The sequence below is a fragment of the Lissotriton helveticus genome, chromosome 5_1 (assembly GCF_964261635.1).
Source record: "Lissotriton helveticus chromosome 5_1, aLisHel1.1, whole genome shotgun sequence".
In the NCBI taxonomy this organism is placed as follows: Eukaryota; Metazoa; Chordata; class Amphibia; order Caudata; family Salamandridae; genus Lissotriton; species Lissotriton helveticus.
In genome coordinates, this window is record NC_136065.1 from 290,262,005 (window position 1) to 290,406,183 (window position 144,179).

Sequence of the window (144,179 nt, forward strand, 5' to 3'; positions counted from 1 at the left end):
TTGACTGTTTGCTTGCCACTGAAGCATGTTAGATGGTATGCGGGTAAGGATACTCCAGTTATTTAATGATAGATTACATTAATACCAGTTAGGTGTGTTCATTAGTGGGGTCTCTGTTACGTTAAAGGAATAGGGTTTAAAGAGGAGAAATTGTGATGAATTAAATTAGGGAGCAGCAAATTGCTGAATTACAATAGGAAGAATTAAAGCAGACAGGCATGAGATTGAGATGAGGCTGTACCAAGAAATAGAAGGTATGCAGAGGATGGAGGGGAAGAAGAGGGTTCACTTTGGGAAAGGAGGAGAGAAATCAGGCAGATGTAGCTACATTTTTTAAGCAGGGATTTAGGAGTATAGCGGAAGAAGGTTTTCTAAGCTAGCAAGCAATTGGAGGACGCAAGCTGTAAAAAGAAACATTATAAATAGTGCTTCATATCTGGGGGAGAAAGCTTCTACATGCAGTGTACACTTCATTTAAACATTAAGAGCCTGAACCTGTTGTGTGCCAAGCCTAGTGCTGCGCTTTTAAATAAAGTCTCGAGCATGCCAACCTTGGTACAGAGTTTATATGCTTTCCAATGGAAGTTTGCGCAGAAAAAAGTCCCATTTAAATATCTACCTTCACTATTCAGTAATCAAAGGTTTTCACACACTCAAAAATGTTTAATTTGGGCCTGGCTGAGAGGGTCTCGCTAATGTTGATTCAGATTTATAGCTTGTCACCTAATCCCATCCAAATGGGTGTTATGCGTGGTTGCTTGTATGTGGCCATTATAGCATTTGTATGTCCATATAAATGATGCCAAGCAGAGTGAGGGAGGCTTCTGGGTTCTTTCCTAAAAGCCCCAGGTCTGTTTCTGTGCGGAAGAAGTGGGTGATCTTTTTTCCCCCCAGACAGTGGAAGTGCATAAGGAGAGATGCAAGAGGGAGGAGACCAAGACAGTGGAATGAGGACACAGGAGAGTAAACTGCAGTAAAATTCAATTAGAATAACCAATGCCACCTTTCTATGTTTACCTATAAACCTTCTCCGACTATGCCACTATCCTGCATCCCATCACATAATATTCTTTTTCTTTCTCATCCTCCAGCTCCATCTGACTCAGTGATATCTCCAACATGCCCATTTAGAAAGCCAAACTACACTTTTTTACGTGCAAACGCAGCAAAAGATATCATGCTCCAAGGCACTCCAATAATGTACTTTTTTGATTTTGCATTATTCAAGATATTTTGGATTGCAAAAAAGTCATGACTTGGGGTAATTTTTAAATAAAAAAAATTAGGTGGCAAGAGGAATTTTAACTTAATTCAAAATAATGTTAAAATCCACCAGTCATTACGGCACTGATGCTTTTTATATTTGTAGAACTCTTAATTCTATCCACTTTGTTTGCTTTCAAACTGTGGAGTAATTGTGCTTTTTCTAGGGCTGCTTTACTAGTCATTTTCTCAGTGTCTAATGTTGATGCGTACTAGTGTTTTTTGTTTTACCATTACAAAGAAGGATTTCCTTTGACACACATTATAAAGGTATTTCTTTTGACTTCACTGTTATTCAATTAGTTTGTTAGTAATTTTTGTTGTTTTAGCAAAACCATTAACATCAGCTTGAAATTTCTAAAATAGTTTTAGAAAATGCACACTTAATTCCCCAATACCATATCTTGTCAAATCATTCACAAATAAGTGATCCTCAACAGTACTTGGTCCTCAGTTAACAAATGAAGAGAATCTTTTATTAAAAACTTTTATTTAAGAGTTACCGCCATTTGAAACTTGTAAAAAACATTCGAACGCACAACGCATAACAGCAGCAGACATCATTCTAATAGGTTTCTTACAGGCATTTTATCTCTTACAGGCATTTAGACTTCCATATTGTGACATACAAGCCCCTTGTCACACATCCCATTGCTTGCTCCATAAACTCAAGCTACAGTGCATTTTACCACGCTTACAGGTTATGAAAAGAAATTACACCAGGTATGTCATTCACAACAGTATATAAGAATGGGAAAATACAAATTAATTTCAAAACACATAGGTTAACGCATGGAAGCTTGTGCAAGTCGTCCAACAGATCTGCGGTCTTCCGAGTGCAGGAAACATTCGTACGTTACTTGCTCCCATTGCTCTGCACACTTTCTCACCAAAGCCACAGAGTCCAGATGCAATCTTGCCATGTTTAACGAAAATCCATGATGCAACACCAGTTTTCTGCATGCGCTATTTTCTTTTCTCCTTTCGCTCATACCCAAACCTCTCATTCCTTGGCACCACCATCAATTCCACAAAGTTCAAACAGACGTCTGGTCCATCTCTCAGCCTTGCGTGTCTAGCGCTGGTATGAATCCATGAAATAGTGGATAAAAATGCAACACCCACCGTGTTAAGACGTAGTATGTGAAACGAGAGTAGTTGATTGGATAGCAAGTAGAAAAAATAATCCTGGACAGAACATTTACAGCGTTGCTTTCGCAGAAGGTGACCTTTCGAGATCTATGGTGGCAAGATGAGTGTAGAGACCAGCTGAAGCTTTCGGAGGGTGCTTTGAACACGAAGGAAGACGGTGTCTAGAAAAACACTCTCTCAATTTTGAAGACATGTTCTCCAAATCACTAAATTCGCAGACAAAGTGTCCAAGACCAAACTTAACGAAAGGCCAGACTAAACAGATCTGTAACTCCATGTAAAGTTCAGCTGACCAATAAATCTTTACATAAGTCTTATCGTGTGATTGTTTACAGAAACAACAAACACTATCTCACTTCCATTGAATATATGAACTCCTCAAATTAACAAAAACATTGATTAAAACTCGTGAACGTTTTTTGATCCAACAAAGGAAAAATAAAGTAAAAAATGCTTTGTCCCACATGTATTTTACAACATACTTACCATGAACAATAAAACTACATACCCCACCCAGAAGATCTAGCCTCCATGTTTGAAGAGCCAAAGCCTCCACTATTAAAATTATTACCTGGGCCTGGATTAGATGAACCCCATCCTCCTGAACCCATACTGGTTCCAAAGGTGTTACTCCCTGTTCCAAATCCCTGGTTTGGTTCTCGCGGCATATTGCCTTGTGTAGGATTATTTCTAGGTGGTCCACCAGGCTGATTCTGCTGTCCAGTCAGCATTCCCATCATTCCCCAGCTGCTCTGCAGCGCAGCTTGTGCAGCTGCCATCATTGCAGGATTGATGCCAAAAGCTCCAAAATTCATAGCTGCGCCTCCTCCTCCTCCTCCACCACCGCCACCGCCGCCACCACCACCCATATTCCCTCCTGGTGGGCCACCAAAACCAACACCAGCAGCAGCAGCAGCAGCACCAGCACCACCACCCCCACCCCCACCACCCCCATGGATGGGACCAAATCCACCCTGGTTTCCAAAGCCTCCCATATTGCCATCAAATCGGCCTCCACCTCTGGCAAACTGCCTATTGGTAGTCTGTTTAGGCTCAGCACTAGAGATATGTACACTGACACCTTTAATGATTAAATCTTCTCCGCAAAGAGACTGGACAACCTGAAGAAAGAAAGAAAAAAAAACAAGAAAGAAGCCATCAAAAGCCATTCGAGCAAATTGCAGATTTAAGAGCTATGGTATTAACTGATCTTCTCAATTGTACTGTACCTCATCATCAGCAAACGTAACAAAAGCAAACGCTCTGAAAGGCTTGGGAATGAAGACTTCCACAACTTCGCCATACTGTGCAAAGAACTGTCGGAGGTCATCAGCGGATATGTCTTCAGTAACACGGCCAACAAAAACCTTCCGACTGCGCGTAGTTTCATCTGGACCCTTGTGAGCGAAAGCGAGAAAATAAAACCTGTAAAATAAGTGCAGAACATAACAAATTCACTTCACCTATTGCACTTCCAAGCCACAAGCAGTAATGCGGGAGCTATATCCCGATTTTCTCCACTTCCTGAAATTACGTGTGTTGGTGACACCAAGTGGCAAGATCGGGAACTGCTTATTAAAGCTGTTGAAAACCAAAAGCTTTGCTCAACCGCACATGTATGAATAGGTATAATCCTGCAACTCTTCCTTTACACAGATGACAACCCCATCCAGCTCCTTCAGCATATCTTTTAAAAGCGATCGTGGGAATGTTCAATGTTTCCTACATTGGGCTCCCTAGGTGCTATGCTTTATTTATTCTTCTTTTGTTTGCCTTGATCTTTTTAATGTCCTTAAACACCATAGATAGAACAACATTATACTACGCAAGCAAACCTGTGTATGTATCAAAAGCTGAACAAATCCTCTCGATTTCTTTGGCACTTCAAGTCAAGAACTTATTATTAAACATGTATGGCGAGAGTACCACATCTAACTCTAGAAACCGAATTGAACACCTCGTATGTCAACTAAGACTGGCACAATACTCTCAGTATGAATTAGGTGTAAATTACTGATGAATTTGCCTTCACAGGAGAAAGGCGGTGGCCAACAAGCAGACACTTGTTTCAGACAGTCACTAAATTTCGATTCCAATTAACCCCCTGCACTACAACACTGACTTGGTCACTGCCTCTTTTTTGTAGAATCCTTGGCCATCGTTCAGAATAATGTATATACTGATCTGTTGATACGAATCACCCAAAGATCAAAGGACTTCTTTAGATTGAATAGGCCTTTTCACTTTTCCTAAACTGAGCCAGTAGGAACATTAGGTTCTATACACTTAACCTAAATTTAGACCCATCTCAACTGTTCATGCAAAAAAATCCTGAGAACACTGCTTTGATTTTGTTATTTTCTGCCTCTGTAGTCAATGCCACAACACTCTTGAAGATACGTCATGCAAAGTAGTTGCTGCAGAGGACTATCAAAGGTGCTGTAAACCTCCCTAGAAAAACATATGGGGCTGTTTGAGCACTAGTGAGCCACTACAGAGCTGGTGGAGTTGTAGGTTACTTTATATATAATTCCACAGCATATGGCTAACATTTTCCATCACTGAAATACAAAGGGAAGGCAAAGTACCAAGAGATGTAGACCATAGCCATCAACCCCCTGTGGTCGAATTCGGAGAGCATCACACCAGATTTCATGTTTTATTCCAGTTTTTGTTGTGTTTGACCGTATTGCACTAGCGCCAGAGGGTAGTCATACTACCTAGCGCCGTTTTTATCCCTTGACACACGGACTGTTATATACATGCCCTTCCAGAGCCAGTGTAGTCATTTTATTTATCACTTTCACTCGAGCACTGCGCACTATCTAGTCCACAGTATGGCAAACATCTGGACTAATCTTCTGACATCCACTTCAAAAACTGGCACTACATGGCCAGCCAAGATATGGATTGATCAGCAACTCCCACATGACGTATATTCCACCGAAGGGGTGGTCTGATGGGATTGATACTAGCTCTTTTTGTTTCCCAACGAACACTGGTTCACATATGCAACCGGCTGGACCCCAGTTACTGTTATAGTCACACACCACTATCCTGACCTGTTCCACTCTTCGTGTTTTTTGTGTTTGATTTTATGTCAATAAGGCACAACAAACATTAAACCCTTCCATGTGTCAGACGGTGGGGAGCCGTCCAACGCCATAGTGCTGGTGTGCGGACGGCTCCCAGACGTCCAAGCACATGGCACTGAAAGTCCCTCTGGTGCGGGAAATTTCCTTTACCCATAAACGGCATCTGGAGCTGGGAAGAGCTTGCCCAGCTCCGAGGCGGTTTAGTTTTTCTTCCACTGAAATGATGATCAGCGAACACGTCGCGCTGACGTCATTTCAGTGAAACCAAAACTGAAATTGAAATGAGCCGATCGGCTAGTTTCACTTCCTACATGCTCATGGGGCTATCTGAGCTCCTGAGCACGTACCGAGACAGGAGAGGCATCATTGGAAAGGGGAAAATCTCCCCCTTCCAATGGTACCCCCTCCTTAGTGGATCTCTGCTTGGTGTTCGCCGCAGGAGGGCGATCCCCAAGCAGGGATCCACCCAATAGGCACCAGAGGGGGTGGGGGTGGGGGGGGGGGGGAGCGGCCCCTTGTGCAAGGGATTTTGCTCCTCTCCAATGCTTTGGGCATAATTCGGTCTTTCTGTCTCCCTCCCAGGGAGGCAGATGGGGGTAATAGCCCCTGATCTGTCCCAGGGAAGTGGGGGGGACGGGACGGTAGGGGCAGAAAACACACTAGGCACCAGGGAATTTGTTTTATGGCTATAAGTTTGGGGCTGCACAAAATGGGCATGCCAATGCCTTCACACAACACCCCCCCCCCAAATTCCACAGTCTTTATGCCCTCCTGGGAGGCAGATGGGGGCACAATGCCGGGGGGGGGGTGAGGGGGGGGCCAATGTCCACTAGGCATCAGGGATTATGTTGTTTGTTTTATAGGTAGGGGTGGGGTCTGGTCAGATTTGGCATGCTAAAACACCCACCCTCAAAAAAGTCTTTCCGGCCTCTTCCCCCCCCAAAAGGCAGATCAGACCAATAGCACCTTATCCCCCCACCCACCTCCCCAGAAGCCAGGAGAGTTTGTGTGTGCATGAACTGAAGTTTGGCAGACGGTCTGCATGTACTGACTTTTAACTGGCATTTTGCTGCCGGTGTGGGTGGTCTTGCACTTGGCTAATGGTGTGGGTGGACTCGCGCTTGATGACCGTGTATGTAGATAGGTGCGTGCCTGGTCCTATGCTTGGAGTGGCGATTGGCTGGCAGTATACATGGACTGGCGCTTGGCTGACAGTGCGTTGATTGCGCTTGTCTGGCGGTGTGAGTTGATGGCGCTTGGCTGCCGGTGTGCGTTGATGGCGCTTGGCTGCCGGTGTGCGAGGATGATTGTGTGTGTGTGTACTGACTCTTGACTGGCGGTGTGGTTTCCATGGATCCTCCAGCGTTTTCTTACCCAGAATTCTTTGTGAGCAAGTTGTAGGATCACAGCACAATCACAAATTTCTGACCACCCAGCGTTCCTTGCTCTGGGGTGAAGAGAGGCTTCTCCCTCTACCAGTACCCTTATCTCACCCTCTGACCACTACCACAAGGGGAGGTGCAAAAGGAGAAAATCTGGTAAGAAATTATGTCCCTGTTGGACATCGAGGACATCCACTCCGAGAAAAGATGTAGGCTCTACTTGCTCGCCTTTGCGTGATGGTTCGACTTTGAGGGAGAGGGGGCCATCGACTTCCAGAAGGAATTTGAAGTTGAGACATGGTTGTACATCAAGACATGTCCCTCTTCCCAGGAAGACAGCAGAAAGTACTCCAGGGCCTATTCTCCTTCAAAACCAAGTTCTCCAGTCATCATCCTGGACTCTGTCGCCTTAGCGACTGGTAGATTCTTCGCCTCCTACAGTAACTCCAGCGGTAATGATAGCCACTACTTCTAGGCCAGCACAGTCTCCTGTACCAGTAGCACCTCCAACTAGTCGTACAATATCTTCGTCATGTCATACCAGACCTTGCTCCAACAAGTCTACATTGAGATCAAGGTGAAGGTCGCATAGTCATCACTCAAGATCTCAAAGCTGATCACGTACCAGATGAAGACTGGATTCTCCATCCCGATCTAGATCTTCAAGGCCTGTCGTTTGGTACGAGTCCCCCTACACTAACAGACTACCCACCACAACGGATCTCTCACCTGTCAGCAATTTCAATATCAATACTTTTCAGAAGGTCCTTATTAGAGGCGCTATTATTAGAGGAGCTAAGAAAATAACTATTGACTTGCCGACTACCACAGTCTCCATGTTAGTCATATTTGCACCAACGGTTCATCTCGGCCAGTCCCACAGGACAAACTGATACTCTGTTAACTGCTGTTCCGCACCCTCCATGCGAACTGCACCATTTCCCCATACTTAAGCCGTAGGTTACTGTGCATAGTAATAGCCTACGGTCTATTCCACACATACTGTTACGTGTACAATGTGATACAATTTCTCTTTCTGTCTGTGGTCCTTATAAACACTAACCCTATTCCCCCAATTTCTGTTTAATGTTGCATGCATACGATACACATGCTGTGATGCCTGAAAAGCCAACCAGTACTAGTCCACATGTGATAGTCTGAAACCTCCATGTTCTGTGGTCGCATACAATTTGGCCATATTAAAGTCTAGATTTCCAGCCATGCCACAGACAGAACTCCCATATTATTGTGATTTTATCATTATAATCATTTTGAAAATCTTTCTATTACTTGTGGGTCTCAATAAATAAATACTGTGTACTATTATTTTGAATGTCTGGCAAACATTTCTGTAGTGCACAACAATGCAAAACGGAAACAAAGCATTCAAAGCACAGACCCAGGAGACAGAAAAACAAGTCTGAGCTGTTGGAGTCTGTATCCTGGTGCTTTGTGGACTTTAGGGGTGGCCCCATAGATCACCTGGAAACCGAAACTCCTTAGAAATTCAACAACTTGTAAGATTCTAGGCCCAACACTGGGTGGCCAGTGATCTACAGCTACAAAGGCTTCAAACATTAAAGTATCCCTTCAATATAATCAACACAAACAGCACCATACCTTTGAGTTTGGGAACTTGCAGTCACACCATCGTCCATCGATCATATGGCGCTGTGACATCACTTTCACCTGAGTTTCATATTCTGTAAACCGCACAAACCCAAATCCTTTTGATTGGCCTGTTTTTGCATCTTTTTTCACCTAAAGGGGATTTAGAGCGTAAAAAGTTGAGAATAAAGCGTTTTCTTCACCTTAAACGGGAGCACTACAGGTTTAAAAATGAAGTAAACAGAATGTTTTTTTTAATAAGAATAAAACTAATAAACAAAAGGCAGTTACAACATTTGTTTTTTCCTAATGATAGGATTTCCTCAAGTCATTTAGCTATAAAGGAGTAGCAACGAGAAAATAGATCCGAATAGTACATGTGCATTTAAAAAAGAAACAGGCCCACTAGTCTGACATTAGCTTGTTATTCACCAAGTACAGGCACAAGAGTGGTTCAGACACTTAAGATGTTGCACTAGCCCTCACAAAACATTATGGCAGATGTAATAAAGTAAAAATAAGCTTGATCCGTTTTTTAAATTTAAAAATAATTCGAGAATGTACAGCATAACATTAAGATCAAACATTAAAAAACATACATCGATACTGAAAAATTATGACTGTTAAAAATACTTTTTTTCTCTTTTCAGACTTGCGGAGTCTTTCTAAGCTTGATAATAGCCCATAAAACCATGACATATTACAAATATAGACAGTAGGTAGGGACTGTAAAACAAGTATAAAATGTACTAAACAGCGGAGGTTCCTTCTAAAGGGCAGCGAAGCGTCACCCTGTGACCATTATCACCATTTTATAATTGCAGGCACGCGCATGCTGTCAAAGTTTGAGGGCAGGGCCTACAGCAGTAGCAGGATGGGGTGATTTTTTGAAGCTGGCTGCTAGTGTGAATGTCGAATTGGCTGGCCGTCTTGAGATAGCCAGCCTGACATGCGCTCTTCACACAACGCACTGCGGTGGTAACCTGCCAGGGATTGCAGGCACCCAGGCTCAAAAGGAGCCCTGGGTTAGCCTGCTCAAACCAATACTGGGGCTTCTCATGCTGGATTCAAGATCGGTTAGATTCACAACGGCCATAAAAAGTGTGGTGGTGAAGAAAAAAAATAATCAAAGGGGGCCCTACAGGGTCCCTTGTGCCTCTGCACCATGGGGTGCATGCAGGAGGACACATGTTATGTCCCCCTGTGCGCATGCACCCCAATATCTGCAACGCATGGACTGCAGCAGTGCATGCTATGCTGGTGCTGCTTCTGACGTTCCCATTGCAGTGCCTAATTCATAGGCACTGCCAAAGTACCCCCCCCAATACAGGAGAAAACTCCAAATATGGTGGGTTCTTATTTAATGTTCCTTTTAGAAAAATTCAATGAAAGCCAGCAAGCTGGCTTTCATTGAATTTTTCTAAAAGGAACAAAAGCATAAATAAGCATTGAAATATACACCAAGACTCAGCGTATCTATAAGGACATTAAGCGATTTACTTATCCCCCTCATTGATTGGATTTATTCACCAAGCGGTGCTATCCCAAATCAAAAGCAAAATAAGAGATAAACCTGTCTTTATTAGTAAAGACGAGGCTCACAGGAGCATGGCCCCTTCAACGCCAGCCACAGCACCAACTGACGCCAATGGAATCCACGCGCACAGAGGACACAGAAACAGAACCCTAAGAGAAGGTCCAAGAAGCACTGCTAAAGGCAAGTGCCACATTACAACACACCCCCTCCCTTCTACCCAAAAGTCAAAGAAAACCAACATAAAAAAAGAAACCCTCAACATAATGAGAACAGAAGATATGAAAAAAAGTCATGACTGAACAAAATCCTCCAAATAACGAGGAGCCCTCCTCAAACGAGAAGGTCAGGAAACAACCCCCTCTCAGTCAGATGGAAGATCAGAAGAAAAGGAACAAGAAGTATCCCCAGAACCCCTCCCTCTTCTAATCACAGAACCAGGAGACGAGAATTCTGCATCACTCATTAACATAAAACCATTTAAATGTACATCAGAATTGACAGTGGCAGGTTTCCATGTGACCGGATTCATAACGTCACACCTGCGATACAAAGCAATCTTACGTGTGTTCCACTTGTTACCATTGTCCAAAAGCACATAGGTGTTGAAAACCTGCTTGACCCTAAAGGGACCCCAGAACTTTGATAACCCTTTACAGGGTCTTCCATGACGCACTTTGACCCAATCTCCGGCATGCACACCCCCAAGGTTGAGTTTGTCTCTGGTCACCTGGAAGTTTTGCGACTTGGGAGAAGCCAACCAAGAGGGAACAAGCTTGGTACCAGGTTTCCTTCTACGCATCCTTTCAAAAGGTGTGACACCGGTGACAGAATTTACAGTGGTGCGGTGAGCCCAAACCATTACACTAACCATGACACGCACATCTTTACCACTCTGAACAGCCATGCATATGGTTCCTTTCACCATCCTGTTGGCACGTTCCACAATGCCATTTGCTTGAGGATTATAGAGCGCCGTACGAGAAACATCTTTCATTTCATGTGAAACTAGTTGGGTAGCATTATCCGTGATCAGTGTATGAGGAAGACCCTCTTTGTGGTTATGTCAGACATGAAATTGACAATAAGCCACTTTGAAAAAGCATCAACTAACACCAAAGCATTTCTCAAACTCCATTACAACAAAATGACATTGAAATTATGTTATTGAACTGCATCTAACATAGTGGATTGTGGGAAGATGCAGCAACGTGTATAGCAAGTGCGCCTGACCTGTGAAACTTAATATGTGTAATTTGCACTAACCTGCACCATGACTACTTCACCAAAGGTACTAAAGTAGTCTTTCAGGTCCTGTTCGGATGTTTTCCAAGGAAGACCCAGAACAATCAAGTCTGATGTTTTCACTGCACGTTTCACTTTAACTGCAGATGATGCATCATTTTCATCCATTTTCCTTTTGTTGTCTGTAATAAACAATTGAACTTGATCATGTGTTCCCACTAAAAACTGCAAATGGTAACAATAGCAAACACAATGTCCTATAAATACAAAATCCATTAAACTATGCTAGATTTGTGCTTTCAAACATCAAGAACAAGAGGAAACATACCTTTAGGATAAGTTACTTGATAAACCAGGTTTCCCCAACCATTTTCTGGGGCATGCAGTATTCCTTCCACCAACCGCACACCCCTCATACACTGATTGACCGGATTTCGGTATCGGAGGCCACACGCTCCAGGAAACTGGGCAGCAACAGTAGAGAGCAGGATTGTCCCATCGTCCTCAGAGGGGATCTCCATGGGTTCGTCGTTCTCATCTTCCGTGATGCGGATATATTCCATCTCCATGGTTGCCTAAATGAGAAAGTCTGGAATTTAGATCACTACATTCAAGACAAAGTTCACAAAGATAGTTTTTTCATAGTGCATAATAAAAGTGTAATCACCGACTGACAAGTTAAAGCTTAGTTCACTATGCCTTTTTTTAAAATCACTTATTTTTAATACTGTTATTTGTATTTGAAATAACAAACATACAAAAGATAACAAAACAATGGTCAGCAGGCGTATCACTCATATCTCCCGGTTATGCGGAGTAGATAGTGAATACAATAGGTGGGAATATGGAATATATAACATTAGATTTCGCTATTTCTAGGCCTCTCGTACTGTTCTCCCATAAATTACTTTTTTTAAAAAGGAGACTACAAACACCCCCACCCCCTTTGAAGCCGCTTCAAGAAAAAGTAATGGAGATGAATTAGAGAAGGGGGAAAAAACAGCAGGATAGCAAGAAAATACTATTACATGCAACTAAAGTTCTCTTAATATTCATTACAAGGCTCTTCTAAGTGGCGAGCTATCCAGAAAATGAGATGCATTTTCCTAAAAACGATACTCTATAAGCGCGCTCTCCAACCTTTGCCCATCAAGAAGGCCTGATGACTTGTTGCACGTATTCACCTTTATGTGTTCAGTTCACAAAAAGTTCAGAGTATAATCTATAGTCTACATTATTCACCATTATTATTTTACTGTGCAATGTCCATGCTGTTGGGAACATTGCATCGTGACATGACTAGACACGAGCGTGACATTCAGTCATAGCTCGTGGCCTTCTCGTGTCACCTGGAGTGTGTTTGCTTTTGAAATGCTTGGAAGGTGGAATGATGGTTGTTCCGTCTACGCTTTTTCATTCAAATTGGACTCACGGACTTCCTACACATGCTATTCCTGAAAGCATGATAATCTCAACATGGATCCATCTTAGTTCACCTCCAGTGGTCAGCCTGGACCCTGACTCAACAATGACAGGCCAAATTGCTCAGTTTTTAATGTGCTGTTAGGTTTTGCTAACCAAAGCGACACAAATTTTTGCCTCGAATGGCCCAACAGTGTGGACTTTATGAAGTATCACTCAACAGTGAACTGGTGCGGTTTCAGTACAGAGTACTTTTATCAGACAGCCCTCATAAAACATTTCATTCATTTTAGTAAATAGGACAATATAAAAGTATAGAGAAAAATTATTTTGTATTTTAGGCTTTTACTAAATTTAAAACCAGTTAATTTAAGACAAACCTAATGCAAATCTTGTTCAGATTTTTGTAATGCATTGGTTATTAACAAGTATACATAAAAATCAGTTTTAAAAATATGCTTTAAAATGCATGTACTTTTATTCAATAATAAATAAAAATAGAGTTGTTTTCTTTATGGTCCAAAGACTTGCTCTCAATGTCAACCTGCGGGTCCAGTGCCACTTGCTGATGAGCTGGAAACAGTTCTAAGGCTGGAGAATTTAGAGGATTAGATGTTTACATGCCTGGAAAGAGGTTTGCAAGTCAAAGACAGCCTTCCCATTCCCAATGTCAGTGTGCACCCTACCTATCTCCTTTATTCATTAAAGGGACCCTGTGTATGGTTTTACTGATAGATGTGCACATGGGGTGAACGTATTGCTCAGCCTGTGGAGAAAACAGCTAATGTTGAAAATGTAAAAAAATAAGAATAGAAAAAAATCGTTTAGGAAGTTCTAACTGTAAATTGATAACAAAATAATAAATGCAGCGTCTATATATGAAAAAATGCAATACAAACCTATGCATACATAACCCCTAATGAATGGGAGGATGTCCAATTCGAAAAGTACATTATAGAGACAAGTCACACTGTACTCCTTGACAAGTTATCACCTAAATTGGATTCGAACTACTTTTTTAACCACCAAAACTATGCAACAGGTGGGACAATAAATAATGTAAATGGCAGTATCATATTGCATTAAAACCTTGGAGGGTATATAGACACGAACAAACAAAGTAGCTACATGCTTCCGATGACCATAATGATCAAGGAAAGACATTTCCTTTCAAAACCAGACAGAAATGAATGACAGACATGACACGATTCACCATGAAAGTAACTTCAAGTCATCCTTGCTTGCTTTTTGTTGATGGTCAGATTGATTGTGAGGTGAATAGAATTTAGAAAATGGCAAAATGCAATAGGTAATACAGCACTACAAAGATTTTAATAAGTGTTTGTCCACAGACACTTGGGTGTAACGTGTCTTATATGGAATCCAACAGTGGGTGATACAGGAACTAACGCATCAATCAGTGGTGGTCTTAGCCCACTAATACTGATAATAAAGAACTCATGTGCCAAATAAGGCCCTACAGACAAGTTTCTTCACCCTCACCAACCTATTGAAATAATAAGACTTATGTTTAAAAAAAAAACGACTCGATTAAAAAGGAAAAAAGGTCTTTACAATTGTTTTCTCTGAAAAGAATGTTAACATTGATGGAGCTGGTCCTAACAGGATGCACACGTTCTGTGGAAGATCTCCATGCCGGCCACAGTGCATGTAAAAAAGAAGCATTTGCAATGCAATAGGTCTCGCATTTACGCACGTTTGAGCTTTTGGCATTGTAAATGTTTTTTGGTTTTTAAAACACAAAAGACATTGTCATTTACAATGCCAATATCTTCAACTCACGTAAATGAGAGACCTATTGCATTGCAAATGCTGGTTTCATCCCAGCTACTTGGCGCTGCCCTGCATGGGAATTCCGACATGGAGAATGACAATGCTGTCCAGAACTGCCCATTCCTTCCTGACTTCAGTGACCTTGCATGGTCTCCACTTTTACCCTTACTTTATCAGTACCACAGAATCAGTAGTTTACCAAGGCCATTACACTACAAGTCTATGCTCATAGGCAGGACCACTGGAATAACGCAATATTGTGGCCGCTGCGTTCTCCGAGTATTTACATATTTTCCACACTTGCTGCATGATTCAGATCTTCTGTATCAGTTGCAAACATTGATTATAGCGCGGATGGATCAAAATAGGCTTTGAAAAGCACCAGCAAAGATTTACTGTCACCATTTCGTTGCTGACTGCTGCCAATGAGGAGAAACGTTTGCCCAGACAGTACTACTATGTTGTAAAGTGACAAAAAAGCAAAATATTGCAACAGAATGTGCCATAATACGCTGCAGCAGTGCACCTCTTCTGTGTCTGATTACGTTTGTAACCCTCCAGTCCCTGCAGCACCTGTTCTGACCTTGGTCTCAGGCTCTACAGCGGCTCTGTTGACCTGGGTCTCGGGCTCTACAGCGGCTCTGCTGACCTGGGTCTCTGGCTCTAGAGCAGCTCTGCTGACCTGGTTCCCTGGCTCTAGAGCAGCTCTGCTGACCTGGGTCTCAGGCTCTACAGCGGCTCTGCTGACCTGGGTCTCAGGCTCTACAGCGGCTCTGCTGACCTGGGTCTCAGGCTCTACAGCGGCTCTGCTGACCTGGGTCTCAGGCTCTACAGCGGCTCTGCTGACCTGGGTCTCAGGCTCTACAGCGGCTCTGCTGACCTGGGTCTCAGGCACTACAGCAGCTCTGCTGACCTGGCTCCCCGGCTCTAGAGCAGCTCTGCTGACCTGGTTCTCTGCAGGACTGCACCGCAGGGGCCTGGGGCGCTCTCAAAGGGAGTGTCTACAGGAGATCTGCTGACCTGGTTCCCCGGCTCTAGAGCAGCTCTGCTGACCTGGTTCCCTGGCTCTAGAGCAGCTCTGCTGACCTGGTTCCCTGGCTCTAGAGCAGCTCTGCTGACCTGGATCCCTGGCTCTAGAGCAGCTCTGCTGACCTGGTTCCCTGGCTCTAGAGCAGCTCTGCTGACCTGGTTCCCTGGCTCTAGAGCAGCTCTGCTGACCTGGTTCCCTGGCTCTAGAGCAGCTCTGCTGACCTGGTTCCCTGGCTCTAGAGCAGCTCTGCTGACCTGGTTCCCTGGCTCTAGAGCAGCTCTGCTGACCTGGTTCTCTGCAGGACTGGGGCGCTCTCAAAGGGAGTGTCTGCAGGAGAGCACCGCAGGAGCCGTGGATGTGCAGAGCGGGCAATCATGCTGCTTCGGTTTCTACAGACAGCCCTTAGACAAGAAGAGGAGATGCGTGCGGGGCAGCAGGTACCCAGGAGGTGCAGGGCAGCAGGTACCCGAGGGGGTCTGGTGGGTAAGTCTTCTGCTGTTCTTGGGCATGTTCCCTTCTGTACCGCTAGGGGGCGCTTTATGGACCTCCTGAGGTCCTTGGGAGCTGGCATCATTGGCATGGTCATGAGGATGGGAGAGCGCACAGGGCTGGGTGCTACTACAAACCAAACTTGGTTAGCCAGTGTCATTTAAAAAAAAAAATAAAGTGATGTCATCTGCGCCGATGGAACCAGTTCTGGTGTGACAGACCCACGTTATGGGAACCCTGCTGTGTCATCCTTTGAAGCCCGGTGATCTGGTGCAAAGATCTGTGTGCGGCTGATGGGCGTGTGCTCCAGCCAGTCTCCGTGAGGCGCCTCGAGGTAAGTTTGAGGTGTCACCTTACAGTATTGGAAGTTCAACTGCATCAATGATTTTAAATGTGAGAGGCAGGTAAGGTAGTGCAGTGTGATAATCCACATGCCGTATATATCTGTGCACAGTTTGTGGTCGAGTGCCAGTGCTGGCGGGGCCTAACCAGCCGTCCTTTCTTCCATGGACAATAAATGATAGGCATGGCATTGGGCAATCGAATACATGTTCCCAGTAGCGCTATGAACCTAATTCAACACGGCATAACGCTTTGAAAAACAAGTTGTCATTAATATTCTTATTGGGGTCGAGTGATGCTGGGCTGGGATTCTAAACGTCGTGAAACTGAGTAGGGTTTTTTCTCTGCCTTTAATCGAAAGCCCTACTTTCGACACCCAGGTTTTATGAGTCTGTATTCGGCGCTCGTGAGCCATCTGGCTGCCGGTTGAGGCCACTGGTATCTGAGGCGCTTCCCGGGGAGCGGTCACTCCTCATTTTGTCATCCGCGACTCCAGATGTGGGAAGTCCTGGCTCCTGTTAGGGCACATTTGGCGCACCCAAGACGCTCAGGACAGAAATCGCTTAGGACTGGGTCAAGGAACAGCTAAACATACGCAGGAAATGGCCTGGCTGGGATCTCCGTCAGTCGGCAAGATGCAACAGACAAAACAAAGGCAGACACCACTCCAATAAACCATCTCCCATAGATGCGAAACAACGCCGGCAGTACTTTGGGGGGTGCCTCAGAGGATGGTTTCACCACTGTGCCATAAACTTCAATGGTTGCACCCAAACGCACACCTGATTCACACCTTTGATGCTTACATTTGTGATGTCTTGGATTGTACTGTGGCTGAACGCACGGCAGTCTGTGTGCTCAATTCATTGTACCTTAGGTCTACTCAGGGCACAAGCCTTAAAAAATTATCACATCTGTCCTCACCCAAAAACATATCTAGCGGATTGGGCTAAAAAAATAACCAGCTTCTCTTTAAACAAGCGGTCGCCATTACGCAAAGGCGGCTGCGTGTTTATTTTTGCATCCCGCTTTCACTTTACAATAGCTGCCGCCCCACACCGCACTCTGCAGGGTGTGGGGGGATGGTACAGCTATTGTTAAAGTGAAAGCGGGATGCAAAAATAAACATGCGGCCGCCTTTGCCAAAGGCGACTGACAAAACATAGTGCCTACTGACTTATGAAGGAGCAGGTGTAATACCGCAGGTAAAAGATCCAGTCCTGATTGGCGGGCACAAAAGGAGACAGGGCGGTGACAAGGATGGACTAGGAAGCTTCATTATCAATGGGAAGCCAGCGTTCACCATGGACTATGACATCAGCAAATGAAAAATATGGGCGGGGCTTCAACTCCACTTCTAAAACCTACCCTACTACAATATGCCTCGCAGAGCAAGCAACGCATGTGTGCTGCAACGCTAGGCGAGACATAATAACATCTGATTCAGCTTGGGAAGCCCCAAACCGACCCAGCGATGCGATTGGAGCGGTCCATCTTGTAGTCTCACCTGCACTAAATGTATAGCAAATGATTCCGCTCGCACTTGCTTGGCCCCAACAAAGGACCTTGGAGACCTAGGACATCACTCATGTAGGTTGGAGGAGTTAACCCTCCATGATGACCCCGCTCTGGCTAGGGGACACACTAGAAGAGCCTGAAATGCTGCCAGGGAAATCCTCATGGGGCCAGATAAGGACTTCGACACTTGGAGACGTGAGGGGGAATGAGGGGGGGGGGGGGGGGGAGAGGGAACGGGGTGGCACTCCTTTTGGGAATTATAGGCAGAGTATGTTCTGGAGACACATAAATCTTTTGTTACACTCACATACACCATGTCCTGCAAACAGAGGGAATACCATGGGCTATAATAGAGTACGGCAACACCCTTAAAAACAGGTAACTCCGGGATGAACTGCTCTCCAAAGTTATTTCACCAACATATCGCATCCTCCAAAACAGACCTGATAACCTTGGCTCGTTAAGAATTAAGAGAGAAACCAACCTGGGTTCCATGGAGGACATTGACTGGGAACCAGCACGAACACCCATGGGAGGTGGCAATAAAAGCCAGCCTGAGACTCATACAGCCCATGGTCCTTCATAGGGTGTATTATACTAGACCACAAATATAAACAGTGGATAGGGCACGAACCCCTAACTGTTTGCGATGTGGCGAGGACATGGCACCGTTGTCCACTTTATTTGGTTGTGTCCACACATACAGGCATACCGAGTGGAGGTAGTGGCTGAGCGCGCACAGGTTCTGGATGCCGCCGTTTCCTCCACACCACTTTCCTTACTACTAGGAAGACATGGATCTCCCAAGAAGGCTGCTTCTACTCTGCGCTGTAGGCTTCTGCATAGCAAAAAGGGATATAGCTAGCAAATGGGGAAGCCCTAGCCCACCACAAAAAGCAAGTGGAAGATCAGCAGGACGTGCTGCATGGAGGCAGAAAGGGTGGTATATAAGCCGAGGGGTTGCCCAAGGACATTTCATGAAGTGGGGACAGCGGCAGGCAGGCCAATCACCATCTGTACTGGGAGACCACGGCCTCTGGGACTACCCCAACACAGAATGGGCGGGCTAGACGTAGTCAGGGACAGGATGGGGGTCGTGCTCCCCCATTGTGAGAGGGAGAGCATGAGGAACTTATCCAGGCTCCAGACCCTCCCATCTCTACTGCAATAGAAACACCGCGATGACCACTGTACAAGACTACTTGGAAAATCTAGTAAACCCGATCTGTGAAATGATGGTAGGATTTTCTTGGTTTGATTGCTTTTATGTAAAACAAAAATTAAAAAAAGAATTAGAGAAACAAAAACATTGGAAACTTTAGTTCTGGGTGCCGGTTTTTTGGCACATTCTGGAGAGGCGACAAACAGGGTTTTAACCAGTTAATATCCGGATTACTGCATGGTCCTAGCCTCTCCCCCCACCCCGAATCAACCCTTCTGATGTATTCACAACAGTGGCATAAGATGGCTTGGTACAGTTCTAGCACTGCATGGTGGTATAGTGCGCACCTCTGCAACCCCATCAATGCCAAACAGTCTTTTTTGGTAGGAATCCAAGGGAGGTCCCTTGGTAGAAGACCCAATGCTGGTCTGTCCACTGGAATTTATTATTACAAGAGGGAAGACTTTTAAAAGTGTAAACTCCATACCCAGGCCCGCCAAACAATTTGATCCAGACATCACTGCTGATTGTGATATGTACTCAGAGTCTTGAATATCGGTGCTCTGGTACTCTGGCGTCAAATCCTGGACTTTAGTGTGCATCTGTTACATGGCCGTTAAAGCATGCCTAAACCCGATGGCGGGGGGAAAAACAATCTATGATGTAGTCTGAGTCCTGGTGCCTTGTGGGATTCAGGGGAGTTATCACAAGTCACCTCAGAATCAAACCTCATTCTTTGAACAAAAACAACTTGCAATGTCCCAAGCCCAACACTACATTTATAGTATTTTCTAACGCCTAACCTAGCCAAAAGGCAGCTGAGTACTGTCCATGGACAACAGGTATAGGGAGATCGAGCTGGGTTTAGGATGGTTAATCCATTGTAACGTAGTGTTCGTAAAGAGGCAATACATCGACTCTCTCCTAAACTGCAGTACAGTTGGAGCAGTCATGATGAATACAAGTATGTCGTTCACGATCCTGGGAGAAAGGCAAGCCAATGGAGCTCCATTAGGATGGGGAACGATATGTCTTCAGGCCCTGTTGCTACAGCATGTGGGATGCTTAAGGGATCCCAGCATGGCATCCTTCTGGACATCTCCGCAGCCTTCAACACTGTCTCTCATCGCACTCTCGCAGCCAGACTTCACAACACAAAGATCCAAGGAATCGTCCTCGACTGTATCCAATCCTTTCCCTCCAGCCGAACCCAGAGGATCAGACTCCCTCCCTTCCTCTCCGAACCATGTGACATCAACTGCAGAGTACCCCAGGGATCGTCGCTCAGCCCCACGTCCTTCAACATCCACATGGCCCCCATCGTCCGAGAACATGGGCTCAGCACGGTATCCTACACCACCCAGCTCATCCTCTCACTCACGAAGACACCAGACTCTCTGCCAGGAAGGAATGAAGAACATGGCAGCCTGGATGAAGGACAGCTGTTTGAAGCTCAACTCCGAGAAGACTAAGGTCCTCATCCTCGGACCCTGCACCTCCACCTGGGACAACACCTGGTGGTCCAATGCCCTTGGGAGCCCGCCCACCCCTACAGACCACAAACAGAACCTAGGCCTCATACCCGACTCCTCCCACTCCATGAACCGCCAGATCAACACAGTCACCTCCACCAGCTTCTACTGCCTGCGCATCCTCTGAAAGATCTTCAAATGAATCACCCCTGACTTCAGGAAAACAGTCACCCACGCATTCATAACTAGCAGACTGGACTATGGCAAAGCCCTACACGCCGGCATCAATGGGACCCTTCTACACAAGCTACAAACCATCCAGAACGCCGCAGCTAGACTCATCCTCGGGACACCCCCTCCCCCAACGCCTTGAGACCCTCACTGGTGAGTAGTGTGCTCCACAAACCCCCGATTGATTGATTGACTGATGGCATAAGACATTACCACCATCCAGATTGGGCAGTACCTAGCCTTGAACCTCAGTTTTGAAGTTGCTTTCTGGAAAAAATAGTTTAGAGAAAGCTGGTGCCAGTATGTCTGTTTTTGGCAATATCTTCCTTGAAGGTGAGGTTGTGTCCAGAATGAATCTAAGTAACATGGGACTTTAGGCAAAGCAAAGGTAACTGTAAAAGTCAACTTTCTAAAATATTTATTATGAATATTGATTTCAACCAGTGAAATGGACATGGAATAACTATTTCATAAAGTCACAGAAATTACTTTGTAGCCCCTTTTCTAGGTGGATAAAACATTTATTAAACGTCATATTGTATCCCAATGCTTTCTTATGGAACAGTCAACCCTGCTACATTGAAAATAGCTTTTGGTGCATGTTTAACAATCTACTTTTATATGGCCTACTTGGAAATACCATGAACCATGCCTTATAAGCAATAAAGGCTGATCTAGAGGTGACTTATAAATATTTCAAAGGGAGGTTCTGGTACCGTCAAAAAGGAAACATTTGGATAGGCTGAAATTGCAGTTAAAACCTGCATAGCCAGTCTACTGGTGGCAGACCTGCAGTCATATTTACATTATCACTGCAGTAGATGGCACGATGGGTGCAGCAGTCTACTTGTGACATTTAACTTACAGGCCCCACTACATCTTGGTACAGTTCTCCTTAACTCACACCAACTACATGTTTTTAGGAGACTTCAATCTGCACTGGAACGACACAGAAGACGCCACAGCCTGTAACCTAATAAACCTACTTGCTTCACCCAACAAACACACGCACTGGGCAAGGAACCTCAAACAAATCCCTCTAACTGAGCTGGAACCCAAGTTCAGCACCCAATTACATTTCCAACCTCTCCCTGGATCAGCACCCAATTACATTGCCAACCTCTCCCCAACACCGTAGATTACCTCACCACCCACTATAGCACAGCGACGAAAGAGGTTTTTGACAAAGTGGCCCTGCTCAAACTCAAGAGATATCGAAAAACACAATCCAGATCCTGGTTCAACTCAGGACTTAACAATGAGAGGAGACAATAAAGACTGGCAGAACAGAACCCCTCACCGGGAAACCTTCTGCTCCTCAGATCCGAATGGTTATCCTATTTAAAAAAAAAGAAAAAAAAAAAAAAAAAAACATCTTTAGAGAAAAAGCCACTTTTGTTCGTAACAAACTTGCCCGTGCAAAGAACAGTACAAAGGAGCTGTTCAACCTAATAAAACAAGTTTCCCTTACCTCCCAACATGAAACAACAGCCACCAAGGGATACTGTGATGAAATATCTTACTTCTTCTCAAAGTTGCAAAAATTAAACACTCTACTGTCCATGACACAACTCCAACTTCCCAGCACGCCTGCCCCATTGACACACCACCACCACGATAAACCCACCCCAAGATTAAAATAATAAATTGGGTGCCCCCCAAAAAACTAAAGCGAATAATGATCGTTTACAACTGAAAAACAATGCTAAATGGCTGCAGAATAGTCACGGACCTGAAGCCCACATCCCACACCACTGCCCCCCCCCCCTTCCACCCTAATACAGAACCGCAACCATATATCTCGGTTTTAGACCTAAATCATGTTTTACTTGCAACATCGTTCTCAACAAATAAAAATCAACAATTGTCTCCAAAAGCCGGCCCCAGTTTCACACGGTCCAACTGAAGGCCCCTCTTCAGCCCTATTTAATTCCTTCATTGAACAGCTCATGGTTATTCTGAACCAAGCATGGGGTCAAATATCACCTATATGCTGATGACACACAACTCTACTACAAAATAACATCACCCGGAGACACAAGTCATCGAAATACCACATTAAATACGATACAGGTCTGGTTAAACACCAATTACCTAAAGTTGAACGCCCAACAAGACTGACCTACTACTCCTCTCCCCAAACAATAAACCTTCACCTATCCAAGACTGGATCAAGAATATGGATACACTAAACTCTCCTCTTACTTTCTAACTCTCTAAAGTCCTTGGGTATCACCCTCGACAAAAACATATCAATGAAGGAACACATTAACAACTCAGCCAAAGTAGAACTCTACACACTAAAACGTCTAAAGAAAACCCAACTGTTTATTCTCCCTGTTGACTATAAGACGTTAGTTCAATCACTAATCCACTCAAAACTCTACTACGGCAACACCACCATCCTTGGAACTCCAACAAGTCAACTTGCACCCCTAATTGTAACCATAAATGTGGCTGCCAAACTACTCGGAGGAATCCGTTTGATCACATCTCACCTGCCCTCAAGAGTCACTGGCTTCCCACTGAAGGTAGAAGCACCTTCAAGACAGCTTGAATTACTCAAAAAGCCCTTCATACTAAGAGCCCCAAGCACCTAGATGCGAAACTGTCGAGAGCAGGGAAAGGCCGGGCACTGAAATGCTCCAACTCACTTCTACTCATACCTCCAAAGATGAAGAAGGAATCATCCAAGGCTTACTCTCTCAGGAAATGATCCTCATATCTTCAACTTACTACTTAAAGATCTCCGCTGCAATCCCTCATTTTCATGCTTAAAGCAAGTCCTCAAATCACTACTGGTTAACAAATACTTCAACACATTCACAATCGGAGTTAATGCACTTCAACGATCGGACCCTCATCATCAGGATCCCTCTTTGAGTTCAACTGACTCAGTATCTTATCTGTCACTAATGAGGTTACCTTAATGCTACAGTTATATACTTTTGTGACTCATTTGACTTCCTCAATGATGTAAGGAGAAGAAACATTCGGAAAAAAGCCTATGCTAGTAGATTCTGCAAAAATTAAGAACCATGAAGGCGGAGATGATGTTACGACACTCCACATCCGTTTTCTGCTTGATTATCTGGTCTCCCCATGTTTCTGCTTCGCTCTCAGAAGATCTTGTGATCATCCCAGCTTGACCCTGCACCACTCCCCCCCCCCCTCCCGGGCCCTGCCCTTTTCCCCTGCCATCTGACATCTCAAATGAACCCTGGAACCTTTTGTTGTTTCCCCTAAGTACCAAGATCATCTTAATGTGTACATATCCTAACCATCATGGCCCTCACCCATCGTTTCTCAATCCCAAAAAAGGCCTTCTGTCCTCCTGAAACACTGCCAGAATTCCCAGGCTCAATATCTTGCAGGATTTGTAAATTCTTCCAAGGCCTGGCGGCCATCTTGGCAGCAGTTCTATAAATACTGTACCCACCATGCCCAGCCTTGCTTGGATTGGAGTTCTTTCCAGACAGAGCTCCAAACTCCCATCTATGTAACTTACCAGTCTAGTTACAACTGCAGCAGTACTTCGGCCTTAGTTACTTAATTACTTTTCGCCTTCTTACCCACGCACACAAGGCCCTTTATAATCTAGGACCAGAATGCCTCAACTCCCGACTGTCCTTCTACTATCCCACCCGCCAACTAAGATCATCCATTCAAGCCCTCGCCGCAGTCCCGCGCATCCGAAAAACCACCATGGGTGGCAGATCCTTCTCCTTCCTGGCCGCCAAGACCTGGAACTCACTCCCCACCCACCTCCGCCTTACTCAGAATCACATCTCCTTCAGAAAAGAACTGAAAACCTGGCTATTCGATAAACAATGAACCCCTCCCTCTAGCGCCTTGAGACCCTCTGGGTGAGTAGTGCGCTATATAAATGCCTGAACTTGAACATGAACTAGTCCAGTCTTCACATGTTTTCTCCAGCTCTCTTCCCACTGACAAGCAACACCCTCTCAGCAATCGCAAGAGTAAAACCAACAAAAGAAAAAGATTTGAGATGACGAGAATCCTCCACTGAGGCCAGTACACAGAATACGTCCCAAGACTTGAAAAACAAGAAAGTTTTTGGTTTGGTCAAGCCTAGAGTCAGCGCGTATGCGCTGCGAGACTTGTTGTAGAGTAGAGCATAGAAGCCCCGCCCACTCTCCACCCATATTTGCCATTGGCTTGCGACATTGTCCTTCCTAAATGCTGGCTTCTGATTCGTAAATAGGCTGGTTAGTCCATTCTTATTACCGCCGAGTTCTCATTTGTCACCTCGCCCTTTGTCACCAACTGGCCCTTTTACTTCGGTTGTTACACAGTACTTGTTGTTTTGCCTTTAAGCACTATTTTCTTTGTCGTGTTTCTCTTACTGCAGGCATGACTTGCTTTGGTGCCATCTTTACCCTCCCCCCGATGTCTGTGCCTCTTTACCCCCCCCAGCCCTACATCCCGTTGTTGTGCCTTTTTTACCTGCCTCCCGTTGTCTTTGCCTTCTTCCCTCCCACACTCCCACCCATCCTCCCTCCCGGTGTCTGTGATGCCTACCATTTGCAATATGATAGGTCTCGTTTTCACACGAGTTTGAGCAATTGGCATTGTAAATGACCATGCCTTTTATTTATGTTTTGTTTTTTAAAACATAAATAAAAACGCAGTCATTTACAATGCCAATAGCTTAAAGTTGTGTAAATGCGAGACCTATTGTATTGCAAATGCTTGTTACAGGATAGTGGAGTTGTTCAAGAGTAAACAATTCACAAGTGAGAACAGGTTAAAGAACGGGGGGGAGAAGAACAGAAAAATACTGTGAGAAATTGATAAAAATGAACTTGCTCATTTAGCAACAGAACTCTTTGAAGTAATAGGACTAGACTTCAACATAAAGATATTACTTTCAGGGTTCTTGGGGAGTTAAACCTTACTTTGAAAAGACAAAGGAACGGTGAGGGGTTTATGACATAAAGAAGAAGTGTGCACAAGGTTAATGCTGGTCATCTTTTGTTAATGCAGAATTCAGTTTAGGGATTTTCCCAGACGAAACTAGAACCTGCTATTTGAAAAAAATGGGAGAAGTTATCCCAAGAAGTCAGAAAAGGGGCAAGTCAATAAGACCGCTTTAACATCTTGTTTTATCCCAATCCTTCTTACTCTGGGGGTCAACAGCCACAGCACACAGTGATCATGAGTTGCTGGCAAGCCTGAAGAGATTTGAAAAGCTAGACTGGTGATGTAAACTTTGTATAATCAGAGACGTCCATGGATTTTTACTCTCCAGGCACATTTGGTAGGTCTCAATGACCGCCTGGGAAGGTGTACAGAAGTAAGGTTTGGAATAGTCTAGCAACCATAGATACTTCCTATAACTCACCTGTTTGGCAAAACTGTATTAGGACCCATTAATGTGAACTCAGTGATCACAGAGTATGGAGCTTGGGGCACTTATTCCACCTTTATCGACTGCCTACCTCTTATTCTATTATATTATTCCGGCCTCGAGAAATGTACTTGCCCACTCGCTATGACAAGTCATATTGATTCAGAAAGATATTTTTTGGGCCTACTGGCACGTTCTGGCGAGCTGATAAGAACAGACATTTTGTTCACACAGACAGCGAGTGAACGATAAAGAGGACTAAGTTGGGTTTAGGACTAGCCTAGCAGCGTGCTTGCGCAGCTCTGCGAGGCATCCTGTATTCACTTCTACGGGCTTTGGCAGCTCGCTTGCTGCTGATTGGTTAACGGGTGTGGGGTTCAGAAAAGTTCTCTTCTCTATGGTTTTGTGTCGTTATATGTCCCACCTTCTTGTGTCTTACTCCTCACTTGGAGCATTGACCTTTTACGGTCCATTCCCTGAAGGTTATTTATTTTGCGTTTGTGCACTCTATTTACTTCTTTAGCATTCGCCACATGCCTTTTTAGGGCTCGCCTGCTGTGCGCATGCGCATAGCTGGCGAAGCTCTAATGTGGCTTATCCCGAGGTTAACCACCACTGGCGATTCCACTGGCGATTGCATGAAGTGCATGTGCTTTTTAGGTGATTGCGCAAGCGCAAGCCCTAAAAAGCGCGTGCACAATGCCACCAGCCGCCTGCCTGCCTGCCTCGCATTAGCACATCAAAGGCAGCCCTCCCAGCGCATTTCTCACCCCCTAATTATTCACGGCCGGCCGGCCGTACTTTCAGTTTCCGGAGGCCGTGTCTCCTTTTAAAACTTGTTTAACTTGTTTCTTTCAAAGTCCGTCCTGATAAATTTCGGTAAATGCACCACTTGACTCACATTTTGCTGCTGTCTCTGGACAGGTGAGTTAAGCTTGAAATGTTGAAATAAATGTTTGTGTGAAAAATTAGCCCACGGTTCTGATTGCTTTTACATTAAACTATTATCGGCACCACTGTTTTGTTAACCAAAATATCGACTCACTTTAGCATAGATGGCGTACTCTGTCCGAGTTTAAAATTAAATTCTCCTCCCAACATTTGTGATTCAGCTTCCCTACCATACAAGGTATGTCACATTTCATTTTCGATTCTCCTTTGCTTTGCAGCTTCAGCAGCTTGTGGTGTTTCTGTGCTGAAAGGAATGGGCTTTTGCCTGCCAGTGCTGCTGGCCATGTCTCCCGCAGGGCGATATTGGACAGTATCGTATTGTTGCTCTTGCGCAAAAAAGTGTAGGCAGTTCATCCCAAATAGCTTACCATCGGTACAGAGAAATCCTCCCCTTTTTATTTCCTTACAGTATCCGGAGTGGGTGGGATAAGGCCATGGGTCAGCAAGTAGGGCAGTGCCTTTTTTGTGGTCTACGTTCAGTTCGGTGGTTGGGGAACACTGTAGCAGTGGTCGACACAGTCCGAGCTTTCTATCTAGCGGTGTGTGTGTGGTAAAGTGAGCAGAGGGTGATTCTCGGTCTTGGAAGGGGCTACACCTCTAACCCCAGGCTAAGGAGAGCCGTGGGACCCTGTTTCTTTCTCTCTGCTGTCCTGGTTAATACACAGCACTCTGAGGCATAGAGCTTCTTCTAACACAATCGCCATGTCGTGGACCTCGCTATGCTTCTAGCTGATTGCTGGTAGGCCAGGGTGCCTAGTGACCTTTGAAAAGAAAGTTATCCTGTAGCCCCAGTCTGCTTATGCAAGCACTTGTGACCCCACCCAACCCACAAATGACCTCTCTGGCTTCCCTGTCGTGAGACAATACCCTGCACCGACTAATCTTGTGTCGGTCAAAGGCTGGTTAGTGGAACTGTCTACTGAGTATGCCTGTCACTTCTGGTGTTCCAGGGTGGGTTAAAACTTTTCCAGTGTGCTGGCTGTTTTAGGCCTTCAATGAGGGGCTTGATGCCATACAATTAATGGGTCTTAAAAATGTATCGCCGCTGGGTCCGCAACAGTGTTGAAATATTTTGCTTATGTCTGATGGCTGCAGCGTTGGTTGGTATGAACCCACCACACAGCTCCACCGAGGCACTCACCATACAGCTCCACCAAGGCACCCACCACCCAGCTCCACCGATGCACCCACCACACAGCTCCACCGAGGCACCCACCATACAGCTCCACCGAGGCACCCACCATACAGCTCCACCGAGGCACCCACCACACAGCTCCACCGATGCACCCACCACACAGCTCCACCGATGCACCCACCACACAGCTCCACCGATGCACCCACCACACAGCTCCACCGAGGCACCCACCACACAGCTCCACGAGGCACCCACCATACAGCTCCTCCGAGGCACCCACCACACAGCTCCACCGACACAGCTCCACCGATGCACCCACCACCCAGCTCCACCGATGCACCCACCTCCACCGACACAGCTCCACCGATGCACCCACCACACAGCTCCACGATGCACCCACCACACAGCTCCACCGAGGCACTCACCACACAGCTCCACCAAGGCACCCACCACCCAGCTCCACCGATGCACCCACCACACAGCTCCACCGAGGCACCCACCATACAGCTCCTCCGAGACACCCACCATACAGCTCCACCGATGCACCCACCACACAGCTCCACCGATGCACCCACCACACAGCTCCACAGATGCACCCACCACACAGCTCCACCGATGCACCCACCACACAGCTCCGCTGATGCACCCACCACACAGCTCCACCGATGCACCCACCACACAGCTCCACCGAGGCACCCACCACACAGCTCCACCGAGGCACCCACCACACAGCTCCACCAATGCACCCACCACACAGCTCCACCAATGCACCCACCACACAGCTCCACCGAGGCACCCACCACACAGCTCCACCGAACGACCCACCACACTGCTTCACCGATGCACCCACCACACAGCTCCACCGACACAGCTCCACCGATGCACCCATCACCCAGCTCCACCGATGCACCCACCACCCAGCTCCACCGACACAGCTCCACCGATGCACCAACCACACAGCTCCACCGATGCACCCACCACACAGCTCCACCGAGGCACCCACCACACAGCTCCAACGATGCACCCACCACACAGCTCCACCGAGGCACCCACCACCCAACTCCACCGAGGCACGCACCACCCAGCTCCACCGAGGCACCCACCACCCAGCTCCACCGAGGCACCCACCACCCAGCTCCACCGAGGCACCCACCACCCAGCTCCACCGAGGCACCCACCACCCAGCTCCACCGACACAGCTCCACCGATGCACCCACCACACAGCTCCACCGATGCACCCACCACACAGCTCCACCGAGGCACCCACCACACAGCTCCACCGAAGCACCCACCACACAGCTCCACCGAAGCACCCACCACACAGCTCCACAGATGCACCCACCACCCAGCTCCACAGATGCACCCACCACCCAGCTCCACAGATGCACCCACCACCCAGCTCCACAGATGCACCCACCACCCAGCTCCACCGATGCACCCGCCACCCAGCTCCACCGATGCACCCACCACACAGCTCCACCGATGCACCCACCACACAGCTCCACCGATGCACCCACCACACAGCTCCACCGATGCACCCACCACACAGCTCCACCGATGCACCCACCACACAGCTCCACCGATGCACCCACCACACAGCTCCACCGATGCACCCACCACACAGCTCCACCGATGCACCCACCACACAGCTCCACCGATGCACCCACCACACAGCTCCACCGATGCACCCACCACACAGCTCCACCGAAGCACCCACCACCCAGCTCCACCGATGCACCCACCACACAGCTCCACCGATGCACCCACCACACAGCTCCACCGATGCACCCACCACACAGCTCCACCGATGCACCCACCACACAGCTCCACCGATGCACCCACCACACAGCTCCACCGATGCACCCACCACACAGCTCCACCGATGCACCCACCACACAGCTCCACCGAGGCACCCACCACACAGCTCCACCGAGGCACCCACCATACAGCTCCTCCGAGGCACCCACCATACAGCTCCTCCGAGGCACCCACCATACAGCTCCTCCGAGGCACCCACCATACAGCTCCTCCGAGGCACCCACCACACAGCTCCACCGAGGCACCCACCACACAGCTCCACCGATGCACCCACCACACAGCTCCACCGATGCACCCACCACACAGCTCCACCGATGCACCCACCACACAGCTCCACCGATGCACCCACCACACAGCTCCACCGATGCACCCACCACACAGCTCCACCGATGCACCCACCACACAGCTCCGCTGATGCACCCACCACACAGCTCCACCGATGCACCCACCACACAGCTCCACCGAGGCACCCACCACACAGCTCCACCGATGCACCCACCACACAGCTCCACCAATGCACCCACCACACAGCTCCACCGAGGCACCCACCACACAGCTCCACCGAACGACCCACCACACTGCTTCACCGATGCACCCACCACACAGCTCCACCGATGCAGCCACCACACAGCTCCACCGACACAGCTCCACTGATGCACCCATCACCCAGCTCCACCGATGCACCCACCACCCAGCTCCACCGACACAGCTCCACCGATGCACCAACCACACAGCTCCACCGATGCACCCACCACACAGCTCCACCGAGGCACCCACCACACAGCTCCACCGAGGCACCCACCACACAGCTCCAACGATGCACCCACCACACAGCTCCACCGAGGCACCCACCACCCAGCTCCACCGAGGCACCCACCACCCAGCTCCACCGAGGCACCCACCACCCAGCTCCACCGAGGCACCCACCACCCAGCTCCACCGACACAGCTCCACCGATGCACCCACCACACAGCTCCACCGATGCACCCACCACACAGCTCCACCGAAGCACCCACCACACAGCTCCGCCGAGGCACCCACCACACAGCTCCGCCGAGGCACCCACCACACAGCTCCGCCGAGGCACCCACCACACAGCTCCACCGATGCACCCACCACACAGCTCCACCGATGCAGCCACCACACAGCTCCACCGACACAGCTCCACCGATGCACCCATCACCCAGCTCCACCGATGCACCCACCACCCAGCTCCACCGACACAGCTCCACCGATGCACCAACCACACAGCTCCACCGATGCACCCACCACACAGCTCCACCGATGCACCCACCACACAGCTCCGCCGAGGCACCCACCACACAGCTCCGCCGATGCACCCACCACACAGCTCCACCGATGCACCCACCACACAGCTCCACCGATGCACCCACCACACAGCTCCACCGATGCACCCACCACACAGCTCCACCGATGCACCCACCACACAGCTCCACCGATGCACCCACCACACAGCTCCACCGATGCACCCACCACACAGCTCCACCGATGCACCCACCACACAGCTCCACCGATGCACCCACCACACAGCTCCACCGATGCACCCACCACACAGCTCCACCGATGCACCCACCACACAGCTCCACCGAAGCACCCACCACACAGCTCCACCGATGCACCCACCACCCAGCTCCACCGATGCACCCACCACACAGCTCCACCGATGCACCCACCACACAGCTCCACCGATGCACCCACCACACAGCTCCACCGATGCACCCACCACACAGCTCCACCGATGCACCCACCACACAGCTCCACCGATGCACCCACCACACAGCTCCACCGATGCACCCACCACACAGCTCCACCGATGCACCCACTAAGCTCCACCGATGCACCCACCAAGCTCCACCAATGCACCCACCACACAGCTCCACCGAGCCACACACCACACAGCTCCGCCGAGGCACCCACCACACAGCTCCACCGATGCACCCACCACACAGCTCCACCGATGCTCTAACTAAGCTCCACCAATGCACCCACCACACAGCTCCACAAATGCACCCACTAAGCTCCACCGATGCACACACCACTCAGCGCAACCACAGCATCACTCAGCGCAACCACAGCATCACTCAGCGCAACCACAGCATCACTCAGCACCACCACAGCATCACTCAGCACCACCACAGCCTCACTCAGCACCACCACTGCATCACTCAGCACCACCACAGCATCACTCAGCGTAACCACAGCATCACTCAGCGTAACCACAGCATCACTCAGCGCAACCACAGCATCACTCAGCGCAACCACAGCATCACTGGTTCAAATATGTTCTTTCAATGTTTCAAGCGGTTTTCAAGCTTTCTTGCTTTATTACAAATCACAAAAAGATGTTAATATTTCACTTCTGTTCTTGGATTTTCGTCACAATAAAAACACTGAACATAATCTTCACAAAAGTTATTTACAAAAGTTTAAGCTATTGCCATTACAAATTAAATAAATTATTTAAGTATTAATTATTTAAAAAAATTAAAAGCCATTGTTATTTGTAATATCAATACATCTAAGTCACGTAAATACAAAACATGTTGCAATACAAATGCTATAGGTGTTTGCGAAAGTTAGAACTATTGGCATTGTAAATGACAAAGCTATTAATTTAGCTATTTTAAGAAATAACACATAAATAAAAAAAAAATCATTTATAAGACCAATAGCTCAAACTTTCCTAATGCGAGCCCTATTGCATTTCCAATGCTTGTTTTTATTTCTGCACAGCGCTGCTTTCACTTTAAATTTAAGAAGCAGCAGAGCTGAGTGCTGAGCTTCTGCAAACAGCAGCTATGTGCGAGCCCGATGCACGGTTGTTGGCCATTTACTGAATTCCATCTTGTTTCTTACTTTTCAAATTCCTTCTCGTCGCAGCTAATTGCCCCTTCCTGCCTCTATAACCCCTCCCTGCAGGAGGGCAGACCAGCCCCAAGAAATGACCATTTCACTGTATGGCACTGCTTTCACTTTAAGTTTAAGGAACAGCAGAGCGGAGCGCCGCACTTCGAAACAACGATGGTGAATGGAAGTACACCTATTCATTCCCTGGCCTGTTAACACCCGGCAGCCCACCGTCCGACAGCCCCTTCTATCTCCAGCGCCTTTTGGCCGGGCAGCACATCCTATAAATCTTACTTCTCTGGCCTGTGGTTGACTGGGTTTCTGCCCTGCTCTGTGCGGTGCACTAGGCATTTCCTTCAAGTACTCCCAGGTTGATCGCCCACTGCCCCTGTGTCCCTTGCATCCACAAGTTGCCCTTTTCCAGATAAAAACTTCCTTCAAGTTGTTGGTTGTTCATTACCAAGCCATGTCGGCTGTCTGACCAGCGCATATATCTGAAATTTCAAATCAGATTTTGTGTTTCTTGTTTTAACAAAGAAACCACCCGAACTTCAACACCCCCATTCAGCTGGAATTCATGGTCCGTGTCCAGATTGTTAAATGTATGTTAAATGTATGTGGGCAGCGTGTTGCACAATAAAAGGATAGCTTCACTGGAGTCCTGGATCATAAAACTAATTGTGTGGCCGCTTTGGTTACCAGCCCGCATAGTCTTTATTGTCACAGCTTCAATGGCTTGTTTTTTCTGTGCCATCTAATTTCATTTCCTGCTCTCTGCACAGTGTTACAGGGCAAATACCCAATTAAATCACCCAGATAAATAGCTTTTTAGCCCTTTATCGGAAACATATGGTTAGAACAATGCACAGCTTTTAAAGCTGTAAATATTGTGTTTTTGGCATACACCAACAACCTCTAAAGACGTGCTTTAACCTATTGAGTGCACTGGGCACACTTACTCTGCCATTCATTACCTTACGGGTTACCTTGGTCAATGTGCACACTTACAAAACCACTGTGGCCAAACAATACCTTTAATCAGTCAAGACACTGGTTAAGACTTTGGTTATCAGGAACTTTTATTGGAGTGCGCAGAACAGGGGATAGTGTTGAAAAAATGTGTTAATGAAAGAAAGACAACATAAGTAAAAAAACATTTACAACACCAAAAGCTCTAACTTTCACAAATGTGAGACCAATTGCATTGCAAAGGCTTGTTTTATCTCTGCGTTCAGAGAGAGAATTCAATGTTCAGTTTATGTTTTCTTACAATGACTTCTTTCTCTGACTGCAATCGTGCTGTACAAAGAGTGTCCAACTAAGTCCAACTAAACTGTGGAATGTAGGGATATTTCTTAACCCCTTGGCTGCGGCGGTAATTCCGCCGCAGCGCTAGGGGGGGGGGGCGCCATGCTCGTGGCGGAACCACTCCGTCACGAGCCTCGGCACCGCCCGCTCAATAGAAAGCGCAGCGCAGGCGCGAAATCAGAGCCGCGCCGTAACGGAACCATTCCGTCACCAGCACAGCGCGTCCGTGGCTGGTGACGGAGTGGTTCCGTCACCAGCATCGATGAGGTTAATACAGAACATTTAAATAGCTTGTAAGTTAACTGTACAAACATTTCGAAATATATTTCAGGAGTTATTAAAAGCAAATTTTTGTAATTCTATATGATGAAAAAAGATAAAACCTAATCACATTTTATTTGGTGAGGTGCAAAAGTTTTAGATGAAACCCAAGCTCCACAGATTGTTTATATATTAAATGTTTTTTTCAGTAAAACGAAGTTAGCGGGAAGGTTTGGGGCAATTTCAATGGTAAATGTGATGTTTTTAACCGCATCAATGCGGCGGCTTTTCCCGCTGTACGCGGCAATTTTGAAATTACCGCGTTACATGACGAGCTCAGCTCGTCATGAGCACGCGGCAGGTTACGCTCATGATGAGCTGAGCTCATCATCAGCCCCGAAGGGGTTAAGTAACAGTCAACTACTGCATCATGATTTAGTAATACATTTATTAAAAGTAGTTTTAAACGAACTGAGAAATAGTCCGGAAGTAAGAGGCGAGGGTCACGTGTACCCTGCATGTGCGCTACATTTTATTATTATTCAAGGAGGGAATGTTTAGTGTAATTAATCAAACAAAAGATTTTTATGTACAGCAAATGCAGAGCTCGCATATTTGAAGGTGCGCATAAATGTGGTAATGAAGAAAAAGGCGACTAAAAGAAATAAAGTATTTGCCTGAAATCAAACAATAAGAGACCAGTTTATGGGTCAAGTAGATTATTCAAGTTACTAGAACTGCAGGTCTAGTAACATTTTTATGATTTTTCTAGGCCTGTTATTTATCAGTTTGCTCTTTCGTTTTGGACAAAATAAGTTATCAGTAGGTCATATTGAGGGGAATTTGATGATGAAAGCGTGATGAATTACATCAATTCGAATTTTATTATATGTTCATGTTATAAAGCCAATGGTTTCTACAATTTGTTGCTAGCACATTTTTGATTAGGGGTGGTCCCTTTGAGAGTACATTTGTTGGATCACGGTGGACTGTCTTTGTTTTTTGTTATAGGTTTGTTTGGGATTTCTCTGATATTTTAGACGGCCAAGTGTCCTAATGAAGGTGACCAGTCATTGGCCTGTGTACACCAAAAAGTGTGTTGACAACAGAGCTGGAAGGCCCTGCTGACCGGATATTTGAAGCAGGATGTTTATGCATGTTAGGTACATGGATGTACTTCATAACACCCTGTGACTATTGTTGTTATTTAGGTAGTATGGGTGAATAGAATGGAGGATGGGCATTAGTGAGAGATGTGTTCATTAACTTGTCTTTGGATTTTAGTGAGGTGTTGACGATTTTTGTAAACATGACTTGAATTGTAAATATGTTGTACAAAGCTTACATATTAGTAGTGTATGAACTATTTATATTGATTCAATGAACTGTAATAAATTCACTATAACTGAATTTATTTTAAAAAAAATCCTTAATCCATGTTCTGGCTTTCATTTTGTATAAACTATTGTGTAGATTTAGGTTAAAGAAATTGAGGTCAGGCGGGATTTTCTCGTTATCATTACTGCAATTTCCTTCTCTCAACACCTATTCTACTCTTTTAGGGGGTTTCCTTTTTGTTTCTATACCACTTTGGAGAATTAGGCAAACTAAGCCACAGGGGATGGTTTTGTCCTACGGAGGCTCAGCCTTGTATTCCATGGAGTGCTGTACGGCAACGTTGTCCAGGTAGCACACCAGGGTCATTAAGGAATAACCAAGATGAAGGCACACCCGTGGGACAATGTGTGGCTCACAGGAATGGATGTCTTGGTTGAAGACACTCAATAACCAACACCTGTGACTAGTCACTTGGACAGGAGACAGAGCGGCCCCGTCATTACCGAGTTGAATTTCAACATACCATTGTCAATACCCAGTGCAAAAGTTCTGGCAGCCTACGACTTACCAACAGCGATCGAAGTAGGCAGGATCTTATGGGCCCAGCGGGCCCATACTTTTTCAATTTGACTAAACAGTTACTCTACTTTATGTTAAATAGCAACCACCCCGGGACAGTTAATTCCGACATTTGAGATGCCTCAGCTGAAGTGAAGGGAGGTAGTCTCTTGTGCTGTGAAACCGAGGGATGGAGACATCTGAACAAGAACCAAGCCTTCTTGCCAGGGTGTCTCCTACCTACAAGAAATGTAAGTGTGCTTATTAGGTAATTCTGAAAATGTAAAGGCTGCTTGGGAGCCAAGATGGGCTTGAATTGATGGAATCACTTGAAGAGTATTCTTTTTGAGGTGTATTGTAAGGTGACTTGAAAAGCTGTGGAGAGTGTGCTGTGAAGGAAATTTAGAAAAAATGGATTGCACTATGTAAAGTCTAGATATTATTAAAAAGCACAAGTTACTACTTGTGTAACGATATATCTGTAAGAGACATTAGTTAGTGATAGATTCCTTACCTTAAAATATCCCCAGGCATCAGACTGGATCCGGAATTTTTTTGCGTAGCAGTACCCATGCGCGTCGGTAGGCGGCGTCCGCCATCGGCGTCGTGATGACGTCGGAGTACTTAGACGCCGCCTCCGCGTGCTGACGTCAGTTCTTATACACAGCTTTCCCGCACCAGAAACGCAGAGCCATGATAAAAACCAACACTGGTGCCATGAAACTAGGGCCCTGAAAGGGGATGACCGTAACCCTAGATATCGGTTCACAGAACGGGGAGGATGGGTGGGTCGGTAAGGAATCTATCACTAACTAATGTCTCTTACAGATATATCGTTACACAAGTAGTAACTTGTGCATCTGAAAGAGACACGTTAGTGATAAATTCCTTACCTTAGAATAGATACCCCAGCAATACCAACCCCGGTGGTGGGTCTGCGAACCAATAATCACACCAGAAAGTCCTGGAGGACGGAACGGCCAAAGAAGCTATCCCTCCGGACTTGGCTGTCCAGGCAGTAGTGTCTTGCGAACGTGTGCAGCGAGGCCCACGTAGCTGCTTGACAAATGTCCTGCAAGGGGACTCTCCGGCCCAGGGCAGTAGTAGTCGCCGTGGCCCGAGTGGAATGGGCCCTCAGCCCAACAGGAGGTTCCTTTTTAGCCAAAGAGTAGCATGCCTGGATGCACAACACGATCCACCGAGAGATGGTCCGTTTGTGCACCGCCCGTCCCTTCTTAGCGCCCACGTAACCAACAAAGAGTTGGTCATCCACCCGGAACTGGCGTGTGCGATCCAGATAGTATGAGAGCGCACGTTTTGGGTCCAGACGGTGGAGCCTCTCTTCCTCTTTCGAGGGATGCGGAGGCGGAAAGAAGGTGGGCAAGGTGATGGACTGCCCGATGTGGAAGGCTGTGACTACCTTGGGCAGGAAAGAGGGTCTTGTCCGCAACACAACCTTGTCCGGATGGACAGAAAGGAAAGGAGGTTTGGAAGAAAGAGCCTGGAGCTCACTCACTCTCCTGGCAGAGGTGATGGCAACCAGGAAAGCAGTCTTTAGAGTAAGAAGGCGGAGAGGACAGTTATGAAGTGGCTCAAAGGGAGCGCACATCAGTTAAGTAAGTACAAGGTTCAAGTCCCACTGAGGCATCACGAATGGAACAGGAGGGAACATGTGTGTGATGCCCTTCAAAAACCTATTTACAATTGGGGACTCGAACAAAGATGGCTGATCAGGTAGCCTTAAGAAGGCGGAAAGGGCAGAAAGGTAGTCCTTGATCGTGCCCAGAGCAGAGCCCTGCTGGGCAAGAGAAAGAAGGAAAACCTCGGAAGGGGGGGCAGAGAGTGGATCCACAGCCTTTGGTGTGCACCATGCCACAAATCTGTTCCACCTGCAGGCGTATACCGACTTTGTGGAGGGACGCCTGGCTGCCAGAATGACATTACAGACTTCAGGAGGCAAGTCAAATGGCCTCAACTGTCGCCTCTCAATCTCCAAGCATGGAGGTGGAGACTGGACAGGTTTGGGTGGAGGACCATCCCCTGCTGCTGCGACAGAAGGTCCTCCCGAACAGGCAGACGAATCGGGGGATCGACAGACATGCTGAGTAGCTCTGGATACCAATATCTTCGTGCCCAGTCCGGAGCCACAAGGATAACTTGGGCCCGGTCGAGCCTGACCTTCTTCAGCACTCTGGGAAGAAGTGGTATAGGCGGAAAGGCGTACAATAGACCGCAACTCCATTCGCGACGAAAAGCGCCTCAGAGCGAGTCCTGCCTTGGAAATTCCAACGTGCAGAACTGATGACATTGCGCGTTCTCTCCTGTGGCGAATAGATCTAACCAAGTCTCTCCCCACTGCTGAAAGAGGCCTTGCGCAACGTCCGAGTTCAGACGCCATTCGTGATCCATCATGCACCGACGGCTGAGTTTGTCCGCCCTGGCGTTCAGAGAACCTGCCAGGTGTTGAACCCCCAGGGTCACGCCCTGATGTTCCAGCCACTGCCAGAGGCGCAGAGCCTCCTGTCATAGGGTCCACGACCCCATCCCGCTTGTTGCAGTACCACATGACGGTGTTGTTGTCCGTGAACACCTGCACTACACTCCCCCGGATAGAGGGGAGGAATCCCTTCAGTGCAAGTCGGATCGCCCGCAGCTCCAGAAGGTTGATGTGGAGCTGGGACTCCGCCGGAGACCCAAGGCCTCTGATCTTCGCCTCTCCCATGTGGCCCCCCTAGCCCTGGAGGGACGCGTACGTCACAACTACGTGCTCCGGTTGGGGTAGGGAGAGGGATCTGCCTCTGACCCAATCGCGGTCCGTTCACCACCACTGCAACTGTCTTGCAGTGCCCTCCAAGAAAGGTGCACTTATATACCGCCCACCGGGACCATGTGCAGGGTTCTCCCTCTCCCTCATGGAATCACTAGCCCCTTACCTTAGAGCCAAAGAAGACTTCGTCCTCCTAGGCGATTTTAATATACATGTAGACAACCCAGAACTTGCGGAAACAAAAGCTTTGCTTGCAGACATGTCTACACTAGGGCTTCAACTCCATAACTCCGATCCCACCCATGAAGGGGGACACCTCCTTGATTTACTATTCTCGAATTGCCCCACTTTGCCTTGTAAAGCCACCTCTCAGCTGGATTGGACAGACCACTATCTGTTAGAATTTGACCTTCCAACAACAAATAAACGGCCACCCAACAAAACTCTTCCTCCCATATGGCGGCGTCAGTGGCATAAAGTCACTACAGAAGGACTACAGAAGATCTGGGAAAAGCCCAAATCCCTTGCAACAGATAAAGTAGAAGATACGTTAATCAGATTCAAGGATTCTTTAATGAAGGCAATAGATAAGCTAGCCCCGTTAAAACTTCACAAACAATTTCCCACCCACAAAAAGGAGAAATAGTACACAGACATATTAAGAACTGAGAAGCAAGGGTGCAGAAGACTGGAAAAAAAGTGGAGGAGGTCACACCTCGTAGAGGATAGGAAAGCCTATTTAGAAGCCCAATCGAAATACTATAAAAACATCAGAAAGGCTTGTAAGAATAGTTTGGCCCAACAACTGTTAGAGGCAGGTAACTCCTCGAAGGAATTATACAAGATACTTGAATCCTTTGTAAAACCTATAGCATGTGTAAGCTCGGATGATTTCTCACTGCCACTCTGTAATGAGATATCCCTGTACTTCGAGAGTAAAATCAACACCATATATGATAAAATCTTGAAAGCCACTCCTGCCAACAGTGGCTACCCTGCCCCCACTGCATTGCAACAAAAAACAGTATCACTACTTTCTTTTCCCCTAGTATCTAACACCGATCTCCCCCTTTTAATTAACCATATAAAATCTGGCTCCCCTAATGACCTCATACCTGCGAAAATGATGGCCCCTCTAAACTCCTTCCTAGGCCCATTCATACAAACCATCTTAAATCAATCCCTTAGTGAAGGACAGGTGCCATCTGAGTGGAAACAAGCAGTAGTCAATCCAATTCGGAAAAATACCACACTACCTTGGTCTGACTTATCAAACCTCAGACCCATCTCCCTCCTACCCTACCTCAGTAAACTCACCGAGAAGCATGTTAACACTCACCTGTCGAATTACATCGAGGCAGCGGAGGGCCTGGACCCATCTCAATCTGGTTTCAGGCCCAATCACAGCACTGAATCAGCCCTCCTCTCCGTGACCGACAACATCAGGATGTCACTGGACAGGGGGGAATCAGTGATTCTAGTGCTGTTAGACTTATCCGCTGCCTTCGACACGGTATCACATGAACTTCTTCTCGAAAGACTGAGTGATGTGGGGGTAGGAGGTACGGCTCTATCATGGCTGCAAAGCTTTCTCTCTGGCCGTACTCAAGGTGTCAGACTGGGCTCTCATTCTTCACCATCAAGAGTGCTAACTAAGGGAGTGCCACAGGGCTCGTGCCTCAGCCCCACGCTTTTTAACATTTATGTGGCCCCCTTAGCTAATTTGATAAGATCTTTCGAATTTACTCCTGTGTCATACGCTGATGACACCCAGCTTTTATTCCCCTTTCAAACTCTCTCACCGGCAATTCAGTCATCATTTGCGGATGGGATGAGAGCAGTAGCACATTGGATGGCTCAAAATTTTCTTCAATGCAATGTGTCCAAAACCGAGGTTATGCTGTTTGGAGGGGCGACTCTTCTTTGGTCCCCAGAATGGTTGCCCTCGGAGCTAGGCCCCCTTCCCACACCCAAACCAATAGCAAAAAGCCTTGGCGTCAAACTAGACCAGGCGCTCCTGCTTAGGAGCACACCACGCAAGTGGCAGGTGCTTGCCTCCATGTGGTGGGGCTTTTGAGACGCGCCTTCCCATTTCTTCCAGATAGTCATAGAAAAACTCTCATCCAAACTCTTATAATAAGCAGAATGGACTACTGCAACGGACTATATATATCAGCAAATGAAGAACAGCTAGATAAACTTCAGGTTGTCCAAAATACGGCAGCTAGACTGGCCCTCAATGCCCCTCCCAGAACGCCTTCCCGCCCTTTACTTCGCCAACTTCACTGGCTACCAGTAAAGCAGCGCATTAAATTTAAAATCTGTAATATTATACATAGATGCCTGTTTGGTACTAGCCCCAGTTATCTAAAAGAAAAATTTATACCTTACATCCCTGGACGCACTCTACGTTCCAGCAACCATCTACTGCTACAGGTCCCAAAGATAAGAAGAGCCGGACAGGGAGGTCGAGCCCTGTCTTATAAAGGACCTATCCTCTGGAACTCTCTACCCACCGAACTGAAACAGATCAGGAATTTAGAACCATTTAGGAAGAAACTGAAAACTTACCTCTTTACTTTGCCTTAAAATTTATTTGACCTCCCCTCTTCAGCTCTAATTCATACAGTAAACTGTCTAAATGCAAGTAACAGCGCAGAGATATCCCTTCGGGAATTGACTCAGGCGCTTAACAAGCAAATAAATAAATAAAATAAAGATCAAGACATGGTCGGACAAGTTGCCCTGATGCTGGGCCCACTGAAACTTCAGGTCCCACTGCAGAGCCCGCATCCGCCACCGGGCGTGATGCACCAGAAGGATACAGGAGGCCATCAGCCCCAGAAGCCGCAGCGTCAACCTGACCGAGACTCGGGATAAAGGCTGAAAGATCGTAATCAGAGCCTGAATATCCCGAACCCGCTGTTCGGGAGGATAAACCGGAAACTGCGCCGAATCTAGAACCGCTCCGATGAAGAGGAGCTTCTGAGAGGGACACGGGTGCGACTTCGGCACATTGATGGAGAACCCCAGCAGGTGCAGGAGGTCGGCAGTAGTCTGGAGGTGGCTGATGACTGTCTGGGGCAAGCCCGCCTTCAACAACCAGTCGTCGAGGTTGGGGAAGACTGAAACCCCTGAGCTGCGACCACCGTCATTACTTTCGTGAACACACGTGGGGCACTGGTAAGGCCGAAGGGGAGCACGGTAAACTGAAGTGCTCGTGGCCTACCGCGAACTGCAGGTAACGCCGGTGGGCCGGCAGGACGGGGATGTGAAAATAAGCGGCCTGCGAGTCCAACGCTACTATCCAGTCTCCAGGGTCTAGGGCAGCTAAGACCTGAGCCAATGTCAGCATCTTGAAGTTCTCCTTCCGGAGGAAGCCGTTGACGTTCCGTAGGTCCAAGATAGGGCGTAGGCCCCCTTTGCCCTTCTTTATTTATTTATCCAATTTCTTAAGCGCACTACCACCTAACAGGCATCTTGGCGCTGGTAACTCTGAGACCGTGACAGCACAGGAGTGGGATGAAGCGCAGGGCTAGTTCATAGGGAATAGCCAGGTTTTACGGTTCTTTCTGAACGCAAGCAGCTCCCCATGTTGCCGCAGTACAAGAGGTAGAGTGTTCCACAGCCTAGCTGCGGCCACCCTGAATCTTCTGCCCCCTGCCCTGACTTTGTTGAAGCGTGGTACTTTTACTAACATTCCTTTCGAAGAGCGAAGCTCTCTGCCCGGAACGTACCACTCAAACATTTGCTGAAAAGAGATTGGACCTTTTCCGTGCAGGGCTTTAAAAACTAGGCACAGAGATTTAAATTTAACTCTCTGTGCCACTGGCAACCAATGCAGCTCCGAAAGTGCTCCAGAGGCAGAGGTCTGCCTTGACCAGCCCAGTACCAACCTAGCCGCAGCAGATTTAACCCGCTGGAGCCCGTCTAGCAGGAATTGGGGGGATCCAAGGAGTAGAGCATTACAATAATCTACCCGACTAAGTATGGTACTGCGTGCAATTAGGGCACGGGCTTGAGATGGTAGGAGGGGAAAGATCTTCCTCAAAGAGCGCATAATCCCCAGACAGCAGCTCACCACTTTCCCCACATGCACCTCCAGAGAGAGGTCACAGTCAAATGTGACCCCTAGGTTGCGAACTGTTTTTACCGGCAAGCCGGGGTTGGGGAACTCTGGTGGCCACAGATTCATGGGCGGCCCTTCCCTGGTCTTATGCGTTTTAACATGCATCAGTTCAGTCTTAGCAATGTTAAATTGTAGGGAATTCTCCTTCAGCCATTGTGTCATATCTCCTAAACATCTATGAAACTCTTCTGCTGAGATGGACCGCTCTCCCTCCAGGGAGAGAATGAGTTGAGTGTCATCAGCGTAATTGATGACTTTAATAGATTAACGCTTGAGGATCTTCAGCAGGGGTCTCAAATAAACATTAAAGAGAATGGGGCTGATGGCCGAGCCCTGAGGTACCCCATGAGGAACAGGAGTAAAGGCAGATTGGTAAGGAGGAAGGGATACTGCTTGCTGTCTCCCTGAGAGAAAGGAGTGGAACCATCTCAGGGCCGCCCCCGTGACTCCCACCTCACTCAGCCTCCTTCTTGGGTACCAGAAAGTAGTGGAAGTAACAACCACATCATACTTCTGGCCCAGGAACGCGCTTGATGGCCCCCTTGGCCAAGAGGGCCGTAACTTCCTCTTGTAGAAGTCTCAAGGGATCCCCCGACACGCGGTGGCATGGCTGAAGGGGACGCCTCGAAGGGGAGGGAGTAGCCCCTTCGGACGATTTGTAGCACCCACCTGTCCGAAGTGACAGTGCGCCAGTGGTGGAGGTGATGGCGGACCCTGCCCCCCACTAGCGTCACATGGGCCTGAAAGCACAGACTAGGAGGGTTTTGAGGAGGATGCTGCAGGTGTGGACTGGCCTCGCCGTTGTCCCCGACCGCCGCCACGGCGGATGGTAGTCTGCAGCCCGTGGCTGGCAGAACGTGTGGGGGTGCCCCTTCCTTGGCCACGAAAGGAGCAAAAGGCAGCCGTTTGCTGGCGCGGGGCAGAGAGGACTTGGCCGTAGCCCTGGAGTCCTTAAAGCGCTCAAGCGCATGACCTGCCTCGTCGCCAAAGAGGCGACGGCCATCGAACGGCATGTCCATAGGTGTGTTTTGGACATCAGCCGAGACGTTGGCAGATCTCAACCAGGCGTGGCGACGAATCGCCACCGTCTTTGCCATCGCTCTGCCCAGTGAGTCAGTAGTGTCCAGCCCACACCGGATGGAATAACATGCCGCATCTCGACCCTCCACAAGGGCTTTGCCGAGTTTAACCCTGACTTCCACCGGACATTCTGGCAGCACGTCCGCGACCTTATCTCACAGAGAGTGGGTGTAGCGGCCCAAGAGGCATGCGGTATTGACTGACCGCAATCCCAAACTTAGGGAGGAGAATACTCTCTTTCCGTATTGCTCGTACCGCTTGGATTCCCGGTCGGGGGGAGCCGACGGGAATGCGGTCTGGAAATTAGAGGCCTGGATGACCAGGTTCTCTGGAGTGGGGTGGGTAGACAGAAAGCAAGGGTTGCCCAGAGCCGGGCGGTGGCGCCTGGCCACGTTCCTATCCACAGGCGGACCATTGGCAGGCTTGGACCAAGTGCCCAGAAGAACGTCTGATAGGGCCTCATTAAACGGCAGCAGAGGCTCGGCCGAACTTGCCTGCGGTTTAAGGACCTCAGTGAGGAGGTTAGTCCTCGCGGCAGCGACGGGGACCTCAAGGCACATGGTCTTGGCCGCCCTCATCAGCACCACGCTATAGGCAGCCCCCTCCTCCGTAGCCACGCTAGGAGGGGAGACAAAACCAGTGTCGGGCGAAGTGTCCAGACCACTGGCATCCCAAGCTCTCCTGTCCAGTCCGTAGAATACTGACACTCGCGTGCCACAGGGTCCTCAGACCCCTCCCTGTCACCCATCGCATGGTACTCAGGCTCAAAGGTTGGGGCCGGGTCATAGAAATAAAAATCTCCCATCGGCGTCGAGAGCGGCGCCGCTCCGACGCCGGACCTGAACTGAGGGCAGGACCAGGGACGGCGACGTCCTGGGACGGCGCCGGGGGAGACACCCTTGGGGCCGGCGAGGTCAACCGGTGGTGACCCGGAACCGGATCCAGTGGGGCCCTGCGGCGTCGGGATTTGGAAGTCAGAAGAGCGATGACGTCTCTTCGACTTCTTGTGCTTACCTGAGGAGCCCATGGACGACTCCCGGAGCCATGGTGACTCCGACCCCGCGACCGGTCCCTCGACCTCCTCGCGGACCGGGACCTCGAGCGGCGCGGAGCCGACTGCCGGAGCTCGAGTCGCTTGCGGGACCGCTCCCGCCTAGCCTTAGACGTCAGGGCTCGACAGTCGGAGCAGGCCTCGTCGTCGTGGTTGAGGCCTAGGTAATGAAGACACCGGCGATGGGGGTCGGTAACCGACGTCAGTCAGTCGCAGTTGGCGCAGGGTTTGAACCCGGGCATCCCTACCGGCACCGTCGGAGTCGTACAGACTTTGAAGCAGATCAAAAATGATCAAAAAAGTTTAGTCAAAAATAGACTAAGGGTAACACTTTTTCCCGGATCAGCGCTTGCTGGTGCGGAAAAAAGAAGAACTGACGTCAGCACTAAGAGGCAGAGTCTAAGTACTCCGACGACATCACGGCGCCGACGACGGACGCGGAGCCGCTGACGACGCGCATAGGTACTGCTGCGCAAAACATTTCCGGATCCAGTCTGACGCCTGGGGATATTCTAAGGTAAGGAATCTATCACTAACGTGTCTCTTTCAGATCTATATTATAGACCACCTTTTTATCTCAAACCTAAATCTGTTTGTGCACTTTGTGGCAGTATATCTTATACAGTGTATAAATGCTGTACATATTCACAGTGTTTTCTGTCATATGCTGGGGCCTATTAACACTAAAAACCTCACAGGTCACGATTCCCCATTGCACAGACCACAATTCAATTCTGTGGCTCTCTGGTCACACACACTGGTATCTGCAGTGATTACATTAACCAATGGAGGTTTCACAACATAAAAAGTGCACCTCTCACTGATTAGTTGACCTTGAATTTTTCATTTAAAATGATGCATTCAATTTTCTTTTAAGGTTTGTGTTTTTTTAAATAGTTACTAAAAAGGTCAAAGGCCAACAAAATAGCTACAGAATATTTGTTGTCACGCCTTTGATCCCGCTCCCATGTTCACTGACCCAGTCCCAGTTGTACTCAGGATCAAAGTCTCCATACTTTTTTAATGCACTTTAACCATTGCTTACCGCAATCAAATAAGGTGAACAATGGATTCCCCATTTCTGGGGCATAACTGATTCATGACACACAGAGCTGATGGACGGAATGCAGAACATATCACAACATTCACCCCCAGTCAAGAGATCTGGGTTAAATCCATCATTCTTTTGCACACCATGCCTCCCCAGTTTAGACCTGGCCATATACAAATCAGTCTTGACCCTATGCCTAATCAGAGCAGACCAGCCCAAACTGCCAAGCCAGGTCATCCCTGGACCGGAAACAAGCACCCTAGGACCAGTTTCGGGGGTTCACCCCTCATCAGCCAGGATAGCCTGGATCCAGTGGCACAGTGAGCCCGGGACCTATGTCTGGGCATACCCAGCGCACTTAGGGCAAGAAAGCAAAAGACACAGAGTTGATGGACGGAATGCTGAACAAATCAAAACATTCAGCCCCAGTCAAGACATCTGGGTAAAATCCATTCATTCTTTTGCTCACCATGCCACCCCAGTTTAGACCTGGCCATTTGCTAATCATTCTTGACCATGTGCCTCATGGGAACAGTTGAGCCAGAACTGCCAAGCCACGTCCTCCCTGGACCGGAAACAAGCATCCTAGGACCGGTTTCGGGGTTTAAGTGAACTGAGGTGGCGAAGTGAGCCAAAGAATGGTGATGGATTCAACACTGATCTGTGACGGGGTGAGTGTCTGAAAAGTTTCAGCGCTCCATCCGTCATCCCCTTGTGTTTGCTTTGTTCGCCCTAAGTTGACAGGGTATGCCCATACATGGGTCCCTTGCGGACTTTGCCACTGCATTCAAGCTAGCCTGACTGATGAAGGGTGTTGCCCAGGAACTGGCCCCAGGATGCTTGTTTCTGGTACAGGGAAAACCTGGCTTGGCAGTTCGGGCTGGACTGTTCCCAAGAGGCACAGAGTCAAGACTGATTTGCATATGACTGGATCTGAACTGAGGTGGCAAAGTGAGCTAAAGAATGAGGATGGATTCAACCCAGATCTGTGACTGGGCGTGAGTGTCTGAAAAGTTTCAGCGCTCGGTATATCATCTCCTTGTGTTTGCTTAACTAATTCATACCTGGAGAGCACAGCACTATGCCATTACAAAACCACCTTAATGGCCGCAGGCAAATGGGAGGTGTGAAAAGGTTCATGACACTATTAAGGAAATTCGGATAATTAGTGTAGAACAGGGCGAAAACCGTAAATGGGCAATCTACAGCTGCCTACGTAACTAAAAGAACAAGTTACTGTGCTCAAGCTAATTGTATATTAGGCCAGACTGTCACAGATTCTCTTCCTCACTGTTAGTTATACATGATATAAACTAGGGTCAGTCTGCAATGGAGGTTGATGAATAACCATTATGCTAGCCTTAAGAGGTATGCCCGTCCGGCCAAAACGAGAGGGTGATAAAGTGCTTTTAAAGGACCAATAATAATAATAATAATAATAAGTTCGCCTTTTGAGTGTGGGCAATGAACCGAGAAAGACATGATAACATCCAAGTTAAATGGTCACCTGACGTGTAATTAGAGATGACTTGACAGAGTAATCGTCTACAGACGGGCTATTATAAATTCTTTAATATGCACGTAGATTGAATTTTGGCTCACTAAGGAGTATTGCTTTTCCCCTTAATACGATTATCTGATTCGTGCATCCTGCCTCCTACGGAACGGTTAAATTAGCAAGGATGGGGGGCTATTTTACATCTAAGAAATGCACATCACACATTACCACAGCAATCACCATTGTCTACAACAGTCACCAGCATTACAACCACGGCACATTATCCATGCGAATTTGCACTCTTTATCACGTGCAAGCCAGAGCCTCTGGCTATGAAAACCTTGCCTTTCAAGAGGACGATTTCCATCCTCCATAACCTGTGGTTGCAGATTATGAATTTATGATCAGATTCAGTCAGGGGAGGAACATATTAACTGCCATCCTACACCAGCAAAAGCAAGACCATTCTCGTCTCATCAACTCAAATATCCGTAGATGCAGCCCCGACCACCATGCGGTCCAGTCAAATCAATCCACACTCCGCGCTCAACTTCGGGTACTGGTCCGTGGAAACGGGAAAATACACTGCTGTTAAATACACTGCTGTTAAGGTGAGGAAAAACATACAGGGGGGGTGTCTTTTTAATAGCTCCACAAATCATTTCACAAATCTCACTAAACCGATTCGCGTAACTATTGCTGTCGCTTAATTCGTCGGGCTTGTTAGGGCATTTTATCAATGGAAATTGCATAATTTTTTGTACTTTGAGACTACGAACTGCTCAACCTCTCTGAATCCAGCATCCGAAATCTAAGGCGCGCTCGCCACCGACTACACCATCAACAAGCAGAGGCGTGCTGACGTCAGGCGTCTGAACAATGACGACCAGCATGTTCGAGGCAAACAAGACCTCAGGCGGAGAAGCCCTTCGCGGAACAGGGTACACAGTCGATGGAAGATACTTACTAGCTCTTCGGCCGCGAGGCCAAGCGGAAGTGTCTCGGAGAAGTCCGTTCTTGTTCCGTGGAAATTCACTATACGCAGCTTCCAATCAGTCTTCCCTGCACCGGAAGAAAATGGCCGCTCCACAGTGGCTTGCGGCAGAAGTACGACATCGGTAGCCACGCCCACTGACTGGGTCTACGGGCTGTGACATAATAGTTTTAGCGATCGTGTTTCCACGTTTGTATTGTCTTCCTGTTCTTCCTTCCGTCATGGTACTGAAAGCTCGCTCTTCAAATGCAGGAATGTATTCGATCTCCGTACAAACCTTTCTGTAGCCCAGCCAAGCGAGGATTATGCATTTCTTACTTGACTTATTACTACAGCAGTTTCACAGGTTAAAAGGGAAAATAGGCACTACATATCATATATATATATATATATATATATATATATATATATATATATATATATATATACATATATATATATATATATATATATATATATATCCAACAAGGCTTACGCGCTGCTACTGCGACGCAATCCAGGCCACACCAGCACGTCTCTTTCAGGTTGCATTTTATTTAAAATGAATAATTCAAAATTTGCAAACATTTGTGACAAGAATTTTCAATTCTATTAAGGACAAGGAGGCGAGGATTATGCTATCTCATTTCTTTAATGAAATGCCCCGCAGCCATAGAAACAATAAACTACATTACCCAGAAACACATGGGCAACAACCATAGAGTTAGGGGTATAAAATGGCATATAGAGAGTCACTCTTCCTCTTTCTTTCGTAACAAAAACTCCAGGAAAGCAGACCATATCCAGTCCGGAAAATCCAATAAGGAAAACAGGAACGCCAAACTAGGAAGTCCAAGGAACATCCAAAACGGCAGAGAGCTTTGCAGACTGTATCCAAAATCCTCCGCAGGAGCAGGAAGGCAGGGACCAGGCCAAACGGAGACATCCTCACTTTGGATCAGATCCTGAAAGCAACACAAAGCTGTAATATCCAAGCCATGTAACAAATGAGCATAAAGCAGAAATGGGGCGGGAAAAACAAGGTATATTTCAAGACATCATCAGAAGTAAAACAGTAAGATTATCATCTGAACAGAATGCAGAGAATAACGGGTGGGATAATCCTCGCCTCCTTGTCCTTAATAGAATTGAAAATTCTTGTCACGAATGTTTGCAAATTTTGAATTCTATGTCAGGACAGGAGGCTCCGATTGTGCTTGTTTAAAGCTGAGCCACCACAACAGAAGCAACATTATCAATAGGCTTAAAGTAAAAGGTTTTGAACACAGAATCAGAGGACCAGTCTGCAGCCTTCATTATATCAAACAAAGTCACTCCCAAAGAAAAGGCTTTAGAGGCCATAGCCCCACGTGCAGAATGTGCCCCAAAAACAGATACATCAATGCCAGCTTCAGCCATAAGCCACCGGACCCACCTGGCTAACGTAGCAGGGGTAACGGGGCGAAAAGGCTTTTGTAACGCAATTGACCTTGCATATCAGAACGTAAAGCAGAAGTACTTACTTCATAATCCTTCAGGCATTGAACGACACAGAGTTTTGGACGTTGAGGAAAAGAAGGATAGGAAATAATGGCAGTATTCGTTTTGGTCCGTCTGGAGAGACGAAACGAAACCCCGTCAGGAGTAAAACTGCGTCCGGCTAGATCCAAAGCCCGAACATCAGAAACCCGCTTGCAGGAAACTAAACAGAGCAACATAGTAAGTTTAGCCGATAATTGTTTACGAGACAGTAAAGAATTAACTGGCCAAGATTCCAGAAAACGTAAGACAATCGAAACATCCCACAAAGAAACATATTTAGGACGAGGGGGAGTTGCTAGGCGAATACCCTTGAGCAATTTGACAACCAGAGGATGCTCACCTACCGGTTTACCGTCCAAATGGGGATGACCTGCAGAAATAGCGGAACGAAAGTTGTTCACAGTACGATAGGCCAAGCCAGAAGAAGCGAGCGAGGCCAAAAAATTGACCATTACAGAAACATCTGCCGAAGAGGGATTAACTTGCCGTTGAGCACACCAGTCACTCCAACGCTTCCAGGCTCCCCTGTATCGTTTGTGGGTACTAGGGGACCAGGCGTCACTGATGAATTTGGAAGCGTCTGCAGAAAGGCCTGGGACTGACCAGCGCTCCCCGAAATTCGCCACGCCAGAAGAAGGAGAGAGCCTGACTGGATCAGGGGATGCGGATTCTGAAGCGGATCCAGCAGAAGATTCCACTTCTGGGGAAGAAGGAACGGCACTGCACAAGCCATTTCCAGGAGAACCGGGAACCACGCTTGAGCCCTCCAAAGAGGAGTGATCAGAATCAATTCCGACTGATACCTCTTCGCGTAAGCCAGAACCCTGGGAATCATCATGAACGGGGGAAAGGCATAACACAGAGCAGTCGGCCATGGTTGAAGAAAAGCGTCCGTGGCAAGAGCCGCCGGATCCGGTCTCCAACTGAAGAAACGTGGAAGTTGGGAGTTGAGACGGGAGGCAAAGAGATCCAGTTGACAAGGGCCCCAAGACCGGAGGAGAAGACGGAACACCCGAGGATGAAGCCTCCAATCGCTGAAATCTCGCAGATATCTCGAGTTCCAGTCCGCCACAAGATTGTTGCACCCTGGAAGGTATTCGGCAATAACCGTGATCCTGTGGTGCAGACAATAATGCCAAAACTCCTTGGCAATCTCCGCTAACAAACGGGACCTTGTTCCCCCCAGTTTGTTGATGTACCGGACCGTGGACACATTGTCCATCCGGAGAAGTATGTAGCAGTTGGACTGAAGAGGGGAGAGGCAGCGAATTGCGAAAGAGCCCGCCAATAGCTCCAGACAATTGATGTGGAGGGACAGTTCCTGGGGAGACCAACGACCCCCCGTCGAGACCGGACCGCACCGGGCTCCCCAGCCCCAGCGGCTGGCATCCGATTCTATCACTACTTCCGGAGTGGAACCGAACAGGGGTCGACCATTCCATGCCTCCATATGATCCAGAGTATGCACGAGGGGGTATACCCATGTATGGTCACTGGGACCTGGGTTGTAAGTATACTAGAAGGAAGGGGTCCCAGTGTATCAAGGGAACTAATTAGACAATTAGAACACAATTATTCAAAGCACAAATGTTTACAGATCCGCACGGTTTAATTCACAGTGGGATAGAGTATCATATACAAATAGTAGAATGCAATAAACTGTATTAACGTCATACAGTGCCCCAGGTGGGAGAAGGAACGTGATAGTGAGGATAGCGTGAAGTGAAGGGATTAGGTGACAGTAAAATCAGTTGTTTAAGCATATATACGTGACACCAATGCGGTGGCAACAACTTGTATATCACATAATAGTCACTTGTTCAAACAAAGGCATACTACACCAGGTACAGCATATATACAATATTGGTGTGTAGTTGCCACAATAAAAACAAACAGTCGACGTTTCGACCCTTTTGAGGTTGCAGGATCGTTTTAACCTTGCTGTCGGGTCTTCATCAGGACCAGGGGGGTGGGGGCAAAGGACCGCAAGTCAGCGTGTCACATGGCTCACAGGCGGCGGGTCAAATGGTTAAAACAAGTAGATGAATACCGCATCAGTTCGCGGCGGTACACAGGTCGTCAAAGAACGGAAAAATACAATCGTCAATTGCAGGCTAAATGCTCTGCGGGACGGGTCGATTTGGGCGGTGACTGAATATATCAGTGTTCGGTAAAGTCCAAAGTCGGCGATTTCAGGCTGAGATGAGTTCGGTAGATTGTTCTCTGTGGCTCCGTTAGCGAGATGCAGTATTCATCTACTTGTTTTAACCATTTGACCCGCCGCCTGTGAGCCATGTGACACGCTGACTTGCGGTCCTTTGCCCCCACCCCCCTGGTCCTGATGAAGACCCGACAGCAAGGTTAAAACGATCCTGCAACCTCAAAAGGGTCGAAACGTCGACTGTTTGTTTTTATTGTGGCAACTACACACCAATATTGTATATATGCTGTACCTGGTGTAGTATGCCTTTGTTTGAACAAGTGACTATTATGTGATATACAAGTTGTTGCCACCGCATTGGTGTCACGTATATATGCTTAAACAACTGATTTTACTGTCACCTAATCCCTTCACTTCACGCTATCCTCACTATCACGTTCCTTCTCCCACCTGGGGCACTGTATGACGTTAATACAGTTTATTGCATTCTACTATTTGTATATGATACTCTATCCCACTGTGAATTAAACCGTGCGGATCTGTAAACATTTGTGCTTTGAATAATTGTGTTCTAATTGTCTAATTAGTTCCCTTGATACACTGGGACCCCTTCCTTCTAGTATCCATATGATCCAGCCACCACTGCATCTCTGCTTTCGCCTCCTCCGATAGGGGAATCTGATCGGAATAACGAAGGCCGCTCCGAAGATGGCGAATCCTCAGACGTTGTAGAGCCCTGTAATGCAGCGGGGCCGGGAATATCGCTTGCAGAGAGGAAGCTAAAAGACCTACAACTCGTGCTACGACCTCAATGACACAGTCTGTTTCGAAATAACAGAAGTCAATTCCCTTTTGATATACCGAATCTTTTGATTCGGCAAAAGAAGTTGACAAGTGAGAGAGTTGACTTCGAAACCCAAGAAGTCGATCACCTGAGTTGGACGCAACACAGACTTCTGAGCGTTCATCAAGAAACCGAGGGACTGCAAAAGTTCGATGGTCCAAGTAAGATGAGACATCAATTTGACTGGGCAATCCGCTAGAAGGAGGATGTCGTCCAAGTAAATGATCAACCGAACACCCCGACCGCGGAGAGACTCGGCGACTGGCCTTAACAGCTTCGTGAAGCACCAAGGTGCTGAGGATAGGCCGAAGGGAAGAACTTGATATTGTTACCAAGTACCCAACCAATAGAACTGAAGAAAACGGCGATGGGGAGGAAAGATCGGGACCGACAGATAAGCGTCTTTGAGGTCCAGACGAACCATCCAATGCTTGTCCCGCAAAAGATCTCTCAAGAGATGGATGCCCTCCATCTTGAAGTGGCGATAAACCACCCCCCCGTTGAAGTCCTTCAAGTTGAGAACCAACCTCGATCCCCCTCCCTTCTTCTCCACTAGAAAGACCGTGCTGACGAACCCTCGTGGATGACGTTCGGTCGGAACAATGGCCCCCTTTTGGAGAAGTGATTTGAGTTCCTCTGTGATGAACTCTTGATCCCTTTGGGAAAAAGACATTGGAGAAGGAAGACGAGTTTGACATTGGGGATGGTAAAACTCTATCCTGTAGCCCTGAACCGTCTCCAGCACCCAAGCATCGCTGGAGATCAATTGCCAATTGTGGAGAAAAAACTGAATCCTGCCCCCCAGAACAACACTGCATGCTGGAATTAGGCTCACCTGAAGTTCCGGAATCGTGATATCCACCGGCTTGACCGCCGGAGCGTCCTTTCTGGTATTGACCTCGTCCTTTTCGTGAGGGATAAAAGTTGGACCTCTTGTTGTAATTGGAGTCCTGATGACCCCCTCTGTTGGCCTGATAACCTCTCTGCGAGGACTGCTGCTGCTGACCGCGGCCGAACGAGCGTCCCCTACCACGTCCGGCCTTGGCAAAAACCGGACGGAACGCACGCCGGAGAGTTGCTTGCGCCTTGTCCAATCCGCTGAAGGTACTCACGAATTGGGTCAGTTCCTTCAAAAAAGGTTGCCCAAAAAGCAAACCTTGAGCAGCAGGACCCGAGTCGGAGGTAGAGAGCTCCGCCAACTTCGGGTCAAGTTTCAACAAAATTGAACGACGCCTCTCACTAGAGAGTGCGCAGTTTGCATTGCCGGGTTGGCAAATGGCACGTTGAGCCCACTCAATGAGTTCGTCCGGGTCCACCATGGTTGAAGATTCTTTAGCGATAAAGCCAAGATCGAGGATCTTAGTCAGGGGACACAACATGTCCAAAACTTTATCCTGACAGTGTTAAAACCTGAATCGGGTCGGGGACAATCGATATTTGCCCGGCGGTATTGCCTCTGTGACCCTCTAGTTATTTAATCAATGAAGAGGCAGGCGCTGGAGACTGGAAAGCAGGAAACAAGGTTTTTATTTTCTCCGGAGGAGAACACAACGAAACGGACAGAAGGTATCGTTCTGAGGTGCTCTAGCTTACGTTTGAGGCCTGGCCCCTTATATACAGTGTTTGTGGTTTTTATTACAGTTTACATACATATGACAAAGCTTTGATATACGGAAAGACATTCCCGGAATCCCCCTTTGGGCCCGTTCCCACACACATTTACAGTTGAAGTCCCCACCCTAGTCATAACAGGTGATGAGTATCACGCAGCTGGATATTCCGCCGATTCACGGAATGTGGGGGGTTTGATCGGATCTCATGGAGTGGGGGCTTTGATCAACCCGGGGATCCTTTGATGGGGGAAGCTTTCTATTGTACGGGGAGGGGCAAGGAATGGTATCGGCAGAGCTGGGTGTCGGCCTGGGAACGGGGAAGACAAAACGGGCACACGGGGAAAAAGGGGGTTTGCATCTAAGGGCCGGAGATCATGAAAGGGAAGCAGGGAGGTGTCGCGCTGGGAACAGGATGAGGGCCTGGGGCAGAGCAGCGCCGAAGAGGGGTTTATGACTCAAGGCAGGTGCAAGCAGGGGGTGGTCAGCGTGCAGGCTTAGTGAAGGCGAAGGGCTATGTCAGGGGCCAGCAGCATGCAAAAGGGTTCGCTCTGATCGGGGCATCTAAAAAAATGGCGGGCGCGCACGACAAAAGTGTGGCATCAGGGGAAGAGGCAAGATGGCGCAGATAATGTTCACCAAAACGTACTAATTTTCAACAGTCCTCCCTTTAACATATTCAAGACATCTTGCTGGTTCATTTTCTACTCGGTTCTATTGAGGTGGGCATGAGAAAGAAAACGGTAGGAACCCTAGAGGAAAAGAGTTGTAAACAATACATTTTAACATTTCTAGTTTTTAGGAGGTGGGCCTATTTGATAAACTTTGATCAATTTGTTTAGCAGGAAAGTCATAGGAATGTAATACAAAAACGATTCTGTAGCGAGAGCAGCAAGCATATTTCATACTGGCAGGTTATTACATATATATCAGGTTCGGATTGGAGCATGATCAATACAATGGCGGCTGGGAGAGAAATGAGGTCTAGCAGAAACGGCGATTGGGGATGTCAAATGTTCGAAGTTTAACGAGTTCTCATCATTCTTTGTTGCCTTTCGTTGGCGCTGTTGAGCACCGGCGGTGGAGCTACAAGTCCAGCTCTGTTCTAAGTTCTGCGTTGCAGGGCACGACCCTTTCCTCGCGTTTCTGGTCGGAAAGGTCCTTTTCGCCCTGTGTCCTTTGAGGTGTTTGTCAGAAAGTTCAGATGGAAGAAGAGCGTACAAAACAGTCCATAGGGTAGGTCAGAGGAAAAGGGGGATGGAGCAAGGCCAAAGTAGGAACAAACTAGGGGAACGAGAGACTTCAAACAGGCGGGCGTGTGACCGAATTCAGAGAGCGGGGACTTGTCGACAGACACTGGACATCGAGCAGGGGCATCAGGTCGACCCTTTCTTCTCATGTTGTCGAAAACAGTGCCTCGTCCTGCAGCTCTTTTCTGTCGTGGTCTCGCCTTGGCTAATGTCGCAGGTGTTCCTTAGTCTGCAGTCAGGCCTCGTGCTCCCACATCCGGTCCTTCTCTCCTCCAACAGCAGTACCCTTAAACAAGTTTGAAAAGACAGTCTTTAGAGAATTTGCAGATGAAGATAATTAAAAAGTCTATTTCTCTCCCAGCTCCAGGCAAAGAATGAAAAATGCCCGTTATATTAGTGTTCACAACTGGCATATGAATGACCGGTGGCGGGCCTGTTGGATTTACTATGACTTTCCTTTACAATTATTTATCACAGTCACGACGGTTCATCTGATGGTGACCCACCTCCGTGAGACGGACCTGGCAAAGATATGCCGTTCTCTAGAGTTTTACATTTACAAAGGGTACTGTGAGTCGTCAACATGGTACTACACAGGTATTTTGCTGAGAGACGAACATGGCTAAACATTTCCTTTCTATCGATGCATCCTGCCTTTCAACTACTACGGGGTTCATTTCGATGATTTCTTTACCTTGGACTAGTCTGTTAACCTTGTAAAACATCATTCTGGATCCTACGTAACCTTTTATAGCCCGATTACTTAATTAGGAAGGACAGGGGTTTTATGGGGAACAACCAGGGACATAGGAAACTTGTGGTAAGGGCATAAATCGACCCATCTCTCACAACCGGAAATGAGGGGTAGTTTCATAATTCCAGTTTTTGGGCGGCTGATACAGGGGAGGTAACAGGGGTGATCATTTTTCCGGTTTGGGTATTGCGACAATTCGGGGAGGGGAGGGTCGCGTATTCTGAGGTCCTTGTTTTATACCATAGGAGCCGTTGACATGTAGTTCCCTTATTTCGGGTCAGATTAGGGAACCTCTGTCGTCTTACCTGTCCTTTCCCTTACGGCCCAACCTCGGTTCATTGACTTCTAGCGGAAAAGGAGAGGTAATGACGCGGCTTCAGGGTGATTGTATTAAAGACAAGTTTTTGTGCAAATACTGACGGTATTTGAAGCCAATTAGGTGGTGTGCTAGGGGTGGCAATCTGCCAATTTCGGGGCTAATCACTCGGAAGAGTGGGAGTGCAAAAAAAATAGAGGGAGAGAGAGAGAGAGAGAGAGAGAGAGAGAGAGAGAGAGAGAGAGAGAGAGAGAGAGAGAGAGAGAGAGTGCAACGGCAGGCTAAATAGTACACGTGCAACAGAGAGGGTGGCGGTGTATTCAAGAAAGGCTATTTAGTGCATTACACAGTAAAGGGCACTCACGGGTCTGCGTTAGAATCTTGTAATCATGCAGTTTGAGCATTAGACAGGGTAGAGGGGACGTGCCTTGAGAAAAAGGAAAGAAGAAAGGAGGTACCATTTTGTCGCACTTCTCGCATTCTCGGTCCTTCGACCAGTTGGGTCGACGCCTCAGTCACACACACACATTCCCTCATAGTTTCGCATCATACGTGACATGGGTTCATTCGTCCGGTCTGGTTTAAGGGTGATCACTTTTTATCAGGTTGTGCTAATTTTCCGGGTTTGTTCGATACGTGAGTAGTTTGCAGGCGTGCTTAGACACCACCTTGCGGCGCTAGTCCGTTTCGTGTATTAGACATGGCAAGGCTTCAGATCTTCGCCACACCTCGGCTGTAATCTCTGATGTAACCTGCAGAGGGAGGAAAAAAAGGGGTGGGGGAAACAGCATTCGCGCATATTCAAACACATGGATTCATAAGTCCTTTACTTACCTCTTACTCGTCTTTCCTCCTCGGGGCAGGGTCCCCGGGGATATGGTTTCTGGAGTCGAGGGGGGGGGGGGTAGTGTGTCCATATAGGTCGTGTGCGGGGAAACGTAAAAAGGAAACCAGAGGTGCTTAGTGCGAGGTATCTAGTCAAAGGATGTATCTCACTATCGGGATCCTTAAAACCTCTTTCAACGCTGTGGCGTTCTAAGGTTCTTCGGTTCTTGGGTCAGCTCCGTTCCCTGATACTTTGGAACGTTGTACTTTATCACATTTACATTATTTCATTTCACCCTCCTTTTACATTCCCTCATTTACACCGTTCGTTTTACCCATCCTTGGAAGTCAAGGTCTTCCTCTACGCGAGAGTTCATGAGTCAGTCGCGTACTTTGAAGGCGGAGTGTCGTGTTGTCGATCCGATCCGTCCTCCAGGGCTGGGCAACCATCTTCTTTTAACCTTAAAGAGAGAGCAGAGTAGGGTGCACAGAAAAGAACTTTCCCACCGACCCCACATTTTTTAAAAATAAAGCATGCAATACCCGTCCATAGTTTCAAAAACTTTATTTTGCAAAATCATTTCAGCATGAGGATTATGAGGGTGCGGTCGTATTTGGCCGGTCGTGGCAATGGCTAAAGTGCGTACAGTGGGGGGTGTCGTTTGCAGCAATAAAAACATCGGAAAGTTTTACTCACTCATTTGTAAGAGACTAAAACGTCTATTAATTGGCTGGGGGTTCGGGGGCATTTATTTTCATAATTTAGAAGCATAATCATAATAGTGGTAATCAGATTTCCTATATGCATACCGTACGTGTGCGTCGTAAATGAGGTTTACATCAGTTATAAAAATATAATACATTGTACATTTGTAATCAACATTTGTAACGGGGATCCTTTCATACTGTTCGTCGAGTGAGTTCTCCTTGTCTTTTCTAGCCAAGTGTACAAAGGATCATATAAAATCTCGGAACATCAAGTTTATATTAGTGCGAAGGAACACCACGAGGTGTTCGTAAGTTCCGATTGATACCAGCGCCATTTTGGGCGGGGCCGGCTCAGTCCGGAAGCAGCATCAGGGGGAAATGTTTCCCATTACTGGCAGTTTGGACCAGAGTCCTTTTCGGCAGTTCTAGAATTCATGCTAACAGAAGGAGTGGCAATGTCATGTTTGTTTCGTTGGCGATCAAGGCAGCCGTCCCTTACCGGAAGCCTGCAGAGGCCGAAGGTTCCGCCGGGGACCTTTGTAGGATCTTCAAGGCTGCGGAGATGCTGTCGGAGATGGGGGCTCGTGCTCCAGGGGGCAAATGTTCGAGTTATATTGCTGGTCAAAGTTACTCTAGTGGCCGGGGCCCACCTTCCAGCGGACCCAGACGCCATTTTGAGGCCCTACAGGGGCCACTCTCGTCGAGTTTGCAAGAGTGGGAGAGATCCTTCGGAGTGAAAGGAAGAGGTCCCTGTTGTGTGAAAGCGGGACGTTCAGCTGGGGTGCAGCTGTGATGCCCCCACCTGGGGGGGGCGAGGGAGACTCGTTCGCATCGTCTCCTTCTCCCGGTGCACTCCATGCCGCTTCTTTTCATCGCCCCGCATGAAGGTCTCTCCACATCCGGTGTCTCCCAAGTCCTGTGCTCAGTGCTGTGGGAGTATGGCCACCTGTGGCGCGCATTCGGCGCGGCACGAGTATCAGTGCAGTCATTGCAGGTTCGGTGTTCCGAAAATATGGCCACCATTGCACGTTCGGTGCTGCGCAAGTACTGGGGTGCCACCATGGTGTGTTCGGTGCTGTGGAAGTATTGGCACCATCGCCTGACTGGGGGTGTTCGGCGTCGGGCCGGGGGCTGGGAGACCTCCTATCGGTGGAGGTGGGAGAGGCTCGTCCGCGTCGCCTCTCCCTCCCAGCCCAACTTGGACAAATTGTTGTGGAGGTACGTGCAGGACATCCCGCCGTCCAGAGCTGCTGCGGCTGTTACGGAAGAGAAAAGGAAAAAAAAGGTGCCTCGTTCTCCTCTGGACATGTGGCGGGACTACTTAAGTCTATCCAGGCCCGTTGCGGCTGGCTGAGGAGACATGTGGCGGGACTACCTACAACTGCCCCGGCTGCTGGCTCCTGCCTCTCCTCCGGCTCCCCCATACGTTAAGATTTCCTGACCAAGAGTTGGCGGCCGGGCCCGCCTTATATGGGTTGCCGTTGGTTGGGCGTAGCCGTAACCCTGCCCAACTTTGGAAGGTTCCAGAATGGGGGGGGGGGCGAATGTTCTGTTTGACTTTCATTTTTCTACAGTTTACCGTTATTATTCCTTGTTTGTTGTGCTAAATTAAAAGTTCAAGTTCATTAATGGTCTACGGATTTTGTTTTACCATTTCTTTCTTTCCAGGTTGTTTTTATGCTAAGTTTCTGCTAACAGAGGTTGAGTAACACGGAAACACGTGTAGAGGGATGACGCAGATTTGTACATTACATACACACAAACTCAGACGGGGGACAGTACAAGTACGACATACAAAGACCCAAGACGAATATAAAACAGTTATTGGTCATAATTATCTCTTTCCGTCTGTGAATTTGAAACGAGGCTGGGTTCCCGTCTTGACGTTGCCCGACTTAGGAAAACTTGAGCATGCCGCTGAAATTGTCCTGGCGAAATCTGTGCCATCGGGCATAATCAAACGTGGTGGTTCTGTCTGGTCTGTCTATGTAAGTCGGGTTCTTCTTTGTCTCGCGCTTTTTCTCGTACTGCCGGTCTGTCGTTCCTGTCGGCCCTTTGCCTTTACTCACGCTCAGTAGAGTCGGGCATTGGGCTTTCCAGTGTCCGACATACCTACAAAAAGCGCATTGGTCTGGCCCTAAGTCTGGTCGTCTTTTGCATAGTGTCGGGGGATAAGTTGTGGGTAGCGATGTCCTGGGGTTGTCCTGTCGGTATATTTCTCTACTTGGTTTGTCCTCGTCTTTTCTCTGTCGTTGCATAGCCTCTCTGCGCCACATACCGAGACTGTCGAGCATAATTGGCGTTGTCTTATTATTTCGAAGGGCTATTTCTAACGTTTCTATTTTATCAAGGTCAAAGGATCCTGCCAGTGGCCACTGTTTGTCTTGACTCTCTTCGGTATACCTGTGCCACAATTTATTATAGGCTATGGTGACTAATCCATAGTTTATGAACATGTCCTTATTAGGGGTGCCTTCTAGTGGAGCTATATGGTCCACCTCTAATACACGGTCCGGGCTAAACAGGCTATTAATCAGTGGGGAGAAGACAGACATGACGGCTCGTAACGAGGGACTAAAAAGTCAGCACTGCCTATCTTATCACTAGGTGCAAAGACCGGACAGAATATTTCTATTCTACGTTGTTTGCAGGCAGTGAATACCTCATGGATCAAAAATAACAAAAAAGACCAATAAATAACAATGGGGAGAATGAGTAGGTCCGCAAAGATCTGCGTTACCTACCCTTTTCACTATCTGCAAAAAGGGTGGTCTCTTCCCTGTTTGCAGACAGGGAATCTCCAGGAAACAATAGTTTTGCGAACAACAGTTCAGTTTCAAGTAATTATTGAGTGGGGGAGAAAAAAATAAGCACGGCTGCTGCCCTACCTATCCTCCACTGCTTGCAAAGAGAGAGCCCGTTGTTTCTCCGTTTGTAGACAGTGAATCTCCAAATAAATAAGGAGCAATACTAGTATTTTTAAACAATCAAACAAACAAGCAATTATTTCGCAACTTGTCGTGATTACACGACCTTACCCGGACCATGTGGACAGTTTCTTGTCTTCCGAATCCAGCGCCCGATCGTCCTCTTTTTCTCGTATTTCTCACGGCACTCCTGATGGTCCCCAGTCAGGACCGTAGATCACTCGAGAGAGGTCTGTTCGGAACTAGTGAAGTTCGGATGATCGGCTGCCAGACGAGGGTCTATTGGGCAAGAGCTCTCCCGATCGTTGCAGTCGTTCACTCTGTCGTCGGGACCTCTCCCACTGGATCCACGAGTCGCTGATGGGCCCCACGTTTGGGACGCCAATTGTTAAAACCTGAATCGGGTCGGGGACAATCGATATTTGCCCGGCGGTATTGCCTCTGTGACCCTCTAGTTATTTAATCAATGAAGAGGCAGGCGCTGGAGACTGGAAAGCAGGAAACAAGGTTTTTATTTTCTCCGGAGGAGAACACAACAAAACGGACAGAAGGTATCGTTCTGAGGTGCTCTAGCTTACGTTTGAGGCCTGGCCCCTTATATACAGTGTTTGTGGTTTTTATTACAGTTTACATACATATGACAAAGCTTTGATATACGGAAAGACATTCCCGGAATCCCCCTTTGGGCCCGTTCCCACACACATTTACAGTTGAAGTCCCCACCCTAGTCATAACAGGTGATGAGTATCACGCAGCTGGATATTCCGCCGATTCACGGAATGTGGGGGGTTTGATCGGATCTCATGGAGTGGGGGCTTTGATCAACCCGGGGATCCTTTGATGGGGGAAGCTTTCTATTGTACGGGGAGGGGCAAGGAATGGTATCGGCAGAGCTGGGTGTCGGCCTGGGAACGGGGAAGACAAAACGGGCACACGGGGAAAAAGGGGGTTTGCATCTAAGGGCCGGAGATCATGAAAGGGAAGCAGGGAGGTGTCGCGCTGGGAACAGGATGAGGGCCTGGGGCAGAGCAGCGCCGAAGAGGGGTTTATGACTCAAGGCAGGTGCAAGCAGGGGGTGGTCAGCGTGCAGGCTTAGTGAAGGCGAAGGGCTATGTCAGGGGCCAGCAGCATGCAAAAGGGTTCGCTCTGATCGGGGCATCTAAAAAAATGGCGGGCGCGCACGACAAAAGTGTGGCATCAGGGGAAGAGGCAAGATGGCGCAGATAATGTTCACCAAAACGTACTAATTTTCAACAACAGGATCTCCAAGAGCGGTCCAATCCTTTTTTGGGATCCTTAGTGAATTTCCGTAAGTAGGTTAGCATTGTAGGATCCACCTCAGGTGTATCAGCCAAACCATCTGCAAGGTCCGGCCGCGGACATTCTGAGCGGAGGCGCGCACGGACCTCCCTGTCAAAAGACTGTCTAATGTGCTGCTGTACATATTCCGCCACCGCTGGGGACGGAAGCCAAGCCGTCGAATTAGGGTGGATTATGTCAGCGGGATCAAATGAGAGAACCTGGGGGTGACTAGGGGTATCTACAAAATGTTCCTTACATTTTCTCTTCTTAGGAGGAGGGGAAAGATGTTCTGAGGACGAAGAAGAGAGATGGTCTTCACTTTCGGCCTCCACTGCCCGTTTGCGAGACGTTGAAGTGGACATGGACTTGGCCAAGCGCTGAAAATCAGACGCATGTGGATTCCCAGGAGAAGAAGAATAGGTCTTGGAAGTAGGGACCCAACCCTGCTGTTGCGCATACTGAGTAAGATGGCGCTTAAGGGGAGTAATGGCACGGACCAAAGCTCTATTCATAGAGTGCTGGACACCCCTATCCAATGCCTCAACCAAGCCCTTTTCAAGGGAATCTGAGGCCTCCTCTTCATACTCATTGTCATCAGCATAGTAAGAGTCTGCCATATTGAAGCAGAACGATTTATAGCCCACAAGATGACACAAAGGAATTTGCCCAAGGCAAAAATCAGGGGGGAGTGCAAAAACCCCACAGCAAGCTAAGAAGGCACAAAATAATGCTGCACAAAAACAATTAAAACGTGGAGGGCAAGCTTGCTGTATACAAAGAAACACACTCTAGGCAGAGCCTATGCTGATTGTTCTTGCCTGAAGCTTAAACTAGCAACCGGCGTCTGAAGGGGTTAATAGGGAGGCTGTGGGCGCGTCTGTCACGAAGGACGACTTTCTTTCAAGCTCCGGTTCTGTCAACAAACACGGAGCGCCGGAAAAGCCTGAATGCGCATGCGCGGGACCTCGGCTGCCTCCCTGAACAATGCCGGAGCTCGCGCAGCAGCGCGAGCGACCACAAACCCCAAATGCCACTCCACCAGGAAAGAATGCAGGCGCGAGGCGCCCGACTAAAGAAAAGGAGGTGAACACACGCTCCTAAACGCGCCGCCGAGAAAAACCGGCGAAGGAAACACAGAAGCGCCAAAGCGCGAATACAGAGCTGCAAGCAGTGCAACAAAGCAGGAAATAACGCGGCACACAGCGCGAACACAGCGCAAAACAGCAATACAACAAACAGCATCAAAATAGTAAGTAATATCAAGAGAGCACTTAACTGGCTGCGGAGCAGCAAAGAAAGAGGAAGAGTGACTCTCTATATGCCATTTTATACCCCTAACACTATGGTTGTTGCCCATGTGTTTCTGGGTAATGTAGTTTATTGTTTCTATGGCTGCTGGGCATTTCAATAATGAAATGAGATAGCATAATCGGAGCCTCCTGTCCTGACATAGAATTCAAGCGTAACGCTTTTCGAGTCCCATGACTCTTTGTCAAATGCCAGTTTCTGCTGCGCCAGTGGGCTCGTTTACAGGTTTAAAAAAACGTAGCTTCGTAAACACTGAAAAGGGACACAGTCCAATTCTTCCAGTTTTTTAAAGGGACAGTTCAATCACCACTCCTAAATGATTCAGCAGTTTCACAGGTTAAAAGGGAAAATAGGCACTACATATCATATATATATATATATATATATATATATATATACACTTTTTTTTTTTTGCTGGTGTATTGTTGTACTAAATCCACGCGGGCAGTAGACTTCAGCCCAAGAGTCCCTTTAATCAAAGCGGGTCCGCTAGGTGGCGCTGCTTTGCGCCGCCTGAAGGTTTCTGAGCGTGTCGCGACCTGACAGGGCAGCGCGCTGCGCCCTTCTGATTCGTTAGAGGCCTGTTATTGAAATTTGTAACTGGTAAGGTAACCGCGTTGGGCATCCTTATCTACCCTTTTCTCTCCAACTCTGGCTGACAATTCCACGGCCGTTGGTTTCCTTATTCTCGGCCTCCCGGACGTTATTTCTTATCCCACCTAGTCCTCGTGGCATCACTTCTGGAGCACCTGCGAGGGGGGGCTGCCCCATAAGAGTTTCAATGGACGAATTTATTAAAAAAAATGTGCTCAGTCCCTCCCCAACATGGAATCTTATAGGGACCATGGTGATATTCCAAATCTTGCATTAGATAAGGAATGGTCTCCTCAACCTTGCTTTTCGCTAGCCGTTTCTAGGGCACTTGCACCCCTGAAGGAAGAAGTTGACAAGTTATTGCACCAGGTACCTTAGGGTTCTGGGAACTACTATGCAGCAGGGGCAGAGCCCAGCAAATGTTGCGCCTGACGCGATCTGTATTCCGGAGGTAGTGGGGCTCTATTGAAGCAACACCAAGTACTGCGGGGACAATTGTTGCTTGCCAGAAGGCATAGCTGAAAACCGGCATTACCGCGGGGGACATTGAACTCTGCCCCAGACTTACCTTGCACACGGCAGCCTCACCTGCTGGTCTCCCCCGCCGCCGCTGCTCCTGACATATGCGCGGCCGCTGGGAGGGGAGACTACAGGTACCACGACTCCCTGCGCTCTGACGCAGGCGCACACGCCCACTTCCGCACCCGGAGGCGCTTGAAAGACAGGCTGAGCCCCCGCGTCGCAGGACGCGCGCGGGTAGCGCCGGGAGAAGCCCGGGCAAAGGGCGGGCCGTCCGGGGCTGGCAGAGTCTGGGCTGGGCCCCCCCCCCCAACAACTCGGAAACAGACTGTGATATAAAATCTGGACCATTCTGTCGGTTAGTGACAAGGGAGGCATTTGACATATGTATTAAGGGGGCCATTTGAGATTGCTTTGGGGTTTTTGGTAAGGGGGTGACGTAGGTTTGTTGTGTTTGAGTAACAAGGGCGGTAGTGACTGGTCAATTTTGTGGGTATTGTATTAGTACTTTTGTTTACTCAACAGTAACTGTTATAGGTCTACACACTAAGAGACCTTATAAATAATGGCCAGTATGGTTCAAACAAGGTCCTCCAGGTACACTCTGCGTACATCACTTGACCGTTGTCAGGTTAGTAAAGCAAAAGGAATTCCCCCCTATACTTGATAAACCAACAGCAATAGACAGAATGTTGCGCAAAGCTATTGGGGAAGTGGCAAATGAAATTGAGCGCACAGAGAGGCGCCTCTCATTAACCCCGCAAATCGACCTAACGGCCACACAACTGGATTGTGACATAGAAGTCCCATTAACCCCATCACACACTCTGCCAGACCCTGAGTTAACTGACATTCCCTGTGCCCAGGGGGGACCACAAATGATCAAGAGACACACACAAGGGGGGAGAAGGCACAAATGGGCAAGAAAAAGGAGAACAGCACTAAAAAAAAAAAAAAAAACAAGGCCGAAGAGGGGTAAACCTGAGGTTCCGCTTGAAAAATCTAGTACAGAGGCAAGGGCCCATGGAGGTGGCGAGCTACACACACAAGCGCCCCCAATGTGGGTAGCCCAAATTATAACCGACCTACAGAACCACTTCGAGCACTTAATTAACACCCATACAAAATTAATTCTTAGTAGGCTGGACAAGGTAGTAACTTTGGTAAAAACAAAGGGGCTGGGTGGTGGTATTACTCCGCCCCCTCCATGCAACACCATAGTAGGGGAGCCCACCACCATAAGTCCGGCCACGCCACTATCGAGCAACCCCTTAAAAGGACAAACTAATACTGCTACACGCCCCCCATATCTCCCGGCACACAGAGGCCACACACAGGCCAGGTTCCTAAGGGTCATACCACTATCACTGGTGAGGTTACCCCGGGGGTGTCAAAAGGCACTCATCAAGCTATTGTTCATAGACAGCCTTCATCAGTACCCCCGATTCGGTGCCAAGTAGAAGGGCCACCCCCCAGGGCACCCACTAACCCTTTACCATGTATTTATTTACCCCCCGAAGCAGCCCCATATGTAATCATTCTAACACGTGTCCCGGAGTTGAGGCCAGACCAGACAGAGGCCCATGATGAGCTTAAAAACAAAACTATGTTCTGGCTGAACAAGCATAGGCCTCTAGTAGGCAATGAACAGGGGGACATTTCGTTGGTACATAGGGTGAACTGGGTGGGAAATAGGCCCAAGGATACCATCCGGGATTGTGTAGTGGTAAACTTTATGAATTAGCGAGTTGTGGATCAAATCGCAAAGGTGGGGACCGACTACTAATTTTAGCAACATTAGATCTATGCCCTTAAGTTCTTTCTACCCAAGGGGAATTCATAACCCAGGGTTGATTCAGGTCAGCCAAAGCAGAAGTGAGTGGAACTTGGTTGGGTGTTGTCGCAGACCTTTATATGCGCCCCTTATGAACCAAGGAGCGACATACCTGCAGAATAGATTTGATCCCTTGATGTCCCTGGTAGAGTTGGACTGACTAGGGAAGGACAGAACCCCCCAGAAGGGATATGGTAGGGAGAAGAGCCCTGAACAAGACATGGTACAGTCTACTATTATAGCCCAGCCCGATTTATTAGGTGTAGTTGTTGAGACGATGGACAGAACCACGGAGGGTCCACAAGCCAGGCCTGTAGCTGACATGGAAACAATGGGGCTGGATAGTATCTCGTCACGCCCTCAGCAACTGAAATTACATTCCTTACTTGAGCCCAAGGAAGCCCCGATTAGTGATAGGATAGAAAACAACAATCTTATCACACCCCTTGTAAGGATGACTCAAAAGCAGGAGGGGCTAAAGCTGCTATCCTGGAACATAGCAGGACTCGCAGCGAAATTTGATGATCAGGACTAGAAGCAATATATCACCAGGTTTCATGTAATATGTTTGCAGGAAACCTGGGTGATTGATTGCAACCCTTTCTCTCTGTCGGGGTTCAAGTGTTTTTCAGTGCCTGCCCAGAAGTCAGCATCGGGGAGAGCCATGGGGGGGGGCTGACAAAAGACGTGGATTTACAGGTAAGAGTGTGGACTAACCTGAACTGGCCATCACACAACATGCAAGCCAAGGGCTACACTCAAAAGGGTTAAACATCACCCTGATCAATTGGTATAATGCTGTGGGAGCCAATGGGAAGGGTCCCACAATAAAAGAATTGGACACTCCCCTAAATGCTGAGTTAGCTGCATGGAAAAGGGCGGTGGCGCCATTCCTGGTTTTAGCTGGCGACTTTAATTGCCACCTTTGCCCGATCTTGAGACCTGTCAACAAGGATTGGTCCCGTTGTACGGTGGAAGATGGCCCACACTTGCTGCATTCTCCTGAGGGGATGGAATTGGATAGGGTGTTAAAAAGCCACGATTTGGTTCATACCATTGACCTTGTGGCATTGGGAAGCGGAGGGGAGATTAGTCCCACATTTAAGGGTAGAGGCTGTCGCTCCTATATTGACTACATTGTGGTCTCCAGCATATTTAAAGTTTGGGTTAAAGGGGTAGATATCGAATGGAGCATATATAGTGACCACAATCCCCTAGTGTTGGATCTAAAAGGTCCGCCCACCAAAAGTACCACTCGAGGGGTAGGCCAAATAGAGAGGGCAACGGACCAGGGGAGGCGACTTAGATGGTCTAAAGTAGATGGGGACACCTTTTATAAATCTTTAATGGTGAAGGGCGGAGATGCACTTAAGGTGTGTCTCGATCCTTCCCTTGAGGGTGTCGCAGTTGTAAATGCATTTGAGGACATGGCGCACCTGATTGATGGATTACTAAAGACCGCTAAGAAGGTGAGAACAAATACCACCCCCAGATGGTTCGATAAAGTCTGCTCGCGGGCACATAAAGACCTGAAATCTAGCCTGAAAACCTTACCCCGGGATAAGTTACATATTGCCCAATGCAGGCTTGTATATAAAAAGGCATTAAAAAGTAGGAAATACTGTCTCCAATCGCAAGCCTGGGAGGACCTAAGGGAGGCAGCGGACAGAAGGGATTTGACAGAGTTCTGGAGAATCATAAACCATATTTTCAGGACGCAACTGCCCCAGAAATTTGTAACACAATTCTCCCAGAACAATGGCATTACTATTTCAAAAACGTATAGAACCATACTGGTGAAAACAATGAGGGCGATGGGATGGGCCCCCGGTGGGTTGCTAGACTTGAGTTCACCCTGAAAGAAGTAGTAGGGTCCATTCAAGGTTTATCCAAAAACAAAGCGCCAGGCCCAGACGCATACCTCCGGATCTCTACCTAAGTAAGGTGGAGCTGTGGGCCCCTATCCTGACGGGGGTTTTAAATGCGGCGGCCGAAACTGGTCTGCCGCGCTCCTGGTCCACAGCAACAATAGTCCCAATTTTCAAAAAAGGGAACAGGGACAATCCCCAATGTTACCACCCGATATCCCTGATCGACGTTACGGCAAAAGTGTTGGGTCGAGTGGTCCTCACCCACCTTATGGATTAGCTGATACACATCAGATTATTACTGACACACAATACGGGTTCAGGGAGGGAAGGTCAACAACGGATCAATGTTTGAACCTCTATCGCCTGGTTGCCAAATACATGATAGCCAGCAACGAGGCAGTTTACTTAGGGTTCATGGATCTCTCTGCTGCTTTCGATCATGTTAACAGAGAGAAGCTATGGGCCCTGATGATGAGCCTAGGGGTCGAACCTGACCTAGTTAATATACTTAAAGCATTGCACTGGAATACTTCTGCTGCAGTGCGTTTCAACTCAGAAGGTGGTACCACATCACCTTTTCCATGTAACAATGGGGTCAGGCAGGGCTGTATTTTAGCTCCTTTTCTGTTCTCCCTATACATTAACAACTTAGACAGGGAATTAGGTAAACTCGGAGTAGATTCCCCCCAAGTAGGTTCCCGTTCTGTCCCTGTCCTGCTTTACGCGGATGACGCGGTGCTGTTAGCCCGCACCCCTAAGGGTCTTCAGAGGCTGATTGATGGGTTTGTCAGCTTTATGAACACACTAGACCTATCTGCAAACCTGGATAAGTCTTATGTCATGCTGACAGGGGTCAAACCTTGCAAGAAGTTCTCCTATAAGATAAGTATCCATAAATTAGGGCAGGTTCAGTCCGTCTCTTATCTAGGCTTGTTATTTGACGGGTTATTAAGTTTCAAACTCCTAGTGGAAAAACAACGTTCAAAATTGGTGGCCTCAACCGGGGCAATAATGAATTATGGCCGTAGGCTGGAAAGGTGGTCGCCTGAACAAGTTATGAACTTGTACAGATCGATCTGCTGCGCTAAAGTGGTATATGGGTCAGAAGTATGGGGCTTCGCAAATATTCAACAGCTACAGGCAGAGGAAAATAAATACTTTAGAAAGGTACTTAAAACCCCACAAAGTATCCCTGCCACCATTATACATGAAGAATTAGGAGGGGCATATATTGAAGACCAAATAAAGGTCAGACCTCTCATAGCCTGGCTGAAGATCTGGACTAACTCTGAGACAGATCTAAGCAGACAAATTATCATAGATTGCCTGAAAAGGGATAAAGGAATGAGTATTCCCTGGTTAAAATATGTAAAGGGCACATTTGAGGTCATTGGCTGTAAGAATCTTTTGACCAATCCTGAAGACATCACCGCCAATGATAAATTGAGTCAAAATATTTTGGGGGGAACGGGCAGCCGCATGTAGGGCTGCCCCAGAAGAACGAAAACCCACAGTTGGAGCTTATAGATTACTGAAAACAGAGGAAGGAATGGAACCCTATCTTGCCCTTACACACAATGCACAGGACAGATTTTACATGACTCGTTTTAGGCTCAACCTTTTACATCATATACTGGCTGATCCTCCAGATTTTACTTTAACAGTTGAGCAGAAGAGTACCTGCGGCTGCGACAATAGGTCTCCACAGGATACCCTTCATTTTGTATTGTTATGCTCATTTTATACGCTACCCAGGTGCAAGTTTTTAGTGGGAATTCTAAAAAAAGTAACGTTTAAACACGCCAAGGTAGCATTACTGTTTTTGCAAAAGGCTAATGATCCCTACACCCTGTTCGTGTATAATGAATTTTATTAAGATCTCTGTAAGGATAAGGAAATCAAGAGGGCGGTGCTGAATGTATTGTTCGCCAATTGTTTAATCATGGGCTAATGGATAGTATTTTAAGGATTTTAACAGCTTTTATGTACTTTTATGGTATTTTTTAAATGCCGAATAAAGAAACATTGAATTGAATTGAATAGTGGGGTGAAGCACGGCCAGTTTAAAGCTGGCAACCACCAGCCGGATGCTGATTTGGCGTTTCAGTGTTTCGCGCTGTAGCTTCCTGCTGTTGGTTCATTCACCTGTTTCTTCTGGGTCACTGCACAACGCGCCAGCGGCGGGCTCTCATCAGGTCTTATTTAAAGTGGTATTCTTTTAGTGTTCCGGAATTACTTGTTGTGTCCACTCCTGCTCAGCTTCTGAAATTCCTGCAAAGAAGTAAATAAAGACTAACGCACATGTTTAAAGAATGAAACATTTGCTAGCATTCGCGCCAACAATTTTCAATTCTATTAAAGACACGGATGCGAGGATTATGCTTTCTCTTTCTTCACTGTAATTTTCAGCAGCCAATGAAAAACGTTCAATATATATACAACAAGCATTTACAATGCAATGGTCTCGGGATTATTAAAGGTAGAGCTATTGGCATTAGTCATGGCATTTTTTTCATTTTATTTTTGAAACATAAATAAATGGTATTGTCATTTACAATGGCAATAGGTGAGCATTAGAGAGTAGTAGAGAGTATTCGCGGACACAGTGCCACACACACAGAAAGCCACACACACACACAGAGCCCCCCACACACACACAGAGCCCCCCACACTCACACACAGAGTCACACACACATAGAGAGCCACACTCACACACACACAGAGCCACACACACAGAGAGCCACACACACACAGAGCCACACACACACACACACCCAGCCACACACACACACAGAGCCACACACAGACACACACAGAGCCACACACACACACACACAGAGCCACACACACAGAGAAACCCACACAGAGAGCCCCTCAAAGAGAGCTCCACAAAGAGAGCACCACACACACACACACACACACACAGAGCCCCACACACGTTTCTTCAGCCATAACTGCTTTCTAGGAGCTGCTTGTCGAGAAAAAAAGTATATTTTGGTGAGATCAAAAGCCCGTATTACCACCATCCCTTTACATGACTTTCTGTAATGTTTTAGTCCGAGGTGTATCATTAGAATTCAAGCCATTCTCACATTAATCAATGATAAACATTGATCAGACAGTGGTCATGCCGGAGTGCTCTTGCGTGAGAGGGAAGCAAGTGTAGCGAAATCATGTCATCCGAGTGTATTTGCGTATGTATAGGGAGTAAAACGGGCCAACATGCCGTTTACCAGTTGAGCTTCTCCTATCATTCCAACAAGAAACACTACGTAGTAGTTGCCAAAAGTGAACACGTGTAGATGTATACATAAATAGAAGAGGTAGGATGGGGATGCCGAGGGAGAGCAACATATGTTTGCCCTGGGTAACATTGTAGTGGGGTGAAGACGTGCATCATTAGAATAGTTATGGGCATGCCTCGTTAATAATGATGACAGTCTACTATAACAACCTAATATAGACTCCTGCAGAAACTGTACACTTTACTCTCTCTACGTCATGCAACATAAATCACTTGTGCCATTAATATCGATTTCCACGGTAACCTCATACACTCCCAACCACCTCACTTTGGTAGTAAGGCATTCTCATCAAAAACCATTTACCCCCACACCCCTTCTATTTTACATACCTCCTTCCAGGATACACCCCTCGTCTTACCCTAACTAATGGTACACAACCAACACAGTCACCTCCGTCTCCGCCCCATAGTGATGGCATACTTCACACCAGTAATGGTACAGTTGGCCCCACCCCCACATCCCCAGCCATAATATACTCCTCACCTCACCTCTCCTCTCTAAATCGAATCCCACCAGCATGAAGTAGTCCGCCAGGCGGGTCATGCTTATGTCGAGGTACCCCGGGCGCTGCTGTTGCTCATGTCCCGTGGTGGTTCAGGAGAGAGGCAGTGGTGACACACACTGAACCCCAGCGGCACCCCATAGCCGCCATCTTCCTGCAAATCCGAGCTGAGGCTGCTGCGCACGCGCCAACTGGCGAGCCAGGGCGGGGATGCCACAGAGTTCAGGCAGCTCAGCTGATTGTAAACCACGCATGTGCGAGATGAATGACAAGTGGCAGACGTTCGCTCATGCGCAGAACAGAGGGGCTGTTTCCTTCGCTAGCGTGCTTGGTAATGGCTGAATGAAAATACTAGCCGTCTCTTTTCTAAGAAGGCAACTGTTTCGCACTCAGGTTGTCGTGGAATCCCGTCTCCGGTAGTACAGCGCTATCGGCTGCTACGTAGTAGTTGCCAAAAGTGAACACGTGTAGATGTATACATAAATAGAAGAGGTAGGATGGGGATGCCGAGGGAGAGCAACATACGTTTGCCCTGGGTAACATTGTAATGGGGTGAAGACGTGCATCATTAGAATAGTTATGGGCATGCCTCGTTAATAATGATGACAGTCTACTATAACAACCTACTATAGACTCCTGCAGAAACTGTACACTTCACTCTTTCTACGTCATGCTACATAAATCACTTGTGCCATTAATATCGATTTACATGGTAACCTCATACACTCCCAACTACCTCACTTTAGTAGTAAGGCATTCTCATCGAAAACCATTTACCCCCACACCCCTTCTATTTTACATACCTCTTTCCAGGATACACCCCTCGTCTTACCCTAAGTAATGGTACACAACCAACACAGTCACCTCCGTCTCCGCCCCATAGTGATGGCATACTTCACACCAGTAATGGTACAGTTGGCCCCACCCCCACATCCCCAGCCATAATATACTCCTCACCTCACCTCTCCTCTCTAAATCGAATCCCACCAGCACGAAGTAGTCCGCCAGGCGGGTCATGCTTATGTCGAGGTACCCCGGGCGCTGCTGTTGCTCATGTCCCATGGTGATTCAGGAGAGAGGCAGTGGTGACACACACTGAACCCCACCCTATAGCCGCCATCTTCCTGCAAATCCGAGCTGAGGCTGCTGCGCACGCGCCAACTGGCGAGCCAGGGCGGGGACGCCACAGAGTTTAGGCAGCTCAGCTGATTGTAAACCACGCATGTGCGAGATGAATGACAAGTGGCAGACGTTCGCTCATGCGCAGAACAGAGGGGCTGTTTCCTCCGCTAGCGTGCTTGGTAATGGCTGAATGAAAATACTAGCCGTCTCTTTTCTAAAAAGGCAACTGTTTCGCACTCAGGTTGCCGTGGAATCCCGTCTCCGGTAGTACAGCGCTATCAGCTGCCGGGTTTTGCTTCCGCTCCAGTAAACTCAGGCACGGGGTCGTCAGCCATCCGGGGAGAGCCGAGATTCACTGCATATTACAAGCCTCTGATGACGGGGTCGGCTGAAACGGGGGCGGGCACGGGAAGGGGCTGAAGCACCACCATCTTTCTCCGAGGCAAAGCAGCAATGCCTCTGGGAAAGCACTGTCATTTTTCAGATTGAGGGGCGTGTTTTCGTTCTCTCCTCTTCCCATTGGCTGGAAGGTAAAATTCCAGCCAATGGGAAGAGGAGTGAAAGAAAACAAGAAAGAAGCTTCAAAAAACGCTCCGAATCTGAAAAAGACGGGGCTTGAACCGAGTGACGCCCCTCTCCTCCAATGGCTGGCCAGCATTTACTAGGCCAGCCAATGAAGAAGAGGGGCGGTTTACAAGTCCCGTCTAAGAAACATTAAATCTTCGGGCTCCGCCCACACTGCTTACAGCAGTGTGACGAAGTCCTCGACCTAAAAAACGACATTTCCAATAATGCCATGGTGCATATCTACCAATCACAGTGTCTCTATTCCTATAACCAGGTCCTTTCACATGATCATATCCTCTTCCTGTGCCTCGAAGGAGTACTATACTTAACAACTGCAACCGTCGAACGTCAAGAGCTTGTAGGAAAATCCAAACCGACTTCACATGAAGTTCAAACTTGAACGAAGACACAAAAACGTAGCGAAGAATCCTCCTCCTTTCTATTCTGCACCTGAAACAGAAATTCACCCTGTAATAACTGTGGAAAAATACCCATATATAAGGCGGGTAATAAATTACAACTGTAATGATAATTACATATTGGGAGGGATAAATCTCTCCTCTGTGTTCTTAATAGAATTGAAAATTCATGGTGTGATTACTAACAATTTTTTTCAGTCTATTACAGGACCAGAGGCTTCGGATTATGCTAGTTTAACGCTTCTCAAGAACAACAGATGCTATATCGCCCACAGGTTTGCCATAAAACTGCTTAAACGTAGAATCAGAAGACCAATCAGCTAATTTCATCATATCTTGTACACTTGAACCCAACATAAATGACTTTGATGCCATAGCGCCTCTCACAGAATGAGCACCAAACATTTGTGTGTCAATGCCGGCTTCTGCCATTACAGATTTCAGCCATCTAGCAATAGTGGCAGATGTAACAGGCTTGAAAGGCTTTTGTAAAACAATTAATACTCTTGTACAACCCTCCGGATGTACAGGTCAGGTACACTTTTCATATGCCTTTAGACATTTAACCACACATAATGTATCATTAGATGGAAAAACATTATAATCAATGAAGCAAGAAAACGTTTTAGTCCTAGCAGAAATAGTAAATGAAACTCCTTCTGGGGCGAATACTCTACCTGTCAAGTCCAGAACTCTCACGTCAGAGACGCGTCGACAAGCAGATAAACAAAGAAGAATGGCTATTTTGGCTAATAATTGTTTCCTAGATAATTGTGATTTGTCTGGCCATTTTTCAAACAGGTTAAGAACCTTAGAGACATCCCATAACACAGAATACTTAGCCGTAGGCGGGTTTGCCTCCCGCATTCCCTAGAGTAACTTACAAATCAGTGGATGCGTCCCCACCGGTCTGCCATCCACCTGTTCATTGCCCATCGAAATGGCAGATCGAAAGTTGTTCCCAGAACTGTATGTTAACCCGTTTGAGGCTTTTTGCGAGAGAGTTCTGAGTCAGCGGAAGAGCCAGGTCTTGAGGCTTCTCCTGAAGGTGTGCAGAGTGGGGGAACATCTGATGTTGAGCGGGAGTTCGTTCCAGGTCTTAGCCGTGATGTAGGAGTAGGCTCATCCACCCATTCTGGCTCTGCGGATGCACAGGGTTGCGGCGAGGTTGGCTGACCATAGGTTTCTCTTAGGTGCGTGGAAGGAGACACTTTTGTTGAGGTATTGGGGTCTGGTGTTGTGGAGGGATTAGTAGACATGGGTGAGTAGCTTGAAGGGGACTCGCTTCCCGACGGGGAGCCAGTGTAGGTCTTGTAGGTGCTGGCTGATGTGATTGTGTTGTGGGATGCCGAGTTCGACCCTGGCAGCAGTGTTCTGGATGGTCTGGAGTTTCCAGAGCAGGGATTTGTTGATTCCAGCATAGAGGGCGTATCCATAGTCCAGTCTGCTGGTTATGAGTGCATGGGTGATGGTCTTTCTGGATTCAGGGGGGATCCACTTGAAAGTCTTGCGGAGGGAGTTGAAGCATGAGGAGGAGACGGTGTTAATCTGTCGGGTCATGTTGCAGGAGGAGTCAAGTATGATGCTGAGGTTCCAGGCTTGGTCCGTGGGAGTAGGGGATTGCCGAGGGCGGAAGGCCACTAAGTGTTGTGCCATGATGAGGGGGTGGGTCTGAGGATGAGGACTTCTGTCTTATGCATCCTTGAGGTCTAAACGGACCATCCAGTCTCGTTCCCTCAACAAATCTGCACTTTATCTTGAAATGTCTGTAACTGACAAACTGGTTGAATTCCTTCGGATTGAAAACTAATCTGTGTCCACATCTTCTCTTCTGTACTAGGAAGACGTTGCTGCAGAAACCCTTGGGCTGCTGTTGGAAAAAGCTACCGTGTTTTTCTGTCTCCTATTTCTGTATCTATAAAATCGCTGTCTTGTTGGGAAAAACACCGCTGACGAGGAGGACATTTTTGGACTGGAGTCTGATAGAAATCTAAGTGTAAACCCTGAATAGTTTGCAGGACCCACACATCTTGTGTAATTGTAGCCCATTTGTGTAAGAAGTGACGGATACAACCCCATGAGGAAAATAGGCAGAAGCTATAAGTATTACCTGAAACAATCTAGGGCCAGAAGCCTGCTCTCTATCCGTCTGATGGAAGTGACAGCAAGATAATCTTGTAGGGTAGAAGGTGCTGCATCTAGTGTTATCTTGCCAGTCTCCTCTACCGCAGCTGTAGCCACCTCAAGGAGGACCTTGGTAGTATTGTTGGGCTGGCGAGTGCCCCCTGTGTCGCCCGCCCTGGCAGAAAGGCCAGCTTGGAACACCATTTTAATGTAAATAATCATACTCCACAGGCAACAGCCTGTGGAGTATTATTTACGTGAAGTCGGGAGAGTTGGAAAAGAAGGCCCGATGGTCAGAACGCTGACGAGTGCCCCGTTAATGCTTTCGGGCACTTGATGATCAAAATATATGTATATGTATATATATATATATATATATATATATATATATATATATGTATATATATATATATATATATATATTCTCACAGTCAGATAGCACCAAAAGGAGAAAATTCAAGAATTTTCCTGTGGCCTCTCTCCTTTTGGTGCTACCTGACTGTGAGAATATACATATATATATCACTTCACCTCGTGATATATCCAATTTTCTTCAGAAAAAGACGAGTCCAGACCTCCAGTTGTGCAGCAATTATTTTATTAGTCTTCTGCCATTACGCGTTTCAGCCGTACAAGCGGCCTTGATCACATGACAACGCTCAACAGTTTACCCCATTTTTTAGAGTGCCAGTGCTTAATTAATTCATGAAAATAGAAAACATACTCGGCTCTATTCGATGTAATACATGCATCAATGCTTATAATGATTTGAAATTACTACATTGAATCATTCACACTATCAACATGCAATATGTCGACAATAATATAAATATGAATATTATATGCAATCCAATATGGTCATACAAAAATGAAATATCGGCATGAATGCCTCATTGCTCAGAGCTCCAAGTCAATTTCATGAATTTTCTTTGATCGTGCAAAATCATTTAAAAAAAGTGCTTCCTAACCGTGGAAAAAAATAATATCTCAAAAAACATATATATAAAATAAAACACACTGATACCCAGCACATTGAGTCACTAATTTTTTACATGGTAATATATTCAGATAGGCTAAAATAATGCCATTACTGATTGGAGATGGTTCCACTTTCTTGTATTTTTCAGTATAATTACTCAATACATCCTATGAGCATTGATAGACCCTTTCTATTGTCCATAATAAATAAGTAAAGTGACTCATGCTACAGTACATAAAATTAAAGTGCCTACTGCCTTAAAGTGCAAATTGAGAGAACTGGAGATTCAATTAATAATTATGTGCAAAAATACAATAAAGATACTGGAATCCGATTTCATACCAAAATATCATATCAAATTTTCATGATTTCCTATTTTCATAGTGGAACATGTTGGCCAATGAAACAGTTGATACATAGATACAGTGTAGTTATCATACAAACTATAAAACTCTATTAAAATGACAGGAAATAAAACACAATGGTAAAACCCTATGTTTAAGACCAATCATTAAAACCAAGTTAATATAGACATTGTATTAAATAATTCACCTTCTAAGAAACATTGTGTTATCACAATTTAATAAATGAACTAAAACCAATCTTGAGACATTAAATTCTACCCACTGCTGGTTGACTGATTATATGCTATATCTAAGAGAAGACTTATTATTGCTCATAAAAATGTGTGGAGATCTTCAGTAGTATTCAGCCCGCCCGGATACTTGGAGTCCAACTCTATATATTTTCCGAAGTAAATTGCATATATCACGAGGTGAAGTGATATTTTACCGGCATTGGACTGTTGCCGGTTAGCAGACCCTCTCCCTGGAGGAAGGCTCCGTAGTGAACAGTCTCTTTGCTCTGAGAAGGTTCCCGCTTGCGGTGCCGCGGGCTCGCGGCGTTAATCTGGCGGGGACCTCTGGGGCACTAAACGAAGTTTGGAGTGAAACGGATGGAGCCCCACATGCGGTGCGCAACGATTCTGAATCAGCTGACTGCAATTGAGGTACGAGGCAGCGGAGAGCTAGGCAGCGGTAACATGGCGGAGATATCGCTCGGCTGCGCAGGTACCAGATGGGTGCTGCTGTCGGAGATTCAACGCTTTAAAGCCTCGAAGGTACGTGATTAACTACAGCTTTGCATGGGTTGGGAGGTGTGCTTTCTCCCCACAACCGAGGACTTTGTTTGGGCAGCGCTCGGCATCGTCATTAGGATTGATTGGAGGAGTCTCTATTTTCAAGTATAAGTCGGAATGTCTGCCGACACGCTCAGGAACCGTGCGTGAAATTGCCGCGGAGGAAATGTTCTTGGATTCCATAGGGAATCAAGCCAATGCCAGCATTGAGGGAACTGAGGACTCTATTGCCAGAACTAATGGACTTAAAGATAATTTCAAACTGCTGGAGAAATTCAAACGACAAGAACAATCTAAATGGGAGGAGGCGCGCTCATTGAAAAGATATCTTGATGTAGAGAGAATCCCTAGGGGGCTGAGTATCATGATTGCCCCCAGTTATGAGGCGCCAAACCCTCTCATGATGGGGGAGTGGAGTGAATGTAACCTCAAATCATCCCGCAGACTTGTTCAAATATTGATAAAATACGCAGAAATAGACAGGGCCGAACTACAAACTAAGATCGAAGCCCTTGAGGAAGATATTAAGCAGTAGGAAGGTGATTCCCGGCTGGGACACAAAATGAGGGACAAAATGACCATTAGACTGGCAAAGGAGGAAAAAAAAAAGAAAGGTGCAAAAAGCATACAAATTCAAAAGGGATTGCGATGATTATGTCAATGGCCACATTTTCACGTTTGCCCGGCGCTACGACTCGTTAAGGGCAGCGACTGCCAATAAACATAGCTTGGGGGACAATCGAGTAGAAAAACACCGTGTCGAACTGTCACCACTTTCGGAGACGAGCTCAGTACCGGAAAGTGGATCTGACAATGAAAACACCCGAAGGAATGTGGAACGTGGAGGAATCAAGCTTACATTGGGGGAAGAATTAGACATTTTAAAACGGGGCAGGAGGGACACTTTAAAGCCTCGCAACCAGGGATCAGTTCCAAATCAAAAATCCCAAAGGAGAAGGGGGAGACGCCAGGCCTGCAGGAAAGGGAGAGCCCAAGAGATGGGGATGGGTGAAACGGAATACGGCAAATCACTGAGAGGTCATCATGCACTGACAGTGGAATAGATAAACAGGAGGCAAACACCATAGTGAACCTAGCAAACATCAACCTGTCAGTAGCAGAAACCCAGGTACTATCCCTAGGCTTGTCCTTCTGCCCGGAATCTAATTTTCAGTATACCAGAATGAAAGCAAATGTTTATCAATTCATTAGAAAATTAAAACTTAAAAAATTCCATCAACAAAGGTCTACAGTTGATTCAATTGTTTCAAATACAACTGCCACAACCAGTAAGGATACTCAGGGGCTATTGGTCTCAGATATAGGCTTATATCGGGACCTGGGCCAACTGGAAAGTGGAGATCAATTAGCCAGGACATGCCCTCTCTCGGGGAACAGGCCAGACCTGAAACACCTTTTAAAATGAAATCGAAATTTGTTCCCCTCATGGCCCGTGACGGCCTGGATACTTTTAGTGAACATGTAGTAAACCAAATAAAGATCAACAGATCAAGAAAAACATATACTAACAGAGAAAGAAAATACAACCAGTAAATTACAAAAAGAAAATGTGGTCATAAGAACCTCGGATAAGGGCAGAAATATTGTCCTTTGGCCTATGGAAGATTGCATGAAGGAGGCATACAGTTAGCTTAACAACCTCCAATGTTATAGAAAAAGTACACCAATCAAATATAAAAGCACTCAAGATTCTCTAATCAAGAAATTGCTAGCCTGGAAAAGTCTGGGGCTTTTAAGTTGGGAAGAGTACAGATTCATTAGAAAAGAACATCCTTTGGTCCAAACCATTTACTTTATACATAAAGTCCAAAAGAACTTTGAGAACCCACCAGGCAGGCCCATCATTGCTGCTTGCGATGGGCCATTAGAAAATCTTTCAAGGTATATAGACTTTTTCTTGCACATGCAAATGAAACAACTCAAGTCATATGTCCAGGACACAGGTGACTTTTTAAATAAAATCAAAGACTTGTGTTGGGATACAGATTTGTTACTTATTACACTTGATATTTGTGAATTATACACGTGTATCAGAAACAAAGATGGACTACGAGCAGTGGAGTACTTCTTGAGTTCAAGACCAATGATGTTTGCACAAAATTCACCGATGTTGTTAGATATGTTGCTTTTTAGTCTTGAAATTTTTTTTTCTTTTTAATGGCCAGTTTTATCAGCAAATCCAGGGAGTCGCAATGGGGGCCAGTTTCTCCCCCACCTGTGCTTGTCTGTTTATATGCTGGTGGGAGGAACTGGTCCTCATGCGGAAGTACAAACAAATATATGCCACTAACGTTTTCTCTTGGTTGCGTTTCATTGACGATCTCTTTTTTTGTATAGCGAGGAAGCGAAGAAAGTGCCGCAAATTTTATAGATGAGATCAATCAAAATGATTTCAATCTTAAATTCACCTCTACTTTCAGCAGGCACTCTGTGACCTTTTTAGATGTTCAGATTTTAGTAGAAAATAATGTCTTAACTACCACCCTTTTTAGAAAGCCTACAGCTGGCAATACGGTTTTACACGCGTCTAGTGCCCATCCTCCACATCTCCTACAGGGAGATGCTCCACATCCGACGTATCTGTAGTAATTCAGAGGATGCTAGGATGAAGCCAATTGAAAGCCGTGAGAGGTTTCTGGCTAGGGGTTATAGTACAGGTATTTTGGATGCAGCTATCAGAAGATCCTAAGAGAGGGCTAGAGAGGATCTTCTTGCCTATAACACCAAATCATCCCAAAAAGATGTTGAGGGCACACAACCGTAAGATTTATTTTGACATACTCGAAGCAGGAGAAACAACTGAGGAGCATTATAAGACGCAACTGCCATTTTAACCAAGAAGATCCTGTGATCGGTAGCCAGAAGCCCTCCAATCCCTCTATTACATTTAGAAGGACTATGAGTATGGGGAACATGTTGGTCAACAATAGCCAAGAGAGTTACCGGAAAGATATGTGGTTGACGATAAGGAAAGGTTTTTTGAAATGTCTGTCATGTAAGGCCTGCCAGTTTGGAACCAATGTAAAAACGTTTACAACTGCTTTCTCTAGCAAAGTCAAGGAAATTAAACAACACCTAACGTGCAAGACAGAATATACTGTGTATGTTTTAGAGTGTGATTGTCACCTGAAATACATAGGGAGTACCAAACTGACAGTCCACAAACGAATTCTGCAACATATTCAGGCGATAACCAATAAGGATCAAAACTACCTGGTAGCAAGACATTTCCAAACTGTCCATGGCAGTGACCCACAACATTTTAAATGTTTTGCTATAGAGGCCATCCCTATCACATAAAGAGGGGGTGCTAGAGGAGCCAGATTGAGACGCCTCGAGACTAGTTACATCCTAGAGTTTCGACTCTTAAGTATCCGGGCGGGCTGAATACTACGGAAGATCTCCACTCATTTTTATGAGCAATAATAAGTCTCCTCTTAGCCATAGCATATAATCAGTCAACCACCAGTGGGTAGAATTTAATGTCTCAAGATTGGTTTAGGTCTTTTATTAAATTGTGATAACAGAATGTTTCTTAAAAGGTGAATTATTTAATACAATGTCTATATTAACTTGGTTTTAATGATTGGTATTTAAACATAGGGTTTTACCATTGTGTTTTATTTCCAGTCATTTTTAATAGAGTTTTATAGTTTGTATGATCACTACATTGTATCTATATATCAACTGTTTCCTTGGCCGACATGTTCCACTATGAAAATAGGAAATCATGAAAATTTGATATGATATTTTGTTATGAGATTTGATTCCGGTATCTTTATTGTATTTTTGCACATATTCATTAATTTGAATCTCCAGTTCTCTCAATTTGCACTTTAAGGCATTAGGCACTTCAATTTTACGTACTGTAGCACAAGTCACTTTACTTATTTATTATGGACAATAGAAAGGGTCTATCAATGCTAATAGGATGCATTGAGTAATTATACTGAAAAATTCAAGAAAGTGGACCGTGTCCAATCAGTAATGGCATTATTTTAGCCTATCTGAATATATTACCATGTAAAGAATTAGTGACTCAATGTTCTGGGTATCAGTGTGTTTTTGAAACTTTATATATCTTCAATGTTTTTTGGGATAATAATTCTTTCCACGGTTAGGAAGCACTTTTTTTAAATGATTTTGCACGATCAAAGAAAATTCATGAAATTGACTTGGAGCTCTGAGCAATGAGGCATTCATGCCGATATTTCATTTTGGTATGACCATATTGGATTACATATAATATTCATATTTATATTATTGTCAACATATTTGATGTTGATAGTTTGAATGATTCAATGTTGTAATTTCAAATCATTATAAGCATTGATGCATGTATTACATCGAGTAGAGCCGAGTATGTTTTCTATTTTCATGAATTAATTAGGCACTAGCACTTTAAAACAAGCATTTACAATGCAATAGGTCTCCCAGCTTTAAAGTTTAAGCTATTGGCATTGTATATTACAATGTGTTACATTAATTTTTTATCAAACTCTGAATTGTTGTATAAAGATGATTTGCAAATGACAAGGCCTTTTATTTATGTTTTGGTTTTTAAAACATAAATGAAAGGCATTGTCATTTCCAATGCCAATAGCTTAAACTCGCGTTGAGACGATCCCGCCTGCCATTTTGCCAAAGGCCATGGGAATGATCCCCACTTACCAGTGAGCCTGAGAACAGCTCTGCACCGAGCAATAGAGTTTTGCTTGGGTGCATTTTCCTGCCCCACCGTCCCCGCTCCTGACAGCGAGCCGCGCTGGGGAATGTGAGCGGCTCTGGGGGCTCCCCTTTACCTCTCACAGGTAAAAAAAATAATGAGGCCTTAAAAGGACAGGCATGCTTGGATTTATGACCAATATCTATATTTAAAAAAACAAAGCGGTCACCTAACAAATATCAAAATTACTACTCATGGTGTTCCAGCCAACATCCACAACTACTACATGAGATTACCCATCAAACATAAAAATGTACCACTTGGATGTACTGATCCAACATCCACAGCTACCTTTTGACACCATCCCGCTAACATCCACAAATAATACATGGAAGATCCTGCCAACATTCACACTCATATGGTAGTACACAACCAGCATCCAGAAATACAGGCACTCTTCCCCATTGTCCTGGTATTCACAAAGTAACAAAGTCAATTTCCACAAATACGATGTGGCAGCACCAATCAATATACACAAAAAAACTCAAATGTAGCACCCGCCCAACATCCACAGCAACATGAAATCTCCCTGCTAACTTCAACAACTATCACATGGCATTGTTCCGCAAACACTCACATGAAAGCACTTGACAACATTCACAACAACATGGTAACATCAGACCAACAATCAGAACTGCATGGCATCTCCCCTTAAACAACCACAGCTACCACATGTAATCACCTGGCCAATATATCCACAACTACGGATGCACAGCAGCTGTCAATATCCACAGCAGTCACATGGTAGCAACAGACCAACATTCAAACTACATAGAATTACCACTCAAACAACCCCAACTAGCATACGTAACCACTAGGCCAATAGCCACAACTATGAATGCCACAGCAGTTGTCAATATCCACAGCAATCACATGGTAGCAACGGACCAACCTTCACAACATGGCCTACCCTGCCAATATACATAACTATCACATAGCATCACCGCACTAAGTCACAGCTACTACATGGAAGTACCCGCAATGTACACAACTAGCACTTGGATTTATCAACAACTAACACTTGGGAGCACCCAGCTAACATCCAGAAGTACTACATAGGAGCACCCGGCCTGCATGCACATCTACAACCTGGCAGCACTTATCCAATTTGACCTAGATTCACAGAAGCTGCACAACGTCGCCGCAGGAACCTCCACAAATATCAAGCAACATCATCCGACCAAAACTCGAAATTTCACAGGGCAGCACCGGATCAATGTCACCTAGGGTTACAGATGTCAGGTCAAATGGACAGACGGTCTGCCTTTATCTGTGGCCTACTGATTAAAAGAAAACTGTTGCTAGAATTTCCACTGACAAAATTCTGATAACCTCAGAAGGAGACGTGCTCCAAAAAACATAACACACGGAGCGGATTTCAATTAAACAATATTCTGAATGTATTTCCACGTCTTTGGATTGCGAATCCTGTGCCAGTCAGTGGCATTTACAATAAAGGCAGATTTCCAATGCAATTCACCAGGAGAAGCTGCCACTGGCAGATCTAGCTGGCCCTGCCCGCTGCCATATGCCCCCCCACCCCCCTTCTGGAGGCACGGCAGGTGAATCCTGCCTTGCTGTGTCACGACGACATACTTCTCCACGCTGCTTGAGCCCTCCCCTGGGTCGGATCAGGCTATAGCGCGAAACAGAAACCTTGCATGGGGCGTGACTTACGTGGGGCGGGACTTCCGTCCTCGGAAGCCCGCGCACGCACCCATGGAGAGGAAGCAGTGCTGGTGACACGGGGCTCCCATGGCCGAGGGGGAGCCCCGCGGAGGCTGCAGAAGTGTAGAATTGGCGGTAAGTGGGGTTTGGGGGGGTGCGCTTGTATGTATGTATGCGACGGCGAGGGGTCTCTGTATGTGTGTGTGCGTGCGTGTGTGTAGGTGTGCTCGTGTGTGTCTCTGTGTGCGCATGCGTGCAGGGAGAGGTGTGCCTGTAAATGTTGGCGCTTCCCAGGAGACAGACACGGCGGAATGCAATAGGTCTCCTATTAGGAAAGTTTGAGCTATTGGTATTGTAAATGGCAAATTTTTTATTTAAGTTTTGTTTTTGAAAATAGCGAAATTAATAGCTTTGTCATTTACCATGCCAATAGTTCTCACTTTCGCAAATGTGACACCTATAGCATTTGTAATGCAATATGTGTTGTATTTACGTGACTTACATGTATTGATATTACAAATAACAATGGTTTTTATTTTTTTTTAATAATTAATACTTAAATAAAAGTTATTGTAATTTATAATGGCAATAGCTTATGTACATTTGTCAGACACTTTCCTGGCGCAATGGCTGAAGGGGGCTTACGCAAAAGAGCCCCATGGGTTGATGAGGCCGACCCACTGCCCATTTCTATTGATAACATGAGCAGCAATTAATAGCTTAGGCAGTCTGATGCAGAAGTAAACTAAACGGTAATGACCAATTTTTATTGCGACAAATAATGAATGCATTTAGACTTTACCAATTTTAGCTAAACGTACTGCTGATTATGGTGTCAGGGGGAAATGTCCCAAAAAACTAAATGGAACTATTGTCATATTTACACGCTTGGAGGGAGAAATCCGTGAAGAGTTTTGGTGCAAAAAAAAAAAAAGCGTGTTTTAGAGCCATTTATCAACGTGACATTAGAACATGACGAATTTGGCTTGCAGAGAACAGTTTACTAGAATGCCTTCGGTACGTTTGCAGAACAAAGCAGACACCAGTCGCTTCTGCAAGCCGTGCACAAGACACTACAGTCCCTCATGACATCAGCAACGGCCGAGGAGCTTCCGAGCAGCTACTCAATGGGAAATGAGTTCAGCCGGTCACCAATCACTCAAGTAACCAACGGACGAGCGCGAGATACTCTTCTTTCGCATACACATTACGGGTTAAGAGATTTATGCTGTATTGCACTCTGCAGTTTTCACAGCTTCCTGGCCACTGAACCGCAAAACAAACAGCCCCTTGAAGGAAGGACTTTGAAAATATAAACAAGCATCGGCAAAGCAAACAGACCTGGTGTTGGCTGCCAGTCTTTTGGCTTTGTCTAGGCTTGTTTTGACTTTTTTTTTTTTAAAACAATTGTTGGAGAACCTGGAGGGGCCCTTGTCATACACACACACACACACACACACGCACACACACACACACACACAAACACACACAAATACATATATAGGCTAAAAACATTTTTCGTCTAAAAAAGAAAATATTTCCATTGTACTCCCTGGCACTGAAGGAAACTACTTTGACTTGTGGGACACCCCCGCGCCGCACGGCCACCAGCTGCTGCGTGTGCCCCCAGTGCCTGCCTCTGCCTCAGCGCCGGCCTCGCTGCCGCCCTGAGCGCTCTCCTTTGGTTTTCGCCCGTTTTTGTCAGTAATTTGTGCTTGTTTCTTCCTGTGCCCAAGATCGTGTGCTTACTGTTTTTTCCCCCGTTTTTGACTTGAATTGTTGCCTGTTTTTTGTATGTGCCGTTTTCTCGTCGTGTTTTGAACTCCTCTGTACATTGTGCCTGTCTCCTTCCTGCTTCCCCGCCTACCTCGCCGCCCTCCGCTCCCGCTTCCCGCCACCGCCATTAGCCCCGCCCCTTTTCTCTTCTGTTTCCCTCCCCGCTCCCGCCTCCCAGCTGCTACGCCCACCCGCGCACTTGGCCTTAAATGGCGACCGTGCGACGCAGGTGAGTGTGACCCACTTGTGGGACACCCCCGCGCCGCACGGCCACCAGCTGCTGCGTGTGCCCCCAGTGCCTGCCTCTGCCTCAGCGCCGGCCTCGCTGCCGCCCTGAGCGCTCTCCTTTGGTTTTCGCCCGTTTTTGTCAGTAATTTGTGCTTGTTTCTTCCTGTGCCCAAGATCGTGTGCTTACTGTTTTTTCCCCCGTTTTTGACTTGAATTGTTGCCTGTTTTTTGTATGTGCCGTTTTCTCGTCGTGTTTTGAACTCCTCTGTACATTGTGCCTGTCTCCTTCCTGCTTCCCCGCCTACCTCGCCGCCCTCCGCTCCCGCTTCCCGCCACCGCCATTAGCCCCGCCCCTTTTCTCTTCTGTTTCCCTCCCCGCTCCCGCCTCCCAGCTGCTCCGCCCACCCGCGCACTTGGCCTTAAATGGCGACCGTGCGACGCAGGTGAGTGTGACCCACTTGTGGGACACCCCCGCGCCACACGGCCACCAGCTGCTGCGTGTGCCCCCAGTGCCTGCCTCTGCCTCAGCGCCGGCCTCGCTGCCGCCCTGAGCGCTCTCCTTTGGTTTTCGCCCGTTTTTGTCAGTAATTTGTGCTTGTTTCTTCCTGTGCCCAAGATCGTGTGCTTACTGTTTTTTCCCCCGTTTTTGACTTGAATTGTTGCCTGTTTTTTGTATGTGCCGTTTTCTCGTCGTGTTTTGAACTCCTCTGTACATTGTGCCTGTCTCCTTCCTGCTTCCCCGCCTACCTCGCCGCCCTCCGCTCCCGCTTCCCGCCACCGCCATTAGCCCCGCCCCTTTTCTCTTCTGTTTCCCTCCCCGCTCCCGCCTCCCAGCTGCTCCGCCCACCCGCGCACTTCGCCTTAAATGGCGACCGTGCGAACGCGCAGCGGTCACGCGCAGCGGGTGCGCCGAAGGCGCGCCAAAGGTAAGCCCGTCTGCGCCCGTCCGCGCCTGGACCGCGCCCAGTGCCAGGACCCCTGGCCCCCGAAGAGCCCGACCGACCCGCCTGACGTACTCCGCCGCCACCCTCACCGCTCTCAACACCGGCCGACTCCCAGAATGCCATCAAGCCACTCCACGACGTACCCACGGACCTTTCAGCTGCCCCGCCTGCAAGTTCTCCTGCATCCGGACCAGCCTCGCACCAGCACCCGCCAAGTCGAACACCAGCAGCACCCACCTCAAGTGCATCCTGCTCAACACCCGCTCCGTCCACAGACACGCCATCGAACTCTGGAACCTCCTAGACGCCACAGCCCCTGACGTTGCCTTCCTCACGGAGACCTGGATGAACGCCTCCTCAGCGCCCGACATCGCCATCGCCATCCCAGAGGGCTACAAGATCGTCCGGAGGGACCGAAACGCCAACCAGATGGGAGGAGGCATCGCCATCATCCACAGGAACACCATCCGTCTCACGACCAGCACCGACAACACCCTGACCAGCGCCGAACACCTGCATTTCCAGATCCACACCAACCCGAACACCACCCTCAGAGGCACCCTGATCTACCGACCCCCTGGACCGCGCACGCAATTCAGCGAGGACATCGCCGACTTCATCAGCCCGCATGCCCTCCCCTCCGCTGACTACATCCTCCTGGGAGACCTTAACTTCCATCTGGAGAACAACAACGACCGCAACACCAGCACCCTGCTCGACAACCTCGCCAACCTGGGACTCAAGCAACTGGTGTCCACCCCCACCCACCTCGCCGGACACACACTCGACGCAGTCTTCTCCTCCAGCACAGACATCGACTTCAGCCACGCCACAGAACTTCAATGGACGGACCACAGCTGCGTCCACTTCACCTTCAAGAGAACGACGACCCACCACCACCAACAACAGGCCGCCCGCAGAAGCTGGAACAAGATCACAGCAGACCAGCTCGCCACCTCCCTGAGCCAGCACCCTCCTGCCAGCTCAGCAGACCCCAGCCAGGCCGCCGACAACCTCACGAAGTGGATCAGCAACTGCGCGGACGAACTCGCCCCACTGAGGACCCCGCCCAGCAGACCCGGCAGCAAGAAGGCCCCTTGGTTCACCGACGAACTCAAGAGCTCCAAGAAGAACTGCCGAGCCCTCGAGAAAGTCTGGAGAAGGGATCCGACACCGGACAACAGGACCTCCTTCAAGCTTGCCACCCGGAAACACCACCAGCTGATCCGCGCCGCCAAGAAAACAGCATTCAAGGACAGGCTGGACAACAACGCACACAACAGCAAGGAACTCTTCAACATCGTGAAAGAGCTCTCCAACCCCAGCGCAGGAAACAACGACATCACCCCATCGCAAGACCTCTGCAACTCCCTCGCCTCATACTTCCACAACAAGATCGCGGACATACACAACAGCTTCAACAACCAACCAACGCACACCATGACCGAACAACCACCCCCCACTACCACCCTCCACGCCTGGACCCCGATCAGCACCGAAGACACCATCCGCACGATGAACTCCATCCACTCCGGATCTCCGACCGACCCCTGCCCTCACCACGTCTTCAACAAGGCCGACGCTGTCATCGCACCCCACCTGCGAGACATCATCAACACATCCTTCGACACCACCATCTTCCCTGAGAGCTGGAAACACGCCGAACTCAGCGCTCTACTCAAGAAACCAACAGCGGATCCCACCGACCTCAAGAACTACCGCCCCATCTCGCTCCTCCCGTTTCCAGCCAAAGTCATCGAGAAGACCGTCAACAAGCAGATGGCCGCCTTCCTCGAGACGAACGGATCCCTCGACCCCTCACAGTCCGGCTTCCGAGCCAACCACAGCACCGAGACCGCCCTCATCGCCGCCACCGATGACATCCGAGCCCTGATGGACAATGGAGAAACAGCGGCCCTCATCCTCCTAGACCTCTCCGCGGCATTCGACACGGTCTGCCACCGCACCCTAGTACGGCGCCTCAGCAACATCGGAATCCAGGACAAGGCGCTGGAATGGATCATCTCCTTCCTCGACGGAAGAACACAGAGAGTCCGCCTACCACCGTACAAGTCAGAGGCCTCCGAAGTCATCTGCGGCGTCCCTCAAGGATCATCTCTGAGCCCCACCCTCTTCAACGTCTACATGAGCCCCCTCGCGGCCATCGTACGCAAACACAACCTCAGCATAATCTCCTACGCCGACGACACCCAGCTGATCCTCTCCCTGACCAACGACCCCGCCGCCGCCAGAGCCAACCTGCACGAAGGGATGAAGGAGGTAGCCGAGTGGATGACGACCAGCCGCCTAAAACTGAACTCGGACAAGACGGAGGTCCTCATCCTGGGACCCTCACCCTCCGCCTGGGACGACTCCTGGTGGCCTCCCGCCCTGGGCTCCGCACCCAAACCAACAGACCATGCACGCAACCTGGGCTTCATCCTGGACTCCTCCCTCTCCATGACCAGGCAAGTCAACAACGTCTCCTCGGCGTGCTTCAACACCCTACGCATGCTACGGAAGATCTTCTGGTGGATCCCCACCGAGACCAGGAGGACCGTCACCCAGGCCCTCGTCACCAGCCGACTGGACTACGGCAACGCCCTCTACGCCGGCACCACCGCCAAGCTCCAGAAGAGACTCCAGCGGATCCAGAATGCCTCAGCCAGACTCATCCTCGACATCCCACGAACCAGTCACATCTCCGGACATCTCAGAGACCTTCACTGGCTCCCCGTCAGCAAAAGGATCACCTTCCGCCTCCTCACCCACGCACACAAAGCCCTACACGACCAAGGCCCGAGCTACCTCAACAGCCGAGTCAACTTCTACGCTCCCAAACGCCACCTCCGATCAGCCAACCACGCCCTCGCCGCCGTCCCCCGCATCCGAAGAGCGACTACAGGAGGAAGGTCCTTCTCCTACCTGGCTGCCAAGACCTGGAACTCCCTCCCGACCGACCTGCGCCTGACCCAAGACCACCTCTCCTTCAGGAGGAAGCTGAAGACCTGGCTGTTCGAGCAGTAGCGGCACCCCCCCCCCTCCCCCCCCCCCAGCGCCTTGAGACCCTACGGGTATGTAGCGCGCTTTACAAGTGTCATTGATTGATTGATTGATTGATTGAATGTGTAAGTCCTCCTTGAAAAACGGCCTCACTCGAAGTGATGTTAGCCAAAGCCTTCTATTGTAGAAGAGGGTCAGATACAGGCATGCTCCAAGATCTGACAGGTGGCTTCTAGCAGGTGGTAGGGTCACTTGAAAAAGCATGGACCACACTTACAACAGTAAAAGCAACAAGCAGCCACACGAAGCCATACGGCAGCTCACCTTTCATGGGTGGACACTGGGGATTACTTTACCGTCATGGTAGCATTGTGGCTTGTATTACTCGCACACACAATGAATGCACAGGACACTGCCGTCTTTCTATTCAGCAGACATGATTGACATGTTTTAATAGCTTTTCCTGCAGTAGTCTTTCGAATACTAACTAGCACTGTCAAGCCAGAGATCCCCCATGTACGGTTGTCGAGGCTAATAACCAGACTTGCCACACAAAACCGTCTCTCCAAATTTGGACTTATTACTGGCACAGACATAAAACCACCAGAAACATTTCAACCCTTGAAAAAGCTCTACAAAGCTTCCAGACCGCAGAGCGGAACACTTGTTGGCTGTTTTCTTGTTTACTTTATATATTTATGGCCTTTTTCAAAGCGCCAGAACTGTGATCCCTCCCCTCCACCTCCCACTCCACCCACCCGCAAAGTCAACACGCTACGCACTAAATAGCAGACTAATGCACTGCATTTCTTGCTACAAAAAAACATCGCTCTGAAGCTACTTTTCGGTTTTCTGTTCCATGCACGCCAAAATCCTAATTAAGAAATAAACACAGATAAGAACTTTTCAAAGCTTACAAAGTGGTAATTTAAAAACTGGGCTGCAATCTTTAATGTTTCATTTAACAAAATTGATATAATCTGCAGTTTATAAATTGCAAAAAAGTGCACCTTTTACTGAAAACGCTGAGCAGCTGACACGGCGGAGGACGCTACTGCGCGCGCACTCCCAAAAACGAAACCTATGGTGGGGGCGGGACTTCCGTTTTGTGAAGCCCGCGCCCACGGAGTGCCTGGAGCCGAGGAGCAGTGGTGACGCGATGGGAGAGCCCCGCGGTCGGAGGCTGCAACCGTCCGGAGTGCCGGTGAGCGGGGAAGGGGGGGATGCCTGTATGTGTGCGTGTGTGTGTGTCTGTGTGTGCAACGGCGGGGGGGGGGAGGGGGGATGTCTCTCCGTGCGTGTATGTGTGCGTGTTTGCGCATGCGTGCAGGGGGAGGTGTGCCTGGGTATGCTTGCGCTTCCCAGGAGACAGCCACGGCGAGCGCGTTCGCGCGCGCGTGGCCTGCGCCGATCGCCTTTTGCGAAATGCGCGCGGCAGGTGCTGTCTCCTGGGAAGCAGAGTCAGTAACAAAAGATCTCCTGGCGGACACAGCGCTGACGCGCTGTTAAACGCCAGGAGACCTAAAAAGGGGTAAACTGTTGAGCGTTGTCATGTGATCAAGGCCGCTTGTACGGCTGAAACGCGTAATGGCAGGAGACTAATAAAATAATTGCTGCACAACTGGAGGTCTGCACTCGTCTTTTTCCGAAGAAAATTGGATATATCACGAGGTGAAGTGATATTTTACTGGCATTGGACTGTCGCCGGTTAGAAGACCCCCTCCCTGGAAGAAGGCTCTGTAGCGAACAGTCTCTTTGCCCTGAGAAGGTTCCCGGCTGCGGTGCAGCGGGCTCGCGGAGTTGATCTGGCGGGGACCTCTGGGGCACTAAACGAAGTTTGGAGTGAAATGGACGGAGCCCGTTTACAAGGCTCTAAATATTTTGGGGTTTTTGACAATTGCTTTTGTACTAGAAAAGAGATACATATGGGAATGTATGCGCTTGAAGACTGCCATTCAAGTCGTGATTTCACACTGTGTGTAGTATGACCCCACGGTGCGGCTGCTATTATCCTGTCTTCGTGCCTATGCACAATTGGTGTTTGGTATTCGAGACTGTGACATCTGCAGCATTGCTGGTGTCAATATTGATCTAGCAGCAAGAGGTCAAAGGTCCTCAACCGAGGATTGTGTTATTAGCTCGTGATGAGCACTCCGGGACAAAGGCTGGCTTCATTTTGGCAAATCCAGTTTAGCCGCATGTTGTTTTAAAATACTCAACATATTTTATGTTTTATATTTTGGCAAACACAGGATGAGAAGTTTGGCGGCGCATTTCATATGCCATTAATAAACCAATCATGGCAAGCGATATACATTTTAAGCATGCTAAATCATCTTTGCCCATGTAATTCACAATAATGGGATTTCATGCGAAATATTTATATGCACTGTGCAATTTAGACAATTGAATATACTTTACCTTAAATATTGCTGATACCCAGCTGCATGAAGCGTGGTCCTATATGCTTCAAAGGGTCCACATTGTGGTTGCATTTTTTAGTATGTGTTCTATGTTTACTTATTTCGTGATTGGGAAGGGCTATATATTATGCTACTACCTAAAGATATTCAGTTCGTCTATTCTTAGTGCCAATGAGACAAAAAATCATCTGGGAATCCCTGTTTGTGTGTGCAAACTGGGTAACTTAGAGAGAGAGGGAAGGAATCCTTCCTGTTGTAACTAGGGTCCACACCCACCTAGCTAGCTAGGTGTCATGCTTCATCATATGGACCTGCTCCTTGTCGGGTCGGCACTGCAATACCCGACGGGCACCCATAAAGGGGCTCTTTAACAGAGATCTTTTGTTTCTCGCCGTTTGATGCTGTGGGTGTTAGGGGCCTAAAGGGTGTAGGTTTAGTGAAAAGATGAGTAAAATAGGTAGGATAGTCCAAATATGACTTTTATTAAGTCTGGCTATCCACCTAGTTAAAACAAGAAGATTGGCAGCTTTCTGATGTGATGATTCAGTTAAGTTATGCTCAACTCTAAAGGTCAACATGTTTCATGCCTGCTGGTCAGTTTGATCTGTGGCAATTCTTCAGGACCTAGTAAGTGAATCTATCTACACAAAGTGGTGGGGGTGAGTTCTACCTACCACGTGTTCGCACTACGAGCAAGGTTTCCCGCAGTGTCATGAAGTGACCTAAGAGAAGGGGATACAGAATGGAATCGCTACTGTATCAAAGGTATTAGGGTCACAATATATCCAAACCTCTCTCTCCAGATCCTACCCTGCTTGTGAACATATGATAGTGCGTTGTAATATCAGTGGCACGTGGTATTTTAGTGAGTGCTAATTATTCACCCACCAAAAACAGGTCAGTTAACTGGTTAAAAACAGAAGACTGTATTTAAAAAAGTTTTCACACAAGGGTATCAACGAATCACTCATTCAAAGCACACCACTAGTGTGGGCGGATATGTCTATCAAGCCACTCACCTATCTGTAGTGAAAGTATCACTTCATTCGGTGTCCGGCAGAATATCAAGACACCTGGACCATGGTGTCCTAAAAACATGGAAGGCAAGACAGATGAGAAAAACAAGCTGGCAAGGCAATGTTGTCACTTTTCCCCCGCGCAAATCGCATGACTCAGTGTCAGCTGACGGATAGCAAACTCATTAGTCAACAGCCCCCAATTTCATCCTGCAGTGGTACCAGGGGGGTGAATCTAGATAGTACATGGTTACAATACAGTCCACCGTGCAGCGGAACCCCCCACTCTCGGGTAGTCCGCCTTCCCGCTGTCGGAGTATGCCATATCAACCAAGAACTCAGAATTCACCCGTTAGCTCGCTGTTCGATGGATCGGTGTAGCGGTTTCTCTTATGGCTAGTTCCACCTATCAGCACCCCACTTGGTAACAACGATCTGTCACTGGATTTACACTAAGCCCAGAGTCTGCTTATACTCACCAATCCGTTGAGGAAGTGGGGCGAGTCACCTACCCATCTCCGCTGGCACTGGAAAAGTGACAGGCTGCCTAGTGATGATGCTGAAATACTTTCCAGCGTCTCGTGTGGGGAGGGGGCGGTTCCTGGGTCGCGTAGGGACCAAGTGACTGGATTAGGATAGGGCTGCTCATTTGTTTATGGTGCACACAGCGCCCATCTTATAGTGTAGTTGGAGGCAAAGTACGGCTCCATATACTCAATCACTCTCAATCCATGCTTGTTTAAGAGCCCTCATGCTCGCCAAACCGGACTATTCTTATATATTATGCTGTCACAATGGCGCCAACCAGGTTGATAAAGGTTTCAAGCAAGCCGAAACGCATCTCTCTCTTATCTCGGGGATTGAGGGTGACCTGAGAGAATAAACAGATGCCGAATCCCGACTACCTCGAGTCCGTGCCTTCTTCCGTGGATGATTCTGTGGGGGCTGGATGGAGTGCATATATATATATATATATATATATATATATATATATATATATATATATATATATATATATATATATATATATATATATATATATATATATATATATATATATATATATATATATATATATATATATATTGTAAATCCAAAGTTTTCCCTGCGCGAAAACAGCTCGTCACAGCTCGCACAAGGAACACAATGCACGGCCAGTGCATTTGATCTTTAAATAAAGTACAGTCAAATGTACTTTATTTAAAGATCAAATACACTGGCAACATGCAGTGAGCACGGCATCAGCGGTGCCACAAGAATAAGAACTGTCTAAAGATGCAAACATCATTACAGTGACGCTCCAAGTGCATTATGGAACATGTATTTTCACAGCAAATCACGTGACATAACATTTAAAATGCGTGCATTAACGCACTTGGTGGTTGGCTTCCTTCCGTGATCAAGGCCCACCCGCCGAAACATGTTGGAACTGGGAAGCTTTTACAATGCCGCATGACCCTGAATAAAGCTTCTGTCCTCAGTATTGGGCCTCTGTTTGTGTTTCATGGTTCGATGGTTTGACAGGCTTCTCCATGCCCGCTGAAAGAGGCCGCCCTGAAGGGCCGGGGGCTCCATTTCGGAGGATTGTTCTTGGATGTTGAAATATGGAGCATGGCCCACTCGCTGCACTGGAACCTACGAAAGGTATGCTAACACAGCGAATCATGGTGCAGCGTTGGAAGGGATTCAGTGAGGAGTACTTCACACTGATCGTGCTGGGGACTCGAGTTTTGGACGGGGTCTAAGAACATTGAGCATTTTGCTTTTCACGTGACTGTACTTTATTTAAAGATCAAATGCACTGGCAACATGCAGTGAGCACGGCATCAGCGGTGCCACAAGAATAAGAACTGTCTAAAGATGTAAACAGCATACAGTGACGCTCCAAGTGCATTATGGAACATGTAATTTCACAGCAAATCACGTGACATAACATTTAAAATGCGTGCATTAACGCACTTGGTGGTTGGCTTCCTTCCGTGATCAAGGCCCACCCGCCAAAACATGTTGGAACTGGGAAGCTTTTACAATGCCGCATGACCCTGAATAAAGCTTCTGTCCTCAGTATTGGGCCCATATATATATATATATATATATATATATATACAAGAATGACATGACGGAAGAAGAATTTCTGAATGAACTAGCTATGGAAATAGACAATAGAGTGGATAGTGGTTTAAAAAGGAAATCAAGATATTGCCAAGTTTTACCACCTGGGAATCACTTTGACCAATTTAGTGAAGCCATAATAGAAGAGTTGGACAAACTATCAAATACCAGGCATGAGAATAAAAGAGAAAATTTCAGTAAAAAAGAACGTGAAGCCATCAAGAGCTTAAAAGAGAACAATGATCTGACCATAAAACCTGCGGACAAGGGTGGCAACACGGTAATAATGAATACCCAAGATGATCTCTCTGAAGCATACAGGCAACTGAATGACACCACTAATTATGGCAGATTAACGAACAACCCAATAAATAAAATGGTATTGGATCTACAAAATAAACTAACTAAATGGCGTAATGAAAATCTAATAAGCGACGATGAGCTAAAATTTCTAGTCAATGATTTCCCGGTTATCCCAACCATATACTTTTTACCCAAAATACACAAGACACTGATCCACCCCCCGGGGAGGCCTATTGTCTCCTCATGCAATTCATTATACGAGAACATGTCAGAATATGTCGACCAATTTCTTGCCCCAATAGCAAGGAGCATGAGCTCGTACATCAGAGACACTGGAGACTTTTTGCGGATCTTAAATTGTACCGTCTGGAATAATCAATACTTAATGTTAACCATAGACGCAGTCTCGCTCTATACATCAATACGACACGAGATAGGCCCGAAGGCCTGTCACTACTTTTTGAAACAAAGGAAAGTATCTGAAATGAAACATGCACAGATGCTACTAACAATGATCGAGATGCGCCTTACCAACCATATTGTTTGCTTTAACAAAGAACTATTTATGCAGTTATGTGAAACAGCCATAGGCATTTCATTTTCCGTGAACTATGCGAACATAACGATGGGATGGTGGGAGAAGACAGTGGCCTAGGATGTGGAAAACCAAGACGATCTGGAGAGAATTATCCTATGGGTTCGTTATATTGACGACTTGTTTTTAATATGGAATGGAAGTGAGACACAATTCCAAGAATATTACACCAAACTGAACAGCAACCAAGTCGGTCTTTCCTTCACGTGCCAAATGAGCAGACCGGAACTTCCATTTCTTGACACACTGGTGATCATTAAAAATGATGAAATTCATTCAACACTCTATAGGAAGGAAACATCAATGAACAGTGTCCTACATGGAACAAGCTTTGATCCCAAACCCCTCCTGAACAGCATCCCGTATGGAGAACTCATGCGGATGAAACGGAACTGCTCACAACCAGAAGATGCAGAAAACAAAATCCAAGAAACCATGAATAGATTCAGACAAAGAGGTTACCATGATTACATTTTGAAGAGAAATGAGATGAAAATAGACTGTGTAACAAGAGCTGAAACCCTAATATCAAAAACCAAATCGGACCAAACAGAAAACCAGACGATACCTATATTTATAACAACATATAGCAAAGAAAGTGGAACAATTATGAGTAAAATCAGAAAGCATTGGCACCTAATTGCTAAGGATCCTGACATAGGAAAGTTGATTGGCCCTAAACCGACAGTAACATATAGAAAAACAAGATCTTTGAAGGGCATGCTAGTAAATAGCCATTTTAAAAGGAAAGAACCAACAAATTGGCTTGTGGAACAACAGAACGGCTTTACCAGATGCAACTCTTGTAAGGCTTGCAAAATCGGCAAGAATATGAAATCGATTACAGAACCAAATGGGAACATAATGACATTAAATCACAAAATAATATGTACCACACAGTATGTGATTTACATCATTGAGTGCAAATGTGGCCAAAAATACATCGGCAGTACCATCTGTCCTTTAAAGAAGCGCATTTTGGAGCACATCCGGGCGGTTAAGAATAAAGATACCGCATATGCAACAGCCAAACACATGATCCTGTGTCAAAATGGAGACTGGCGGGCCATGAACTACTACGGGATTGATACTATCATGCCAAATGAACGTGGCGGAAACCGCACAAGAAAATTGCACCAACTAGAGTCCCGGTATATTATTAGGCTTAAGACAAAGATCCTAAAAGGGATGAACTTTGACGAAGAACTCTCTGTACATTTAGAATAAGGGACATGAATCCGGTGACTTAACTAGAAGGAGGGCATATTGAACTAACTTCTCGAACCTGTATAATACCTAGAAGTTAAGAGATCTCGCAAGCAACTAATTATGTGTAACCTATGTTTCTCTTCTTCTTGATCTCTATACTTCCATTTTCTTCTCTTTTTCCGTTCTGTATGAGGTATTGCTAATAACTTGTAATATGTGATGTGAAGTGATAGGCATTTATATAGCGCACTACCACTCCAGGGAGCATCTTGGCGCTTGGACTCATATGCTAAAGATGGACGGAAATAGAGTTCTCAATCAGGGTGATTAAACCAACGATTTGCAGACTGAGTCTTCTAGACTATAGATCCATGTCTTGAGGAATTTCTTGAACTTTTTTTCGGGTGTAATAGTACGCAGTTGAGGAGGCAGCATGTTCCATGCCTTAGCGCCTAATACTGCCAAGGACTTTCCTCCCTTTGTCATCAGTTTGAATTTTGGGACACTCATTAAGTTGGCTGTAGTGGATCTAAGTTCTCGAGTGGGGTAATATCTGTTAAAATATTTAGAAAGGTATAAAGGGCCATGCTTATGAAAAGCCCTAAAGGCAATCGTCAACACCTTAAACAGGATACGTTTCTGTATAGGAAGCCAGTGAAGCTCCTTCAGTGCGGCAGAGGCTGAAGATTTCCTTGGCCATCTAAGCACCAGTCTTGCTGTAGCATGCTGGACCAACTGCAGTATATGCAGGGCAGATTTATTTACCCCTGCATACAGGCTGTTGCAGGAATCAAGTCTGGATGTAATCAGTGCCACTGCAACAGTACGCCTGGCAGATAAGGGTAGGAGATCAAAGAATTTCCTAAGACCCTTTATGATGTTTAAACATGATCCTGCCACTTCCTTAGCCTGCTGTTTAAACGAGAGAGTCTCGTCAAATTTTATGCCCAAATTTCGTGCTGCCACGATGGTATTGGGCGGGGGTTCTTCCTCTCTTGGCCAACAACTCTGGGGAGAGAAGAGATTGTTGTGACCAAACGGCACAATTTCTGTTTTGGCCGAATTGCATTTCAGATGGTTATTTTTCATCCAGGCAAAAGTCGCCATAAGACACTCTTTTAGGGTCTTTTCGGCGATTTCTGGGTCTTCATCAAGGGCTAAGCCCAGTTGAGTATTGTCGGCATACGCTATAGTGCTAATGCCGAAGGAGGCGATGAGCTCGATCAGAAGGACCATATACAGATTAAATAAAATGGGGCTCAAACTGGAGCCCTGCGGTACCCTAGACCGAACCACCATCTCCTCAGAACAGAACTGGCCTAGCATAGTAATCTGCCTTCTGTCCTTCAAAAAGTTTGTGAACCACCTTGACACGGTGCCCCCTATGCCAACACTCATAAGGCGATGTAATAGGATAGCATGGCACACCGTGTCAAACGCTGCAGAAAGATCTAGCACGATCAGGACAGCCCTCTTGCACTGATCCAGTGCAGCTCTGATGGTCTCTATGGTGTACAGTAGTGCAGATTCTGTAGAGTGATGGGCTCTGAAACCGGCTTGATTAGGATGAAGAATATGATTCTCCTCCAAATAAGCCACCAGCTGCTTATTAACACAGGCTTCTGCCATTTTACAGATAGCCGGGAGAAGCGAGATAGGCCGTAAGTTATATAAAACTGTGGGATCTCGTAATGCTTTTTTCTGTAAGGGTCTTACGGCAGCAACTTTCCAGCAGGCTGGGATCTCCCCTGTTTGAAGTGATGAATTAAGAATTGAATTAATCAAAGGGTTGACCTCCACTGTTATGGCTTTTAACAGTGCCGGCGGACACGGATCAAATGGTGATCCTGACTTAATTTTAGATATAACTTTGGAGGATTCCTCCAAGGTGATCGGAGTGAAGGTTTCCCACACTACCGAGTGTGGCTTTTTATTTTGAGGATTGTACGATTCCTTTGACACTTCCAGATTAACCTGGGGAAAATCTTTGGTGAGATTCATGACCTTCTGTTTAAAGAAGGTTACTATCTCATTACAGAGGGCCTGAGATGGGGTAATTTCTTGTGAAAGTATTTTGGGGTTCCTAAATTGTTGACAATTTGGAAAATTTCCTTTTGATTATTTTTAGAGGCTTCAATCAGGTTTGTATAGTAAATTACTTTAGAGCCTTTAATAGCTGCATGGGAAGCTCTTCTGGCTGTTTTATAGGCCTCCTGATCATTACAGTAATAGTGTCGGCGCCATGTCCGCTCTAGGACTCACACTTTTCCTAACGTATCTTTTAGTGTGCAAGTGAACCAATGAGCCGATATTTTCCCTTGTCTTGGTTTAACCTTTGTCCCCCGAGATTTGATCCTTTCTCCTATATTCCTCATCCAGCCCTCGTAGCTCTGATTATCCATGGTCGCATTCCCCACTGATAGCGGTCTACTTTCCTTCACCCAGGTGTTAAGGTCTGGGTGTTATATAATTTTCCCCCAGCACGGGGTAGGCGTCCTATTTTCAGGTATGACCATCTTCATCGCCTTCTTGCCATCAGTTTTAAGGCTGAAAGCAATAAATTTATGGTCCGACCAAGTAGTCAGAGGGGATTCGACCTTCATTGTATCTAGATTTGAACTAATACAATCTAAAATATGCCCCGCTTTATGTGTGGATTCCACTGTTAAAATCGACAGCTCCACAACTTGAAGAATATCTTTAAGAGACTTCACATTTGGATCATTAATGCTATCCAAGTGAAGATTTAAATCTCCCAATAAGGTGAAATTGGCAGATTTAAGAGAGAGGCTAGTCAGAACTTCCCCTATACTTTCTAAAAACTGAGTCACTTGTCCCGGTGGGCGATATATCAAAACCCCCAGCGAAGGTAAAAGAGTTGTGGGCCTGGAGCCTGAATTCCAGACATTCTGCCCCTTTAATATCTGATAGTTCCGTAGTGGTGCATTTCAGAGAGTCCCGATGGATAATCGCCAGTCCCCCTCCCCGTTGGAGAGGTCTATCTAACCTCTGAATTAAAAAGCCCAAAGGCAAAGCCTGAACTATATCCGGATTGGACCAGTCTCTGAGCCATATTTCCGGAATTAATAGACAATCCAGGGCATTTTCAAAAATGAGGTCATATATTGAGGTTCCGAGATTCTGAACCCGTTCAATAAAGGTTGTCGTATCGTGACGAATCTGGTGTCAGCAGACCGAGAATGGCGAGTATATTATGTACGAGTGTTTTCGCCATGTTCGAGTGATGGATTCATTACGAAATAAGGGATTCCGTTCTGAACCCTTGGGTTCCATTTTGTGTACGGCAGCCATTTTGTGGTTGCCGTCACATAGGCCGATGACTGCGGCCGAACGAGTTCTTGAGACACGTACACCTTTAGCTGACTCTTGTGTGACCTGGGCAAGCTGACTTCATTGCCCGAGGCCAAACTTGTTAGGCCAGTTCTTTTCCCAGTAGCTGATCAAGATTAGCGATCAAGGCACAGGACATTATTAACCTTTTATTACACACAACTATGTCTTATCTTACTTGCACGTGTCTCTGCTCCTTTCTTTATGGCCTGTTTACGATGGGGAGGTGACCGATTTTATGATGGGTTTCGATCGACTTGTCTGATGAAGAATGTTGGGTTAGACCAATAATTGATGGTGGGCTGGACAATGAAATGTGGGTTTGTCACGCAATGCTTTTTGTCGTATACACATGGGATTGGTTGATTGTAAATAAGGAATGTTTGCCTGAAGCACAATATTTTGTATAAAAAGGGTTGACTGGCTTTGTAAAGTTGAGCAGTCTCCTACGAATATACGTCATTGTACTTCGTGGACTTCTGTTACTGGTTGCAGCCAATAAATTTGATCTTTGACGCCACCTAGAAGAGTCCCGTATCTCTGTATGCCGAGACTGGGGAATCCGAAGACTTCGGGCGTTATCCCTGGCGCCGCTGGGTTCTAAAAACCAGGTTCTTCACTTGGCGCCCAACGTAGGGCGACTTCAGCGGTACCGGTCCAAGCCTGAAGATCGTGAGGAGCTTCGTGTGAAAATTCTGGAGGAAGGCCAACCACTTCATCGGCCCCTGTATGTCGTCGTGGTCCGAAAGTCTTTGCTGCGAGGTTCCCCGCTTTCCGAGGGCTACGAAGGACTGCTGCCCTGACTGTCGCCCTGTCTTGAGCCCTTAGACGATTTGTAGAGCGAGACGATAGACGGGTCTTCTGGTGATGTCATCGATACCTCAGTTAAGTATGAGTGGAGCGTCTCCCAGTCCTTAGTTTTGGGTATCCCCTTGGGATCTTTGATTTGGAACTTGCAAGTACCAAAGCCGAGGGACTCGTGTATTCACGAGACTATCGTATTCGATAATCCTTTGAAGTTTGAAGCTAGACTAGTGAGCGAAGATGCCTGGTATTAGCAGACTTGAAAATGTGTTTTGTTGTGGGCGAAATAGGGACTCCCGATTGGAAGATTCGTGTCCGGTTCCTCCAATTGGAACTCCAACATATGAGCTTTACGTAAAACATGGCGTGGGTCCTATCACGTATAATGAAGTATGGATCCGCTACACTAGGAAGGACGGTGTCTTAAAGTGGCCCCAATATGGTAGCTACGACACCGAGATTTTAGATAATCTAGAAGTTAGACTCTTCAAGAAGAAAGCCCGGCCGGCGATGTTTGACTCTTTCCGCCTATGGCGAAAGGAAGCCAAACAGAGAGGAATTAAATTAGCAAAGATGAATAAAAGAGAAAAAGGTGTTTCGATAATGCAGGCTGCTATACAATTTAAAGATAACGAAGAGGAATAAACGAGTGAGCAGTTGCACAGGCAACGTATACTATCCAGCTTTGCCGCTTCTTCAGCAAGATGCAGCGAAGGAACTTCAGAAAGATCCTTTAATGTCACAGTTGTTGAGTTCACCACCCCCTTATATGCAGAGTGCTAGAGCACGTCCGCAACATTTAGTTGCGCAACCTCCGGTTGTTTTGCCTCCTGTTATTCCACAGCCGCCAGCTCCTCTTCAGTTGGCTCCTACTCCTCTAGTGCAGCCTTCTCAAGGCCTGCCACCGACTTTGATACCTGCTCCGCCTTTACTTCCTACGACTTTTTCGCCTGTTCTCGCTGCCTCCTCTGTTTCTGCTCCTACATTAATCTTTTCTCAATCCGCTTTATCTCCTGTCCTGTCAACTTCTCCTTCTGTTCGACAGAGAATGACTGATACTGTTACCAGTCTTTTATCTCCTTTCTTTAGGTCATTAAGTATGATCCCTGTTTCAGAGCGTAAACAGTTGCGTAGTCAACTGCCTGATTCTAGAGAGCGGGAAGTATTGGGTCATTTGGCGCGTAAATGGGTGACTCGCCCTCTAAGATACGATGTAGATTCTGTTATGGATGTCTTCCGTCAATGGGAAGCACCGAAGCAGAGATATGTTTTTGATAAGATGTGTACTTTCCTTCGTGAGGAATGGGAAGATGGTGATTTGGGACAGACTCCGTCTGAGTTGTCCCGTGTACAATCCGAATTTGCGAAGGGAACTATAGTGGGTTCCGATGTTGAGAAAGCGGTTGCGACATTGTTGTCGTTTAGAAGTGAGGATCCTTCTCAGTCGTTGTTTGAGCCTGATCCTTCTGTTAGGAGAAAGGTGCGACAATATCCAATGAGAGAGGTTCCTCCGGTATGGAAGGAAGCAGTTCAGGCTGATGTAGGTCGTAATATTGATGCCGTACCGGCTCATTTTCAGCGTGTTTGGGTACATGTTCCATGGAAGCGAGCTGAAGTTCTGGTTCTTAAACAGACCTTACCTGACCCCCGTAAAAATCCGGCAGGGTATTATAAGGAATTATCACAGACTGCAGACTCCTGTATTATGAATTTAGCTGATATAGACATGTTGTTTGGGAATGTTGTCCCACAGCCCTTATGGGGATTGATTCGTCATACGGATCATGCACAAGAGCTAGGTGATACTTGGGTTAATCTTGCTGCTGAGGATGCGCGACAAGTTGGTGGTGCTAAACCTGAGCCTTTAGTAGCAGAACTCCCTGGCAAGATTGTTACTTATATGAAGACTTTAATGCCGGCTATGCTATTAAACTGGGATAAATTGTCTGCGTGTAAGCAGAAAAAGGATGAAAATGTGTCTGATTTCTTTACCAGGTTTGAAGAGACATTTATTGACCATAGTGGTCAAGATATGAGTACTGAAGGTGGTCAACGGTTGTTTGTTGATAAATTTGTGCATAATTTGCTTCCCGAGTTGTGTAAGAAGTTGAAGGATTCCGAGAGTTCTTGGGCCGTTTCCTCATCAGCACAGATATTGGCTACTGCACAGTATTATGAAAATAGAGATAAGGATGAGAAGGATAGAGCAGAGAAGAAGACTAAAGAGTTGAAGACGAAGGTGCTTTTACAGCAGGCGTATCCGCCTCGTAGTGGCCAGCGTGATTATCAGCCACCTCAGCAGTTTCAGAGGAACTCGCAAAGGTTCGAGTCTCCTCAATCGCATTTCCCTGTAGCCCCTAATCAGTGTGCATATTGTAAGGAAGAGGGTCATTTTAAAAGTAGTTGCCCGGTTTTGTTACAGCGCAGGAATGGTGTTTTTGGTGTGAGAGGTCGAGGTGTTCAGCAAGCTCCTAGAGGTAGGGGACGTGGAGGTTTCCCCCAGAATGCACGTTCCTTTCCTCAACAGAATACGATGAATTGCTTTGATCAGCAGAATGGTGCAGCTGGTAGGACGACTCAGTATTATGCTGACGACTACTACGTCGGAGGTGAGAATGTGGACGATAATGATTGCTAGGACAGCCATAGACAAAGAGAGGGAGTTGTTTCAGTTCCAGTAGATCAGAGTGGACCTTATGTTGAGGTGATTACATCAGGTGTGTCAGAGCCTTTTCTGTTGGATACTGGTGCTACGAAGAGTTCTATTATGCACTCTAAACTCCCTGGAGCACCTTTGTCTGGCAAAATGAATGTTTCAGTAGGTTTTTCTGGCGCCCCGGTAAGGAATCCGATTTCTAGTCCTTTGTCTCTCTCTGTTGGGCCTTGTGAATTGGAAGCACCCCTCATTTTGACGACAGGTTGTGGTGAGAATTTGTTGGGATTGGATCTTTTAAAGAGATTGTATGCAACGCTACAGTGTTCTCCTTCGGGAGTACAACTTACATTAGGTAAGAGAGTGATCTCTCCGATGTATTTGTCGAGAGACCGACTCCCAGTTGAATTGTCCTCCCTGCCTAATACTCTTTGGGCTACTGGTCCTAATGATGTGGGTCTCCTGGAGATTCCGCCATATGTTGTGACGCTGAAAGCGAATGTTAGACTGCCACGTATTCCACAGTACAGGATTTCTAGTGATGGTGAAAGAGCGTTGCTAGCGATCATTTATGATCTGATTGAGAAAGATGTGATTGAGAAAACGAGAGGTAATGTGTGCAATAGTCCGGTTTTGCCCGTCTTGAAACGCACTGATTGTTCTCAGCCACCTGTATATAGGTTTGTGATTGATCTTCGAGAGGTGAACAAGATTGTAGTGCCACAATTTCCTGTTGTTCCGGATATTACTCATAAACAAAAGGAATCCACTAGGTTGGGTTCGGTTGTCACTACAGTGGTGAGGAGCAACCAGTGTTGTTTAAATACCCCCCTCATGCTTCATCATCGGGGTCTTCGCAAACCTCTACGGGATGCGGCGTGCTACGACTCACGACTACGTAGGAGCACTGTAAGTGAACTATGTGCTGGTGTGTGTGGGTAGTAAAATGTGAGTGGTGAGGTGAAAGTGAAATATTAAAAAATACCTGGCTCGTAAGTACAGAAAAATTTATTAAGTCTTCGGCTGGTATCATTAAAAAGTGCGAGAGAGGTTGTTTTCTACTGATTAGGGTAAAACAACCTTACTAGTGCGTCGACATGTTTCGGAGTAGAAAACTCCTTCTTCAGGACAAGGATGTGCACTACTTATCCTCACCTTACTCACATGTATGTAGATGTTAAAGTGTGCTCTACAAAAATAATTTTAGGTGAAAATGTACCTATCTGTTTTATTAAAGGTCATTAAGTCCGTTGCGCCCAATTGGCGATGAACTGAACCTGTGAATGAAGAAAGGTCAAATAAACCATGATGTAAATACATGTTCAAGAAACACTGTGTAAATACACAGGAGGGTAACAAGGAGCAAAAATAAGGTCCTGGAACCCTAAAAAGAAAAGGAAAAAAAAAAACGAACAAACACATAGACTGGGACACACATTAATGGTCTCTGAAGATCTCCAAATGATTCCATGAGATAAAAAAACATAAAGGTAATACATAGTAAAACATAGATGTATATAGCTTACTTATAGTAATGGGCCAAATAGCCTCATGAGCCAGAAGCGTAGTATTGGGGGTTTCCTGTTCTGCCCAGTGTGGCAACCTGTGAGGTATTCAAGGAACCGAGTTTAAGCATTAAGAGCCGTCGATCCTGGTAAGGGTTTTAGGCAGATGTAAAACTTCCAAACACACACAAACACTCACGGTTACTGCAAGGCCTGGTTGGCTCTCATCCCCTCAACGCGGCTCCGACGAAGTGTCGGTCAAGTCAGAGGTAAGCCCTTTTATAGTGTTTCACCCGTTACTAATTGTCCCTTCATTGGAAAAGGAAACAGCCCATACATGGACTTGCCCCTTAGATTCCGACCCGCTTCTGCGCCGGTTGGGCAGGGCGTTTCCCCAGCAGTACGCGTGTATGCGGAGGGGAGACATTAACCGCCGGCGCATGCGCATGGCGGTAGTGTCTTAGTGAACGCTCAGGAGGGAGTTTGGTAGTCACTCGCGCATGCGCGGGAAATGCTTGGTAGTCACTCGCGCATGCGTGGGAAACGCTTATCTCTTATTGCAGTGTTGTGAGCGCAATATAGAAATCCTCATCTTTGAGCACACTATAGTTAGGAAAAAGGGGTTTGATTTGATTTGACAGCGTAGTTGTGGCAGGTATAAACGATAGGTAGGTATGTATAATTACACATTTTTGGGGGTGCATTTCGATTTCTCAAGATGACATTCAGAGGAGTATTTATGACACTTAGTTAAATGATGTCCAAGGTAGACAGGCCTGTATTTTAACGTAATTGGCTCCATGGGATGGAGTCATTTAGCCCCGTGACATCTGAGCCCAAACGAAATACCCATCTCTGTTCTTTTTCAAACAGACCTCTTTCTGAAGGCAGTTGTTCAATTACAGTCCAATGTATCTCGTTCACACAGTGCTGTGCCTCTAGAAAGTGTGATGCCATTTTCGTTGTCTGTTTTTTGCACCTCACATTGCTCTTGTGCTCATTGATTCTGGTTTTTACAGCACGTGTCGTCATCCCCACATACTCTTTTCCACAGGGGCATGTGATAAGGTACACAACGTTTCTGCTGTTACAGTTTGTGACTGCACGTTGTTCCCATCTTGTGCCATTTCTGAATTCGAGAGTTAGGCTTTTCTCAGTGAGGTGGCAATTATTACAATTCCCACACGGGTAATGCCCATGTAGACCTTGCAGCCTTGTCTGTTGGATTACATTGGTGTGGGGTCTCGTGTGCACCAAGATATCTTTTAAGTTTCTTCCTCTCCTGTGGGCGAAAATGGGTTTTTCTAAGTCTAGATTCCCACTTGTCAGAATTCGCCAATGTTTATTCACCAGCTTAGAGATCTGGTTTGAGACGGAGCTGTACGTCGTGACACAGACTGTTCTGTTTTCTGTTTCTTCTTTTGGAGGATTGTCTTCCAGGAGGGCTTCCCGGTTATTATTGCGGGCCCTTCTCATCACCTGGTTTATGATTTTGTTTGGATATTTCCTTTGTTGCAATTTCTTGCTCAGGTCTAGGGCTTGGGATTTGTACTTTCCCACATCGCTGCAATTGCGGCGTAGGCGTAGGAACTGTCCATATGGTAAGTTCTCTCTTAGGTGACGTGGATGAAAACTGTCAAACCTAAGGAGGCAGTTCCTAGCCGTAGGTTTAAAATGTGTCTCAGTTTTTAAGTGACCTGCCACACGACGAAACTCTCCTCATTATTGAGGAAGTATTACACAGTAAACAATGGAACTATCATACCCCACGTGGAGTAGTGATGGAATGTATCTCGTTGGCCCGTACCAAGAACTTCTTTGAGTATGAAGGAACCCTTTACTTACAACGTCATGGGACGAGCATGGGCAGCACATTTGCGCCGAGCCTGGCAGGTCTTTATGTACACCATTTGGAAACCACCAAAATCCTGCACCAAAACAATCCATTCAGGAGTAAGATCCTCTCCTGGAGGCGCTATATCGATGACATTTTGGTCATCTGGGAAGGGAATAGCCAATCTGTCATGGACTTCATGCAGTGGATCAACAATCAGAACAACTTCCTGAAATTTACCCACCAAATGTCCAATGAATCAATGGTTTTCCTGGACTTGAACATTTACCATGAGGCAGGTCACTTAAAAACTGAGACACATTTTAAACCTACGGCTAGGAACTGCCTCCTTAGGTTTGACAGTTTTCATCCTCTTCACCTAAGAGAGAACTTACCATATGGACAGTTCCTACGCCTACGCCGCAATTGCAGCGATGTGGGAAAGTACAAATCCCAAGCCCTAGACCTAAGCAAGAAATTGCAACAAAGGAAATATCCAAACAAAATCATAAACCAGGCGATGAGAAGGGCCCGCAATAATAACCGGGAAGCCCTCCTGGAAGACAATCCTCCAAAAGAAGAAACAGAAAACAGAACAGTCTGTGTCACGACATACAGCTCCGTCTCAAACCAGATCTCTAAGCTGGTGAATAAACATTGGCGAATTCTGACAAGTGGGAATCTAGACTTAGAAAAACCCATTTTCGCCCACAGGAGAGGAAGAAACTTAAAAGATATCTTGGTGCACACGAGACCCCACACCAATGTAATCCAACAGACAAGGCTGCAAGATCTACATGGGCATTACCCGTGTGGGAATTGTAATAATTGCCACCTCACTGAGAAAAGCCTAACTCTCGAATTCAGAAATGGCACAAGATGGGAACAACGTGCAGTCACAAACTGTAACAGCAGAAACGTTGTGTACCTTATCACATGCCCCTGTGGAAAAGAGTATGTGGGGATGACGACACGTGCTGTAAAAACCAGAATCAATGAGCACAAAAGCAATGTGAGGTGCAAAAAACAGACAACGAAAATGGCATCACACTTTCTAGAGGCACAGCACTGTGTGAACGAGATACATTGGACTGTAATTGAACAACTGCCTTCAGAAAGAGGTCTGTTTGAAAAAGAACAGAGATGGGTATTTCGTTTGGGCTCAGATGTCACGGGGCTAAATGACTCCATCCTATGGAGCCAATTATGTTAAAATACAGGCCTGTCTACCTTGGACATCATTTAACTAAGTGTCATAAATACTCCTCTGAATGTCATCTTGAGAAATCGAAATGCACCCCCAAAAATGTGTAATTATACATACCTACCTATCGTTTATACCTGCCACAACTACGCTGTCAAATCAAATCAAACCCCTTTTTCCTAACTATAGTGTGCTCAAAGATGAGGATTTCTATATTGCGCTCACAACACTGCAATAAGAGATAAGCGTTTCCCACGCATGCGCGAGTGACTACCAAGCATTTCCCGCGCATGCGCGAGTTACTACCAAACTCCCTCCTGAGCGTTCACTAAGACACTACCGCCATGCGCATGCGCCGGCGGTTAATGTCTCCCCTCCGCATACACGCGTACTGCTGGGGAAACACCCTGCTCAACCGGCGCAGAAGCGGGTCGGAATCGAAGGGGCAAGTCCATGTATGGGCTGTTTCCTTTTCCAATGAAGGGACAATTAGTAACGGGTGAAACACTATAAAAGGGCTTACCTCTGACTTGACCGACACTTCGTCGGAGCCGCGTTGAGGGGATGAGAGCCAACCAGGCCTTGCAGTAACCGTGAGTGTTTGTGTGTGTTTGGAAGTTTTACATCTGCCTAAAACCCTTACCAGGATCTACGGCTCTTAATGCTTAAACTCAGTTCCTTGAATACCTCACAGGTTGCCACACTGGGCAGAACAGGAAACCCCCAATACTACGCTTCTGGCTCATGAGGCTATTTGGCCCATTACTATAAGTAAGCTATATACATCTATGTTTTACTATGTATTACCTTTATGTTTTTTCATCTCATGGAATCATTTGGAGATCTTCAGAGACCATTAATGTGTGTCCCAGTCTATGTGTTTGTTCGTTTTTTTTTTCCTTTTCTTTTTAGGGTTCCTGGACCTTATTTTTGCTCCTTGTTACCCTCCTGTGTATTTACACAGTGTTTATTGAACATGTATTTACATCATGGTTTATTTGACCTTTCTTCATTCACAGGTTCAGTTCATCGCCAATTGGGCGCAACGGACTTAATGACCTTTAATAAAACAGATAGGTACATTTTCACCTAAAATTATTTTTGTAGAGCACACTTTAACATCTACATACATCAATCAATCAATCAGAGCATTTGTATTGCGCGCTACTCACCCGGAGGGTCTCAAGGCGCTGGGGGGGGGGTCCGCTACTGCTCGAACAGCCAGGTCTTGAGCTGCTTCCTGAAGGCGAGGTGGTCCTGGGTCAGGCGGAGGTGGGTCGGAAGGGAGTTCCAAGTCTTGGCAGCCAGGTAGGAGAAGGACCTTCCTCCTGTGGTGGCTTTTCGGATGCGGGGGATGGCGGCAAGGGCGTGGCTGGTCGATCGGAGCTGGCGTTTGGGAACGTAGAAGTTGAGGCGGCTGTTGAGGTATCCTGGTCCTTGGTTGTGTAGGGCTTTTGGTGCGTGGGTGAGGAGCCGGAAGGTGATTCTCTTGTTGACTGGGAGCCAGTGCAGGTCTCTCAGGTGTCCGGAGATGTGGCTGCGGCGGGGGATGTCCAGGATGAGTCGTGCTGAGGTGTTCTGGATCCGCTGGAGTCTCTTCTGGAGTTTGGCGGTGGTCCCGGCGTAGAGGGAGTTGCCGTAGTCCAGACGGCTGGTGACGAGGGCCTGGGTGACCGTCTTCCTGGTCTCGGTGGGGATCCATCGGAAGATCTTACGTAGCATGCGCAGGATGTTGAAGCACGACGAGGAGACGGCATTGACTTGTCTGGTCATGGAGAGGGAGGAGTCCAGGATGAAGCCCAGGTTGCGTGCGTGGTCTGTTGGTTTGGGTGCGCTGCCCACGGCGGGGGCCACCAGGAGTCGTCCCAGGCGGAGGGTGAGGATCCCAGGATGAGGACTTCCGTCTTGTCCGAGTTCAGTTTCAGGCGGCTGTTCGACATCCATTTGGCTACGTCTGTCATCCCTTCGTGCAGGTTGGCTCTGGCGGTGGCGGGGTCGTTAGTGAGGGAGAGGATCAGCTGGGTGTCGTCGGCGTAGGAGATGATGTTCAGGTTGTGCTGGCGTGCGATGGCTGCGAGGGGGCTCATGTAGACGTTGAAGAGTGTTGGGCTGAGCGAAGAGCCTTGAGGAACGCCGCAGATGACTTTGGTGGCTTCCGATCTGAACGGGGGAAGGCGGACTCTCTGTGTCCTTCCGGCGAGGAAGGAGACGATCCACTCCAGTGCCTTCTCCTGGATTCCGACGTTGCTGAGGCGCTGTACTAGGGTACGGTGGCAGACAGTGTCGAAGGCCGCGGAGAGGTCCAGGAGGATGAGGGCCGCTGTTTCTCCGTTGTCGAGCAGGGCTCGGATGTCATCGGTGGCTGCGATCAGGGCGGTCTCGGTGCTGTGGTTGGTCCGGAAGCCAGACTGCGAGAGGTCGAGGGAACCGTTCGTCTCGAGGAAGGCGGCCAGTTGCTTGTTGACTGTCTTCTCGATGACTTTGGCCGGAAACGGGAGCAGCGAGATGGGGCGGTAGTTCTTGAGGTCGGTTGGGTCTGCTGATGGTTTCTTTAGTAGAGCGCTGAGTTCGGCGTGCTTCCAGCTCTCCGGGAAGGTGGCGATGTCGAAGGAGGTGTTGATGATGTCCCGCAGGTGGGGTGCGATGACAGCGTCGGCCTTGTTGAAGACGTGGTGAGGGCAGGGGTCTGTCGGAGTAAGGTGAGGATAAGTAGTGCACATCCTTGTCCTGAAGAAGGAGTTTTCTACTCCGAAACATGTCGACGCACTAGTAAGGTTGTTTTACCCTAATCAGTAGAAAACAACCTCTCTCGCACTTTTTAATGATACCAGCCGAAGACTTAATAAATTTTTCTGTACTTACGAGCCAGGTATTTTTTAATATTTCACTTTCACCTCACCACTCACATTTTACTACCCACACACACCAGCACATAGTTCACTTACAGTGCTCCTACGTAGTCGTGAGTCGTAGCACGCCGCATCCCGTAGAGGTTTGCGAAGACCCCGATGATGAAGCATGACACCAAGGGGCCTGTTGGTGTGTGAGGGGTATTTAAACAACACTGGTTGCTCCCCACCACTGTAGTGACAACCGAACCCAACCTAGTGGATTCCTTTTGTTTATGAATATTGTCAGGGGAGACAGAATCCACTTCTCCCTCTCCCTCCCCCCTTTGTTTATTACTAGTTCCGGATATTACTGCATTACTGACAATGATTCCAGCTTCGGCTGCCTGGTTTTCGGTGATTGATTTGAAGAATGCTTTCTTCAGCATCCCGATTGCCGATGAGAGTAGGGATATTTTCGGCTTCTCTTTAGGAGGTCAAAGCTTCCAGTTTAAGAGAGCTCCTCACGGCTATTGTGAGAGTCCATCGATCTATAGTCAGGCTTTGAAAACACAACTTGATACGATTGTCTTACCTGATGGTGCTGCTCTTGTTCAGTATGTCGATGATTTGTTAGTAGCTATGGATACTGAGGAGATTTGTAAAGAAGCTACTTTGTCATTGTTGTGTCATTTGTCTGACTTCCATCATAAAGTGTCTCTTTCGAAGTTGCAATATTGTCGACAAGAAGTGACCTACTTAGGTCATCTTTTATCGAAGGAGGGAAGAAGATTGACCCCAGAGCGAATCCAAGCGATTGTGAGAATGAGTGTGCCAACCACACAGAGAGAAGTGCGTGCTTTCTTGGGTATTACGTCATACTGTAGACAGTGGATCCCGAATTTTTCGCTTCTTGCGAAACCTTTGATAGCTCTTACTGTTAAGGATACCCCGAATCCTATTCCTTGGACTGATGAATGCCAAAAGAGCTTTTCTGAATTGCGTGATGCATTGTGGAGAAGCGTGGCTCAGTGGTCAGAGGCGGCAGACCCGGAAGCTGAGATCGGCCGTGGACCAGGATTCGATTCCCCGCCTCGGTGGGTCTCGGGCTCAAAATTCCACGGACTTGACAATTCTCGCTCCGGTGCCTACTCGACTCACTGGGTCACACTCTGCGACTCTGGGCAATAGCTTGCTTAATCTCCACTACAGCCCCTCGCGGCGGGATGCCTGGCTTTCACCTTGTGGATACCCTGCCGGGGTATCTCACAGGGGAATACCAGGACGGGTTCCCTAAGCAAGCGCCTTGAGACCCCTGGGTGATTCGTGCGCTATATAAATCGAAATACATTTACATTTACATTTGTGTTCGGTACCCCCGACTACAGTAAGCCTTTTACACTCTATGTCCACGAGAGAGAGGGATGTGCGTTGTCAGTGTTGACACAGTCTTTTGGGGACAAGCAACGTCCATGTGCGTATTTCTCGTCGACTTTGGATCCGGTAGCTAGAGCATTGCCGAGTTGCTTGAGAGCAACAGCGGCAGCGGCTATTTCCATTCGACAGTCTGCTGGTTTGGTGATGGATAATACATTGATTGTGATGGTTCCACATGCAGTGGATACGTTGTTAAATAGAACCAAGACACAGCATTTAACTAGTGCTCGATTGTCAGGTTATGAGTTGACACTCTTAGCGAGTCATGTGCATATAAAGAGATGCAACCCGTTGAATCCAGCTACGTTGTTGCCGACTTCAGTGGAGACAGATGTTTCTGAGCAGCATGATTGCTTTCTGAGGACAGAGGAAGAAACGAAAGGGAGAATAGACCTTAGGGATACTCCTCTTGCGGAATGTGATGGTACCTTATGGGTGGATGGTTCGTGTTTCAAGCTTCCGAATGGTGATACGACTGCGGCATATGCTGTTACGACTTTGCATACGGTTGTTGAAGCTGCACGTATCCCACATAACTCAGCCCAAGCAGCGGAGTTGATTGCTTTAATGAGAGCGTGTGTGTTGTCAAAAGGGAAGCGAGTGACTGTATATACCGACATCCAGTATGCATTTGGTGTGGCTCACAGTTTTGGACGATTGTGGAAGGAACGTGGGTTCCTAACGTCTCATGGAACTAAGATACAGCATGGTCAGTTGGTGAATGAGCTTCTTGAGCCACTGACCCTGCCCTTGCAAGTTGCGATTGTGAAGTGCAGTGGTTACTGATGACGTTGGTCGTGGTAATGCGTTTGCGGATGAAGTTGCGAAAGAAACGGCGAGAGATGTGATGGGTCGAATGTATGTTTTGGGTCCGGCGAGATGGGTTCCGGATAGAGGAATGTTTGAAGATACAATAGAGAGTGTGAAGTCAATTCAAGCTGAAGCTACAGAGAAAGAGTTGAGCGTATGGAGAGAGAGCACGGGTAGATTGGATTCGAATGGTTGTTGGGTCGAGTTGTCCGAGCATCAGCGATGGTTGTTACCCAATGCGTACGTGCTTGCAGTGGTTACGATGGCGCATGGGATGGCTCATATCAGTGTGAAAGGGATTTGTAAGTTGTTGGCTCCAGTATGGCAAAATGCTGGAATTCCTAAGTGTGCAGAGAATGTGGTCAAGAATTGTATGGTTTGTTTGAAATACAATCCTGGTAAGGGAACTCCAACTTCAGCTGGTCATTTTGCTCCTCCGACGTATCCGTTTGAGGTTTTGCAGCTAGATTTCATCCACATGGAGAGATGCAACAACCTGAAATATGTGCTCGTGGTTGTTTGTGCCTTTTCGAGATGGGTTGAAGCATATCCCCTGAAAGATAATACTGCCTTGTCCACAGCTAAAACACTAGTCAAAGAATTTTTCCCTAGGTATGGTTTGCAGAGAATGGTCTGGAGTGATAATGGGAGTGAATTTGTGGGTCAAGTGATGAAGAGAGTGTGTGAAGGGTTAGGAATCCGCCAGAAGTTCCATGCTGCAAATCATCCCCAATCAGCTGGACTAGTAGAATGCTGTAATGGCACTCTTAAGTTAAAACTTGCCAAGATACAGGCGAGCTCTGGTCCTTAATGGCCTGATGCTTTGCCATTAGCACTTTTGTCAACTAGGATGACTGTGCATTCACGAGTGGGACTTAGTCCGGCAAACATATGGAGAGTGCAGAGGCCGACAAAATTTAGCGAGATTGAACATCCTATACTGCTTGACTATCTGTATGATTTGACGGCTAAATTGCGTGTCTTATACCAACAGGTTCACGAAACACTGCCTCAGGTTTCTGAAGATCCAGGACATGTCATCGATCCTGGTTCATGGGTGTTGATTAAGAATTTCCAGCGAACAAAGAACGATCAGCCCCGTTGGATTGGCCCCTACTTGGTCCTGTTATCGACACGATCTGCAGTACGAGTGCAAGGAAAGAAACACTGGATCCACGGCGTACACTGTAAGAGGGTCCCTTTGCCTCTGCCGTACGACCGGTGGGTCCAAGAGGGTATTCCTGAATCGGAAACTGAGACTGTGCCTCGTTTTCTGCCTTTTAGCGATGCACGTTTAATGGGGACAAGTTCTGAGCGTGAAAGTGACGATCTTCTGCAAGGAGCTGTGCCATCGTCGGTTCGATTGGACACTACTGAGCCTGACCTTTTGTTTCTTGATGAGACATTCACTAATCATAAATTGACCCAGTCCTCAAGGCAAGCAATAATGTAGAACTGTAAACAGCTATAGTTTGTCAAATGATCATTCTAATTATACCTCTAATTATAGAGATTATTGCTCTGTTTCAGTCCAATGCCATGGATAAAAGATAGCCCGTCTCTGATAAACAAATAACCAGACAACACAGTACAGACATCCACTAGAAGGACAACATTTGAAAAAAAGTGTGAATAGCTAGATGACACCTCACGGGCGCACCACCAATGGGACCCCTGGTTGGTACTCACCAGGATGGCCCTGTTCTCATCATCGGTGTCAAATAGCTTAACGTAAACGTGTCCGAAAACCCAAAGTAAAGAGGAAGACAGTGAATGGTGCAGTGTACGCAAAACTTATATGTGACAAGGACTAACAACGTTCAACATATAACACACAAAATACTGCGCAACAAGATGCAGCTACCTTTTTATTTATATTTTCTTGTTGCTTACAGTAAACATGTAATATAAAAAAGGGGGTACGAATACTACCTATCGATTCATACTCAGCCCACAGCCGACATGTTTCATTGCCTTAGGTATCTTATCAGGCAATTTCTTCAGGGCAAACGAAAATTAGGGTGCCACTGCCAGCGATACTGTGCTTTAAATGCTGTAAATCAAAAAAATTGAACCCATATATGTATCTATATGTAGACGACTGCCGGTAGCTTTACTGCGTAGTTAACACTACATTGCGCCTAGTAATAGACAATAATGCTCGTTACCTGGGGGGCACCTTTAGCTTTCATACCGTTACCAATATGGCTATATAAAAGTCTTGGACCCACTTCCAACCGGTAAGTATGGTCTGGCCTCCCTTCTATTTTCATCTGACGGGAAAAATGAAGAGAGGGGAAGGCGCCATACGGGCGCACGTTAAAATCAGCCATTCTAATCTCACCGTATCAAAATTATATTGTCCAGGAACAGCGCGTTTACCAGTGGAGGGACCTCAATCGGCGTCTTCTCGGCACCGGAGCGCCGAGTGTATGACGCGCGGTTTATTTACCTCTTCCGGCATCAGTGCTGTTTGGCTCTGATTGGACCGTGCTGTCACGTGGGCAGAACACCACTGATTGGTCCTACAGCTCACGTGGTAATTCTAGCCAGCGAGTGCTGACTTCTACTGATGTTTACACTTCCTATTCTATTTACACACTATCAATGATCGCAATTTCTATTTCGAAGATGGCATGAATACAATCAAAGCGTGCTCCTAATGACAAGGCATATATAACACGTGACATGCATTGAATAGAGAGGACGCCATCTTGGAGTGGTGCTACTTCACATAATGAAGTTATGGCTGTACACAGGGAAGGTGCACACATAGTACTAATAATTATCGACCACCAGGCTCTTTATATATTATTTCACCGTGAGACACTATTTCCATTAGGAAAACTTCATTAGTAAGAGATATATGTCTATTTCCATGAGGAAAACCTCATTAGTAAGAGATATAACCGCTCAGGTCGAATCTACAGTGAGTATCTAGTGTCATGGACCCTCTTACCGCATACGGAATAAGGCGACTAGATAATTTCAATATTTACAATTAAAAATGTTTCCATGTGCTGAACCTCGTCAGTAAGGACTATCATCCCTCAGGTCAAAACCACAGTAAGTATCTGATGTAATAGTTTACGAAAAACACCTTACGGCATATGGAATAAGGAAAAATGGATAGTTTCAATATTTACAGTGTGGTAAGTATGTCATCGGATTTTAGATTGTTGAGCTCTTGATGAGACATTGCCTGGGAAAAGCGGTTATAATTTGAGATCGAGAACTATGGACAAATAAAAGTAAAAATAATTTTCTTTGATATTTTTGAAAATTCAGCTCTCCCATCTGAGAAACTGTTTTGACGATTTTTGTTTTTCGAGCCGCCATCCGGGTTCAGCTGTAGGGTCGCGGTGTCAAGTCTTTGGAGTGCAAGCCGAAGACACAAGGTCGACGGTTCTGGTTGGTCCTTGGGCGTTTCCCTGGACTGACAGGCGCATTCCTTAGCACGGAACACCCTACCTCCGCGAGCAGCAAGGTTAGAGGATGGAGTTTTTCGAGATGGAAAGACCTGTTGAAGAAAAAAGTTTCAAAAGCAGATCTCTGATTCTATACATGTGGACGAAGGAGATTGGTCGTTAATGGGATGGTTTTGGGGATTGTTATCCAGATGGGGATGGAAGATTCTGATGGTCATTGGGATGATCTTAGCCATCCTTTTCCTGTTCTGTCTGTGTGTACAGTGTGCTCCTGCTATATTTGGCCTCTGTGCTACTTCGTGTGCAAGGAGACCTGTATCAAAAGATGTGCTAAGTAATAGAATGATGCTACAGCAACATCTTGATGATCTGATGAGTATAGACCTGGATTCAGACTAACGTGAGTTTGGGGGATTGCCTATGTAAGGGCAAAAGGACGGTCTGAGGTTCTGAGATTCTGAACCCGTTCAATAAAGGTTGTCGTATCGTGACGAATCTGGTGTCAGCAGACCGAGAATGGCGAGTATATTATGTACGAGTGTTTTCGCCATGTTCGAGTTCATTACGAAATAAGGGATTCCGTTCTGAACCCTTGGGTTTCATTTTGTGTACGGCAGCCATTTTGTGGTTGCCCTCACATAGGCCGATGACTACGGCCGAACAAGTTCTTGAGACACGTACACCTTTAGCTGACTCTTGTGTGACCTGGGCAAGCTGACTTCGTTGCCCGAGGCCAAACTTGTTAGGCCAGTTCTTTTCCCAGTAGCTGATCAAGATTAGCGATCAAGGCACAGGACATTATTAACCTTTTATTACACACAACTATGTCTTATCTTACTTGCACCTGTCTCTGCTCCTTTCTTTATGGCCTGTTTACGATGGGGAGGTGACCGATTTTATGATGGGTTTCGATCGACTTGTCTGATGAAGAATGTTGGGTTCGACCAATAATTGATGGTGGGCTGGACAATGAAATGTGGGTTTGTCACGCAATGCTTTTTGTCGTATACACATGGGATTGGTTGATTGTAAATAAGGAATGTTTGCCTGAAGCACAATATTTTGTATAAAAAGGGTTGACTGGCTTTGTAAAGTTGAGCAGTCTCCTACGAATATACGTCATTGTACTTCGTGGACTTCTGTTACTCGTTGCAGCCAATAAATTTGATCTTTGACGCCACCTAGAACAGTCCCGTATCTCTGTATGCCAAGACAGGGGAATCCAAAGACTTCGGGCGTTATCCCTGGCGCCGCTGGGTTCTAAAAACCCGGTTCTTCACTATGTGGAGTGCATTCTTGCACATAAGGCCCCCCTTTATGACTCTACGTATCTCTACGTACCTGGCGGTCTTTGGTACGGTTCTGCTATTTGTTTACATTCAATGCAACTTATCGGCCCTACCCATTTCTCCACGTTAAGGGCCTGGTAACAATACGTATATTGTGTATTTAGAGCAAGTAACCTGTCCCTGGATATCTTACCAGTGGTCAGTCCTCGGACAGAGTTTCTCTACGCGGACGGGCGCAGACGGGCTGGACTTTGGCTTGACTTCGGCGCGACTACGGCGCGCCCGCTGCTCGCGTCTGCTGCACGGAGAAGTAGCCATTTTCTTTTGAAGTCCCGTCAGCAGCGCTAGAGCGCTGGGACTTGTAGTTCCTCCAAAGTGTCTGCAATGTAAACAGTTCAAGCGTCTCCGACCACAGCACCTAATCGGCTGCGGAAGCTCGGAGGAGTCAGTGCTGGCTGTTACGGCAAATGGGAGTGACAATGTGACGTGAGTTAAGGAATTAAAATGTATTTATTTGGAATGCGGCGCAAACAAAGAAAGTAAAGATACCAAATAATTAAAATAAGCTGCGAGCAAACTATCACCTGGCTTTCCGCCTCAGGTGAGCAAAGAGTCTCGCGAGTCAAGCGCGCTCCCTTCTTTTGAAGTCCCGTCAGCAGCGCTAGAGCGCTGGGACTTGTAGTTCCTCCAAAGTGTCTGCAATGTAAACAGTTCAAGCGCCTCCGACCACAGCACCTAATCGGCTGCGGAAGCTCGGAGGAGCCAGTGCTGGCTGTTACGGCAAATGGGAGTGACAATGTGACGTGAGTTAAGGAATTCAAATTTATTTATTTGGAATGCGGCGCAAACAAAGAAAGTAAAGATACCAAATAATTAAAATAAGCAGCGAGCAAACTGTCACCCGGCTTTCCGCCTCAGGTGAGCAAAGAGTCTCGAGAGTCAAGCGCGCTCCCTTCTTTTGATGTCCCGTCAGCAGCGCTAGAGCGGTGCGTCCATTGGGGCGTAGGGGCGTAGCCCCGCCAGCCACCATGGACCCGCATCGCGGCTGCCGGACGCAATCCTATCCTGGTATTTTCTAAATTAAATATCGCATTATTGCAAGCAACAATCAGCCGCCGGCGGGAATTGCGCAGGGGGGCGTGGCCTGCTGCAGCTTGAGTGACAGTCCACACTCAGGCTGCAGCAGACCGTCCCGCTGGGGAACTTACAGTGCGCATTCTTGAGAAAGTTGACAACTTTCTCAAGCATGCGCACTGTAAGTTCCCCAGCGGGACCCAGGGGTGCTTGTTTCTTGCCACAGCCCGGGTTTTCAACAGCCGACAGGGCGAGCAGCAAATGTGCCCTCCTAGCGCTGAAGTGCCAGGATTGGCTGGTCCACCGGCGCAGCATCCCGCTGCCATTGGATGCCGCTCTTGGGGGTGGCTCGGCATTCGTGTAGGTGCCTGGGTGGGCGGGGTACGGATGCCAGTGCGCCTGCAGCTCAAGGGCCCGGGAGCGATGTCTCCACTCAACGTTCGGGGTCTGGGACTGGCTCTGCGCTCGCCTCCGGTAAGTGTCATTATCAAGGTTGAAGTTCACATATGAACAGCGTCAGCTTTTCTTTTACATTCCTGGAATGTTTTCTATGACCGCTTCCGAATCAAGCCTTGGGTCGGATTCAGCAGTGGATGGACGCTGGTTTTGTATTTACCTGCCCAACCCCCGCCCCATTCCACCGTCCATTACGTGTTTCTGGTGCAGGCGATATGCATTGAGTCTTTCTCCATTATATTCATCATTATGAACATTTTCACGGGAGAGGTCGTGTCCTTCCCATGGAGCGCCTTCAATGCTTCGCTCCCTAATGAGCGTCATTTCTTTCTCTAGTTTGGAGCTTCCTTTGTTATTCATGTCTTTGGCAGTTAACTTCCTAATGATGACGTTTGCAAAGATCAGCGCCGCAGAATCCCAGGAAAGTGCCAGAACGGTACAAAGCACACCTGGCAGTCAGACACAGATCTCACTTTGTGTCATGCAGAATTTAAGCGCTAATCCGGCTGAGGCAAGGCCTCACTCCTTTTGTCAGGAACCATCAGTCGCGCTCTACAAGGTGCTTATTAAAAGTTTAATTTATTCTGTACCTCTCGCCCAAAGATTGTAAAAACTCACGTTTTTTCACGTGCAGGATTAGGTGTTATGTTCATGCAGCAACCTAAAGTTATTTTATTTTGCCATTGAATGAATTGAAGTTTTGAGGAATCGAATATTGTTTTTAAATTCCAGATTTTAGGCGGAGGGACGCTGCCATGATAGCAGGCCATGATTGGAGGGCAGCCTTCCGTAGATGCCAACTCTGTACTAAACACTGCAAACATGTGCAACCACTTAAGAGTTCCTTCGGTGGTTCACCGCGGATCTGCGGAAAACCACAGTGAACAAACTCCTCCTGTGGTGAAGAGAGTCCCTAAAGTCAGTCCTCCCCGAGCCAGCAGTGGTCTGCTCCATACCTCAGCAGTACTGCACCTTTCTTGGTTGTTAATGTTAAGCCATCTTATGCACTGCCGAGCTTGCTTTATTTTTTGCTCTGGTTTAACACTGGCGTGTGAATTTGCATTTTCACTACCTTTTAGGGATACATTTTCTGTTGCTATAATACTTTTAATATGTTCCTCGACCTCTCCCATCCCTGACTCGGTCAAAAAGTTAGTACCACTGTAGTCTTAATTAATTTTTCCCACAGAAGTCCGTTCCCTTTCATCTGCTGGGGGCTAGCTTCTACTGTGTTTTGGAGGTAATACTGAGAGGCTTCCTTCCCACCTTTTTACTTTGGTTCAGGTCTTTTAATTTGTCCCACGTTGTACTTTTCAGCTGTCTCTCTTCTCTACCAATTGTAGCTTCCAATCCAGGCACAATACATTCTGCCCTTCTTTCGGTCACGGCATGGGTAATATCAGTGTCGGGGAAAACGCTTTTTAAAAGCCAGGCACCATGTTGTTAATCTAATGTTGCATCAAATCTGTTACTTGCCTTTCTTAATGTTGAGAATTTTATGCTCACTTAACCTAAGAGTGAGTAGGCCATTTTGAGTTGTCAGATAAAATCTGGGTATCATTTACGGTATCAGTGACAGTATTTGTGAATACTTTACATCCTTTGTGCTGCATAATATGATTAGGACTTTAGTTTATTCTCGTTGGGGTCTGAGGCTCTTTTCTCACCCATAATATACATTTACCCCTTTAACAGCTTAGTATAATAAGTAGCTGTTTACTTTTGATGTTTCCCAGCAATCAGTGAGTTCCTTTTAATGGCAGCCTGTCTTCTCCGCTCTTTCTGAGAGGTTCACACTGGGATTATAAGAGATACACTCCAATCACATCTGCAGCACTATCACAAATCTTATCCCAGAATGAGGTGGGCCCTCATTTCTCCCTCTTAGGGCTTCCTCAGAGTCTGCCAGACCATGAGGCTTACCAGAACAGAAAACCACTCCGCACACACCTGCATCTTCCATCCCTTCCTCCCTCAAGCTCGGACCGCCCTTAAGCTCTACTAAGGCCATAGGCACGTGAAAGACATCAAGAAGGTAGTGATGGCGCCATGGTTCTTGATAGCTCTTGGCATTGAAAGCACAGCATAAAACACACGATAAGGTTTCTTGTAGGTAGAAGCCTATATTAAAAATCAGAATCTGCTTAACTCTACTCCACAGTGAAAAACATGGAGCCCTCTCCTACGCTGCCCACAAGTGTATCTTCCCTCATAGCATAAGATTACTACCCCAGCAAATAAAAGTCTTCCCTGGCCTTATGCTTTACAGCTGCCCTCGATAGGAAGCCGTAGAATCTTTAATGAGGGCAGTACGCTCTGGAATGGCTTGCTTACCAGAAGCTCTTCTTTCTGAGCATATATTGATCTGCTCAAGAGCACAAGAGCCCTGTTAACCACTTGGCTGCTAAGGGTGTGCGAGGTGTTCCATTGACTTTCCATTGAAATCAATGGAAAGTCCATGACGAGTTACCCTTGTCATTAGCGCTGAAGTGGTTAATGTACTGAGACCTCTTCCCCTACCCTCTCATATGTCTCACTAGTCCAGCAGGATTCAGTGTCAGTGACCACACCTCTTTTCTAGAAAGTATATGCCCGAGCAGATCTGATTCCAAGGTGAATGTTTTACAACACTCCCATGCTTTCCAGCTAGGTCTGCACAACAGAAACACATTTGCGTACGTAAACCTATGTCACTGGACTCTTCAGGCTCCCCAAATGCCCAAGCCTAAACTGTAAAGGGCTAACTGCATGACTATTCTAGTGTGTGTGTCGTCATTATTCCTTAGGGGCTGCTATCTTTCAACATTGTGAAGTGCTTCGACTCAAAAGTTACATATTTTAAAACGCCATTCTTACATATATATTATATTTCATCCATTTGTCTCCTGGGTAGAGCACGATCGCGCAAAGTATCAGTGTTTCACCCTTCTTTTTTTTCAGTGCGGCGTTTAGGTTGCACCGCCAAAGATCCACGGGATATCAGACAGACAGACCCCCTTTGCACAGGCTCGCTCCTTGAAATATGTAGCGCTTTCCGTCTCTAGATTTAACTGTGGTTAATGCATGATATTTTTGAAACATAAACACACTGCTTACCCTGGAATGCTTCTTATCATATCCTATCGGTTTATTCTGCTGGCCAACTCTTAGGCATTTTCCCACAAAGAATTGAAACGCCAGGTCTGAGACATTACAACTTAATTAAGCTTAGGAGGCCTTAGATTTACGCTTAGCAGCATATGGTAAATAAACAAAGTCTGTAGCTTAATGGCCCTTGTGGGTGTGACTACATTAGGAGCCTTCTTGGAAATAAAGAGGGCGAGGAATCAGACGCATTTACACACAACAAGGGAACATGGCTTTCTAATTCCATAGCAGACTCGTAATAGATTTTGTTTTTAACTCTTCCATGCCAGCAATATGAAATTCTCAATCAGAAAATGGTGCTATGATTGTGGTGTCGAGTTCAATGTGCTGCAACTCTAGGCCCATATATGATACTTTTATGATCATGATGCATGCTCTGCCGTGGTGTTGGGCGTGTGTGACCTGAGGTAAGAGGTAGTAGGAGGGCCCAATTTGTGGTGTGAGGTGGGTCTAGATCTGTGTATGCTCAGAATAGTGATGAAACACAAACATTTCCCTCACTACAGGCACTGCTGTATTGCAGGTTTCTTGAATACCCAGGGATGCATATTAAGGGCAGTATCTGCCTTTGATTTATGAAGTGAGTTGATGACAGCATACCTTTCAATGTGGCATGCAGACCGGCCAGGTTTATCATTTATATCAATTTTGTCATGTTAGATATTGTATTTACTACAGGTTGTGATTCCTACATAATTGATTAGTGACGTATTGGTCTTGCTGAGGATGGAGCAATGGAGATTGGGCAAAAGATGATGGCTATGACAGCAAGTGTCCTATTATTTAATTTTGGCAATTCAATTTGAATTTAGATCTCCACATGCTTTTGGATGCATGAATGATGCAGCGATTGACAAGGCATATCTAATTGTCAAAAGACAAGGGATACATAAAGGGGAATTTAGAGACACCTTCGCAGATCCATTCTGCAATGGTTTTTTAGGATATACTTGACATAACTTTCATATTGTTCATATTCAACTTCTTACTGAAGTGCATATTGCTCCAAACTGTCATCCCTTTCTGGTCCATGGCTATGCATATACACAAATTAGAAGATGTAACACACTAGTCTAGCAATCAACGGCGAGGGACTAGCAATTTAAGAAATCAGCATGTTTTCCATCCAGTGGAGTTTTGGTAGAGTCATTTACATGTTCACGACTGCTATACAATCAGCCAGTCTCGGATTCCTGTATCTAGCAGAAAGGGTATGAAACCAGCATGAAAACAGAGTACACATTACATTACCAAGGGTTCATTCCCTGCCCGTAAAGGCACATTGCCTGATCAGTCAATGTGTTTACTGTTACTGATCATCTGTTTTCCTCTCCATATTGTTGTGATGTTAATGCTATTGGTTTTACTGGAAATTGTGTTGTATTTACAGAAGTGATATAGTTGAAGTAAAAGGCACTTTACGCCCATTCCCAACCCCACCCATCCATGGGTTGCGGAAGCTAATTAGCAGACTGGGAGCATTGCTTTTATTTTCCTTTAGTGTAATAGGCTGGCTGGTGAAGTGCACTTCCCATAGTGTGCAGTCACTTCAATTTGCCTTTAGGTGACTACCTGGCTTGATGGTGGTTTTCTATGTGATTTCATGTAACTCCTTGTCTTGATGAGTGCATTGGTTTTAGTTTGTTTGAGGTAACTGCTTCACATGCTGGTTTCATCACACAGCTGATACCCACCCTGAGAAAGCCAGAGCTGCCCTGTTAGTGGTATCAACACCAGTGCGCTTAGGTTCCTTACAGCTCCTTCACTTGAAGTGGATTACCACCTACCCGTTACTTTTTGTATCCTGCTCGTACCAAGTCAGACCCAGACCAGTCCCCACAGTTGCTCCGGATTATTGGACATTGTCATGTCATCTCAGGCGCGATGTAAAGAGTGAGCTGAGGACTCTTTTGGCTCAAGAACCAACTAGCTGGTGACCCTTGTGGTTGTTTAAAGATTTAAGATCAGCCTGTAACTCAGTCTTGAGCTGGGTCAGTGACCTCGATTACAAAGTGGATGTGCCAGATGTCCCATTATGACCCCTTTTGCCTGTCTCCCCTTCAGGCGCACAGGGCATAAAACTGAGGGGTTCTCAACCCTGCCAAAAAACTGAGGGGTGACCCTAAGAGCACAGCTGCCATCCTATCAGGGGTGGGATGCTTTGGTGTGCTGGTCTGGTTTTCTGGGTGCATTGGCTCAAGTTTTTTCCCATGTAATTGATTGGGTGTCTTGGTAAGTTGCTTTTATGTGAATGTCTGACTTATGACTGTACATTCCTTTCAGTGTGCACTTTCTTCAGTTTACTTTTGAGTCACTGTCTAGTTTGCTGGATGTATTGCTTTCATTTTTCTTTCATTAAACTGTTTGACTTGCTTGGTGCTTTTATGTTGGTGCCTGCATGCTGAGGTGTACTCTTCTTCAGTTTAAATGTATGTGACTGGCTTGTTGACTAGCACCCTGCTTTCAAAGTGAAGGTTCACAGGTTCACACTTGCTTTAGTTTACTTTTGTATGGTTGACTGCAGGTACTGTTTTGCTGGATGCATTGCTTTAAGTTACTACTTGATGCATTGCTTTCAGTTTGCTTTAAAGTAATTGCCTCTCATTTTCCCAAAGCTTTGTGAAGGCTGTTTCCCAACTGCGTGCAACTTCTTCTACTCTTAGAGCTGAGATTTTCATGAAAGTCTTATAGTCTGAATTCAGCACCTGAGCGTAATAGGACGAAATGTATGAAGCTCTGTGGTTATACTGAATAAGCAGCTACCTATGTTATGCCATCTATTAATGTAATAATTGCACTTTCACAATTGCTTTATTAACCTTCCTGCTTTCTCAAATTTGCTTGAAAATGCACGATTTTTCTTCTTTTTTTTCAAAATTTTCTTGGGGGGGGTTATCCCCCCAAACCCCCCTTTTGGGGTTCGGGCTCGCTCGCTACGCTCGCTCGCTACGGTGCTGTATGCAAATCACTTTGCGCCCCACCACTTTCAAATGTCACCCACCGCCCCTGGCTGGGACTTGTAGTTTCTCCAAAGTGTCTGCAATGTAAACAGTTCAAGCGTCTCCGACCACAGCACCTAATCGGCTGCGCAAGCTCGGAGGAGTCAGTGCTGGCTATTACGGCAAATGAGAGTGACAATGTGACGTGAGTTAAGGAATTAAAATTTATTTATTTGGAATGCGGCGTAAACAAAGAAAGTAAAGATACCAAATAATTAAAATACGCAGCGAGCAAACTATCACCCGGCTTTCCGCCTCAGGTGAGCAAAGAGTCTCGCGAGTCAAGCGCGCTCCCTTCTTTTGAAGTCCTGTCAGCAGCGCTAGAGCGCTGAGACTTGTAGTTCCTCCAAAGTGACTGCAATGTAAACAGTTCAAGCGTCTCCGACCACAGCACCTAATCGACTGTGGAAGCTCGGAGGAGTCAGTGCTGGCTGTTACGGCAAATGGGAGTGACAATGTGACGTGAGTTAAGGAATTTAAATTTATTTATTTGGAATGCGGCGCAAACAAAGAAAGTAAAGATACCAAATAATTAAAATAAGCAGCGAGCAAACTATCACCCGGCTTTCCGCCTCAGGTGAGCAAAGAGTCTCGCGAGTCAAGCGCGCTCCCTTCTTTTGAAGTCCCGTCAGCAGCGCTAGAGCGCTGGGACTTGTAGTTTCTCCAAAGTGTCTGCAATGTAAACAGTTCAAGCATCTCCGACCACAGCACCTAATCGGCTGTGGAAGCTCGGAGGAGTCAGTACTGGCTGTTAGGGCAAATGGGAGTGACAATGTGACGTGAGTTAAGGAATTAAAATTTATTTATTTGGAATGCGGCGCAAACAAAGAAAGTAAAGATACCAAATAATTAAAATAAGCAGCGAGCAAACTATCTCCCGGCTTTCTGCCTCATGTGAGCAAAGAGTCTCTCTTTGCTCACCTGAGGCGGAATGCCTCAATGATGGTATTATGATGATATAATGATGGTAATTATCATCACACTCACATAAATTAACGATACCAATCGTGAATTGAGGATGACAATTATGACAACTGTGTACATAGAATGTAATATACTCTCTGTACATATGTATAAATTAGTTTGCAAATAATTTAGTATAAAAGTTCTTTACCTCTTTCCTCTACTATTTCTCAACTTCTATTCCTCAACCTCAATCTCCCCTGCTTCCAAAACTCTCCTCCCTCCTTCCCCGTTGTTCCCTCTCGTAAAAAAAAAACACCCCCTCCCCGTCCTTTTCTTTTCCCTTCCCCTCTTTTTCTTTTCTTTCTTTTTTTCTGAAACCTTTTCCCTTCCTTGTCCCTCTACTTTCACTATGAGCATTACTGTGATACCAGTTTTAGGATTCTTTGAAGTGCTGCATACCATTGTGAAATTGCGTACTAGACGCTAAACAAATATGATTACTAATACCCAAATTATGGAGTTATTTTGTCTGATACTGAATCAGCATTTGCGCTACACAATGTTTTTCTTGTATATATTACAAATTTCCTTTCATGTATATATTGTCAAAACCATTTTTCATGACTGCACTACATTACCCATAATGCCACATTGAGGCCATGTGGGTGTATAAAATAGTGAAAGTAAGAAAGGACTCACTGACCGCGAGCAAAGCCGTGGAGGCTGAAATGCGTTGGTTGAGCTTCCCTAATTAAACTACTCTCTGAAGCATATCCCTTTTGAGTGCCGCGTCATTGGTGTGGAGAAGCAAAATTAAAGGGTCTGGATCCGACCCCTATGCTGAGCACTCGCTGCCAGCGTGCATCGGAAATTGAGGATCACTTTTGTGGTGCAGAATATATATAGATAGATAGATAGATAGATGGATAGATAGATAGATAGATAGATAGATAGATAGATAGATAGATAGATAGATAGATAGATAGATAGATATACACATATATATATATATATTTGAGTTTTTGACAATTGCTTTTGTACTAGAAAAGAGATACATATGGGAATGTACACATATGATTTCTTATATTTTTGTACTTTCTAGTACCTGCTTTAAGCCTTCTTGGCGCCTGTTTCAGTAAGCCATGAGATACATATAATTTTAAGGTGTCTGTGGACCTTGCTTAGACATGGAAGGGGAAAAGTGTTCAGGGGGAGTTTTTTGAACACCCAGGGTAGACACTAGCACTCTTGCATAAACTCCATGGGACACTTGTTCTTTCTCTTCCCTTCCCTTCTTCTCCATCGACCCAGACCAACTTTAATATAGTTGGGCTGCCTGTGTTGTGGGTGGCGTTGGGAGCAATCATCATGGCATCCTACCACTCCTGCAGGAGCAGGTGAGATTCTGATTGTGGATTAACAACCTCAATGACATACAGGGCCCAGAAATGTGACGTGGGCACCTGGAAAGCTTCGATCGACTGAGAAAGGCCTTCTGTAACAGTGCACACATATTGAGAGCCACACCCTTCAGTGAGGACGCTTTCCCCGGAGAAAACAGCGACGTGGTCGCACCTGATTTTGACTCTGAGGGTTCCCCTTAAAAAGGGGAGAATGATACTGATGAGGGTGGCTCATCTGATGAGGGGCAGAATTCCGGGAGACTCTGGATGTCCTTGCTATTGTAACAGAAAGTTTCAATTCTAATAAGGATGCGTAGGCGAGGATTATGCATACACTCTTCGCTTTATTCAAACAGCAGCCATTTACCCAAATAAGACAAAAAACAACTATTCGCATGAGACCTTGGGAACAGCATCAAGTCAAGCAAATCATTAACCAATGAACAAGTAATCCAAGCACCAGCCAATGAGGGGCCCTTGAATGCCGCTGTATAGTCCTTTACTTCTGTCCACATTTCCTCTTTCGTCGCGTGAGCTAAGCCGACTTTCCAGAGCAAAACATCCTGTTAAGACCCCTCTGTCTCTGAAACGAAACAGGAGCAATCATATCCACCTTCCTAAACAATGAAAAAGTGTCAAGCAACAAGAAAAACAGCCCTTATATGAGAAGTCCAAACAATGACATCTATGTATAGTAACATGTAAAATCTGCATGCATCCCTAATCTTCAAAATTTAAACAAGATTACTTACTAGCCACGGGGAAGGGTCCGGATTAGAATCCAGGTTGGGATAGTCCTCTCCTCCGCATCCTTAATAGAATTAAAAATTTCTGTTACGATAGCTAGGACGTTTTTCATTGTATGTGTCGAGCACCAACCGGTAGCCAAGCAGAAACCAGACTCCTCAGAAGTGTAGACAGCGTCACTCCCCTTCCCCAAGACAGACCCTCCTCCGTGATACAGAAACACAAGAGGCTGATTACTATCCTAGGAAAAGAGAGGGACCAAAACCATAGGTCTAAAGGGGATCCGGGGAGAGAACTGAACGTCAATGTGACACAGGTTCCTGCAGAGGATAGAGAGACAAGAGGCAAAAAGGAAATTAGCTAACATGCAATACTGTATGCCTTAACATTTGTTAACTAGCCAATAGTGGAATATGCTGTCACGCTCTTACCTGACCTTAGTAAAAAATGAACTCATAAGGCCATTCAAGGGGCACACAAAAAGGATATAAATCAGGCAAGAGTCTTTAGGTCTCTCTCTCGTTGAAAATAAACAGTAAGGCAATGGAGTCCCAGAAAGTTTACTTTCCCTTGTTGCTCCAGGGATAATAACCAGTGAGAAAGTTCCAAACTTTGAAGAGCTATCGGAATGCACTGGAAAAACAAGAACACGATCTCACGTGCTCCAGAGTGCACTAGGCAATATTGTCTGTAGTAAAAACGCTATCTCGCGTTCTCAAAATAAAGCAGTGGCTGTAGAAACACTTCCTCGTATTTCCACCGGAACAAAACAGTACAGCCGCGACTTCGCGCTGCCAAGGTATTCGAACTCAGTTTGTTTCGTGTCAGCGCTCCCGTGCACGACACGAATCTCCGAGTCAAGGGTTACTGCAAAGACAAGGGATTGGAGCGGGAGTGAAGGGGGGAGGAGTCACGAAGTCCAGGCTCATCCACGAGCAGTAACCGGTTCTCCTCCGTACGGCTCAAGTGCCGTGAGCAACGATGAAACAAAGATACAGTTCAGGAGGTAAGGGGGAGGCAGGGAGGAAGCTTCCAGATATCCGCTATTGGAAACGCTAGCGATAACCAGGGCAAATCCAAGGTCCAAACACGGAGCACACATATGGATGCAAGCGAGGAAAACCAAGCGCCGCCATCTTGGAGGGGGAGGTATAAGAGCCTCCTCTCCTCGTCTGATTGGTTCATAGACACCCAGTATCTCTCAGTACTCGTTCGCCTCCACCAGGGCATTCTGGGAGATATAGTGCCAGTAGAGCGGTACAGCATATTCCTACCTGTGGCCGCCCTCATGAGAATGGAAGGGGATCTACTGCCTTCATTTCCTAACAGTACCCCCCCTAAAGGTCTCCTAACGGGTCTGGGTTTGGTGGGGTGCAAGGCATGGAACCTTTGTACTAATCTAGGGGCATGAATGTTTTCTGCGGGTTCCCATGTTCTATCTTCAGGAGGGTAACCCACCCAGCCAATTAAATATTGTAATTTCCCTCGAAGACGTCTAGAATCCAGTACTCTTTTTACTTCATACTCTAGCTCTCCTTCAACTGTGACAGGGGGAGGAGGGTGTTCAGGGTGTGCTGGTACCAAATAGGGTTTCAGTAAGGAGGTATGAAAGACAGGATGTATTGGTAATTCAGGGGGAAGACTCAACTTAAGGGCCACAGAGGAAAGCACTTTCTGTACTTCAAAAGGCCCTAGGAATCTAGGTTGTAGCTTGCGGGGACCCTCTAGTCTTAGGTTTTTTGATGAAAGCCACACTTTATCCCCCACTTTATAGTCAGGTGCTGGGCGTCTGTGTTTATCAGCTTGTGATTTCATAACTGTTTTGGCCTGTGTTAATTCTTCTCTAGCTAGTTTCCAAATGCGTAACAGATTATCGTGTTGCTCCCTCACAGCAGGTACTAGAGTGTCAGAGGGGAGGTGTGCTAGAGGAAGAAATTTAGGGTGATAACCAGTTGTGAAAAAGAACGGTGAGATCTTGGAAGCAGAGTGAGTGGAGTTGTTATAAGCGAACTCTGCGAGGGGTAATGCCTGTACCCAATCATGACAAGAGGTAGTTATCAAACATCGTAGGAATTGTTCCAATGTTTGATTTGTTCTGTCAGTTTGTCCATCCGTCCGAGGATGATAGGCGGAGGACAATCTGTGATCAATGTGTAGGGCTTTGCACAATTCTTGCCAAAATCTAGAAATAAACTGGGGCCCCCTGTCTGAGATGATCATGGAAGGTAGACCATGCAGACGTACGATGTCACGTATAAAGACTTCAGTGAGTTCCAAAGCCGTAGGTGATTTTTTCTGGGGTATAAAATGGGCCATTTTTGATAGTAGATCTACCACCACCAGGATAGCAGTGTAACCCTGAATCGCAGGCAAGTCTGTAATGAAGTCCATACTGATGGACGTCCACGGACTGTTTGGTACAGGAAGAGGCTGTAATAACCCTGCGGGTGCGGAATGAGATGATTTTTGTCGTGCACAAGTGGGACAAGCTTTAACATAGTCGCTAACATCCTGAGCCATTCTAGGCCACCAAAACCAGCGTTGACACATTTGCCTGGTTTTGGTTTCTCCTGGGTGTCCCACCAATGGCAAGTTGTGACACCAGTGCAGTATGAGTCGTTGTGTTTCTTTGGTGGGTAAAAAGAGTTTGTGATCATGAAACCATAGGTTATCTAGAATGACATTATAGTCGTCTTCTACCCATTTTTCTCGATCTAAGTGAGTGTAGGATTTTTCAAGATGTACAAGAAAAGTATGTGAATTCACCGCTATGCTCCTACAGCAATGAGTCTGTTCTCGGGTATGATGGGCAAAGGTTTCTCCACAGTGCATTTATTCTCTTTTCCCAGCCGGGATAGAGCATCTGCTTTGCTTTGTCTTATTCCAGGACGGAAATGTATCTGAAAGTCATACTCACTGAAGAAAGAGACCCACTGTAATTGCCGAGGTGTCAGGGCAATGGCAGTGCGGAAATATTGTAGGTTTTGGTGGTCTGAATATACAGTGATCATATGGGGAGAGCCTAATAAATAATGTCGCCATTCTTGAAAGGCTCTTTTTATTGCAAGGAGTTCCCTTTCACCTATTGTATAGTTCTGTTCAGATTGGGTTAAAGTCTTGGAGAAGTAGGCGACAGGATGGAGTATTCCCTTAGATCTGTCACGTTGGGACAAAACACCTCCTACTGCATACTGAGATGCGTCTACTTCGAGAAAGTAGGGTTGTGTTTCGTCCGCATGTTTGATAATAGGGGCAGAAGTGAAACTAGTCTTTAAAGCTTGGAACGCTTTCTCCGCCTCGTTATCCCACTTGAAGTCAACCCCCTTTTTCAATAATCGGGTTATTGGTGAAACAAGATCCGAAAAATGGGAGACAAACCGTCTGTAGAAATTAGCAAACCCCAGGAAGGATTGGATTTCTTTTACTGATGTTGGACTAGACCATTTGACTAAGGCAGACACTTTGGCGGGATCCATGTGTATCCCAGAGGGGGAAATGATAAACCCTAAAAAAGCAACGCTAGTGGTGTGGAAGATACATTTGTCAAGTTTAGCGAACAAATGATGTTCCTGTAATTTGCTCAAGATGGTTTGCACGTGTGATACATGGTCTGTCTCATTGGAAGAATAGATGAGTATATCGTCAATATAGACGATGACAAAGATGTCCAAATACTCCCGCAGTATCTCGTTGATAGAAAACTGAAACGCTGCGGGAGCATTGCACAGGCCAAAAGGCATGACGTTGTATTCATATAATCTAAACTTGGTTCGGAAGGCAGTCTTCCACTCATCCCCTTTTCTAATGCGGATCAGGTGGTATGCTCCTCTGAGATCGAGTTTGGTGAATATGGTAGCTTTCCGCACCTGATCCAGTAGGGTAGAGATAAGGGGAAGAGGGTATTTGTTTTTTACTGTCACCTTATTTAATGAGCGGTAATCCAGACAAGCTCTGAGCCCCCCTTCTCGTTTTGGAATAAAAAAGAAGGGGGATGAAACAGGTGAGGTGGAATGACTAATGAACCCTTTGTGTAACATGTCCTGCAGATAGTCATAGAGATACTTAGTCTCTGTTTCTGTGAGCGCGTATATACGACTTACAGGTAGATCTGCACCAGGCACTTAATCTATCCTACAATCGTAGGTTCTACGTGGGGGTAAAGCAATTGCTTTTTCCTCATCAAACACGTCTGCGTACTTATGATATTCGCTAGGTAGAGAGGCACCATCAATAGTGGTGGTAGCACAATAGACAGGGGTATGCCAGTGAGTAATGTCTTGATAACAATGGGTTAAACAGTGAGCAGAACGAAGAGTGACTGTTCTAGCTATCCAGTCTATTTGGGGATTGTGTGTTTGCAACCAAGGAATCCCCAAGATGGCCCCAAAAGAAGGTGCATCAATGAGATCAAAAGACACACTCTCACTGTGTCCGTTATCACATAGGACGATGATTTCAGGAGTATGATACATCAACATTCCTGACGATAATTCAGTCCCATCAACGGCTCTGACTTTTTCTGGGTGTTCTTTTTTTACAAATTCCAGTCCTAATGTCTTAGCTAGGGTTATGTCTAAGAAGTTGCCCGTCGCCCCTGAATCCAGGAGGATGGCCATGGTATGTCGACATTGAGAAGGCAAGATAAACACCACGTTAATGGTAAAAGGTTTGGGTATGTGCATCCACGTGTTTGCCAGACAATGAGAGGTCTGAGACACAAAGGGACTTGGAAGAGCGACCTCTGTACTCCCCAAGTCATTCAGTTTCCCGAAGGCATCGTCTTAGGGACCTTGTGCTGTGCATCCTTGAAAGGACCTTTGGGTTTGACAGGACATTCTCTAGCGAAATAACCGGCCTTACCACAGTACAGACATAGACTTAGGCTTCTATGTTTTTCTTTCTCCTATACAGTTAAAGGACCCCTAATACCCCCGATCTGCATAGGTTCACTGGTATCCTTGGGTTCTCTTTTTTCAGGTCGGGTTATTAACAGTTTCGGATAATCACCTTTTGTCTTCTCTCCTTTACGCTCCATAAGCCTGTGATCCAGTTTTACCACAAGGTCTATGAATGCAGAGCATTCCTCAGGGGGATCGACAATCTGGGACTGGATATATTTTAATTCGTCTTTGAGTCCTCTATAGAAGAGTGAAGTACGTTTATCTTCAGGCCAGTGTGTTTCGGTTACTAGCCGATTAAAGGTTGTGATGTAGGATAATAAATCCTTAGATCCCTGCTTCAGGTTTAACAGCTCGTTGTCGCTGGCTTGCATGTATGTATGCCGCGCGAATAGGCTTCTCATCCTTTCTTTGAATAAATTAAAATTATACAGAACATGATCGTCATTTTCAACAAGAGTAAAAGCCCAAGTGGCTGCATTACCACTTAAATAAGAGATAATGAAGGCTATTTTAGCCGCATCATCAGGAAAGGAGGCAGCTTTACATAAGAAAGTCAGGTGGCATTGGATCATAAAAACACAATACCTTTGACTGTCTCCATTAAATCTCTCTGGCATGGCAAGTGGAGTTTGTGGAGGGGTCACTACCGTGACTTGGACAGGGTTAGGAGAGGTCTGAGAGGAGTCAAGGAGGGTTTCAGATGTGGTAGGAACCTGGAAATGTGCAGGATGTATATAACGTCTCTTAAATCTAGGTTGTATCTCAGTGGGCTTGCTCTCTGCTCTTAGCATCGTATTCTCAGACATTAACCTTTGATTCTCGTTTCTTAATAGTTTTAATTCTGTCTGTAAATTTACTACTGTTGTGGCCAAGTCTCTCAAAGTACATTCGCTAGAATCCTCCATTAAGACGTGCCCGTCCATGACTGTCTACACTCAGGAGGAGATATGCAACGTGGGCTTGGTTTTCTGTCGAGCACCAACCGGTAGCCAAGCAGAAACCAGACTCCTCAGAAGTGTAGACAGCGTCACTCCCCTTCCCCAAGACAGACCCTCCTCCGTGATACAGAAACACAAGAGGATGATTACTATCCTAGGAAAAGAGAGAGACCAAAACCATAGGTCTAAAGGGGATCCGGGGAGAGAACTGAACGTCAATGTGACACAGGTTCCTGCAGAGGATAGAGAGACAAGAGGCAAAAAGGAAATTAGCTAACATGCAATACTGTATGCCTTAACATTTGTTAACTAGCCAATAGTGGAATATGCTGTCACGCTCTTACCTGACCTTAGTAGAAAATGAACTCATAAGGACATTCAAGGGGCACACAAAAAGGATATAAATCAGGCAAGAGTCTTTAGGTCTCTCTCTCGTTGAAAATAAACAGTAAGGCAATGGGGTCCCAGAAGGTTTACTTTCCCTTGTTGCTCCAGGGATAATAACAAGTGAGAAAGTTCCAAACTTTGAAGAGCTATCGGAATGCACTGGAAAAACAAGAACACGATCTCACGTGCTCCAGAGTGCACTAGGCAATATTGTCTGTAGTAAAAACGCTATCTCGCGTTCTCAAAATAAAGCAGTGGCTGTAGAAACACTTCCTCGTATTTCCACCGGAACAAAACAAAACAAAACAGTACAGCCGCGACTTCGCGCTGCCAAGGTATTCAAACTCAGTTTGTTTCGTGTCAGCGCTCCCGTGCGCGACACGAATCTCCGGGTCAAGGGTTACTGCAAAGACAAGGGATTGGAGCGGGAGTGAAGGGGGGAGGAGTCACGAAGTCCAGGCTCATCCACGAGCAGTAACCGGTTCTCCTCCGTATGGCTCAAGTGCCGTGAGCAACGATGAAACAAAGATACAGTTCAGGAGGTAAGGGGGAGGCAGGGAGGAAGCTTCCAGATATCCGCTATTGGAAACGCTAGCGATAACCAGGGCAAATCCAAGGTCCAAACACGGAGCACGCATATGGATGCAAGCGAGGAAAACCAAGCGCCGCCATCTTGGAGGGGGAGGTATAAGAGCCTCCTCTCCTCGTCTGATTGGTTCATAGACACCCAGTGTCTCTCAGTACTCGTGCGCCTCCACCGGGGCATTCTGGGAGATGTAGTGCCAGTAGAGCGGTACAGCATATTCCTACCTGTGGCCACCCTCATGAGAATGGAAGGGGATCTACTGCCTTCATTTCCTAACAGTATGTCAGGATTATGCAAGTTTAAATCTTCTCGACCACCAAGTGAGTCATATCCCGTAGTCTTAAAATAAAACCTCTTGAAAGTAGAATCTGCTGACCAGTCGGTCGCATTCCTAATATCTTCCAACCAAACAGACAGAATGAAAGCGTTGGAAGCCATTGCCCCTGGGGCCGAATGCGCCCCAAAGATATTCAGATCAATGCCCGCCTCCTGCATTACCCATCTTATCCAATGTGCTATATAGTAGGGGAACAGACCGTTCTATGCAGCTTTCTGAGGGAAATGAGATGTTATTTTTCTCCCGGAGGACAGAACTCCTCCGACATCTCTTCATAAGCCTTGAGGCATTGCACAACACATAACTTAGGAGCATCTGGGAAAGCAGGGTTAGTAATTACTCTGGTATGGCATTTGGTCCGCCTACTGATCATAAAGGAGACACCAAAGGGGAAAACATTCTGCCCGTAATATCAAGGGTCTTTACGTCGGACACTCTCCTACAGGATATCAGACATAATAGCATTGCTAGCTTTGCAGTGCTCTTTCCGTGACAAAAACCTATTTGGTTGCCCGGATAGAAAAAGGTTCAGCACCCGATTGACATCTCAGGGAGCTTAATACGTCAGCTCAGGGGGAAAGGATAACCAAACCCCTCTGAGAAGGCGGGAACCAAAAGGGTGCTCCCCGACCAGGGATCTGTCTACCGCTGTGTGCCCAGTGGAAATGGCTAACCTAAAGGTGTTAATGGAGTAATAAGCCAAACGTTCTGAAGCTAAAGAGGCCAGGAAGTTGAGCACTTAAATGACTTCTGCGACCACTGAATCAAAACCCCGTCACACACACCAATGGGTCATTCTCGCCAGACCAACTTGTAACGTTTAACCGTGCTCCCTGCCCAAGCCTTTGAGACAAAAGGCTTGGGATGGACCATCTGCCCCTGTAATCCGCCAGGCCATCAGAGACAATGAGCCGTCCAGTACCATCTGATGGCAATCTGTTCTGGATTGAGAAGCAGGGCTGGGAATCAGGGGGGACGGATTAGAAAATACCAACAAAGTTGCAGAAGAACTGAAAACCACACTTGAGATCTCCAGATTGGGGTGACGATCACCGGATCCGCTTCCTAGCATCTGACCTGCGCCGACATTGAGTGATCACTGCGAACGAGGGAATGCATATCCCCATTCCTTGCTTCCATCTTGGAGAAAAGCATCCGTGGCGACCGCTTGAGGGTCCGGCCTCTAACTGACAACTCTGGGAAGCTAAACTTCCAGCCTGTAGGCAAATAAGTCGATGGAAAGAGGTACCCATGTGTGATGAAGTGCTGCAAAAACTTGTGGGTAAAGCTTCCAAAGGCTGACCTCCTGAAAATTGCAGGAATGCCAATCTGCCACCTGGTAACCGATATCTGATGATCTGGCAATATTAGCTGAAGCTGGTCGCTAGATCCGACAGCACGTTTGAGCGTGTCCCCTCCAGATGGTTGATGTACCGGACAACAGAAATGTTGTCCATCTTCAGGAGTACACTGGATTTAATCTAGTCTTGGGTCCAACATTGAACCGCAAAGGAACCTGCTAAAAGTTCCAAGCAATTGATGTGTAAAGTCTACTACTGGCTGGACCACAACGTCCTGTAGCAAGTCCCCACAGCGAGTGCCCCAGCCTGACCTGCTGGTGTCGGACTCTATGACTAGATCCAGAGCGGAACCGAAAATGGCCCTGCCATTCTAGGCATCTAAGTGAGTGAACCACCAGCCTAGTTCTTCTTTCGCTTCCTGTAAGAGGACTATATGTGGTGAATAAGTGAGGCCCTTCCTCAAATGTGAAGCTTTTAGTCTCTGAAGCGCCTGGTAATGTAAACACCCGGGAAGATCTGCTGTATTGAGGATGAAAGAAGGCCGACCAGACGGGCAATCTGCCTCGGAGATACGTGAGTTCTTGCCAAGGTTCTCCATAACTTGTGTCGAATTTTCGTGACCTTGCGGGTCGGAAAAATTAGAGAAGCCTTGGTTGAGTCTGTTACAAAACCAAGCAACATGATAAACTGGAATGGGGAGAGACTGGATTTCTTGTCGTTGATGACAAATCCCAGATCCTGCAGCAAGGAGACTGCCAGTTGGAGCTGGTGTTACAGCTGAACTGGACATTGCCCCAGTAGGAGGATATTGTCCAAGTAGACAATGAGCCTCACGCCTTGGGACCTGAGGAACTCCACTGCTGGCTACACCACAGGGCTGAGGACAGCCCAAAGGGCAGAGCGAAAAACTAGTACACCTGTTTACGTCAATAAAACTTAAGGAACCAAATAGCTAAATTGGCGTCCTTGAGGTTCAACCTTACCATCCAATTGGAGGGTCTGAGTAGGTCACGAAGGAGGTGAATGCCCTCCATCTTGAAATGGCAGCATATGAGCCATTTGTTGAATTCACGAAGGTTGATGAATGGCCGTTGACCTCTGCGACCAAAAAGATATTGCTTATGTAACCCTTTGGGTGAGGTAACGTAGGTTGGTTGGCCCCTCTGTGTAGTAGAGAAGAACCCTCTGTGTCTATCAAGGCTGTCTTGTCTGTGGAAAATTGAATGGGTCTTGGGGGAGCTCTCTTGTATGGGAAGCCGTAGAACTCCACTTGGAGCCCTTGGATAGTTTGCAGGGCCCATGTATCTGAGGTAATAGAACTCCATGTGTGTACAAAACCCGCCAGTCGACCCCCTATTCTCAGAGAGGAAAAAGGAATAACACTCACCAGAGTTGGAAGGTGCATTGAATCCCCTGCCTCTGCCTTTGGTCGGGGTAGAAAGTGGCATAGTAGGAGTTATCCTGGTAGGCGTTACGCCTGGAGCTTTGACCCTGGGTGTATTGAGAGACTGAGCAGCCCGCGGAAAACCCAGGGTTGAAAAATCTGTTTAATGTAGGACCTTATCTAGTAATGTAAACATATTCACAAAATTTCCCAGCTCTTTCATAAAGTGCTGTCCGAAGAGGAGCCCTTGGGCCACCGCACTGGCTGCTGAAGCTGCCAGGTCCCCCAGCTTGGAATCCACCTTGATGAGGAATGAGTGACTACGCTGTGCTGACAAAGCACTATGGACAAGACAAGAAAAATTATGGCTCGTTGAGCCTAGCCTGATAGGATGTTGGGAGAAATGACTGAGTAAAAAGACTTAGCGCCCTCAGCCATGTTGAATATCTTCGTCAGGGGGCCCAGGGTGTCGAGGAGTTTGTCTTGGCATGTTTGCCAGGACCTATCAATGCCTTTTGTAGGGCCTTTCATAAATTTGGCCAAAAAGGTAGCAATGGTAGGATACAGCGAAAGGTCTGAGCCCAGACACCCCACTCCTCTGGTACAAGCTAGTGATATACGAGTAATATGCTAGGGAGGAGGTGTCTCCATTATCAGCGTAATGGCTAGACAGGAGGATGGCAAGGGGCCTCATCGAGGCTCATCTCATGCTGTGAGGGCCGATCGGGCCAAAACTGTTGTACGAGGAATACAGCCTCCCCGGGAGGCGTCGTGCTACGAGCGCAGGCAGTACAGACCCGAAAAGGGTGTAAGGAAATATATTGGCCCTGGATGGGCTACAGACCCCAGTCACACCAGGGCGTCACTTTACAGGCGAGATGGCTCCAGGATGTGACGCACACTCTCAGACCCATTTAGATGAGGGAAAGAAAACCAAGTGTCACAGCGAGCGCCGAGGACCAGCGCCACCAAGCCGGCAGAAGTGAGCAATACGGAGCCGCACCGTACCCGCACGCCCATGAAGGGAGTGCAGAGCGGTCCCGCGGCTGGATACGCTGCAAGGCAAGATATAGCATCACAACAATAACAGTACAAAAATGTACAGACTACAAATGACTGAGGAAAACCACCAGGAAAGAAACCCAGAGGTAAGGAGAAGCACGTAACTCGGCTATGAGCAGCGAAGAAAGAGGAAGTGTGGACAGAAGTAAAGGACTATACTGTGGCACTTTGACTCCTTGTTCATTGGTTAATGATTTGCTTAACTTGATGCTGTTGCCAGGATCTCAAGGGAATGGTAGTTTTTTGTCTTTTCTTGGTAAATGGTTGCTGTTAGAATAAAGTAACGAAAGTATGCATAATCCTCGCCTCCGGTCCTGACATAGAATTTAACTTGGCAGACATGTTTCAGCCTGATTGCATATACAAAATGAGGTCCTCTGAATAGATACTGGATCAAATAGTGGCAGATTATGTGGCAAGTAAAATTGTCCAACTTCTTGACAAAAGAGGTTCATGCCTACTTATGTGTGAAGCGCCCTAGGCCCAATTTGGGAGACATAGTAGCATCCACCCTTTATTGACCCAGAAATGTGTGCCTTCTTTGCAAAATATATGAAGGATCCCAAGAAGGGTAGTGACCTCTCCTGGAGGGTGTGTTAAGACAAGTTATTGGACGTCCTGGACCCACTGACAAAAATCATTGAGTTGGCAGAGCAATCTAAGCAATCTGGGACCGCACTCCCCACTGACACTGTGGTGGGCTGGGCGCAGAGGGTGGTGTGCCTACTGGGCAACAACAACTGTGCTCTATCCTCTGAGAGATGTTGTTCCCTTGATAAGGATCGATCACAAGCCGGGGTAATTATCTACAACAGAGGCTGGTGCTATAGCACAGGTCAACTTGTTTTGGGAGCCACTTGTAAAGAAAATAGGAAAGTACATGGCCAACTTGACGCTTGATAAAGTGCAGACATCTATAAAGAAAATTTTCCCGGGGAAGGTTTTTGACGGTGCCGGTAAAGGCAGGGGTCGCTCCTCTGACTGCTCCTTACAGCAAGGCCTCAACAGAGTTTAAGCCCACTGCAACACTGGGCAGAATGACGGCCGCCAGGGAGCCTTTTTCCACAACAGGGGAGGTGGAAAAAGCAGAGCCAACTGTGCTGCTCGAGGAGGGGCTAACACACCCAGAAGTTTTAGCGGTGATCAATATCATTTCTTTCCTTCAAAACCTAGGGGGAGAATAAGGTTATTCATATTCAGGTGGGCAGAAATTTCTTTGGGCCCTTGAGTCATGGAGACGATACAAGTGTATCACATAGAGTTTTATGGATCCCGGGGCAAGTAGTAAAACCAAACCCGTTGGTTTTTTTTGGAGCATGACATGAGTCTGATTGACTCCGAAGTGAAGGAGCTTCTCCACAAAGCAGCGATTCGGAGGTCAGTATTACACCCTTGTGGTTTCCTCAGCAGCCTCTTTTTGGTAGAAAAGAAGGACAAAGTATCTTGTCCAGTAATAAACCTCAGAGAGTCCAGGGACTTGGGATTTGTCATCAACAGTCAGAAATCAGAACTGATCCCAGCACAGAGCATAACTTTTCTGGGTTTCCTCATCGACTCCAGGTCGGTCAATCTGAGTCTGCCAGAGTCAAAAATTTACCAGATCAAGAAGGAATTGATCAATATATTGAGAAGGGACAGGATTTCCCTTAGGCAGTTGGCCAGTAGTTTTGGATTGTTATCATCGTCGATACAGGCCAACTTTCTTGAGCCCCTAAACTACAGAGTACTGCAGCGGCTGAAGGCAGCTCATCTTAGGAGAGGCCTCACCTACTCAGAGCTAATCTCACTGACTGCGGAAGCCAGGATGGAGTTGCAGTGGTGGATACTCCACATTGAGGTATGGAACGGCAAGGGAATCTTTGGATTTTTCCCAGACCTGATCTTAGAATCAAATGCCAGCCAGCAGGGCTGGGTAGCCAGATGTGGTGAAGTCTCCATGGGAGGCAGATGGATGGAGGAGGAGTTGA

The 144,179-nt window shown here is 46.8% G+C and overlaps 1 protein-coding gene and 1 long non-coding RNA gene across 2 annotated transcripts; both read right to left on the reverse strand.

Moving 5' to 3' along the window:
- Positions 1–1,736: 1,736 nt before the first annotated feature.
- On the reverse strand, positions 1,737–49,026 carry LOC144754452 (TAR DNA-binding protein 43-like). The gene is made up of 6 exons (XM_078642240.1): positions 48,891–49,026; positions 11,608–11,854; positions 11,301–11,461; positions 8,513–8,653; positions 3,645–3,812; positions 1,737–3,536 (listed from the first exon to the last, which is right to left on the reverse strand). The coding sequence occupies exons 2-6, from the start codon at positions 11,846–11,848 to the stop codon at positions 2,916–2,918; spliced, it is 1,332 nt and encodes a 443-aa protein (XP_078498366.1). The 5' UTR covers positions 11,849–11,854; positions 48,891–49,026; the 3' UTR covers positions 1,737–2,915.
- Positions 49,027–49,613: 587 nt separating this feature from the next.
- On the reverse strand, positions 49,614–95,330 carry LOC144753121 (uncharacterized). The gene is made up of 3 exons (XR_013594205.1): positions 95,226–95,330; positions 71,407–71,532; positions 49,614–49,861 (listed from the first exon to the last, which is right to left on the reverse strand). It is a non-coding gene; the product is annotated as an uncharacterized LOC144753121 (long non-coding RNA).
- Positions 95,331–144,179: the final 48,849 nt, after the last annotated feature.

Excerpts from the sequence above, each read along its gene's own strand:
- LOC144754452 (XM_078642240.1), bottom strand. The coding sequence starts at position 11,848 with ATGGAGATGGAATATATCCGCATCACGGAAGATGAGAACGACGAACCC. Across the intron at positions 8,654-11,300 it reads GTGAAGTAGTCATGGTGCAG|GTGAAAAAAGATGCAAAAAC; the intron begins GTTAGTGCAAAT and ends AATCCCCTTTAG. Across the intron at positions 3,813-8,512 it reads GCAAGTTCCCAAACTCAAAG|GGTCCAGATGAAACTACGCG; the intron begins GTATGGTGCTGT and ends TTCGCTCACAAG.